Below are 123,389 nucleotides of genomic sequence, written 5' to 3'. Positions count from 1 at the left end.
TGCCATAGGCGCTAATGGAGAAAAGCCGCGTTTCGTGCGAAAAAGCCGAAAAAAGCACCAAAAATTTTCTTCGTAACCCGAAAAAACATTCGTAACCCGGAACAATGATTTCCAATGGGATTTTTTCGTATCCCGAAAATTTCGTAACCTGGGTATTTCGTATCCCGAGGTACCACTGTACTTACTATTTGGTAGTTTTATTTCCTTAAAGACTAAGCAGAGTTATACTGTGGCTTGAACTTCCATGAGCTGGATGCAAGAGGTAGAATCCAGTGTGTTGTGGTGAGGTGATTTGAGTACTGGCTCAAAGAAACACACTGGGTGACCTTGGTCAAGTTCTCTTTCAGCCTTGGAGAAAGGCAGAGGCAAACCCCCTCTGAACAAGTCTTAACAAGAAAACCCTGTAAACAGATCCTTCCAAGAAAACCTGACGTTGCCATAATAAGTTCATTACTACTTTTGAAGGCACACAGCAAGAATCAGTGACTTACGAGGCCTTGTGTCCCACTACTGTTGTTAAATTAGCAGAGAAATACTAGATGGGTCACCTGTAACCACTGTTTTTAAAATTATGTATTTGTCCATACATACATAAGTGTGTATATTTTTATATATATGTTTTCAAAAATACACCAAAATGGGGAGCTAAAAACAAAGCCAAAATAAAACTTTGTAGCATGGGAAATGGTTACAGTGCTGATATTATGATTATAAAGATTTAGATTTAGGGGGCAGGTTGGAAGACTGTTCTTATAGCACTGAGTGTAGTTTATTGTTGTTAGCTTTGGGATCTAAATATTTCACAGCTCCTAAATCCACAAATGCTTTCTGTTCTTCTTTAATGATGTGTTTTCTGAGGCCATTGTCAGCTTGTGTAGGCAGAGGACAGTAGACAGAGCCTTTCACTGCAGCTGTTGGTAATGGAATGCACATGTGAACTAATGGGATTTGGATTTGTCCTTTGTTGTAAGCATGTTCCCCTCTAAAGCCATTTGCTCAATTTAGTCCTAAGTGCTTGTTTTTTCTCCTATTTCCTTTTGATTGTAGATACTGGGTTTTCCGTTCTTGGGGTCGTGTTGGAACAGTCATTGGAAGCAATAAGCTAGAACAGATGTCATCTAAAGAAGAAGCCATTGAACATTTCCTGAACCTGTATGAGGAAAAGACAGGCAATTCCTGGCATTCCAAAAATTTCACCAAGTATCCCAAAAAATTCTACCCTCTGGAAATAGACTATGGTCAGGTAACAATGATTGCATTCCAAAAAGAGAAATTACTTATTTGGGAATATCAGACTATGTACAACAGGGTTGGCCTTCTGCAGGTCTCTGGAAAGCCACTCCTCCAGTTTACCTCTTTCATCTTCACAAAATTTTGGGGTGTCAATTCTTATTACCCCAAAAAAAGCAGTAGTATTTTTCCAGAGCTCTGTGAAGCAAGAGGAGTTCTTAACTGGCTATTTTGCAGTTTGCGTTCCTTTTTACATCTTTCACTAGTTCCAAGCCTGGATTTTCAGTCTGGCACTCCATTTTGGGGGTCTTGTCCTCTAAATGTTGACACTAAAGCAGCTCAAGACACCAATCTTAGAAAGCCTACTGAGGTGGGGAAAAGACCTCCAGACACAGTGAAATGTCTGATAGAACCTCTCAGAGGCTAGGCAGGCCCAGTTGGCTGCGGGGGGGGGGGGACTTTAAAAATAACACCCAATATATTTGCTATGAAGTGCTAGGGACCCTTGGGCTCCATTTCTGCTATACATCTTTACTCAGAAGTGAGGAAATCTCAGTGGAACTTAGGGGCTGTACAAACATCCTGTAAGGGGTGGCTCTGCGCCACCCCTCGAAGCACTGGGTTGGGGACGCAGCAACTGCATGCTATGCCCCCCAATCCAGTACAGCGCCCAACTGCACCGCTACAGAGGTGCCATAAGCACCATGCTGCAGCCTTAGGACTGTTTGGGCACTGCACACGAGCAATGTCATCATGATGCCCTCTGTCTGGTCAGGTGCATGCCCACATGGCGCCCAGGTGCCAGAACAAGGACTTCGACCATGTAAACGCTCAGCCCTCGCTTAACCCTACTTCGGGTCTAGGCTGGACAAAGTGTACACCCTTTTACATCCTACTGTGTGTGGATTATAGTAACTCCTCCTTTTCTCTCACAGAGCATACTATCTCCTTTCTTTGATACTCCTTTTCTTCTGTTTGGTATGAGAGTTTAATGCTTAAGAATTGGACCTATTCTGTTCTTAGCTTGAGCTCCTTCAAATGACCTTGTTTGTGTCAGCTAAGGGCAACATAAAAGGATTGGCTTGCAATAATTGAGTTGTGTCATTGAAGCTATTAGCTGTACTGATTGGGGAATTCTGGGGGCTGTAGCTTTTCAGTCACTTTATTTGAATGGAACAAAATTTGAAATTAATTTTTGTTTTCCTGTGGAGAAAATAAAGGCTTATTACCTCTTTAGAACTAGGCTTAATATAGAAAATTAGATTTAGTTTAAGTGTGCGGGGCTGTAAGTTCCAGACTGCATGCTGACTGTCTCTAGCTAAACTAGATGGATCAAAATACAGTGCGCCCGCGTCATACGCGGATTTGAGCATACGCTCAAACCCATGTAGAGCAGCAAGGGGCAGCACATCCCATTGGAATTAATGGGGCATGCGCCTATGGCGCGCATGCACTGCTGCATGCACAAGCCCCATTCATTCCAATGGGGCTTGAGCATGTGCAGAATTCGGCTTACACGGGGGGGGGGGGCAGAACGGATTCCCTGCGTAAGCCGAGGGCACGCTGTACATTTTTGCCTCCTAATCCTTAAATGTGTGTGATCTTCATACATGCTCTTTTTTTGTCCCATAAGGATGAAGAAGCAGTGAAGAAACTGACAGTGAGTGCAGGAACCAAATCAAAGCTTCCCAAGCCAGTCCAAGACCTTATTAAGATGATCTTCGATGTGGAAAGCATGAAGAAGGCCATGGTGGAATTTGAGGTTACTAATTATCATGGCTTTTAACTTGTTTCATGTTCTCATTTTGCTAACTGTATCATGACAGCAGTGCACACTCTCTCTAGCAGATGTTCTCACCACCCAACCATCTTTGACTCCTTCATGGGGTGTTAATGCTGGCCTTTGATAGCAGAAGAAAGGAGCTATGTCTGCAAAGTACAATTGGCCTTCAACATTTGTGGGGGTCAGAGGTGCAACCCACCCCCTGTAAACCACAAATATAGGCTCACCATTTCTTTTTACCTGATTAGGGCCTGATCTAGACAGGCCTAAAGCGTGCCCTCATCATGTGCTCTAAGGGTTGGCTGAAGGCGCATCGCCCATACTTGCCTCACCCCTAGCACGTGACGAGGGCGTCAAAATGGCGGCGCCCATGTATACAGGGCGCCGCCATTTTGACGTGACGGACGCCTAGCATTTGCATGTCCTGGCATCACAATGGTGCCGCAGAAAGAACCTGCTTTTTGCGGCTTCTTTTTGCTGCACTATGGAGCCACACGGTTTGTCCGCTATGGCTCCCTCGCGCAGCAGAACAAGACCCAGGCAGACCACCCTTTTTGGGCGGTCTGTATGCCGCCAGAGTACTGTTCTAGGCACCTATAGGTCCTTCAGGGCAAGTCTGTGGTCAGCTTCTGGCAAAAGGACCTACAGAAGTCTGGAGAGAAGTTTTTTTTGGTGGCAGGAGCAAATATAGTAATCTACAAATAATCAAATCCACAAATGCTTAATCCACACATGTGGAGGGATGAATATACTTGGTCTGAAGTGCTGCAATCATTTTATCCCTGCAATAGGTAGTCATTGATCCAATACATGGATGGGATTTGATTATATGCTGCTTTGTTTTTTAATTATACAATATCTGAGACCTTCTTTGGCCTCCCAGATCTGAATAAGGGAGAGGAAAGGCAAAGCTAAAAAAAATTAAAAACAGGTGTATTGATATGAGCTTCTTTTTTCACCATATGATTCTTAATACAGTGGTACCTCGGGATACGAATTACCCAGCTTACGAATTTTTCGGGATACGAATAAATCCCATAGGGATTTATTGTTTCGGGTTACGAACGTTTTTTTCGGGTTACGAAAAAACGCCGGCGCTGTTTTAAATGGAGCCGCGGCAGAGCCGCGGCTTTTTTTCCCATTAGCGCCTATGGCAATTCGGGTTACGAAGGTTTTCGGGTTACGAAATTAGCCGCGGAACGAATTAATTTCGTAACCCGAGGGAGCACTGTATAGCTTTTGGTAAAACATTAAAACAAATAACATAGCAGCTGTCCATGGTCATAGTTAATGGACCTTATGATGTGAAGGAAATCTTGAATCAAAATTGCATCACCTGCCTTCCTTACATTATTCACTTTGATTTGAGAATTTTTCATATGTAGTACAATTTTCAGTAATGATATTTTCAAGCTTCAAGCAATACTATGGAAAAACTGAGGCAGTAGGTTTGTGTAAGGATTTACAACTGGTCCTCCATATCCATATCCAGATATTTTTACCAACTTATTTCCTGGATGTTAAAGAGTGAAGTCCTGTTTTAATTACTTCCATTTATCTCTTCATTTAGATAGACCTCCAGAAAATGCCTTTGGGAAAACTAAGTAAGAGACAGATCCAGAGTGCATACTCCATCCTTAATGAAGTGCAGCAGGTGAGCATAAAAGAATGAACTTCGTAATGATGAAGGGAATTCATAAGACATTCTGAAAAGGGAGTTCCACAGGGTGGGAGCAGCCACTGAGAAGGCTCTCTCTCATGTCCTCGCCAAACGAGCCTGGGGTGGTGGTAGGACTGAGAGAAAGCCTTCTCCAGAGGATCTTAGGGCTCTATGGAAGATACGGTCTCTCAAATAGTCTGGACCTAAGCCGTGTAGGGCTTTATAGGTCATGACCAACACTTTGAATTGTGCTCAGAAACGAACCAGTAGCCAGTGAAGCTGTTTCAGTACAGAAGTATATGCTCCCTGTAACTGTTTCCAGTCAGCGTTCTAGCTGTGGCATTTGGGACCCGCTGAAGTTTCCTTCATTGTTCCATTGTTCTCTACTAAACACTAAGAAAGGACCAGACATTTCAATTTCAAGCTAGGGATACGGCATGAGAAAAGACAGACCTTTATAAACAGCATGATAAAAGTAGTTGTGTAGAGCTGGATGATATTCTCAGAGATCTGTGTCAGCAGGCAGAGAAGTGTGGTTAAAATTCCTTTTAAAATGAAATTGTGTAGCAGTTCCATGTGAGCCTTTTTATTCCAGTGACTATTTCAAATGCTCAATCTTCTCTTAATAGGTACTTAAATTGTCTTCATTTCTTGTTGTGTAGATACATATAAAATTTGTAACTGCTTCACATGTAATGACATCTTTTCACAGGTAAATTGCTTATGCCAACTGCTGATATAATCTTTTTGTGTCAACACCTTACTGGCTGTCAGCCTGCGTCCAGAGCGCTGGCTTTAAGAAGCTTCTCCTTCTGTATCTATTTACCTGAAATTTACAATCTGAGGCTCTTTTCCAGATGCTCCTGCCAAGGGAGACAAGACAGTTGGCACCATTACCTTCTCACTGGTGTGCTTCCCCATCAATGAAATGCCCTTTTCACAAAGGCTTAACTGCCCACCTACCTTACCTTTCTGCACCAAATGAAAATCTTTTTCTTCTCCCAGGCACATTAAAATTGGCTCATAGCTGTCTTCTGTTCTGCTGCTGGTTTTATGACGTGCTGCCTTTCGTAATTGCTTTATTCACCAGAGTCCTTTTGGTGCATTACCTCTGTGTAACTACAGTGATGGAGGCAATAGTGGCAAGAAGAAGGCAGCAGTAAGTGCAGCAGCTGTGAAGGAAGAAAGCATTAGAGGAAGAACCTGATCAATGCTGGTTTTTGTCTGCCTTACCTTACTGTAGCAGTCTACTGAGCTACTGATTCTTGAATGGTCTGACAGTGCAATTATGTACATATATATGTATTTACGTACAAAATTCACTGTTTTTTAAAGGAGGCAATGAACAGCGCTGTATTGCAGCTTGGATAATTTAAGTAGATCTGCTTCTACAGGGTATAGTGGTTATTTGGTTATATGTGTCCAAGGATGCACACCCTTTGGTAAGTGCATATAATCCCTTAATTGAGCAGTCATTCATAAGACCATATCTTGATGCATGAGACCTAAGAGTACAAAAATCCCATACTTGGTCTTTAGAGAATTAATTGGTACAAAGGCCTGGTGTCAGCTTGAGTATTAAAATCGTTGTTTCCTTTTTCATAGCATGAGTTCTCATAGGCTAAAATATAGTACATACTCAGATCCAGCTTTCTGACTATCTCACTGAAACTCTGCAAAAGGTTTGAAAAAGCTACTCCCATTTTTTAAAAAAATCAAGAGTTTTCATGAAACCAAGTTGTTTTTTTTTACATATAAGTTTCTCTGTTAGGCCTCTTGGGGTAGATCCCAGAATTAAAATAGCTGAGTAAAAATCTCTTGCCTTTTTTTTTTTAATTATAAGGAGAGAGAAATCTGCTGTATTCCAGTTGCAACACTTGCAGCTGTTTCAGATGATACAAGACTTGACTCCTAACATAACCTTGCTGGTTTTGCTGCTTTTCCTCCTTTTGTAGGCAGTTTCTGATGGTGGCACGGATTCGCAGATACTGGATCTATCCAATCGCTTTTACACTCTAATTCCTCATGATTTTGGGATGAAGAAGCCTCCTCTTTTGAATAATTTGGACTACATTAAGGTATTGGTGGTAAAAATCTTTGATGCTTCATTTGAGACTTTAGTTTTGATACCTTTAGTTTTGGCACCTTAGTCATGTAAAATAATATTTCACATTATTTATCCTTTTAGTTTTGGTTGCATTCATTATTGCCCAAGGTGATTTGGATTTGGTTTTAAAGCCTTAGTCAGGAATTATGTGCCCCTGGGCTGCATGCCACCCTTGTGGATGGGGATCAAATATAGCCTTTCATATTCCTACTCATTTTCCTCCTCCTCAGACCCTGGCATGCAGGCACATGCGCATATACATTTATTTCCAGCCCCAAAAATGTGTTTTTTCCTGGGAAAAATATGTCTCAGTGCTTGAAAAGATCGTGAAATGTTTGAGGTTTTGAGGAAGGATCCTCTACACTAAAATAGCCAGAACCGAATCCAACTCAGCCCACCCAAAAAGGTCTAAACGTTGATGTCATTTCCAGTAATCCAGAATGGCAGCTGTGGCAGAGTGGTTCAGGCTTCCAGAATTCTGAAGGAAGACCCAACAGACTCCAGAGTGTGCCCATGTCTGTTTTTTTTGAATGACCCTGGGCAGGTCACCAATTCTCAGGCTAATTGACACCACAGGGTTCTCTGGATAAAATGGGAGTCTGTGATGGCAGAATACCACAGGAGCTATATACACAACCCTGAGCTGTTGGATGAAGTCTGCAGCAAATAAGTAGACCGCATGTTTCTTGCACCAAGAGGGAGATGTTGCCTTTGTTTCTTGTTTTGTTTTTGTTTTTAAATACCATTATAATAAAACAATAGTTTCTCAAACCACCTGTTAAGTAGTCTGAAGAGTTTGGTATTCATTCATTTTAAGGAATAATCATATCATCTTATTTAATTAGTCCAAAGTGGAGATGCTGGACAATCTGCTTGACATTGAGGTGGCCTACAGTCTGCTCAGAAGCGGTGCTCAGGATGGCGATAAAGATCCAATAGATGTGAACTATGAAAAACTGAAGACAGACATCAAGGTGAGGTGGAGGAAAATGAAGTGTCTTCCTTTCAGCCCCAACTAATCTCTTTTCCATTTTCCCAGGCAGGTTTGGATGGATAAATCTAAAAAGAACATTGTGCATCTGCTTGGAGATGCCAGGCAGGTGTAATAATCTGTAGCCCTGAGTGTTGAAAACTTCCTCTTGTCATTTGGAAGCTGATGTCTGTTCACTTCATATTCCATTGATTGGTTTGTTTTAAAAGCAGTTTAAAATAATAACTATCAGATTTAGACCAGAATTAAAATGGATACACAGCAACTTTAACATTTCTTTTTCAACACATTGACCTTTATTTCTGAATAACTTTGCTTAGTATTGTGCTGAATGTCTACTCCTCATTTGCTCTTTTAGCACTTTTTTGGAGAACTTTGACCACACTACTCTAAGCACCTATCAGTTGCTTTTAACATCCTGAAATACTGTGTCACATTGAAATCAAAGTAAAATTGATGGAATTCTAGACACACTTATACAGAATTCACCCCTGTCTTCTATTGATTATGGACTACTTAAACCTATCTAGTTTTTGTTATTGACTTCATTGAAGATAAAACCAAATTTCCTAGTTCAATGGGATCATGAAAGCATTAATTTTTATTTCCAACTTCGTTTATAGGTAGTAGACAAAGGGTCAGAAGAAGCCAAGATCATAAAGCAGTATGTTAAGAATACCCATGCAAGTACCCATAATGCATATGACTTGGAAGTTGTGGAGGTGGGTTCTGAAAATACTTGGATTTTAAAATGTAAAACTGTTTATCCTTCTTGCTAGTCAGTAGATTATGCAATATATTGAACATCTAGCTAAACTGTTTATTATTAATGCCAAAGTTGTTATAAAGGAATATAACATCTTGTATAATTTCATTTGGTTTTACTTTACTGGGCTAATGCAAGATACACTCTGTATGTAAGAAACTAGAAATAGGAATTTAAACCCCCTTCCATCCGCCTTCCTCCCCAAATTTAAATCCCAGAGTTGTTGGAGACTAAAACCAGGCTATGAACCTAATGTCCCCTATAGACATAAACAGGCTTGGTGTGGTAATTATTGTTAATTTATGTTGGCACCCTGGTTAGTGCTCACTGGAGTTCCGTCTCAAGCAGAATTTGCAGTCATGTTTTGAAGGTGCTGTCAGATCCTGGTTGGGATAGAACCCTAGTCAGTATTCAGTGTGGTAAAAAAATGGGTACAATTTTGTTATTCATTATTCAGCAGGGAAAAGTTAAACCTAAGCCTAAGGAAGCGCTCATGTATAGGTAATTTGGTCTAGAAGGTGATTGGATAAGCCTATATAAATTTCTTTGCCTAAGAGCAGCTGGGAAAGGGGCACTATTTTATTAGAGCCATGGGAGTGGGGGAAATCTCTATTCCACATGCACAGTCCATACACATCTGATCTGGGAAGATTCAGTCATAGCTGTCCAGTGTAATGTCTGATTTGATCCTCACAAAGACTAGTTTGGGAACAATGAGAAACAGAAGTGAAACATGGTAAAATTCATCAAGAGTACTTAAGAAACATCCTAAAGGTTCCATTAGTTTCTCCAACTGATTTCAGGGTTACAGCTACTGTCTTGTCATTTGTAAATTTTGTACCATCTTCAAAAGCTTAAAATGTTTCAGTACAATGCCCAAGATTAAATTGGCATTGAATGTTTCCATTTTCAACTCCTTCTCTCTCCTCCATACTGAAAACAAATCCTAGCTTTCATAGTTTAAAAGGGTGTCTGAATTTATAATGTTATATACAAATTGTATTGGTAAGACATTGTGTGTCCATGTGCATCTACAGAGAGTTAAGATCCTTTATCAAAACAATACTCAACAGACACTGTTATGCCACACATTTTCCTTTTTTCCCCTCCTTTACATAGATTTTCAAGATTGAGCGTGAAGGAGAAGGTCAACGTTATAAGCCATTCCGAGAATTACACAATCGCCAGTTACTCTGGCATGGTTCTCGCACTACCAATTTTGCTGGTATTTTGTCACAAGGTCTCCGAATAGCTCCACCTGAAGCTCCAGTGGTATGTAAGCTGCTAGCTGATTGCCTGTGCCAAGCATGACTTGTTTACCTCCTGCTGCCCTAGAACTCTCAGTCTACATTGTCATCAGTAAAAAGAAGTGAAACCTTTAATCAATAAAGTATTAGAAAGTGTCATTTAGAATTATTTTAAATGTGGCAAAGAAATATTAAAAATAGCCAACTCAAAAATAGTAATACGTATTTGAAAAACAGATAAAAATCCAAATAATTTACTGCTTAAAAGCATCAGTGAAAGCCAAGCAGACATATCCCCAGTTCTGAGGGAATACCATCTGTTCATCAGCCTCTGACAGCTCAGTCTGTACAACCCAGAGCACAGTGAATCACAAGTAAAATTTCAGATTACTGAATCAAGAAAGTTGAGTCACATGCCACAGATGAAGGTAAAAATGAATAAAATTAAGATAGAGAAATTTTGCTTAATATAATCTGGAAGAGAGTTCTTTCCTGACTTCCACTTTGTTAAACCTTCATGGTTTGGAAAACATGTCTACAGAATAATAATGAAAAGTTCAGAGAGAATATGTTCCTGCTAAATTGAATCTTGTCTCTCATTGTCCTTTTGTCTATTAGAGTTTTGAATATTAGTATAGTGGCTGAAAATAAGGAGATGTGGGTTGCCTATTGACCCCTTTGCTTTTTAGATTCCCCTGGTTATGAGATTTTTAGGACAACAGATATAACTTTGTTAACCTCCTATTTATTTTCTTTCTAGACTGGCTACATGTTTGGGAAAGGTATCTACTTTGCGGATATGGTGTCTAAGAGTGCCAACTACTGTCATACTTCTCAGACAGACTCAGTAGGCTTAATCTTGCTGGGGGAAGTTGCCCTTGGAAATATGTGAGTAATCTTTTTGAAAGTACCTCTGCTAATGTGCAGTGGTATTTGGTAATTCTAAAGAATCCAGATTGGGATCTTGATTTACTTTTAAGAAAGCTTTTGTTCTATGCATCCCTACAGTGGATTGTTTGACTTCAGCAAAATACTGTTTAAACTACGGTGAGCCATATTGAAGTGTTGCATTTCAAAGCAGTGAAATGCTTAAATGATTTCATTCAACAAAACTTGTTTATCAAATATAATTGAAACTCATATTAGCTACAGAGGGCCCCTTTTGTTTAAACTTCTTTGAGATACTGTTCTTAATTAACCTCTTTTCTATTTGACAGGTATGAACTGAAAAATGCTTCTCATATAACCAAGTTACCAAAAGGAAAACACAGTGTCAAAGGTAAAATCTGATCGGAAATGCTTTAATAAACATTAAATTAAATCTATTAATTCTATCTACAGTGAGCCTACTGAAATGAACTATGTTGCTCACATAGCAGGCCTCAGGGTGGGAGGATATGCAAAGGAGGGTTAATGTTTGCTTGATTAGTGCTGTCTTCTGGGAAGCCCCTGACCTATTTCTCATTTGCGTTTGTTGAGTCTTCAGCTTGCTGTTTTTCAGGACTGAAAGCCAAATCTTGTTTACCCTGAAAGTAATCCAGCAGACATTAATCCTCCTTTGCATATCCTCCCACCCTGAGGCCTGCCATTAGCAACAAAACAATATACATGCAAATCACTCCTCCTTTCCCAGGGTGACACAGTATATATATACGCAACTCTTTTCCAGGCAAGCATTCTCTGAAGATGCCAGCCACAGATGCTGGTGAAATGTCTGGAAGAAAACTCTTCTAGAACATGGCCACATAGCCCGAAAACCCCACAAAAAACTATGTTTAATAATTTCTGTAATTATTTGGGGGTTAATACGATCTCATGTTAAAACCTCCAAAGATAAATTTAGTAGGCTACGTCAGCTGAGGGCAAATAAAGAATTGACAGGAATGGAAAAGTAATACAGTTGGTCCTTCTTATACACGGATTTTTTATACACGGATTCAAGCATACACGGTTTGAAAATGTTCCAAAAAAGTATAAATTTACTTTGATTTTCCATTTTTTATTAGGGACACCATTTTGCTGTGTCATATTTAATGGGACTTGAGCATACATGGATTTTGTTATACACGAGGGATCTTGGAACCAAACCCCAGCGTATAACAAGGGTCCACTGTACTTTTTTAACACGTGTGGTAAAAATCAAGCAATCTGGATATAGAGATTGCAGTTTCAGTTCCCCTACACAGCTGAAAAATTCACTGACATTGATCCATACGCTTTTTTAACCTGAAGATAAAATAGAGATAAAGATATAACTTGCCAGGACACTTTTGAAGGAAAAGTACGGTCTAAAGAAGTATTGGATACATTCTTTAAATTTTTACAAATTTAGTCTTAAAGCTAAATCCTAAATTACTAGGGGACATGTCCCACAGGATTCAGTGCTCCTTACCAATGAGTAAATGGACACAGGACCTTGCTGTATCAGTCTTCAAGCCATTTTATTTCCTATAAAGGGAATTCCCATAAAAGTAATTCAAATTTTGAGCCAATTTGAATAGTATGTATGTGTATGTGTTTTCAAATCGCTTGTTGACTTCTGGTGACCTCATGAATTTTTCATATGGTTTTCTTAGGCAAGGATTACTCAGAGATGGTTTAGTCAGTTCCTTCCTCTAAAATATAGCCTGCAGCACCTCATATTTGTTGGCAGTCTCCAATCCACGTATTAACCAGGGCTGACCCTTCTTAGCTTCTAAGTAGTTATCCATACTGTATATTGATCCATTAAACTAGCAACATTTCCTGCAGTACAAAGTTCCTTTCCAGTGTTACAGAAACTTGGCTTTTAAATTTTTCCTCTAAATCTTTGTGAGCCAGACTGTAGTGCTTTTTCCAATGCTTTTACTCTTTATCAGAATAACAGATAGGTTCAAAATTATTTTAGCATAAATATAAAGTCATTAACTTGATTTTGTTTGCTTTTCTTCTTCTATATAGGCTTGGGTAAAACAGCACCAGATCCCTCAGCCACTCTGTCTCTTGATGGTGTGGATGTTCCTTTAGGCCTTGGTGTTCCATCTGGAGTTAGTAACACCTGTCTTTTATATAATGAGTATCCTTTGAACAGCATTTTTCTAGTAATGTGGATTTTATTGTAATAACTGCCAAAGAGGAGACATTGTCAGGCAGCCAGAAGACGGCTGGTTCTGAACACTGTTTCTCCAGTGTGTTGCATGACTGCTGCGCCTTTGGTTTTCTCCTTCCTTTAACTACCACTTATGCTGGCATAATTATGCCAGTATAGTTCACTAACTGGATTCTGGTCTGAGGGCACAAGCACTCTCCTGCACACTCATACCTGATTGTCAATGAAAATGTGTTCATCTTTATGGTTCTGCATTTGATTCATTGGTGTTCCCACCTTGTCAGGTGGCCACTTTGAGGTGATGCAGTGTTGACTTTGTTCTGGAGGAGATGAGAAACCTTCTTCCTTCAAACTTTGCTAGCACTTACATATTGTCCTCTTCAGCATGCTGTTTGGTGACAGCTCAGAAGCTACACTTTAAGAATGTAGCAGAAGCTGCATACAAGTACCTCACCAAACTACAAATCACTTGCTTCCTTAGGCTAATTAAAGTGGTGAAACTGAGGGGCTTTCCAGACCAGTGCTTTGCACCAGCCTGAATACATGTTAGGATTGCCCGAGGGTGGCACCACCGCACGTCCTGCAACCCTAGCACGTCGTGGCAGCGTCATAATGATGGCGCCCTGTATACATGGGTGCCGCCATTAGGACATCACGGCCGCAACGCTGCAGGGTGCTTGGGGTGCCCTTGCAGCATCACGGGAAGGAGCTCTGAAACAGAACTCCTTTTTGCCACACACATCGCTGGCATGGCCTTTACACAGCCGTGCCAGCAATATGGGAGAGTAAGGGGCAGAGCGGCCCCTTTTTCCCCTTTCCTGTAGCTGTTGGGGTATCCTTGGGGCATGAAGCCCCAAGGACAACCCTTTCCAGGCTGCAGGGATGTGGCGTTTTGCTGCTTCCCCAAGGCCTGGAGAAGCAGCGGATTGGGGCTTCTGGGGCTGCTGCTGTGGATGCCCAGGCCCCAATCTGGAGGGAAAAGGGGCGGGTGCAGGCTGCCTCAAACAGGCGGTCTGTATCCCGCCTGATATAACTAATACAAAGTCATGTGAACACAAAGACCCAGTGCTGTGTTCAGCTGTGACAGCTGCCAGTTTGTTTTCAAATGGACAGTTTTGATCCAAGATCATAGGAAGCCGTCATATATTGAGTCAGACCATGGGTCTATTGAGCCTAGTATTGTCAACTAACAGTGGGTCTCCACAAATTTAGGATTCTTTTCCTAGCTTTACCATTACCTTACATTCTCCTATGAAAATACTAACCAGGTCTGACTGTGCTTAGCTTCAAAAATCAGATGAGATGAGGTATGTTCAAAAATGTGTATATCCTTAGAATGTTTTGTCCTAAACATGTTGGCCCGGCATGCCTAATGGGACACATTATTATGATCTCCCCCCTCCCCCACGTCCTCTACTACCAAGATAATCAGGAGAGCTGCTGGTATGCTGCCATCACATGTTCAATTTAATGTCACAGAAATGGGATGAAGTTGTAGGATGATTCCCTTTATCCCACAATGTTAAGAGTAATACAATTCATTTGTTTTGTCAGCCTTTGAGGAGTGACTGAGCTGCTAGTAGTGAGTGAGATTTTTATTTATTTATTTATTTATTTATTTATTTATTTCTATTGTTATGTGTGTTATAATCACATATTGGATTATATACTATGCAATACACCACTTTATACAGCATGGAGGTTAGTCGTACAAATTAAATACATAAAATTATGTAAATAGGAAAGAGGCTGGAACACCCATCAAGAGTTGTTGGTGAAACTACTAGAAGGGTTTGAACTGAGCTAAAGGAAGAAAACGGTTTGCAATTATGTTTCCACAGCTGGTGCTGCAAACATTGAAAGGACTCGTGTGAAATTAATGTTTTTTGTGAGATTCTTTTTAAAAGCTCTAACCTTAACGTGTTATTTCAGATATATTGTCTATGATATTGCTCAGGTAAATTTGAAGTACTTGCTGAAGCTGAATTTCAACTATAAGACTTCCCTCTGGTGAACATGAATCAGACTTGTTAAAGAGCTAATGCTATAAAGTCTTTTGAAATATTTAAGCATTGACTACTACTGCTGAGATACAGGAACTAAGTTTCAGGATTATGCTGACAGACCTTAGTCAATCACCTCCGTAAGGATTTTTCTTCATTCACATGTGCTAGAACACATGCGATTGAACACTATGAGAATTTTGTGGTTTGTTTTTTTTCTTTCTTCCCTCCTCTCTTTGGTCCATACTATTTTGGAAACTGCTATGTCTTTTGACAGACCAAACAATACTGATAATTCAAACATGCTTGATTTTAGCTTTTTGTAAGTGAGGTGAGAGAAGAACTTAGAACTGTTTACAATATTTTGGATTTTCTTTAAAAATCCACAAATCTTCCTTAGTTTCTATTATGAATAAATATTAAACCTGTTTATTTTGAAGTAAAAATAAAAGCTAATTTCATACTAATTCTTTACTCTTACAATACAAAACAGTAATTGCTTTCAATGAAGTCCTATGCTCCTAGTATGCTGGGTGATGCATCAGGAGTAATGCCTGTATATCCTAACTGTGATATTATAATCAACCAACAGCAGATTCAGCAGTATACATGCTCTTGTGTATATGAAAGGTGAGGTAAAAATCCTGACACACTCCTCAGCATCCCTGAAGCTCTGATGGATGTCAGTCACATGTAATACCCAAGGGGCCTTATACATATATGACAGTGAAATCCAAGTAGTCCATCACATAACCCAGTACTCATGCATCTTCCACTCACAACCAGGCACTCAAAATACTGTGTAACAGGGCCAGAACTTCCAAAGTACCAATCTGATCATATGCCCATAGGAGCTGATAAAATGTTTTGGGATCTTGCCACGTCCATGGCAACCCCCTCCCCACCCCATGAAAAAAATCCCCAAATCAAAAGCTCAACACATGCAGCTGATGTACAGACAGAAAACAGTCTTGGCCTTTCCATTAATTTGATCCCCAGGGTCAGCCTATCACAGAAAAAGGATAAAGGGACACTAATGTATGGAGCTCCAAATGCAGAATGGCAAGCTGTGATAGTGATAGGGCTGCAAATTATTTTTCCCAGCCCCTTCAAGAGCAGCCATGCACCACCATGATTACACACACATTTTCATTAAGAGGACCGCATTGTCTGCTGGTTATTGTACCAGGACCTATTGTAATCAGTTTGGTCTTCTAACTAATTGTTGAATTTATTTTTGCAACATGGTTAACTGAAGCAGAAGATCTGGAGGACTGATGAACAATTGTGTGCTTTTCACACTGCACTCCATCTCCTGGCTTGTCGTCTAGTTAAATATAGCCCAGACTTTGAAAAACAGCCATACTGTAGTCATACCGTATATATTCAACTATAAGTAAAAAAAATATGCCCAAAAATTGACCCTAAAATCCTGGGCTGACTTATATACAGGTCAAAACAGTAATACTGCTTAGAAAGGTCCTGAAAGAAGCTCTTCCCCAGTGATTTCTGAAAGAGTTGCCGAGGCAGGAGTGTGGTGTGTGTGAGAGAGAGGTGATTAACCTTCTCAATCCGATGTTAAAACCTCTCCCCATCCTGGATTTCTCCTGTCCATCAAACCCCATTTTCCTCCACTTCATTTCCTTCTCAGTCTGATGTTAAAACCTCTCCCTATCCTGCTCCTGCTCTGGATCTCTCTGACCACCAAACACCCCATTTCCCTCCAGTTTCTTCCCTTTTCAGTCTGATGTTAAAACCTCTTCCAGCACCAGGCTCAATTCTATGGGATTTTGGGCAGTATAGCTTGTGGCACCATAGCATTAAGCCATGCCAGTTCAAGTGGTGTCAAACCAGATTATTTTAAAAGAAATGTTAGGTGGCTGGGAGAGGTCCAGAAAAGCAGAGACAGAAGTGTTGTTTTCCCCCTTAGACCCTTTGTTATGTGCCCCTAAATTTTACCCTCAGTGTTTCCACTTATCAGAATCTATGATTGTCACCCCCAAACCTGCCTTTGACTTACACATGAGGTTGACTTGTATATACAGTAGGTATGCCACTTGCTAAAGGTGGAGGGTTGTACACTTGTATGTTTGCATGTGGGAAGCCATTTTTCTTAGCATGCATAGCTTATTATCATCACACTAGAGAAAAAGATTAACCAGCCTGCACATTCCACTTGCCATTATTGCTTAAATTGGAAAAACCAGTACTGTATCTCTCATCCCACAAGTCTTCAGAGCAGAAACATTTTAATGTGATGAAGAGGGCTTGCAGTCTATAGATGTTATGCTAATAAAACTTGTCTTTAAAATACCCCAAGACCATTTTTTATTTTAAACATTTTTATTTCCAATGGATGTTGGTGAGTTTTGTGCCCTGTATCAACCACCTATGTATGTGGTTTCTCATGTTTTTGCCTGCTTTGCCATTTTTTTGGGGAGGGGGGGATAATGTGTTTTTTCTGAACTCTGCCCCTTCTCATCCCTGTCAGAAATAGAGTAGGGAAATAATCACACGCTGGGCACTGAAGCCTTGCCCTCTAGTGCTCTTGGACATGGCTTCCAGCTGTTTGGATTATAAAGGATATTGACCTTTCTGTGGGCTACAAACCTTTCATAAATGGATGCTGAGATTTTGAAGCTCTTCAGCAGAAATATCGTGTATATATAGAAGACATCCCTGCGCACACATACGTATGGAGCCAGAGAAATGACCCAAGGCTGTTTTAATGCAGAGAATGGCTCAAAACGGGCACAGACATGTACAACTTGCCACTTTGGGACAAGTCAGCACCCCCCCCCCCCCCCCCAAGTGAAAGGGGATGGGAATTTCAGTAAACGCCTCAGGAAGAATCCAGATGAAAGACCAGGGGCATCGGAAACAGTGTGAAGTGAGAACGGGAAGAAGAAGGCCAGTTACACAAACAATCTTTTAAAAGAGACCAAGGTTGCATTCAGACTGCAGAAGTAATTGGTTGAAATGCTATGGTCTCACGACAAACTATAATGCCCCAGATCCCATAGCATTGAGCCATGGAGGTTAAAGGCTGCCTCCGCACTGCAGAAATAATCCAGTTTGACACCACTTGGAACTGCCACACACACACACATATACGTACACACACAGACACACAAATACAGATATATACATATGTACAAATATACACATACATTCTCAAACATACACACATATATATATACACACACACACAAACATACACCCATATGCACACATATATACATACATATACACAATCATGCATACATTCACATATGCACAGATACACAAATATATGCACATACACACACACACACACGTATACATATATACAAATGCAAACTGGAGTCCAGATATACGTATGGCAGGAAGCTGAGGGGAAGCTTTCCAAACATCGTGTCTGTGTGTGTATGCCACACACAGAGACATCTCTCTCTCTCTCTCTGGCCGTTGCTGCAATGTCTGGAGAGGAGCCTTCTTCCCTGAGGTTGATCCGGGGAAGAGAAGCCGGTGTCCCGGGGGCCGAGGGCGGCGACCGACGGGCCCTGGCTCCGCCTGTGGGTGCCGTCGTGCCGCTGCTTGCTGCTCCTGGAGCCCGGGAGGTTCCTCCTGCGCTTGGCTCCGTCCTTCTCCTCCCCCAGAATGCACCGCGGCAGGCAGCCTTTGAAAAAGCGGCGCGGCTCCTTCAAGATGGCGGAGTTGGATCAGCTGCCTGACGAGAGTGAGTCCCCTCCGGGGCCCCTGGCCTCCGCCTCCGCCTCCTGCCCGGGGGACGCTCCCGGGGGAGGCAGTGCTAGCAGCAGCGGCGGCGGCGGCGGCGGGGCGAGGGCCACCGCCCCCGTCCCTCCCTGCCTCCGGTGCCCGGCCTAGGCAGGCTGCCCGGTGGCCCCACCTCAGGGGCCTCGGGGAGAGCCAGGCCCGGGCGGCGGCGGGGCCCTTCTCTAGGCCCGGCGAGGAAGGGGGCAGGCGGGCAGGCGGGGAATGCGCCACCACGCGCAGGCTGCGTCCGCACTGCAGACATAGCCCGGGTTGGCACCGCTTTAACTGCTCCTCTGCCTCAAGGCTGTGGGATTCTGGGAAACGGAGCCTCTTGTGGGCCCAGAGCGGAGCTCGGTATATGGCTGAATACAGCCACAACAGTCGCGACATTAAAACTCCCGGTGCCTCCTCCTCCCTCCCTCCCTCCCTCAGCAGAAAGAAGGACCCTGTCCCTGGGCCATAAGAGCCCCTGTGCTAAGGCCACTCATTGATTGTAAGGCCTGTCTGTCACCGAATGCAGGGGTAGCAGTTGTGGCATAAACAGCACTGCTAAGGAGGCTGCAAACATGGATACAGGAGTTAAAACTCATAAACAAGTGGAGTAAGAGCAGAGACATCAACAACAACAACAACAACAGTGTTTATGTTCCCAGGGCATTGGCCTCCTCCTCCTCCCTTCCCACACCAGACAGAAGACCCCTCAGGAACAGCTTTGGATTAATGTTACTAATTAATTATAACGCCTGTATATCACTGAATGCAATGGTGATAGTTGTCATGTAAACAACTACCAAAACTATAAGTATACCTTTAAATGACAATATCATACACACAGACTAAATGCACTAATATATCTTAATCATGCTCAAAATGGAGGACATTTGGGAATCCTTCCTGGGCAGAAGGTTTGAAGTGTAGGGCATTTTTTAAAATAGCTTTTAATTTTTTTTACTGTGATGTTTTATTAGTGTTTCATCTTGTGAGCCATTGTGGGTCCCTTTTTTTGGGAGAAGGGAGACATAGAAGTGAAATAAATAAATAGGACATGTCCTGGAAAAGAAGGACGTCTGGTCATCCTGGTTTGACAGGTCAGTTGCTATCCATTCGTTTGGAGAGGTTTATGGAGTCAACCCTGATGCTAAAGCAACATAGGACTGCTTGAGGGACTGTTTCCTAAGTGGGATAAATAATGGCTTCTTTCAAACTCTTTAAATCTCCATCAAGAGAATAGTATGGGTGACCAAGAGAAGGTCCCTACTGTATCCCTCTTGTATAAATCAAGCCATAAATTAATAAATATTGTCACCAATAAGTGCACAACCAACTGGGTGACCATATGTCCTCCTTGGTTTCTGTCCAGGAGGAATACCAAAATGTCTTCCATTTTGAGCATGACCAAGACGCACGAATTTACATTTATATTCATGCTTTTAGCTTTTATTTGGTCATATCCTACATTTTTTTTAATCCCCTACATTTTGTGGTCCCTCCTTTGTAGTTATGACATCTGGTTGCCCTGTTTCTTCACACTGTACAACTATCCACCAAGATGATAGTGAGGGTGACAAAGAGTGGGTTCTGCCTCTTGTATAAATCAAGCCATAGATGAACAAACATTGACACCAATGAGTGCACAACCAAGGATGGCAATGCTTGTTTTTGTGTATGTTTAGGGTGAGATGGGGAAGGTGAACATGCTTCACCAACATGCACCAGGGGAGTGATTGTGGCATTTATAGTTTGAGCAGTGTCTCATGTACCGGCCACTTGGGTTATCTGGACACAGTTTGGGGAAGCAAAAACAAGGCTGTGTTTTCATTGGGGATGCGCATTTGCTGAATCTACAGTAAGTGGCACACTGTCCAAAAATATAATTTGTGAATAGCATGGATAGAGATAAAAGACCAGTAGGCCATACCATATTAATTTTCAAAGTGTTCTCTAACATATCTTTTATAGACGACTGCTACAGAAACGTGTAACCTGGTGCTGGTTAAGATTTACCTGATACATGTGTATTTATGTAAATATATATAAAAGAACAGGTGGAACAACAGTGAAGATTAATGTACAGTTCTTTCCAAGAAACAGGAATGCTGAGGTGCCTCGTATACCATCCTCTATACTAAACATGGCTGTGATGCTGCTCTATATGATGTGTACACATGTTATGTACAGTGCATAAAGAAATGGAGATTAATGTAAGCATAAATGTTAAGTAGTGCTGTCTCTGGACTTACACACAAGTTATACTGATGATGGTTAAAGACATATATTTAAATATCCCATAATAACAAAGCAATATGTATTCGTGTCCAGAATTATGTTGTTGCTACATAAGTGCAAGAGTCACGACAGTGCTTCTTAAGATGGCTGATGAAGGGGACTGGTAGGTTCTTCCCCCCAGAATGCCAGGGACTGACACCATATTTGTGTCCATCAGCTACAGCGGTTTCTTTCTTTCATGGAACCTCTCTAGGCACCAGCAGCAGATGGCTCATGAACTAGCATGGCTCCACAGACCCCCACTTTGAGTAGCACTGCTTTAAGAGAAAGCAATTAAATGTATAAGAAATGGCTTACTAGCAAATTACGAATGGGGTTTGAAGTATGCTGTAAATATATAGTGTGTAAAGCATGAATACTTAAGCAAAAAGCTAAGTCTGTAGCAAGTACAACTTTTAAAAAATACGTATTTAAAAAGCTTTACATTTATATCTGTGGCTGAAAGGAGGCCAGGAATACAAGTGTATCTTAGAGAGGCAGCATGATTTTTAAAAGTTAGGCTATAATAGTTTTAGATTTGAAAATAATAGATGAAAACTGTCAGAATGCATTCTACAGCAAAGCAAAATTTGAGCTTGCTCTTTTCTGTGGTTAGTAAAGTGTATTCGAAACATTGTAAGAGGGGAACAAATGTTAGGATGCTTTTGAAAGGGGTCAGTGTGATCGTGTGTAAATAGTTCAAGGTTGTTCTTATAAAGTATAATAGTTATACTGACATTCTATTACTGGAAGATGACGTTTATTAAATAATATATACAAGACTTTGCGGATCTGTTCAATATACAATCGTAACTCTAGCAACTACCCCTTCTCCCAACACAGTATACCTAAATTTGTATAATCCTATGTATGATGTGTACATTAAGTAGAGGGCATCAACACCAGGTCAGAGAAAACTAGCATGGAGTTAGTGAAACTTTATCCAAATACAGTAGCTGAGAAGTCTGGTCAGATGTTGCAGGAGAAGGCAATTGCAGACTCTTGACTCAGGTTAATAAGAGTTGGCCCTCCGTATCCATAGGTTCTTTATCCATGGATCCAACCAACCACAGGTTAAAAAATTTTTAATACTGTATATATAAATTCCCAAAAGCAAACCTTGGATACAGAGGGCCAACTCTTATTAACCTGAAAAAATTAAATATATATAAATTCCCAAACGCAAACCTTGATTTTGCCATTTTATATAAGGGACACCAATTTACTACACCGTTGTACAGTGGGCCTCCAATGTACTCCTCTTTCTTCTTTTCTACTATTTGGTCTAAAATGTGGATGTATTGTACTGTTTTCCTTTATAGCATGTGAGCCTGTCAGGCAGGTGGATCTTGGGACTTAATACTAGTCTTTTTATTTTATTGGAATTCCAGATTAGAGAGAGTCTACCTGTATAGCACATTCTGCTTCATTCACTGAGGAAAGTAGCATTTTTCTTTCTATCTGTATACTGTAGAAGTAAATATCATCCACACTGGGTCTACCTGAAGATAAAAATTTCCATTTTGATTGAGTATTCTTGAAGGTATGGACAAATCTGCTGTTTACCATTGGAATAGGCTTTTAAATGTAGAAATCCTCCTAGTCATCTCATTTTTGATCTTCAGTTCTTTTAATTTTTTTATTAATTTTATTACAAAACAAAACAAATAACATTTACCTTAACCACGTAACATAAAACATATAACAGATAACATAAGCATCTTATCAAAATACACAGTCATCCCTAATCCACCATCCCTCCCTCCCCTAACCCAACATAAATACCTTTCACTCTCTCCGCTTCATTCTTCCTAAGACCTTGACAGACAGTGGGGATGTTCCCACTAGGTGAAACCCCGCGTTCTGAATCGAATCCAAGGAGTGGCGTTCCTATTAGGATCCGATTTAAACCTAGAACGGTTCTAGAGCAACCCGCAATCGTCCCCACTACAAATCGAATCGTAGAGCGGAATAAAATTTTGAATCAAGTTTTCGTCATTTAACGCGCGTTAAAAAAGTACTAGGGTCTGACCTACGTTTTTCCCTTGATTCGAGTTAGGAACCGGAGCATTTAAATAGGAACGACAGCCTTTGAAATCGGGTTAGATGGATGGGAGGAGCGGAGTGCGATGGGGCTGGCCTTGGGGGAGTTGCCCTTTCTGTCCCCATCCATCGTGGCTGTCGCCATTTTTGCTTCCCTCACCCCTTTGTCCGCTGTGGTCTTTCAATAAGAGATAAGGATTATTTTTATTTTTTATTTTAATGGTTTACAGGCGCTTAATCTCTTCAGCGCTTTAAGCGCCTGAAGTCCCGGCTGCTCAAGCGCCTGTATCTGCCAAAGGACTACAAGGCTTCCCCCGGTGGATTGCAACCTCCCCTCTGTGTGGGGAGAGCCCATTTCTAACGGAGGAGAGGCAGGAAGGGAAGCCTCCTCTCGAAGAGGCATTCCCTGCCCGCTTGGGCTCTGATCTCGCCCAGGCATGGAAGGGCTCTGATCAATGGGGGGGGGGGGATAGAGCCTTTCTCCCTCCCTTTCTCAAATGGAATCTGCCTTCTCCTCCAACCCTGGAAAGAGAATCTTTGGGAAGAGTGCTCCCTCCCTGCTTTTCCAGCAGCCTCCTTCATTGATATCTGGCTATCTTGGGACGTCTCTCTTGCTTTATTTGGCTTTCACTCTCTCCTCTCTCTTAGGTCTGCAGCCTCTTGCCGCTGGGATCGTTCTCTTTTCCCCTTTTCTGTCTTCTCTATCCCACTTAAACTGACTGCCTTCTCCTCCTTGATCCTGTTTTCCAACCCTGGGCTTTGGATGCAGAACAGTCTCTACCCACTGAAACCCACTGCCTTCTCCTCCTTGATCCCGTTTTCCAACCCTGGGCTTTGGATGCAGAACAGTCTCTACCCACTGAAACCCACTGCCTTCTCCTCCTTGATCCCGTTTTCCAACCCTGGGCTTTGGATGCAGAACAGTCTCTACCCACTGAAACCCACTGCCTTCTCCTCCTTGATCCCGTTTTCCAACCCTGGGCTTTGGATGCAGAACAGTCTCTACCCACTGAAACCCACTGCCTTCTCCTCCTTGATCCGATTTGGCAAACACACACACACACTACAGACAGACAGACAGACAGACACACACACACACGATTATATATGAATACTCACATACACACATGCATATATATATAAATGCATACACACACAAACATATAGGTATATATACACATATATATTTGTGTGTGTGTGTGTGTGTGTATATATATATATATATATATAAGGTAATTATAAAGTAACAACTTTTTTAATTTATGAAAAAACCCTTATCTGTAGTTCCAAACCCACTGTAGAAATAATACAGTTTGAGACCCCTTAACCTGCCCTGGCTCAGTACTAAGGAATTATGGGAACTGTTGTGTTTGTGAGACATTTATCCTCCTCTGCCAGAGAGTGCTGGTGCCATAATAAACTACCATTCCCAGGATTCCCTAGCACTGAGTTATGGCAGTTAATACTGTATGGGGAGACGCAGAAGAGGACGTTTGAGCGATTAAGCGCCTTCATTGGTCCATTTGAAAAAAAAACCGCCAAAAATACATCAATTCACGAACGGTCAATGAAATGGAAACGATGCCAAAAGATACATCGCTTCCAAATATTCCGGATTAACGTTACGTCATTCTGACGTACTATTGATTGACAGCTCCAAATAAGGTATGGAGGAGAAGAATCGATTTATTTAAACACCGATTTCATGCCAAGTAGGAACGCTTGTAGGTAAAAATTTCGATTTAAAAAACCAGATGGGAACGAAGAATAAAAGCGATTCGGAACGCGGGATAAGACCAGGGTTATTTTGAATCGGATCTATTAAAAACGTTGTATTTTAAATTGTTTCAAATCTTAAGTGAGAACATCCCCAGTGACAAGACTTCCTTGGTCTAAACCCTTACCGTTTCATTGTATTTTCTGCTTATCTATGTATATCTGTTTACAGATGTTTATTTTAATTTTTTTTCTATGACTTCACCCGTTACCCTTCTTACTATCTTATTCTAATTTTTTTACAGTGTAAAGTTCTTTAGCTAGTCAATTCCTTCTAATCTAAGCTTACTTTCTTACATTCGTAAATACCTTGTTAGATGTTATCTTGTATGTTTGGCCATTTCTCCTTTATATAAATGTACATTTCTTCCCAGTTCTTCTTATCCCGGTTTTTCTTCTCCTCTATTTCTGAAATCATTTTTGTATTTTCTCTTAATCTTTCAGAAATTATGTCTATTTCCATCAATTCCATCAATTTGATAATCCATTGCTCTATCTCAATATCTTTCTTTAATTTCCAATATTTCATGTACATTAACCTAGCAGCAGTCAACATATAAAAAATTATTTCCCCATAGCTCTTTTCTATCTTATCCTCCAACATATTTAATAACAAGATTTCCGGTGATCTTCAGTTCTTTTAATATAGTTTCTTACTCCATTTTTGGTATCTCTTCTGAGAACAGTGGTGACAGAGCTTTTAAAGCATTCCCTTTTAGCCACTTGCACGTCTACTGTAGTTTAAGAGACATTTGGGATTGATGACGGTAGGAAACAGGGAAGAAATACCAGCTTTGCTGAATCTTATTTTGTTGTTGTTTCTCTTCTACTGTAAATTAGAGCAGCTGAATGAAGATTTATATCTACTCATATTTTTCTTTCCAATTTTTGTTCAGTTGCATAATGAAAATGCTGGCGAAATATCAGGAAGAAACTATTCTAGAACATGGCCGCATAGCCTGAAAAACCCACAAAAAATGTTTACTTATTGATTGTAATTGGGGCAGGGGGACTTGTACAAGCTCCAGTGGGTCCAAAGCTGGCTCTTCCTAGCTCACAAAACACCTGGTTTGGAACTATTGCAGGGGAGGGGGTGTATAGTCTGCCAAAAGAGCTTACAGTATGCCAACATACCATTACATCCTTCAGCCAACCACATGCAGGATTTAGGTTTTCACTCTTAGATGTCCAAGATGTAAGTTATGCAGTAACTGAGAACATTCTTAGGTAAATACTGCTAATTCATTTGATTTTTTTAATTTATTTTAGGTTCCTCAGCAAAAGCCCTGGTCAGTTTGAAAGGTAGGACATACCATTTATTTCTTAATTTGTAGTTTAAATGAAATGAAAGTCTAGTTGTAGCATAAATGCACATGTAAGGAGTCCTTCTTTCTATAAGCAAATAAAGTCATTTCAACTGAACTTTGGCCACAGAAAATGACATCAGGTCCCAACAGAATGAGAGTGACTTAATGAGAGGAAAAGGCCTTCATGTAGAAAAATGTGATGTGTATCTCATAATACAGTCCGCCCTTGCTTTACCCGGGGGATCTATTCTGGACTCCCCCGCGTAAAGCAAATACCGTGCCTGCTCAAGCCCCATTTAACTGAATGGGGCTCATGCACATGGCGGCGCATGCCCCATTAATTGCAATGGGACGCTCTGCCCCTTGCGCCCTGCATGCTTCCACACGGCTTTCAACATATGCTGAAAGCCACGTATGATGCAGGAGCACTGTATGTGTACTAAAATATCAGAAACATGTAGGGGTTAATTCTGTTGTAAGTTGTTCAATGGAGTGTTAATTTATTTTTAGTTTTAAAGCATGTCTCTCCTGTTCTTTTGTTAAAAGAATCATTCAAAGTAGTAAATAAGTATCAAAATAAAATAATTCAGTGAAATAAAACAATCAGAATATAAGTTAAAGTAGAGAAAATAAACACGCATCATTAAAAAAAAGCAATGTAGATGAGAGCATAGCAGATACAAATAATATAAACAGCATTCCAGAATAATGATTTAGCCATGTTGGAAACTGGATTAAAATTCTGCATTGCCTGCACATTATGGTTATAGTTTTCCTCTACAGAAGTTTAAAATGTAAAAACCAGAAAAGCAAACACAGGAATGGGAGTGGGAATGAAAATTTTATCTTTTTTGAAGAAACCATAGGCTGAATCTTATTTCACTATAGTTGAGGAAAGCCAAGATTATCATTTGTTTATTTATTCATGCATGTATGTATGTATGTATACTGGAATCACTAGCAGCTGACAGTTTCCTTTGTGAGAGGGTATGCAAATCTGTTCAAGCGTTAATAGCTAAGCTTTAAAGCAGCTATCCAACGTGCTGAACCTTGTTTTCAAAGTAGGTTCAACACCTTGGATAGCTCATTGTCCATGAGACTTAAAGAACAATACGCACCACTTGGGTTTATCCCTTGTGCCAACCTTGATAGGCAGGATTCTCAAAATTCCAAACCGTTAGTGCTGTTGATTCCAATCCCTCTCTCCTTAGTTTTAAGTTTCCTGCCTTGCTAACTAGTCAAGCATTAAGCCGTCTCTCCTCTCAGTTAACTAGAAAATAAGTTAGTGTTAAGAAATAATCAGGGATGGCATCAAAAGTAAACCTTAAGAAATGGAAACAACAGGAAATGAAGGAGGCAGCTGTTAGTAGGCTCTTAGCAGAGAAACACAGACTGAAGGAAGTTGGTCTGGTTATTATGTTGATGGGAGACCACCAGAGAATACCAGGGAGCTCCTGGTTGGGCTAGGCCTAAAGAGAACCACCCTGGAGAGGCACTGCCAATTAAAATTGACATTTCTCACCTAGAGGGACCCACAATGTGACTCATTATAAGATATCTTGATATGTTCCTGTGAAAGCTCAGGGGCTTCTTGTAAAGATGTCTTACACTTGAAAGAATATTTTAATGGTGTGTATTCTCTTTTTGTATGCCATTCTACATTTCTTCTCTTCCTTTCCCATGAGATTTTTCACATAGTATTCAGTAAAAATGGTCAAATTGAAAAATAAACCTGTTTTAGAAATTAAACTAGGCAGCTTGAAATTACTTACCTGCTGAAAGCAAGTTCTAGAATAGGAGTGTGTGTGTGTGTATATACTCACACATATATATAATGTAAATATATGCATACAATACTTATAACATGCAATTATACAGACAAAATAAATGACCAGAATACAATAAACTGTAATTTTAAAACATTTTATTGGCCATTTATATAATATTTTAAATAAATTATTATTCTGTACAGATTTTGCAAGCATGAAAAAACCATATTTATAATTTATAACTTATTCATAATAGAAGGAAGCTTGTCGAACACATGGAATGAAAAATTCAGTTCTTTACAGAAAACAACCATTTGGAAAGGCAAGAATGCAGGCGCTACTGTAGAAATGGTAAGGAACAACATTTATTGATCAATTAATCTGTTTATTTAATACAAGTGTATCTTGTCTTTCTTCGTTCTTGGAACTCAAGATGGCTTCCATCCTTCGTTTCCAGAGCTAAATTTTCCTTCCTTCAGCCTTTTTACCTTTAGAGTGACAACATTTTTCTTGTCTTCATGAGTATACAGTGAAGTAATGTTTCAAAAATATTTGTGGAATTCTGTGGGTTCTATACTTATAATGAAAAGACAGGAAGAATGTGCACATTTTCCTGGGAAAAAAGACCTCTATTAGTTCACTGCTCTTGCAGTTAAGAGATGGTGATTTACCTAAGATCACCTGCTAAATTCATGGCTGATACTTGATTTCAATTGAACACTTCTTAGTTCTTAAACTTAGTGCACTGTACTACTCAACTGCACTGCCAGATCAATAGAACATTCCAAATAGGTAGTTTCAAAGCACCAGCTACAAAAACCTTTGTATCCTTTTGTTGCTAGCTTCCTGTTAGTAGTAGACAGAAGGGCCTGCTGCAGCTGCTTCCAATAGATTACTGAAACTAGGATTTCTCAGGCATGAGCAGCATTATGGCATGGTCAACAGTGGCTACTGGATACTTCTGTCTACCAGGTATGTAGAAGCAAAGAGAGAGAAGAGCACATTTCAACCAGTTGAACAGAACAACAGCTGATCAGGAAGTAACGTGTGGCATTATAAACATGGATGACATACTAAAGCATAGAAATATAGCTAGTTATGTTGATTTTGAACAGAATAGAACAGCTGAACTGATGCAGGAAACATGTAAATAAAATGTATATTTAACTCTCAAATTGACTTCAATATACACTTTAAAAAACTTACCTTTAGCTGAATTGCATCCATCAGTGTTAGTAGTGATATGCAGGGGATGTTAATCCTAACAGGGAAGAAGGGTCCACCTGTAAATGTCAAGATTTTTATTGAGAGGAAATTAAAAGTCTCACTTTCTGAAAGTCTAGTTCTTTAGAACTTAAAACCTTTCATCAGTCAAAATGTAGAGATAAAAGTCCCTTTTAAATTTTTGAGGATAAGCTGTAGCTGTATAGCTGCTTTCCCAAAGGTTCTATCTCTTCTGTCCTCGGCTGAAATATATTGGGTACTAAGGCTTGAGAAACACCTGAAAACCTAGTCCTAGATTGTTGCTGCTAGTGTGTTTGATAGACTAATCATCTGAATAGGAGATAAACAAGCTCCTATTCCAGTCCAAGGTTTTAGGCCAAAATGGTTTATGTCAGTGGCTCTCAACCTTCCTGATGCCGATACAGTTCCTCATATTGTGGTGACCCCCAACCATAAAATTGCGGTGTGTTTTCCGATGGTCTTAGGCGACTCCTGTGAAAGAGTCGTTCGGCCCTCAAAGGGTTCACAACCCACAGGCTGAGAATCACTCGTTTATGTAGATGTCCCAACAGCATAAAATATAGCATTACATCAATACTTTTCAACAGTTTTAGACAGGAAACCCAACAGTTTAGGTAAATTAGAAGAAATATAGTTACCAACTAAGAGTAAAATGGATGTAACAGGAAATAGAATTAAAGGTTTCGAGACTGTAATTATGTAACATAGATCAAGCAGGATAATATAAAAAGGAAATGTATTGCAGAAGGACACACTGTGAACTTTTCAGTCTTTGAATCAGAGGTTTAGGTTTGTTTATTTTTGCTTCAGCCTTTCAGAAGTTCAAAACGAAGTCGTTCTTTCTGTGAAGAAGAAGAAAGACAGATGAATACAAGATCACCCAAAAGAAACCAGAGAGTTGTAATGGTTCCACAGGTATGCTAATCTATAAAGCTTTTTTGGTTCATAGACTGCTAGACTACACCATTTCCTGTTTTCACTTTTGATTGGTAAGCCTATTCAGAAGGCACCAGATAGGGTAGAATAAGTCAGTGAAACTTACTTTGTATGGATGTAATGTAATGGCAAACATGTATATTTCATTAAAGACGATATTTTGGAGCTGGAGTTTCCTCTCATAAACAGAACCCTCGGCAGAGTAGAAATCTAGAGACACTTGCCAGTGGAAGAAGTTTTCTGATTTTTCACTGCAGCCCTTCTATTGTCTGAAAATCAGCTCTAGAGATGAGAGAGACTTTCCAGAGTACAAGGGGAAGCCAGGTTGGATGACTCACAAAAGTCTCTGCCTCCTTTCCACAATCAATATCTCTCCAATGGACCTTAATCTTTCCATGAACAGTAGGAAGTTTGGATCCAGGTTTCTGTGCCAACTCAATAGATAAATAAAATTAATGTGAATTCAAATATATTGGGTTCCATATAATACTAATTAAATCCAAAATGATAACGGTTTGACAAGTTAACTATTTCCACTTCATCTCCAACAAACCATAGCTAGAGTGACACAGTGTTGCTTAAACTGTCATAAGAGGCTCTCAGAACTAATAAAATCCCTATTACTAATCCCTAAAATACTATTGATGTCATAAAAACCCAAACTCCTCTAACTAGATTAGATTCAGACATAGCCGAAAACCATGTTTTGCTGTTATGTAAATGAACTGTACTGAGCTGAAACATTCTTGTTTTTTTCTGTCTTCCTTTTTTAGAGAGCAGTGGAGAAGATAACAAGCTTCTGCTTCCAGTTTTAAATTAATGATAGTTTTCCTTAAAGTCTAAAATGTAGCTTGTTTAAACTTTGGTTGGTGAAATCAAAGATGGAAGCTAAAACAGCATTTTGATCATGGTTGTTATTGTTAACTAGCCACAAGTCAAGCCACTTTCAGTTTTGAATACTTTTACAGGATATGAAATCTTCCAAACTCCTAACGGGCACAAAAGTTAACAATGGAGAATGTGTAAATGGAATGCTCAATGATAGGGTCTCTTCTTGCATCTGAACATGACTATAATCTCTTCTTCCTTAGCAGAAAGCTATAGCTGACATGAAGGAGGTACTATGAAATATAGCTGATGTAATACCAAAACAAAAACAACCCAATATGTAAGCTTTTAAAATCTGTAGAGCTTTTTACCAATCAAAATGTTACAAAAAGAAGGTTAACTGAGTGCAAAAAAAACAACAACCAAACCCTGACTTGATGCTGAAGTCGTAAAGTTTGAGTAAAGATGAAGATGAAATGTGGGAGGAGGCTTCAGATAAAAAAACAAAGGAAATGATAATTTCAGATTCCTTGTAGGATCACCCCTAGAACTGCTGGGATGAAGAAACAAATAAATAATGGTTATTCCCCAATTTCTGAAGATACTAAATCCATCTGTTATAAAGCACTGTCTTTACCCTTAGACAAAACACACAAGTTCCTTGGTAAATAATAATAGAAATAGAAAGAAACTCATTTCATCCCATGAATCTTAGAGGTAGTTTCATATGCAACCTGAAATAATAACACTTTGTATGTATTAAAACAGACCATGCTGAAAGTGTCAAAATTTCACTTTAAATGTTGCACTTTTTATTAGTAATTTCTTTTTGTCTTTTTATTTTCTAGAAGTTTACAGTAACGATGCCAACGCCAGATAAAAAAGCATCACAAAAAATTGGATTACGGCTGCGTAATTTACTAAAACTTCCTAAAGCACACAAATGGTGTATATATGAATGGTTCTATTCAAATATAGATAAGTATGTGTGACTTTTCATCTTTTTTATAGCACTTTACAGAGATTAATCTATATGTATATGTACATAGTGCCTTATAGATATACTCTGTCATGAGAAGAATCAGTAGCTTTGCCAGTATTTAATATTGTTGAGATAGTTAACTTGGGTCCAGTTTGAGACTGCTTTAACTGCCCCAGATTAATGCTAGGGAATTCTGGGAAGTGCAGTTTTGTGATACATTTAGCCTTCTCTGTCGAGAGCTCCGCTGCCACAATAAAGTACAGCTCCCAGGATTCTGTAGCATTGAGCCAGGGCAGTTAAAGCAGTCTCAAACTGGATTATTTCTGCAATGTGTTTTGGACTCTGGTTAGTGACATATTTCTCACGTATTTCTCTATAAAATTATTTGCATGTCAGACTTGTTTAAGAAAGACAAGAAAAGAATTGCTATTTGTTTTCCAGTGGCTAAAATACACCTCTTGATCGAATTCTTATATCATCATCATTTATTTTGTTGTGTTCTTTCAAGTCGTTTCTAACCTGTGGTGATCCTAACCCTATCACAGGTTTTCTTGTCAAGATTTGTTCAGAGGGGGTTGCCTTTGCCTAACTCTGAGGCTGAGAGAGTGTAATTTGCCCAAGGTCATCCAGTGGGTTTCCATGGCTAAACAAGGATTCAAACCATGTTCTCCAGAGTTGTAACACAATGCTCAAACCATTACACCACTCTGCCTCTCTCCATCATTATTTAGATTACAATACTATATTTTGATGATAAACAATAACTATGTCTCAGAATTATTTTGTATATATTACATATATTGTATTTTTTTAAAGGTTGTACGCCGCTTTGATTGTGGAAACAAAAAGCGGGATATAAATTAAAGTATTATTATTATTATTATTATTATTATTATTATTATTATTATTATAATATGTGTTATAGTCCTTATTATTTTATTTAACTGAAGCAGTTATTATAGCCACAAATTTTAAAGATAAATTGCAGATTGTCCATAATAAACAGGAATACATATGTTTTGTAAAACAGTATTGTTTCTAAATTCATTGCATCAACTTCAACATATTTCTTACAAATTTTTACTTGTTATTGCCTCTAATGATGATGATGATGATGATGCTGATGATGAAATAAGCCCTATTCAGGCACCATGTTACCTGTTTTAAGTAAACATACCAAGAGAGGGGCACATGAGATCCCTGCCTTCTCTGTCATTCCTTTTACATGTGGAAAATGGTAGTTCAAAGAGGAGAGCCTTCTGCATGCAAGAATGCTTTTTCTGTGCATTCAGGAACTATGTGGAAAATTTCTATGAGTAGAGGAGGCTCTTCTCTTCAAATTGCCATTTCGGTATATGAGGAGAGTAACAATATAACACAAAATGTTAATGGGTCCAGAGTAAGATCCATTAATCTTAACTTCATGTTGGTGACTGGTCATATTTGACCAATTTAGGAAGCAAAATCTCTCTTTAGTGGAGAAGTTTATTTTGTATAAAAGTTTAATTTATGTGACAGTGACAATGGGTTTGCTTGAATATTGTGTCAAGTTGGAATGCATGGAATTCTGCCTTTTTGAGACAAGCCAGCATGCTGTCTTTGCTTTTTTTATTACTTCTATTTGCAACTGGAGCAGCTAGCCAAATGCTGGTTCTTGGTTCATTTCTCATGAAGTCCCAATGCAGCAGAAGGTCTAATTTCTCTGGTTTTGGAGAGAGAAACTGACCAGAGTGCCAACTGCTGATGTTTTTGAATATCCACAGAACAAAGCATCAGTTCTCCCATTTAGCCACTTCTTTTGCAAGTGATCAGAAAGCAAAAGCCAACAAGAACCCTGACTTACCATGACATCTAAGTTAGACTCATTATATACAGTTTACTTTCTGAAATCACCTGAATGTATAATAACAGAAAATCGACTATTTTAAACAGGCCACTCTTTGAAGGTGACAATGACTTCTGTGTTTGCTTGAAAGAATCATTTCCCAACTTGAAAACAAGAAAATTAACGAGAGTGGAATGGGGAAAAATCAGAAGATTGATGGGAAAGCCAAGAAGGTAAAATAGTTTGTTTGAAAGAGCTAAACATTTTTAAGCTGTGGGTTTTAGTGAGGGGTTGATAATAGTGGATTTTGTTTGAAGGTTTCTGTATGATTTATTTTTTAGAAAACTGTTCATAAGTTTATGAAATGCGGGATATGTTGTATAATTATAATTGAAGAAGAAAACAACTTTACTTCTCATATTTTCCAACAAATAGCTACATGCAGATCCTGTGTCTAAATGAAAATAATTTGTTTAGGTCTACTACACTGTGAATGAGTGGTGTGAATTTCCACAGTGAATGGTAGAGTTTACACTGCCCAGGCTGTAGAACTAAAAGTGTCTTCTAGTCCAATTTTTTCCTGAAATACAAGGATCGTTTAGCCATCATCCCCGCTATACACACATATATACACAGCAGCCTTGATGATTGTTAGTATGCGATGCCATCCAGATAATCTCTCTGTGGGATGTTGAGATGACCCTGGTGGCGGACAAGATTGCTGTTAAACATTCTCTTCCGTAATACAGAGCTCATTTGTTTCCTTGGTTTTGCAGCTCATTGGCTAAAATGCAGTTAGTGAAAAATAATCACTGTGATTTTGACCAGTACAGATAAGGATTATGGATTCTGTAGTGAGGTAATGATGTTGATGAAGAAGGGGTTCTTTTTTACTACTAGTGCACCCATGGTAGCTCTCCAGTATGCTTTTTTGAGTGCTTTGGAACTTTTTATGGCTTGGCTCACAATCTTAAATTTAAAAAGACCTTAGATTCACTGTGCCATATTCCCTAAGATCTTGTAGGATAAAATCATATCCATCTCAATTTGGGTGCTACTGTTTTAGCAGATCAAGAGTACCATAGTTTTATAGTATAGATTTCAGCTATTGCAGCATAAGGGTGTGTGCAGTGTGCTTAAGCAGTACAACACAGAAAATTGCTTGGAGAGTAAAGCTTATCATGAGTCTAATTTCTTATGAATCCTAGTTTGCCACACAATTTGCTTAGCTGAGTCCAGGAAGAGTAAAAACTTCATTTTGAAAAGTAGGTCCACTTGCACTGAAGGTGCTTCTGAAGCTTCTTCTGAAAATGTTTTCCTGGTATCCTAGGCCTGCAAATATTGTTAACAAGTTCCAAACATCCCTTTCTTAGGAAAGGTATTCATGAAGGTAGTTGTGGTAGAACATTATTATTATTATTAACCTTTATTTATATAGCGCTGTAAATTTACACAGCGCTGTACATACAATCTTTTAGTTAGACATCATCATCTTTTGAGTGAAGCTGATTATCAGAATACATTTTAATTTGCTTTCAGGCCTAGTCTTTACACTTAGACCACAGTCTCCCTAGTGGTGAGGAAATTTAGTTACCAACTTGATGCCTAATGGGAAGTCTGTGCTAGCAGAAGTCTTGAGGGTCATAACCCTGTTAATGTATCTTGCTGTCTTGGCAGATTTAAATATCATTGACAATGGGATCCTTTTAGATAAACTGTTTACTATGAAAATTGAAACACTGTGCTTCTTCAGTTGCTTCCTTCGTACCAACAAAGCTGACTCCGGAAGACAGTGCTGAAATATACTGCTCAACCTCTTGGCACTCATGTCATGCAGTCTTGCAGAGTTCAGTTTTGTCTCCTCGTCTTTACATCTGCATGAAGCTCTTGATTGAGTTCATTTCAGGTTCTGGAGTGAAGCATCAGCATCCTGATGATGCTCAGCTTTGTCTCTCATTTTCATCCGGTGAAGCAGTGAAAGTGCTAAAAGAGATTGAGATGAGTAAAGAACTGAATGATGACCAATTAAATGAATATGACAATTGGTTGCTTGTCTGTTCAAAGAGGAGGTGATCAGCCTTTTCTAGATGCCATTGCAGTCCTCCCCAAGGTTGCTGGGACTTGCTCAGATTTGTCTTTCCAAACAGAACTCTATGATATGTAAACCTATTTACAAACTAAGGCTTGTGCACCTGCTGTGGTAGTTGTGGCATCTTCTGCAGAGTTATCTGAACTATAGCTGTGGTTAAAGTAGTCTCTGTAATGTGCACATTAAACAACTGCAGTATGCTGTATCTGTGGATGTTTTTTAAGACTGCCTGGAAGCTGTAGTTAGCACAGAGTAAATATGTTAGGTTATTAATCAGAACTGGTCATTGGGAATATGTCTCACTTGTATTAAAGAACCTCCTTTAGCTTTTGCATGTTTTAACATGCAAAAAGGCAGTGCTTAACTTACAAGACTTATGTGCTGGTGACTGGGATGTCTGCAGCAGCTTCTGCTTCTATATTAACCTAAATGTACATTGAGGTCACATTCAGAACTCCTTCTCTGAGATGCTTCCACCATCTCAGGTGAGAGAGGTAGTGGAGGTGATGCCTACTCTAATATTATTTTGCCACTAGGCAGATCCTTGCTTAATACAGTCAGCCTTTCTGGACCCCCCCACAGATACCAAAATCCATGAATGCTCAAGTCCCATTGACCCTATGGCAGCGCAGCCATGTGGGGACAAATGTACTGAAAACCTCCTTCCCTCTTCCTTGCTACCATCTGTTCTCTCTCCTCTTTTCTTCTGTTCTCTCTCCCTCTCTCCCCCCCTCCAAGGCTTCTGTTCCAGGACTCAGGACTTAGAGCCCTCCCCAATACCCAGGGACAAAAGCTCCAAGCCCCAACCCCAGCTCTGCCTCCAGCTCCCTCCGGGGAATGAGAGAGAGAGAGGAAAGAAGGGGGGAGGCAGCATGCATGTGCTGCATTGGGGACAATGTGGGCTTGCTGACGGCGGATGCTGAAATCCACAGTTGGCAAGTCTGAAGTCTACTGTATTACTATTCTAATACAGTTTGTATTTTGCAAATCCTGTTTTATGGATTGTATTTTTATAATTTTTATAAGCCATCCTGGTAACATTGTATTAAAGGAGAGTATATCCATCAGGCAAAAGCCAGCACAGTGTAGTGGTTTGATTGTAGGACTTGAATTCTCGAGATCAGTGGTTTGATTCTCCACTTGGCTATGGAAACCCACTGGGTGACCTTGGGTGAGTCACACACTCTCAGCCCCAGGAAATCCCATTATAGGTTCACCTTAGAGCTGCTGTAAGCAATCAGAAGCAACTTGAAGTCACACAACAACCATCAGTTAAATAAATAAAATAACGAAGGAGCAGGACTACAGCAGAAAATCTTACTTTTATAGGTCACCCAAGTGTACTTTTGCTCATCTAACCTCTTAAGCTTGAAACAGTACAAATCTTTTTTAGTACAGTATAAAACCATTACAACTATCATCATTCTGTAGCACAGATTTTGTAATGTAGAATTACTACAGGAAAATGTAAGACTGCTTAAGCATATGGAAGCAAACTTCCATATTGGAAATAAAACAAACAGTCTTGTGCCACCTCAAACAACAAGTTTTGACATAAGCGTTTGTGGATTGCAATCTGCTTCATTAGATGCACAAAATCTTATGTGAAGCAAAACTTGGGATATGACTCTTCATTGTTTTTGCTGTACCAAACTAACACGATTACCACCTGTCCCTGAAAGCTGTCATCTTGCAAACAGAATCAGTCACTCAGAGCCAGTTGAACTAAAAACACCTTGCACTATTTCCAAATTTTGAATGCAGGCTCTTATAAGTAGTGTATATACCAGTGTTTCAGCCAGGAAAGCCCTGCTGCATCCTGTATCCAGTTTTGTATCCTACAAGAAGACATTAAGCTTATCCTCTTCTGCTGATCTTTAAAGAATGTGAGAGCTTAGAGAGCATGGTACCTGAGGATATACACACCAGGCCTCTTGGTCTTTATAAATTAAGCATTACATTTCAGATTGACAACATAATATAACAAAATATAATGTCACATAGCACTGTATGAATTCTGAAATAAAGAACTGGTGTAGATACAAAATGATTCGACAGACACAGTGATTCTGTGGAGAAGTCAGCTCATTTTAAAGTTTCTAGGTTACTTCCTAGTATACAAGGCACCACCACATCTAGTACATCCTTCCCTATCATTCCTATCGAATTTGCATCCAGAGATGACTGTATCCCACTGACTCATTCTCTTCCACCAGGTTTCTGTTATGCTTCTGTTCTGTTTTACCTTAAAACACGCAACCTCTCTATTTGGCTTGGCTATTTCTGCCATTAGCACAGAAATGGAAATACATGGTGTCAATCTTCATATACCTTTGGAACATGCATTTTCCACTTAGATCCTGAGACATTTTTGACTCACTGTTGTGGCTTCATATACTCACAACCTGTTTCCATATTGTCACCACTTGTGTAGTTGGTAACATTTTCTTTTCTCATCTTAAGCATGATTCAGCTAAAACCAGATGCTTTCTAGCTCTTTCAGCTCTCCTCCAGTGTTCACTTCAAATGGTACTCTGCAAACCCTTTAATGTTACATACCAATAAACTAGTCTCATATTAGTTCAACTGAAGCTTGTTCCTGTCCCAGGCCTGGCTTATCCCCAAATGTTCCCCAGTGCCTAGAAAATCTGAATTCTCTTTCTTACACTATTTTCTCATCAACTCATCAAGACTCTTCAACTTAACCTAACTGGCTCTGCTTGTGGAGCAGGTAACATTTTTGAGAAAGCTATCTTGGAGCTCCTGGCTTTTAAACTCCTTCCTAACAAACCTACTTTTGGCTTCCAGCACCTTATTTCCTCTTGTCATTGGTGATTGGTGCAAACATGCATCACAACGGACTTCTTGTTTTTTTAGATGATGGCTGGGGTCCACAACTTTTATGCTAGGCAGACAGTTCACCATGTAATCTACACACCCTTGATATCTGGCTACACTTTTAATGATCAGATCACCTACAATTACAAGGTTCACCCACCCACTATAGGTTTATCTTTGGCACATAAGAATCCTTTCTGTTCATCAAGATGTTGACAGCTTCTAAGGAATTATTTCCTTCTCTCTCAAAGTGATTTTCTTCCACAATTCCCTCATTCTCTGTGACTGTCAGAGAGCCATCATTGTGAAAGATCAGTGACATAACTGCACTCCAGGAATCTCGTCCACTAATCTTTTTGTTTCTTTCAGCTTCTCTGAGTCAGTTAACTAGTCATAATACCAAGCACATATGCACAGCTTCTGCCCAGCAGGCAGATAGTTGTCCATGTTATGGTCAGTGCAATAAACTGGGTAGCCACCACACAGTGCTGGATTTCTACAATCATAGCTGTTATGTATGTTATATATAGATAAATAGTTGGTTTGTTTTCCTAGGGAACTGAATTATCCACTAAAAACATTGTAGAAGGACCATATATCCCATCCTCCTTGTTCTGTTGCTAAACTTGCATGGGTATTTAATTTATACAGGATCATATGTTCCTTCTCCTGAGGCTTTATCTCTGGGTCTAGGATGTTTCATCAGTGAGACTCTTCTTGCTCTCAGGTGTTACAAAGAATACGTATGTAGGATGTATTAATAAAGGAGTGCATTTAAAGAGTCAGAATAGTTCTGCTTACTGTTTTGCAGATGTTCTTCTGCATTCTTTGAAGAAGAAAGGTCAGCATTAAAACAGAAACGGCAAAAAATTAGACTTTTACAACAGCGAAAGGTGGCAGATATATCCCAATTTAAAGATCTTCCAGAAGAAATTCCATTGCCACTAGTTATAGGAACAAAAGTTACAGGTAATTTTTCATCTTTAAATGAAACAGATGTTTTGAGTAGTGTTGAGCTATGAAGATGTAGTTTAATGTGAAGATGACTAAAGGATAAAGCTGTTGGTATTGCACCATCCATAAAACAGGATTACCTCTCCTCAGTGACTTTAATATTTGGGGGTCAGAGTGGCACAGCCCATTATAAGACACACAGTAAGTCCTTACAGATCTTCTCTAGCACTTTACAGGAAAGTCTATACTGTATCTTGAAATAAGTGTTAGCTTCCACAATCCCTTTTATTTCATTGTGGGACCTTCGTAACTGATGCCTTCCACCATTTCCTTTTCCTAAATTGCCATACCCTAATGAATCTATTTCCACAGTTGAGACAGTGTGATTATTTTATTATATTGATATGATATATCCTCTGTTGGAATATATGCCCTGTTGGAATCTAGCAGCCCTGGTGCTAGACATCTAGAATAGGGCTATTCCTACACTGTCCAGTTTTGTAAATCAGTAGGAATATGTGTTTATAGCAAGGGCTTTATATTCTGTAGTTGTTTTCAGGGGGGGGGGGGGACATTAGCATTCAGAGAATCCAGAACTTTATTTTTAACATGTGCAAGCTTCTGGCTTTTTGTAGATGATATAAGAAAGGCTTTTCAGTTAGATGAGCAATGCTTAATGAAAGCTGAGAAGCTAGAGAAATGTAGCAAATTGTAACTGCATTCTTTCCTATCTGCTTCTCATTTGGAGAAGTAGCGGCAAATGTAAACACTTCAGGTAATATAATTCCTTATTTTGCAAAATCATACTAGTTACACAATTCAGCTTTTTTTAAAACATAGAATGGAGAACCTGTGGCCTTCCAGATGTTGCTGGGATGCTGTTACAACTCCCTTCAGTCCCAGCCATCTGAGCATGATCAGTGTTCAGCAGTAATGAGGTTTGTAATCCAGTAATATCTGCAGGACCACAGATTACTTGCACCTGGCATAGAGTTGGAGAAGCTTGTTCCAGACTTCGATTTCTGCATTGCTCAGTAGACTTAACATATGCAATACCTATTCAAGGCCAATAGGCATTGGAAATTATATAAAATATTATTTTCCTTCAATTAAGAATATGATTTTTATCATTGATCATAGCACGGTTACGTGGTGCCCATGATGGACTCTTCACAGGACAGATAGATGCTGTAGATACTCTTAATGCTACATACAGAGTAACTTTCGAAAGGACAGGGCTTGGAACGCATACAATCCCAGATTATGAAGTCCTCGTAAGTTATGCATCCTATTTTTTTAAGTGTCTGAGCACAGAAAAACATTTTCCCTAAAGTAATGAATTCCATATTTTTAATTCAGTAAACGATGTTTCAGGAAATTAAGTACATATTGTATTGTTGTCAGTCTTAATATTTCTGAGTGCATTAATTTTTTTCCATAAAAAAAATTTCTGTCTCTTAGTTCTCGATAATAATCCTTACACCTTTTTTTTCCCTTTTGTTACTTCAGAGTAATGAACCCCATGAAACCATGCCAATTGCTGCCTTTGGACAGAAACAACGACCTTCTAGATTCTTTATGACTCCTCCTCGGTTACATTATACTCCTTCCCTCCAGTCTCCAATTACAGTAAGTGACAAAAAGAGAACATTTTTCTTCATTCAGTAATTTTTTGAATTGGGCAACTATGGAGTGACTAGGGCCAATTTTTTACCCATGCACCCTCCACAGGGGTTGTACTGGCAGTCCAGACTCATCTAGAAGTTGACAGCATGTCACTTCCAGTTTTATTTTTTGCCAATTTTCTAAGATTTAGGTGGAGTTAAACATTATAAGATGGTTGGGGGAATGTGGAGCAAAACAGCTGCATTTGGCAGTCAAGGTTTTTTAAGAATTTGGGGGGAGGGTCTTGGGACTTTGGGGGTTTTCAGAGGCCACAACATGGGCCCATAAAAGTTACTGTGGCCCAAGCTGTGCTTTGTCAGACCTTCTTTAAAGCAAATGAAACTGCTTTAATACAAGTCAATACATTTTAATGTTTAATTAATGCAGAGTTCAACTGTCCTTACATCTTAGTAGAATTAAGTTATATAATACAACTTTATTTCTTGTACAGGACAGTGATCCTTTACTAGGTCAGTCATCTTGGAAAAACAAAATCTCAGGCTCAGATAGCGAAACGTTAGGTGGTTTTCCAGTAGAATTCCTTATCCAAGTGGTGAGTTTGAATTTTTTTTCTTTTCATATTATCTTTACTAATATCAAACATTTTTGAACAGCTAAGTTAATAATGAACTCAGAAGTGCCTTTTAAGACTAACTGGGAAAAAGACTACAGTCCATAATAGCTTATGCCAGAAATTTAATGTAATTTATTCACACAATTATGTCACATATCCAAAATTACATTTTTCATGATAAGTAAATGAAATACTCATTCTGAAATCCCTGCTAATGAAAAGATTTTAGTTTTCTCAGTGGCCATTATTTTATAATAATTTTATAATTGGAAAAGCATTGCTAACGTTCATATAAATACACCTTAGAAACATATCTGAAACAAAATATGACCTATCACAATAAAAAACATAAACCTAACACCACCACCACCACACACAACACTGATTTCCTATCATTGTCATCTCTATAATATAAAATTCACCTTTCATTTGTCAACCCAAGGTTATTATATACTTTTTACTTGAGAAAAGTACACAGTTCATATTCAAAGCCCACAATTGTTACCTTTTCTTGAGTAAATTTCAAGAAATCTCCCTATTCTTTCACAAAATTGTCTCCTGACTTCTCTCTCAATAAAGTAGTCAATTTGCCACCTATGTGTAAAAAGAAGTCTAGCCATTGTAATCATATATTGAACAATCTTTTCTTGATGTCTTTTTATTTGGTCATCTTGCAAAAGCAGTAGGAAAAGTTCAGGTTTAAAGCTCACTTTTATTTTGAGGATCTTCTCTATCACACTGTGAATTATCTTTCAGTATTTTTTTGGCAAGTCCACCACATCTGATAGTTTGAGACTTGTTGCAGTTTGTATTTCCAACCCCTGTTTTTACCCCTTTATACATTTTGCCTATTTTTTCTGGAATTAAATGCCATCTGAGCATCATTTTATAACATTTGCTATGCAATTTAGACAATATAAACTTCAAACTCTTCTACTATATCTTTTGCCATTTTTCCAATTCAATATTTTAACCAAAATTCTGAGCCCACGTGTATTTTTTTTACCTGTTCCTCTTCCATCACTGTTTTCAACAATAATTTGTACATTGTGCTGATCAAATGATCATCATTTAAACATAACTGTAGTTGAAATTGGTTGGTGGGGTGTGTGTGTGTGTGTGTTTAAAATCATATAATTTTTATCAGCTTTAAATATTTCAGTCAATAATTCATATTGGTACCATTTTAAACTAAGATCTTCTAAATTAAGGTTGTCATTTGTTTTAAATCTATATTTAAATAAAATTTCAGTAAATCTTTATAAGTCACTCAGTCTTCCTTATCCTTTTTCTCCGTTGGCCATTATTAATACATAAGTGCTTCTGTGAAAATTATTATTTTAGCCATACATATAGAGACTATAAAAGAACCGGTGTGGCATAGTGATTTGATTGTTAAACTAGGATTCCAGGAGATCAGGATTTGTTTCCTTACTGAGCCACAGAAACCTACTGATTGACCTTGGGAAACCTAAGAAGAAGGCATTGTCAAACCTCCTCTGAATAAATCTTGACCAGAAAATTCTGAGAGAGTCGTCATAAATCAGAGGCTGCATCCACATTGCAGAAATAATCCAGTTTGTCACCACGTTAACTGCCATGGCTCAATGATATACAATTCTGGGAGTTGTAGTTTGTTGTGGCTCCAGAACTCTCACAGAGAAGGCGAAATGTCTCACAAAACCACAGTTCCCAGAATTCCATAGCATTGAGCCATGACAATTAAAGTGATGCCAAACTACATTATTTCTGCAGTGCAGATGCAACCAGAGTGAACTTGAAGAGCATAACAATAACAATAGAGACATGTATAAAATTGGACACATGTAAAAAAGGACTGGTCTGCTTTTGTTCTATTACATCCTGTCATTTTCACCAGCCTCTTCAGGTCTATTCTAGTCAAGTTCCTGTTAAAACAATAATGATGGCATTTTTATTTGAAATTTGTGACACTTTTCTTAGTATCAAATTAAATATTTATATGTACAGGAATGGGTTGTTTCATGCATTACATAGCCAAAGCAGGGCACTGGGAAACAAGAAGAAGATCTCAGCATTCTTGGGAGTTTGCAGAAGTACTAAAAAAATCTTATAAGACAAAAAGTCTACAGATGTTAAAAACAGGGCAGGAAAAAGCTTCACTGAGGACTAAATGTACCAATGACCATAAAACTTAGGAAGCAGTCTGAGGAAGGCTTTTGGGGGAGTAAAATATATTGTCCTGAAAGAAAGGATGTATGTCTGGCTGACTAGTTAAGCATTTTGTAGATATATCAGATTTTGCTTTCTATGATGTGTGAGTGAAAATCTTGAATAATCTTTGTTCAATAGACTTAATTCTATAGCCCAATCACTCTGCTATACTATTGGGGGGGGGGGGCTAATTTAACAAAATCCATGACTCTTTACACTCTTTTTATTGTGGCCATTGTTTTGAAAAATCTTAGTACTTTAGGTTCAGTTCAGATGTCATGCCACATCATAATTAAAATACTTTTAAGTGTGGTTTGGCTTGGAGTCTGCATCACTAAAGCATAGTATGCAGTTGGCTGGGCAAACCATAATGAAGAGTTTAAATGGGGCAGCTGTTATTTAAAGACAGGAGTGAAATTAAGAGCTAAGAGGATGAAGCAAACCTTTTAGAAGCTTATATCACTGAGGAAAATACAGTAACACAATGGCTATTTCAGTACTCCAAATGCATAGCATCCTCAGCTAGGTGACAAAGGAATACATGGAACTACTTAGACAATATTTTTTTATGATTAATCAAAGGCCTGTGTTTCCCCAAACAAATAAGTTAAACTAGTCAAATGAACTCCAAATAGTCTTTCTATTCTATTGGTCTAGGGAATACAGTGGTCCCTTCCCTTATGCAGGGGATCCGTTCTGGGCGGCGCCGCCCCCACATAAGGGAAATTCCACATATGCTCAAGGTGTGTGGTTAATATGAAAAAGAGAGAGCTGTGTCTGGATTGCTTTGGCATGCTTAATATACCAAAATTCTTAAAAGATGGTTATTGTCAAGTCATGGGTAACTCTCTTGGTCAAGGATGCTTTAGTTATAAAGACAACCCCTGAATGGCAGTGTCCATGCCACAGACTACAGCTTCTAGTCAGATTTTGGGTAGGAAATTGTGTATACAGTTTCTTTGAGGCTATGGCAAGGCCTTTTGAAAATATTTCCTGAATGCCTGAACTTAATACAGTGGTACCTCGGGATACGAAATACCCAGGTTACGAAATTTCCAGGATACGAAAAAATCCCATTGGAAATAATTGTTCCGGGTTACGAATGTTTTTCGGGTTACGAAAAAAATTTTTGGTGCTTTTCGGCGCTTTTTCGCACGAAACGCGGCTTTTCCCCATTAGCGCCTATGGCAGTTCGGCTTACGAAGGCTTTTCGGGTTACGAAAGCGGCCGCGGAACGAATTAATTTCGTAACCCGAGGGAGCAGTGTATGTGCATTTGATTTATATCCAGCCCATCTCAGCTATATGTACAGTTTACAAGCCTCTCATTTGTGCAATATAAATTAAAATCTGTTTAATTCCTATAATTTATATTAAAAACTGTTAAAATGATTATATCATTCATGAAATGTTTTCTATTCTTTTTTTCAGACTAGATTATCAAAAATTCTTATGATTAAGAAAGAACACATAAAGCAGTTAAGAGAGATGAACACAGAAGCAGAAAAATTGGTAAATATCTAACATTGTTTCAGTTCTGGGTTTTAAAGTATCTTCCTCTCATAAAAATAATTTTAGGCCCTGTACAGATGGGCCTCGTGGCACGTCTTGATGACATGCTAGGGTTGTCTAGGGGCATCTCTTATAGACGCCCCGCAACCCTAGCACATCTTCCGTACGTCAAAATGGCGGCACCCTATACAGATGGGCACCGCCATTTTGATGCAACGGATACCTAACGTCCGCACGTCGCGGTGTCATAATGACGTTGCGAGTGCACCATTGGTGCCGCAAAAAGAGCCCGCTTTTCGTGGGTTCTTTTTGCTCCGCAAGGAAACCACGCGGTTTGTCCGCTGCGGCTTCCTCACGGAGCAAACCAGGGTGCCGGCAGACCGCCCTTTTTGGGCAGTCTGTACTGGGCCTTAGTGTACATAAAAGCCCAACACATGACAGAATTCAGATAGAAGGACCCCTACTTCCTTCCCCCATTCATTCAAACCCTCCTATCAGCTCCTTAATGATATCAGTAATTACTACTACCAAAACTGAGGGAATAATATTAATTTGAATTATATTGAAACAAATTTGGAAGAATCAGTTTTGGCAGAGAAGTTAGTGAGATGTGCCCCTCCTAGTCCCATGCTTAAGCAGCAGCAGGAAAACAACAGTAATGAGATAAGAAAGAAAACAACCGAAGACATGTACTTCAAATATTTCTTATTTAATTCATTAGAAGAGTGGGGAATTGTTCTTCAATATAAAATTCTCAAAGCAAGGAACAAATTTGGGCTACTAACCATAGAGCATAAATTCAGAAAAAATGCTGCATAGTTGCAGCATCTGGAGAAATTATTTAAAGTAGTAACACATTAATCATTGGCAATTCCATTTACAAGTGATTCATTCTCAGTACTCACAGACTGTGTGAGGCACAACTGAGTTCTTTTCAAGCTAGCATTTCAGGACACCTCTTAAAAGTACTAAGATTGCAAACAAGGTGCACAGGTCATATATGTATGTTGTTTCCAGCAAAATCCAAAACTCACTCAGCTCCTAAGCAATGCTGGTTTAAACCAGATTGCTCCCCCTCCTATTTCAAAATGCAGGGGGGGGGAAGGGGAGTGCAGTGCTGGTGGGGCTCACACTCAGTGGCTCTACCAGAAAGCTCCTGACAGAGCCAATGATCTGATGAAAGAGAACTAGTCTCTTGTTGCTTAAGCCAGTGCTTCCAGGAGCTCCTGATACCACCAAATAAGAGCCTTTCACTCTTGAGCCTCCATCATGTTTGGTGCATCCACCAATATGGGTGCACCTTCTTTGTCAGATTTTTCCAGTGGTCTCCTGTGTTATCCCCATGAATAGCAACTAGGATATGGTTTATGTATGATATTTTATCAATATCAGAAATAAAACAATCTCTGTCCTCAGTCTTGCAGTCTAAAAAAACCCTCCACAAAACTGGAAAAGATTCAGAAGAAAGGAGAAAACAGCCAATTCTAGCATTTGATTCTTGGTTATCAAATTAGCAGATGCTAAGTTCAGCATGTGATACTGCTGGATGAAAGCACAGTGAAAGGATTGCTGCCTCCTATCCCTTTGTGGTGACCCAAGCAGTGGCAGTTAGTAGCTGAAGGGACTAGGCTCTCAGCTAGACCTCCAACAAGGCAGGAGAGAATGCCTCTTGACCTGTTGTAGAAGCTACAACTGCAAGAATTCCCTATTCTGCATAAAGGTTAGAAGTATAAGAGCCCTGTTCTTTTTGCATCTGGCCAGTTATATGCATATCTATTGAATGTACATTACTGTGCATTAAATGTACATTAAAAGCTTCATTTAAATTCATCAAGATTTCTAGATAGGTGTAAGTGGGATCATAGCCTTAATTAGTTTGAATTAGCCAAGATATCTGAGTTCATCAACCTGATTGCTATAAAGAGGAAAGTAGCTGGTAAAAACATGCTCAGGGATTATCCAGGTTAGATATTCAGATTCATTTCGAACATTCAATTTTGAAAGCCCCCTCACTTAGTGGTTGATCAAATTCACTTCATGGGGATTTTGAATATTCTCAATTTCCTAAGGTAGCTAATTAATATGGCAAAAAAATTCAAACAATCATGCTACAAATAATTCTAAAACTTAGCATTATGTAAGGGGGAAAACCCAATCTTCAGTGTGTAATAAAAGTTACATACAATGAATGAATATTGCATGTTATTACTTTGTGTCCTTAATTCTTTTTTTCCATATTGTTTTGTTTTTGTCATTTGTACAGAAATCATATTCGATGCCTATAGGCATTGAATTCCAGAGAAGATACGCAACAATTGTTTTAGATCTTGAACAGCTAAACAAGGATCTAAACAAAGTATTGCATAAAGTCCAGCAGTATTGTTATGAGGTAAAATATTGTCATTCTAGCTCAGCACTTTTCACCTAAAGAGAACTGCAGTCATCAGAGACATATGCATTCCAGCTTCCCCACACCTACATGTCCCTCCCCCCTTGTTACAACATTTAGAGCAGTGGTTCCCAAACTGTGGTCCTCCAGGTGTTTTAGATTTCAGCTTCCAGAATTTGGTTGGAGCTTCTGGGAGTTGAAGTCCAAAACACTTGGAGAACTAAAGTTTGAGAACCACTGATTTAGAGAGTCCTACTAGATTACCGCACTATACTGATAGTGCTGCTATTCCACTTTAACTGCTCTGGCTGCCTCCTGTTGCATTCTGGGATTTGCAGTTTAAGGAGAGGTGTTTAGAATTCTCAGCCAGAGAGCTCTTAGGATTCACTGAACTACAAGCCTCAGAATGCAACAGGAGGCAGCCAGAGCATTAAAAGTGGAATAGCAGCACTATAAGAGTTTAGTGAAGTAATGTGGCTACTTTCTAAATGTGCAGTTTTCATTAAAGCAAAGACAGGTTTTCAGCCTTTTACTTATAGTGTTTAGATACAAGAGAATTTGTTCAAGCAAACAATTTGCCACTCAATCAGGTAACACCTGACTGCTGGTTAATTTTCCTACAGCATGATCCATGTGTTTATCTCCTATCTCTTTCTTTCTTATATCCTTTTCCCCTTAATGTCAGCCATAACAAATGACAGCAGTGAGATACAAATTGTCCCTGTATTTGGGGGGTTAGAAATGTACAACTTGCAAGATTTTGTTGAGCTGCAGTTCCCAGCACTCCTCATCCTTGGCCATGCTTGCTACGGCTGATGGATGTTGCAGTCCAACTGTACCTGGAGAACTACACTGTTTTCATCCTTACTCTATTTATAGTGGGAAATTGTCCTTCAAGTAGATTGGGTTGGAAGCAAAGAGTCCTGTTTAATCATTGGTTGGAAGGCACTTTACTGCAACATGTCAATGAAGCAGGGGCACAATATCTTTCACTCCTCATTGTACTACTACTGTCAAACCCTGCCTTGACCTCCCCCCACCACCCAGGTTTAAGGCTGATGTACTGAAGATTAATCCGGTCTTAAATCTTAGAATCTCACTGATGAAAAAGTTATGCTACATAGAACAGGGCTACAGGATTGAGGGAATATTTGTATATGGCTAAGGGACTGGCCATAGCTATGCAGTCTTTCTACAGAAATAGAATTTAAATCAGGTGAGTAATTGCTGTGCCCAACAATCCTAGCCAGCATAGCTAGTGGTGAGGGACCATGGGAGCTGCAGTCTAAAAATATCTGAAGGACCACAGTAGCCCACTGCTGATCTAAAGAAATCCAAGTGAAAAATAAGACTTGGTCCCATTGCCAGAGAAAGACATCAGCAGAGTCTTTCCCACTAGGCAATTAACCCACTGAACATTAGGAAATGAATTTCCAGATTAAAAAGAATGGTTCAAAACACACTGCAGACAGAAATAATCCAGTTTGAGACCACTTTAAGTGTCCTGGCTCAGTGCTAGGGAATCCTGGGAATTGTAGTTTATTGTGGCCCCAGAGCTCTCTGACAGAGAAGTCTAAATAACTCACAAAATTACAGTATCCAGAATTCCCCAGCATTGAGCCAGGGCAGTTAAAGTGGTCTCAACATGAATTATTTCTGCAGTGTATTTTGGACCAATGTGTTAATGAAAATAGTTGAAGCTTTGTCATTGTAGTAATCAGGGGTGTCACAAAAGCGTGTGGGGTGTGTGATCACAGCAGGTGACACCTCACTGGGGATGTCACTGGGTGCATTGGTGGAAAGGGGCTGCCTTCCTCATCTGGCAGGTCTGCTGTCTGGGAAGAAAAGCAAGTTGCCTCCCTTTCCTGCAAGGCCAGCAGCTTCGCCAGACCTGGAAAAGGCTGCAAAGCAGCAGCAGCAGCCCATTCAACCGGTATTCCCTAGTGGGAAGGGGATGCCTTCCAGATCTGGTGGGTCTGCTGGCCAGGCAGGAAAAGGAGTCTTCTCTCTTTCCCGCTGCCATCAGCGCCCAGTGATGGGTAGGGGTGCCTTCAAGTGTCTGGCAGCTTTGCTAGCCAGACAGGAACGCAAGACGCCTCCCTTTCTTGCCCAGCCAGAAGCACCACCAGAACAGGAACGGCTGTGTGGGAGCAGTATCAGCCTACTTCCACCAGCAACTGCTGGTGGGAAGGCATGCTTTCTGAGTCTGATGGTTCTACTAGTCAGGCAACAAAACATGTTGCCTCCTTTTCCAACCCAGCCAGCAGCGCAACTAGACCCAGAAAAGGCTATTGGGAAGTGGAGGGGAGATATTAAAAAATGATCAGCACTGGTTGTCAGATATACTGTATTAGATACGCCACTGATAGTAAATAAAATACTGATTAGTTGAATCCAGCTATTGTGTATACAGTTGGCCCTCTGTGTCCATAGAGTCTGCATCCATGGATTCAACCTCCATGACTGGTAATTTAAAAAAAAATCAAAAATGCAAACCTTGATTTTGCCATTTTGTTTCTACCACACTGTATATAATGAGATTTACGCATCTATGGATTTTGGTAACCCTGGGGAATTTTGGAAACAAACCCCAGTGGATACCAGTTGCCCACTGTCTACATCTTTTGCATTCATTAAATCAGTTTTCCCCAGCCTTCCAGATGTTTGGATTCCAGTTCTAATCCAATGACAAGGGACCTTGGGAATTGATATCTAGAACATCTGGAAGGAATCAGGTTGAGGACGGCTGTATTCCATCAGTCAGTCTTAGGCAGAAGAGGTAATTATGCAGCCCTCCAAATGCTGCTGGACTACAACTTCCCACAATCCACACCACTGACTGTGCCATTTAGAGCTGCTGGGAGTTACAATGTAAATACTTTTTATCTCCCAGCTTGCCCCAGAGCAAGGTCTCCAGCCTGCGGATCATCCCACAGATCTAAGACGAAGGTGTGAGGAAGAAGCTCAGGAGATTGTCAGACAGTCAAATACGTCAGCAACAGGACAGCCTTGTGTTCAAAGTGAAAATCTGACTGATTTGATTGCTAGACTTACAGCAATATTACTACAAATTAAGGTAAGTGATGTGATAGTGAAGGAATAAAATAACTATATTTTAAGATGGTTGCCCCTATTTAGGGACAGGAATGCTGAGGCCCGCCCTAGTCTTATTCTGAAAAAGACAGACGATCTGGAGGACAAGAGAGCAACACTAAGAAGGGGTGATTCTTTGCATGACCGATATCCCATGGAAGTGTCCTGGGTCACATGGTCTAGTTGCTTGTTCGCAAAAGATGGCTATGTATTTCAAATGATAGTAAGTGCAAATGGGAAGATTTAGATGAGATATGAACAGGGAAATTGGTATCTACAGGGGGTGGGGGTCCTGGAACCAAACCCCAACATACCAAGGACCCATTGTACGTCTCAGAATTTATGGTAGTTGTGCAAATTTGGTAAAGCAACTAAACACGTATGACATCTTGAATTCTAATCCTTTTCATTTATCCTAGTGTCTGGCAGAAGGAGGTGATCTAAATTCCTTTGAGTTTAAATCACTAACAGATTCATTAAATGACATCAAGAATTCCATAGACTCCACAAACATCAGGTAATAAACTTTTAGTCACATTTTAGATACTTTTATAATGATATGAATGCTTTTATAATGCTGAATATTTTAGAAGTATCAACAATATTATTTTTCTTTAGTTGTTTTCAGAATAATGTTGAAATCCATGTTGCACACATCCAGAGCGGCCTCAGCCAGATGGGAAATTTACATGCCTTTGCTGCAAATAACACCAACAGAGACTGAGAGAAATGTTTACCTAGGTCCAGGTGTACAGAATGTAGTTGTGGAAACGCCTTCTTATATAAGCTTCACCAAATATCCTGACTGCTGGAAGACAAAGGAAACAAGGAGGATATTTTGAGATTGGTTGAAGTGTTTCTGAAGAAACCAGCATAAAACTACCAGCATTGCTATAGACTTCATCACTTGCTATGCACATACAGTATCTTATTTTAACAGCTAACCCTTAGTTATGAAAGTATATATGTTGTTTTAAACTGAAAGTTATGCAGACATGTTTTTATATAATGTAAAGTAAGAATACTTTATTTTAAATTGAGTTGCAGCAAATTTTGTCAACTATTAACAGATGTTTTAAGAACAGTGAAAAGGAAATAGCATAGGCATGGGCTTGTAATAGCAACTTCTTGTCCTTGAAAGCCATAGTACTTAGTACTAGGGCCTTACTGCCTTTTGATTTTAATCCTTGAACAGTGTAGTGATTGGTAAAGCAGTGTGTGTGTTCCTTTTCTTGGGAAGTAGCAGAGTAAGGTGTGCAAGGGAATGGTAGTGAGTAGATAGCTGTTGTACACTTGCTGATACTGGGAATCCTTGTAAATCTCTTGGAATGTTTAATTTATCGTAACTTATAAAAGTAATCTAATGAAGGAGTGGAAAAAACTGCTGAATTCCCAGAAAGTGATAAGAATTGCTTTTTTTCCCTCCATAATGGGCAAAAAGTGTTCTAGTTAATATATTTCAAACAAATAACTGGTAATATTTTCCACTGATTTGTTTGCACAACTTTAAACTCAGTACCTGGCTATTAAAGAATTAATAGAGTTTCACAATGCAGTCTGATAGTCAGTCCTCAAAACTGCCTAAAAAAATAAAAAGTAAATACCTGAGGAAGATAAATATAAATCTTGTAAAAAGGGTATATTGAGTTGTTTATTTAGTATAGTCCTGTAAAGCTACAGTGTAATAAATTGTTTCCAGATTTGAATTTTCAGATAGCTCTAGCAATGTTTTGATTCTTTAATGCCTCATAAAATGAGGTCTTTTGTATGTTAATGTATAAAGAAAATATAAACAATTATTTTCAATTTAAAATTTTGTATAGTTTTAAAAATGCTTCTGTACTCTGTGTCTGCATTTGTGCTGCTTCAAAACTTAACTGCAGAGTTCTTTTAAGAAATGCATAAATCTTTTATTCTAATTGATGTTATGTAAGTTGCGGTGTTTTAAGGCCTGAAATAGTTTCCAAATATTTAGTTACTTTTTTTAAAGAGATGCATTTTTGTCTAGCAATGGGGAGGTGGGATGGAGAAAGATAGTTTTCAAATATTACTTTCTTCAAAGAGTTTTCTAACTTTGGCTCTTAGCAAGAGAAATGTCTGTATATTTAAAAAAAACAGGGCATATTTCTTACTTGATTATGAAACAACTGCATTAATACCAGAAACTGGAATTTTAAAAAGGCTTTTGTAGAAACATCGTTTCTGGGGCCGAGGTTATCCAGGAGTTTCCATGGCTGAGCAGGGAATTGAACTCTGGTCTCCACAGTCATAGATCAACACTCAAACCAGTACAGCACACCAGCTTTCAGAAACATAGCTCTTGTATCCTCATTTGTGGTGGTCATCAAAGGACACAAACATGCATGCGCTCAAGTTTCTTGTTTCTTAAGAGTTGTCTTATGCGTGTAAGGCAAAATGATGCTATTCTGACATGGTTTTCTCTAAGTATGCAAAGGGATCGTATAGCACTTTGAAAGAAGTTGAGGCATAAATTTTAATAGACTTGATCTACTTCCTCAAATGCATGGAGTAGTTTTCTCTTGTGCAACTCAAAGACTGTCCTTAGCCTTCCAGTAGATGCACAAGCCATGAATCCCAAAAGGACCTTCCTTCAAGCACAAAAGTAAAATATATCCCACTTTCTCTAGCAGTCGGGCAGAAAACCTTAAGGTTGTGGGTTCCAGGCACATAGCAAACCAAAATGAAAACAATCAGCATCACCAAGCAGAACCAGAGGCAAGGAAGTGCTGTTAGACTGCAGCTCCCAACGTTCTTTGCCACGTTGACACATAAGTGGAAATTCTGTGATCCTCAACTCATTTGGGGAAGAACTGGCTTTTAAAACATGTTGTTTGACCCCTGAATAGGGATCATGGTGGAATTGTGGGGGGGGGGGGGGGGGGGGCAGGTTGGTGAGTGGTCACCTAGTCCAGTGGTCACCTAGATCGTCCAATTCTTCCTGCCACAGAATGGTAGCTCCTTTGTTTGTCTCAGCATACAAAAAAGGTAGTGTTATCTTTGGGGATGAGGGATTTGATGTTTGTGTGAAAACCTTTGCATACATAACATTACGCACATTTGCAGGTCAGTGTTTCACCTGCCCCTTCTCTACCCGTTTCACTTTGTAGAAGCATAGGTAGGCAATCAAAATGAAAGGAAAACAAAGGCTATTTGACTGAGCAAGTATGCAAATATTTTATTTATTTATTTATTACATTTATATCCGCATGTATTGCAGGAATCCCAAAAAAAAAAAAACCCTTGCAGATGCTATGGTTATGTGTCCAGACATAAACTGATATAGCGAATGCTATAAATGGCTCCTCATCTTGTTTTTACAGAGAATGGATCTTCTCCATCTTCTGCTTCCACTTATATAGTCTATTTGATTTCTATATTGGCCATATGGTAATACCTACATATACAGTTCCCTGAGAAATGTGTTTGCAATGAACAAATTTTTGTCTGCAAAAAACTTAAATAGGTCACTGTCCTGATTTATTTCTTGATCCTAGGGTAAATTCTCCTACTTCTTTCAACATTGTTCAAACAGTAAAGGACTACAACCACCACAACAACCCAGAGAGATGTGCAGATTTAAGCTGGAATTACATTTATGCAACTCACTAACATGAAGCCATTTCCTTTTTTATAATAATTATTGGGAGGGCGTATGTTAAAATAATTCATTTGAGGAAAAATTAATTTTGCCATAAGAGGGAAGAACCTTTCAAAATCTAGTCTGCACCCGCCTCAGTGTATTAAAAAGACAAATATATTCTTACATTCTCTGTAGCTTCAGTAAAATGTAACTGCACTTACACTCCAAACCTATACAGTACAAAGTTTTACCTGGGAATTATTCCCGCTGAACTTGTTAGGACTAAGTAGATATACATTAGACCACACTGTAAACATACCACAGTACAGGGTCACATAACTGGTTTTTTTCAAATGGCAGGCAGATTGTTACTAATTTTGTCTATTTTTAGTTACTTGCAGAGAAAGGAAAAATCACTGTTCCTGTCCATTACTATTCAAGCATACTTAAATATGAAGACTTTTACAAGCACAATGTGTAAGGAGAAGTGCCCTCTGTGTATTCACTATAGCTTACTCCCAAGTACATTTGCAAAGTACAGATTGAAAGCAGCCTTTATTATTCATTCAAGGTTTCAGTGACAATCACTGTGTTACCATTTCTTACCCCTTGATCATTTAGCATGCTTCAGATGATAATTCCTGAGGTGGTTCAACCACAAAGGAGTCTTGGTGGCCATATTTGCCAGATCATTTGTAAGGGGAGCTCCACCTTCCTTTTCCAAGGTCCATGTATTCACAGTAGAGATGGAATAAAAATTCACCAATTTTATAAGACTGACATAAAATGTAGAGTTCCTGATCCTTTGAGAAACTTATGCAAGAAGAAAAAACAAGTCAAAAGTTTTGTTCTGTTTTGCTGTCATTCCTAACAAAATATAAAGTGTGCACTCATCTGGAACTCTGCAGGTGTCTGAGAAGTCCATGTCATCCATCTACCTGGCCCCTGGGGATGGGCGAGATTTGTAATTCAAACCAAATTTTGCCTCTGGGCTTGTTTTAGACTTTCAAAACAGCATTCTACAGCTGTAGGTAGCGGGAGGTAATATAAGTTTCACTGGTGTACTTTATTGGAGGGTTACCTTCTCCTCCCAACATTTTACAGATGAAATGTGTGGCCATGCAACATCACAGTGCTGTCAAAATTGCAAAAGTTATTAATGAAGAGCAGACAAGCTAGGAGATCATAGAATCATAGAGTTGGAAGAGACCACAAGGGCCATCCAGTCCAACCCCCTGCCATGCAGGAAATCTCAATCAAAGCATCCTTGACAGATGGCCATCCAGCGTCTGCTTAAAGACCTCTGCTTAAAGAAGGAGACTCCAGCACTCTCCGAGGGAGTGTGTTCCACTGACGAACAGCCCTTACTGTCAGAAAGTTCTTAATGTTGAGGTGGAATCTCTTTTCCTGTAGTTTGCATCCATTGTTCCAAGTCCTGTTCTCTGGAGCAGCAGAAAACAAGCTTGCTCCCTCCTCAATATGACATACCTTCAAATATTTAAACAGGGCTATCATATCATGCTGCAGCAATTTGCTTTTGCCTGAATCTGCTGAGAAGGGAAATGTTCTACCCCTACCTTTGGGCAAGAGTGGACGGTTTTTAAGAATGTGGGAACTGTTTTTGCCCTTCCCTAGAACATGTAGGGCTATACTGATTTCTAACATCCACAACCTCCTCTCTGACATTCCTGGACACACTAAAACCTCTGCAGGCATGATTTACCTTTAAGCTTGCAGAGGCCTTCTTTAGAAACATGAAGCTCTTCTCTTTGGAGTGAAACAGACTGCCCTGAAGGAGCGGCTTGCTGCCACCCCTTTCAGCACTGGATCGGGAAAGTGGCAACTGCATGCCATGGCCCCGATCCAGCATTTTTCTGGGCCAAAAAGAAGAGGCAAAATGCTGCTTCTTTTTGGCCCAGAAAAAGGGTGCCCTTGCCACTACCATGGCACTTTTCCAAGCTCCTTTTGGTGTGTGGTGTGTGAATGCCACACCAAAGGCACCCACCATGCAGTCGGGTGGCATGACGCTGGCTTGGGGGTGGTGTCGGGGCATACGTCATCCAAACACCATGTCCCCACGCCACCCTCAACCCTGCACTTACTGCCTTACTCATTTTGAGTTTTACCAATTATCTCTCAAATGAAAAATAAAATAAAAATGGTGGTATGCAGAAGGGGAAAGAATGTAGTCTTCTGGGACCCGACAGGGGGCAATGTGTCCCCCAACCTCTGGCAGTTGCCCACCCCTGATATAGCAGGCGATCTGCAAAAAGCACATATAGCTCTTCTGGGGAGAAAGGGTCAAAGCAAGGACTTCTTTCTCATGGTAGACGGAAAGAGCCACACACTCGTTCCCTCTTGTGATCTTTAAGAGTGCATATTATGGCTTATATCCAAATTTTAGTTCCAGCTAGAACAAACACATTGAATCAATGGGATTACATAAAGTGATGACATACCATTAATGAATTGACTCAAAGGGTCAACCCCAGTTGGGTCAAGAATTTGGATGGGTATGTTCATGGGCCCAGAATAAATATCCCCATGTCCCACCATTTCATTGTGGTGACATGGGAGACGTCCTCATTGGTATGAGAGGGAAATCCCTTCAAACCAGGTCTAATGCAAAGTTGTGGTATTAACGTACTGTCCAACTATCCTGATCTGGCAAGGACAGCCCCAGTTAATCTTCTGCTGTCCCACTTTCTCAGCTGCCTTTAAAATGTTCCAGTTTTTCCCCCTCTCTCTCCCACTTTGCACCTACTCAATTTATTTCAGTTGCTGCAAACTGAGTTCAAAATGCAAAGGTAGTCTGAACTTCATTAACTCAGCAGGAGGGAGTGGAGGGGTAGAGATTTGCCCTTCATAAACTCAGTACATAATTTCCATGGTTTCGCTGATGAAAATAGTACTTTTGTGTGCTCTTCCTAATTAATAACTTTTAACTCTTCTTTCCTACCCACACTTTCTTGACCACACACTGATGTGAGTCAGCCACACATTTTCATCTGTGAAACGTTGGACGGTATATATTAATGAGGCAATCTAGCCTCTTTTTTGCCTTCAACTCTGTTCTATTTTAATCATTCTGTCAGTAAATCCTACTAACAAATCTTCTCTGCCAGAATAGCTGGCAGTAAAGTCTACCAGTACATCTGATATATCTCATCAACATATCTGTCAGGATGGCATATTTTGCATTCTACTACAGCACCAGGCTTTTGCTGCATCCTATGATACTTTAGCTAGTAATCTAAAGTAAAGCATTGTATCATCAGCATCAACATCATTTACTAGCATCAGTGGTATTACCAGTTTATTGTCTGGTCTTTACAAAGGAGACCTCTTTTCAACTTTTTTATGTCCCCTCGCCATGTTTACAATAGTCACCACCTCCAAAATCCTTATTATAAAGCCATTTATAAAGGCCTCTCCTTTAAAATATAGCTTTTTAACATGAAGAGCAATCAGACAATATCTAAACAGTGCAACATCTGAGGATGTGAACATACTGGGTAATTTTGAGAAATTCAAAAGGCAAAACAAAGTCCAGCAGGTGGCACCAGACATTCTGTGACCTCTTTTCCTTTTCTGCTTCTATTGTATATATGCTATAGAAAATGCCAGTCTGTAGACAAATGTAAGCATTTTGCTGGCAAATAGAATACCTAGATATATACCTAGATATGTGACAGATAAATGCTGCTCTTTTACTTCCAATAGAAATGAAATGCTTGCCCAAGACTTAAACTACTGCCTGAGGGTACTATATTACCCTGCAGCTAAAATACTGGATGTAATGTAGCACTTGAGTAGTAATCTTCGCAAGATTGACTTTAAGGTATTACTTTCCCCACTGCCTCAAAATCAGCCTTGAAGAATTTGTAATCCAGTTCTAATTGAAAGGGGAAGAGTCCAATGAGAGGCAACTGAAAGGTATAAAGTAAATGCAAGCAAAGAAGAGAAAGGATTCAAACATATAGCACCCAATATTGGTGGATATTCTTCTAGGCTTCTAATGAATGACTGAGATTATTCAGGTTATCCAATACAGTACTTTATGCAAAGATAAGGATTCCAGTCCAATATTGTCCAGCAATCACTTAAGAGCAGCACTTTAGAACCTGAAATACAATGTAGAAATCTAAATTATTTACTTTAACTATTCCTCATAGCAGTCAGAGGATGCACCATTGTTCTATAGGCTTTAAACATATACAGTGGGACACTGGTATCAGCTGGGCGTTGGTTCAGAAAGCCTTGTGGATATCAAAATCCATGGATGCTCAAGTTCCATTAAAAATAATGGTGTAATTGTGTCCCTTATATAAAACAGCAAAATCCAAGGTTTGCTCTTTGGGATTTATATTTTTGGGAATATTGACAAGCCATAAATGATTGAATCTGTGGATACAGAGGGCTGACTGTAGTATAAAGCGTGGTAAGGAATGTGTAGGCCTTCCAGAATTTGCTAGACTACAATTCTCACCTTCCTTACCAGCACAGCCAATACTGATGGGTAATGGGACCACAAATTCCCCTGCTTGGCATAAAGATATTACTTTTTTTAAGGTACAAGGAATCTGTATGCAGTTCTATTGACCTTCTTCCTTTATTACGTTTTTGTGGCTTTTACAACACCAACTTTTGTTCTGTGACTGGCAGACTCATACTGTTTTTGGTCTCAGAATAGATGTGCCATTATAAACTCCTTGGTGGCCTTTGGGAAATTAAAAATTCCTTGATGGCCTTCAACTTGCCTTAGCCTCCATCTGCAATATGAGAACAGCAATACTGAAAAGATTTTTAGGGCTAGTGCAAGAAAAGCTGCAAGAATTTCCAAAATAGTATATGTAAAGTGCTTCAGATATTCTCACATGATATAAAATTATTGCTTTTTCTTTGGGGAGAAGACACATTGTTGTCCTACCACAGCTATCCTAAAATCCTGAATTTCTCAATTTTTTAATGTGCAACACTCACATTTGCTTGTGGTGGTAATGGAGGGGGGGAAAAGGTTTGATGCAGAGGTGAGAAATGTGTGGTTGTTGCACTACTGTTCTCTTGATCACTGGCTATAGTGAGCAGGTGGTTGTTGTGTGTCTTCAAGTCATTTTTAATTTATGGCGACCCTATTGTGGGGTTTTCTTGCCAAGATTTGTAGTGGTTTCAGGGTTGGACTACAGCTCGGGAGACCAAGGTTCAATTCCCACTCTGACATGAAACTCATTGGGTGACTTTAGACATGTCACATGCTCTCAGCCTCAAGTGAAGGTAATGGCAAATATCCTCTGAACAAGCTTTGCTAAGAAATCCCCATAATAGGTTTGTCTTAGAGTCATCATAAGTTGGAAACAACTTGAAGACACACTACATACTCACTCCTCAATGACGATGAGAGAGTATGACTTGTCCATAGTCAGCCAGTGGGTTTCCGTGACCAAATAGGGATTCACACCCGGCTTTCACAAAGTTCTAGTCCAGTACTTATAGTCATAAAGTTGGTCAGTGCAGGATCTCCAGCTGGCTCTACTTAGTGGGGCTGAATTTTAAAAATGTGGAAAATCACATGTTCCACATCCTTGGTGCAAATCAGGGCTGAACAGCTCCAGATGTTTTTGGACTGTAATTCCCATCAGCCCAAACTAGAATAGAATAGCCCATGATAAGGAAGATGGAAGATGTACTCCAACAACATCAGGCGTGTGAGTAGAACCAGGCATTTCACAAACTTTATGAATTTATCAGTTTAGTCTATAGTTTAGAGCAGCCGAGATTTGGAGTGGCCCAGTGTCAGCTGAGAGAAAATGGAAAAGTAAAATGGAGGGTGTTTGTGATCAAAAGAAAAGGGTCATAACAACCTATACTGTGGATAATGGGACTGGAGAGTGTGTGCTCTATTGGGATGTTTTGGGAGGAAAGAATGAACAAAGGACAGTTCTTTGACTTTCCAGCATCACCACTGGCAGTGCTACACAGCAATAAAATGCTCATTTTTAGAAGGAAATGTGATGATGGATGAGGCTGCATCCACACTGCAGAAATAATCTGGTTTGACACTACTTTAACTGCCATGGGTCCATGGAATTTTGGGAATGATAGTTTGTTGTGGCCCCAGAGTTATTTAAATAATATATATATTTTAAAATCCATGAAGAAAATGCTTTAAGGAAAAATAGGGAAAGGGTTTTTCTCAACCTTCCCCCTCTCCCAATTTGTGTTTTTCCTCCTCCAGTTTTTTCACATCTGTACAGCTTCAGCAACTGATACTCTGGAAACTTCAGAGATAGATAAGCTGTGTGTGGACCTTTATATACTTTGGCCTACAGTTCCCATAATCCATGACCACCCGACATGCTAGTTGGAGTATATAAGAGCTATAGCCCAAAGTACCCAGAGGCATGGAGGCAAAGTAGGTATTCTGTTCCAGATTCAAGTAAAGATGCCCTTAGGCTGATCCTAATGATGGCTCTTTTGGCTTCTTGGCTACACCATCTCCCAAAACACTATCTGTTCTACAGCGGCTAGTTTTTAATTCTCCAGCCACCCCTCCCAATCAAAGAGAGAGAGGAATAGATAGTTTCAGGAATAGCTCATTGTGGTAGACCTTGTACATGCAATGCAAGAGACCTGCTGCCCTTTGTAGTCTTAAAAGAGGTTGAAAAGACTGAGACCTCAGAGAGAATTCTGCGGGTCAAAGAAAGTAGAAACCAGAGCCTCTCCTTGATTACAAGTAATCAGTAGTGAAAGACATTAATAATTTTCTCCTAATCAAACCACTAACTTCAGCAACTGGACAACACAGAGGTAGATCAGTATTTGAAAGAAGGTAGATCTGTTGCCCCAGAACCCCCAACCTGTTTTTCCCTGTTTCCAAACCTGAAAGTACTAAAAAACCAAAGGGAAGCCATATTACTGTCCTGATAACTGGGAAAAAACCTTGAACAGGGGAGCTAACAGATAAAGTATCAGTGGCTGAACAATCGAAGTCTGCAGTTCCCAGTATGAAACGTAGCTCTTTTTGATACAGCTGAACAACATGGGCTAAGGGAAAGTAAATTCGAATGCTCAATTGGTGATTGTTAAAAACGAACATCGAGTAGCCATGTGTCCTGAATGATGTCACGGGAATGTCTGTACACGTGAATTTATATCAATAAAGTTGTTCTTCTTTGCTGATACAGACCGCCAGGCTGTCCTGTTCTGGAAGGGAGAGAATCTCCTTGATCAAGGATAACAATCTTTCCACACAGTCAGGGTCTAAACCTGCAGTCGACATACACTCAGGATGGTTGTGGTGGGGACTGATATCTTGGTTCTCCCCCATGCTTATAAAAGCATATTAGGCTACATGAAGCAGTGAGCTTGCTCCATTTAAGAAAGCTTCTTTATGTGAAATCAAAGGAGGATGGCTTCCTAATAGCTATCGTTTTTCATCCACAAGGGAATAGACAAGAATAAATAGGTTTTTGAGTGAAGCAGCTCCAGTTCTGTTGCTTTTCTGCTTCCTCATTTGCTTTCATGTAGATGGTGAAGGATTAATTGCCTGAGACGTGAAGGACCTATTTCTGGAATCATAAAACTTACACCATGCAGAAGAGTCAATAAACCAGCCACTGTCCCAGGGGAGGTTAAAGATGGCATTACCTGATTCCCATAATTCCTGGTGTTTGCTGTTGGACAAAATGGAAAAGTTTTTCACCAGGCATTGTGGTGTCTTCATAAAAGTATTATAAAATGTGAATCCCTGAAGTGTTGTCCTCCCATATAAACAGAAAACCCATAAGAAGTGAGCCATAAAGCCCATCTATTTATGTTGTAATCGGATGGCTTTACATTTGAGTACTGTTTGGAGCTAGGTACATGGTATTTTACTCTTTCCTTTCGAAGGAGTAATCATGAAACAGTTAAGAAAGAAGATAGGAAGAAAATAAATAAATTCAAGATGTGGTGCTAAGGATCCAGTGGACAGCTAAAAAGACAAAACAAATGGGTCCTAGAGCAGATCAAGCCAGAAATCTCCCTGTAAGCCAATATGACAAAACCGTTGCACTTGGACACATCAGGAGAAGGCATGAATAACTGTAAAAACAATAATGCAAGGTGGAGGGAAGCAGAAAGAGAGGAAGGCCGCATACTAGATGGATGGACTTTATTAGGGAGGTCATGGATATGAGCTTACAAGAACTAAGCAGAGCAGTGGAGGACAGGGAATCTTGGAGATGTCTCAACCACAGTGTCATCATGGGTTGAGATTGACATGAAGGCAGTTAACAACAACAACAACAACAACAAAAATCATTAAATTACTGTACTCGGTGTAGCATTTAAATTTGCTGTATGGTTTAAAAGCTAAGAGTGTCTCCACTCTGCATGCATGCATCATTTTAACAGTTTACACTGAATGTCTGCAATATTTATTCAGGATATCCAGCTCTTGTGATATGCTAAAGCTAGCAATTAAGATACAGTGGTACCCCGGGATACGAAAGCACCGCCTTACGAAATTCCCGGGATACGAAAAAATCCTATAGGAAAAAACTGTTCCGGGTTACGTTTTTTTTTTTTTCGGCTTACGAAAAAAAATTTTGGTGCTTTTCGGCGCTTTTTCGCACGAAATCGTGGCTTTTAGCGCTAGCGCCTATGGCTTTTTCGGGTTACGAACGCCGCGGCGGAACGAATTAATTTCGTAACCCGAGGCACCACTGTATTATCTATATAAGATTTCTGTACAGCAGATCAAAAGGTACAGAGAGTACAGACTGAAATAAGGAGAGAACTACCACTGGTGAATTACTGCTGACCATCCAGCTCTCTAAAGCAATTTTGATACAAGGGAAGCAAAAAAAAGATGACAGCACTACAAAATATTGGTTAAAAGGCAGGTCCCTTTGAAGTCTAAAAGGCTTGCTCCAAAGTAAGCATGCACATAGGAATGTGGTCTCAGATATTTTTAACACGCCTATGGTACCAAGGTGAAGGAGGCCTGGAAAAGACACATGACCCTTATTACACTACACTGCTCTACACTATTCTATAGTGCTATTATTCCATTGTAACTGCCATCGCAGCATTCGGTAGAATCAAGCTTGTAGTTTAGTAAGAGTCAAGAGTTCTCTGACTGAAAATTCTAAATGCCTCTCCCTAATCTGCAAATCCCAGGACTCCATAGGGTGTTGCCATGGCAGTTAAAGTGGAATAACAATGCTATGTACACAATAACATCCAAAATCCACAAAACAGTTATAATGTGAAGTCAAAGGCTTTCATGGCCGGCATCAGGGACGTAGCCGGGGGGGGGGGGGGTCTTGGGGTCCGGACCCCCCCCCCCCCTTAAAAAAAAGAAGGGTGTGGGCTGCTGCCCCCCCCCCCCCAACCCCCTTTATAAGGGGGGCACTTAGTCTGGCCCCCCCCCCCCTTCCTAAAATCCTAGCTACATCCCTGCCGGCATCCATAGTTTTTTGTTAGTTTTTCAGGCTCTGTGGCCATGTTCTAGAAGATTTTCTTCCTGATGTTTCACCAGCATCTGTGGCTGGCATCTTCAGAGAATGCTTGCCTGGAAAAAGTGGGACTATATATACTGTGTGAGCATGGAACAATACACATGGGAATGCAGGAGTGATTTGCATGTGTCTTGTTCTGTGCTGATGGCAGGCCTCAGGCTGGGAGACTAATGCAAACGAGGATTAATGTCTGCTAACTGGTGATCATTATCTGCTAGGAAAGCCTCTGACTCCGAGTGGTTTCCCATTTATAATAAATAACAATAATAATAAAATAATAATAATAAAATTTTATTTATATACCGCTATTCCAAATTCCAAATTCGATCACAGCGGTGTACATTGCATTTGCTGAGTCCTTATTTTGCTATTCCTCAGGACTGGTAGCCAAATTTTGTTCACTTTGTTCACCTTAAAGTGAACAAAATTTGGCTACCAGTCAAAATTGCCTGGAGCATCCACATGGCCAGAAAGAGGGGCCTGCCTGTATGAATGTCACTACATTAAATGCCTGTCTGCAGCCACTCACTCACAAACCACAAGGTTGTGAGTTCAATACCAGCCAGGGGCTTCGGTTCAACTCAGTCTGCCATCCTTCCGTAGGTCGCTAAAATGAGTACCTAGCTTGTTGGGGGCAATTAGCTTACACTTAGTACATTGGTAAGCGGTATAGAAATGTACTTGCTATTACTTGCTAATATGTGTGAACTGAAAGCAGCTACATCTTGACAAAATGCAGGCTTGTCACATTTTTCCCATCCTGTATGATTTTAACACCTTTGCCTGATGAAGAAGTCAATGGAGCTTCTCAAAAGCTTGCAACATGTATTTTGTGCATTCGGTTGGTCCAATAAAGGTATCACTGTTTTGTGCGTTTTGGATGTTATTGTACTTTGCTGCTATATGACTAACACGGATATTCCTGGATGCATAATAGCACTATGACAGTGTATGGTACAGATGACACCATACTACTAGCAGAAAGCATCATGGACTTTGAACAATTACTAAGGAAGATCAAGGAAGAAAGTGCAAAGGCAGTCTTATTGCTGAACATAAAGAACCAAAAATAATGACAGAGGATCTACATAAATTCAATCTAGAAAATGAGGAAATTGGAATGTCAAGATTTCCTGTATCTTGGATCAAACATTGATCAGAAAGGAGACTGCAGTCAAGAAATAAGAAGACTAGGGTTGGGAAGGACAGTTATGGGAGAATAGACAAAAGTAAAGATACACAACTGAGCACTAAAGGGAGCCCTGGTGGCTCAGTGGCTGCAACCACAAGGTTGTGAGTTTGAGGCCAGGGCTCCAAGATCCATTCAATAGTCAAGTCAAATTTATTTATATAACCAACCAGACTTTTTCATCCAAGGTCCACTCAGCCTTCCATCCTTTCATAAGTCAGTAAAATGAGTACTCAGCTTGTTGGGGGCAATTGACTTACGCATTGTAAATCACTTAGGGAGTGCTGACTGCACTGATAAGTGGAATAGAAATATACATGCTACATGCCTCTGAAGATGCCAGCCATAGATGTAGGTGAAACATCAGGAATAAATTCTTCCAGAACACGGCCACATAGCCTGAAAAACCTACAAAAACCTGTACATGCTATTGCTAAAGTTACAATAGTCCAGCCCACTGTATTGCCCATCACCATATAGGCATGAGAGAGCTGGACAGTGAAGAAGATGGATAAGAAGAAAATCAGTTCACTTGAGATGTGATGCTGGGGAAGAGTGCTGAGGATACTATGGATGGCCAAAAAGACAAACAAGTAGGTTCTTGAGCAGATAAAGCCAGAAGTTTCCCTGGAAACCAAAATGATCAAATTAAAGCTGTCATACTTTGACCACATCATGAGAATGCATGAATCACTGGAAAATACAGTCATGCTGGGAAAGGTAGAAGGCAATGGAAAGAGAAGAAGACTGCATGCCAGATGGATGGACTCCACCAGGGAGGCCTCAGGTCTGAATCTACAGGATCTAATCAGAGCAGTGGAGGATGGGGGCCTTAGAGATGTCTTATCCACAGGGTTGCTATGAGTGGGGTCAACTCAAGGGCATTTAACAACAACTCAGCTTGAAATGGCTGCAATAAGTTCTTTGTGCATTTTGGTTGGCCCCATAATAGTATCACTGTCTTGTGGATTTTTTGGATGTCATCGTAATTTCCCGCTACATTGACTAACACAGCTACCTCTGGACACACAGTGCCCTGCACATTGGCTGGGGTTAGCGGCACAAGACACCCACGGAAATGGAAAAATTGCAAATAACTCCAGGGGTTTGTTGTTGTTGTGATTGTTGTGTGCCCTCAAGGTGTTTCTGACTTATGGAATGCAAAGGCAAACCTATTGTGGAGTTTTCTTGGCAAGTTTATTCAGAGGGGTTTTCCATTGCCATCCTCTGAGGCTGAGAGAGTGTGACTTGGCCAAGGTTGCCCAGTGGGTTTCCATGGCCGAGTCAGAATTTGAACCCTGGTCCTCAGGGTCATAGTCATATACATATATATATGGTGTGTGTGTGTGTTGTTGTTGTACATATATATATGAATGATCTGGAGACCAGGGTTCAAATTCTGACTCGGCCATGGAAACCCACTGGGTATATATCTATAGTGTGTGTGTGTATCTATATCTATCTATATATATATAGATAGGCTTCCTAGTGCCTCACCACACTCACAACCCATTCTTACAACGCTATATCTATACATACACACACATACATACAGTGTTGTCCACAGTCCACCTAGGTAGCTCATATATGTGTGTGTGAGATATATATATATATATATATAGAGAGAGAGAGAGAGAGAAGAGAGAGAGATGGTGTGTGTGTGTGTGTGTGTGTGTGTGTGTGTGTATATATATATATATATATATATATATAGATGTGTGTGTGTTGTGTGTTGAGTCATTGGGAAGCCTGAGGTGATGAAGGGGAAAGGAAAAAGTGCTGCACAAGGAGGCCTCCTCCCACTTCCACTTCCGCTTCCTCCTCCTGAGGCCCGGAAGTTCCGGGTGGCGGCGAGGGAGCCGGAAGTCGGGACGTGGCCGCCCAGCGGAGGGAGGCGATGGCGGTTGCGGTGGCGGCGCTGGGCTCTGAGCGGCTGGAGGTCTCCATCGACGGCCTGACGCTGAGCCCGGACCCGGAGGAGGCCCGCGTGGGGCAGGCAGAGGCCAGGCCGCTCCCCGCCGGAAGAGGAGCCGGAGCCGCAGTGGGCCGGTCGGGGGCCAGCGCCAGGCAGGAGGCGGAGGAGGACGAGGAGGACGGAGAAGAGGAAGAGGAGGCCGAAGAGGAGGAGGCAGCCGAGGGCGGCGGAGGCGGAGAGGGCTCCGGGGCGCTGAGCCTGGAGCGGCGCTGGGGCTTCGGCCTGGAGGAGCTCTACGGCTTGGCCCTGCGCTTCTTCAAAGGTCAGGCCCCGGCAGCAGGGGACCCTTCCCTCTCTCCCTACATCCCCCCAACAACAGACCCAGGAGGGGGCCCTTCCTTCCTTCCTTCCTTCCTATCGGTAACCTTCCTCTCTAAGCGAACCCCCAGGAAGTGGACCCCTTCCCTTCCTTCTTTCCTGCCCACCCATCCACTCTGCCTACCGAGGTGAGACCCCCCCCAGGAGGTGGACTTGCTTTCTCCCTTCGCTTTCCTCTCCCTCCCTCCCTCCCTCCCTGACTTACCTACCCAGGTGAGCTCCCAGGAGCTGGACCACCCCTTTCCTCTCTCTTCCTTCTTCCTGCCTGCCTACCTGACCTGCCTGTCTGGGTAGCTCCCAGGAGCTGGACTTGCTTCCTTCCTTTCTTCTCTTTGCCTTCCTTTCTTGCCTGCCTACCTGACCTGCCTGTCTAGGTGAGCCCCCAGGAAGTGGACTTCTTTCCTTTTCTTCCCTCCTTCTTTTCCTTCCTACTTACCTGCCTGCCTGCCTCTCTAATCTGCCTGCCAGAGAGCTGGGCTTGTTTTTTTCCTTCCTTCAGAGGTGGCCCCTTAGAGTTGGACTTATTTTCTTTCGTTCATTCATTTCTGTGCTGCCTTTCTCCCAAAAAGGGAACCAAAGCTGCTCAGAAGATGGAAAACATTTTTTTAAAAAAAAAAAAGCTTTTTAAGAATTTAAAAACCAGTCAGAATCATCTAATTAGAATAGTATAGAATGAACAGTAAAAGCATACAAAAAGTTTAAACCTAACACACTCTTTGTATAAAGCCACCTCTGTCATGATTGATATGTTAAAGGGTTTGCCTAAACACTTCCCAAGCTCCCTTGCCCTGACCTTTCACACCCCTCCAGGGCCTTAGACCCCCACAGAATTTAGGTCTGCCAGCATAGTGCAGGGGTTTGAGTATTGGACTATCACTCTGGAGTCCAGGGCTCCAATCCCTGCTTAGCCATGAAACCCATTGGGTGACCTTGGGCAAGTCACATGCTCTCAGCCTCAGAGGATAGCAATGGCAAACCTTCTCTGAAGAAAACCCCATGATAGGTTCACCAGACTTGGAGGCACACAGCAACAAAGGTTGCATCTGCACTGCAGAAGCACTCCAGTTTGACACTACTTTACCTGCCATAGCTGAATGCAGTGGAATTCCAGGAACTGTAATTTGTTGCTATAGTTCTCAGAACTATCCCATCACACTGAGCCATGGAAATTAAAGTGATGCAGCCAAAGCCCCTTCCCCAGCCCCACTCTGAGGTAAGGAAAAGGAAGAGGGCTTCTGGTGAGCTCAGAGATGGTATCTATGGAAAGGATTCTGCTTGCAAGGAAGGGAGCATCACTTTTCTGCAAGAATGGTACTGAGCGAGCTAAGATATCCCCCATCCGCACTGCAGAAATAATCTGGTTTAACATCACTTTAACTACCCTGGCTCAGTGCTAGGGAATCCTGGGAATTTATTGTGTCACCAGAGTTCTCTGAAAGAGAACGCTAAATGTCTCACAAAACTACAGTTCCCAGAATTCCCTATCATTGAGCCATGACAGTTAAAGTGATGTTAAACCAGATTATTTCTGCAGTGCGTATGCAGCCGTATCCCCTATATAGCTGTGTGTGGAAGAGAAGGGGCGTTAGGCACACTGGAGGTGCAAGGTTGATTTCTGTGAAGGAGAATCTTTTGAAGCCAGGGCCAGAATATTGAGTGCTGCCTCAAAAAAGCATTGACTGTACTGTGGGGAGATATGATTCATCTGTAGAGAAAGGTGGGAGCCTTGGTCCTCATAAAACTCATTTATAGAGCTTGGTTGCTGCCATGCCCTTTTTTACTGTAGATGGTTGTTTGCTCAGAAACTGTTTGTCATAAGGGAAGCTGGACCCATGTGATTCTGACAGATCAGTTTCTCCAGGGCATATAGACATGTCTTTATGTTGAAAAGAAAAGGAACAAAAACACTCAGGATATTTCTTATGGAATATATGAAAATGAAAATAGTCCCCCCCCCCCCCGATGTTGATGGCAGTGGTACCTTGGATACAGAGGGCTGACTCTATTGCTCTTATTAAAATTACTTTTTGCTGATTACTTGTTCAACTCCTTCCCTGGATTAAATCTGTTTTTTGTGGCAAATAACTTTTTACAGTTAGTAACACTTCCACGGGTTTAAAATGCATTTCTTCGAGTGAGTTGCTTGATGCTTTCATGTAAAGAGAGCATTGACACTCAGGTCATCCAAGATGGATGCCAAATTCCATGTAAATTTAAAATCAAACAAAATGTCAAAACCACAAGTACAAAATACAGAGTAATACTGTAGATTGCTTTTGCAAACCCATGTCTGCTTGACCCATTATGTTTATAGGCCCCACAGCCAGTTACACAATCTGTCCTGGATGTTTTCTTGGTGATACAGTACTTTGATGTGGCTTTCTTTGAAGGATTATATTTTATTGTAATTGTCTTCATGTTACATAGGTATTGCTAACAAAATGCACCTCTGACTGCTAAAAATAAACCGAAAATAGTCATTTATAGTAGGAGGAAGTGCCAAGTCTTTTAACTTGAGCAATTCATAAAACTTTGTAATAAAGTGGTTAGTGTGCATTGTCTTTCAAAGAGAACTACAAAGGAAAGATCAGTTGGTATCTGCCTAGAATGCCTTGATAGGTATAAGCATTAAACATTAGCCACGTGAATTTTCGATTTCATCTTCTGTACTGTTTCTTGCTATATAGTGTTAATCTACTATGCAGTGAAACCCTTCATCTTTACTTGGAAGTTACCTGTACTGAGATGAATAATGTTTATAATCAAGTACACATAATAAGATTGTAGTTCTTGGCATACTATTGTGTATATTGCTTCTTTCGTATAACCATAAATTTGTGTTTATTTAATTGGGACTATGTGTGTTCTTCAGATGATCATATCAGGACATAAGAGGTTAAGCCTCTTACTTCATGTTCATCATTTTGCCACCACTGTGCATTTTGTGACTTGGTGAAGTCACATAACTACCTTGATTGCCTTAGCTATTTACTGCACCTGCTAATGACTATCACACTCCTCGTGATTAGTGTTATAGATTAATGTTATGATTTAAAATGCAAATTACCAGTAGAATGGGCAGGGAAGGATAGATTACTTCTCCATCACCTACAATAGCTCAGGTGCTGACAAGAATGATACCGACAATATTAATTCTCAACATCATGTGGGCCAACAGAACCACTGTAACAGATTCAGCTGCTGCTTGGCATGACTTGAGATGAGAAGGTTATTATTTACTTTCTGTTGGGAGGCAGTATTTCATCTTGAGCTGTTTATTCTGGCAATTTGTCATTATTTGTTTCATTTTTATTGAATTCAAAGCATTGTAGCATTTATAATTTTTTTAAAAATCTGCACTTACAGGCTTTTGCCTTTGAAACATCAGGTTATATCAAATTACTTCATATGCAGGGAGCGTCTTTACTTGGTTCTTCTCTAAAGGAGTTAATACATTGCTGGAATAGTTATTTCAGCAGCTCATAATGTACCAGATTATGCGTTTGTGAATGGGCAGGATCCATCTAGTTTCACTATTCTGACAAGCAGTTTCAAGTGGAGTGGGGAGCAATTTTCTGGATTTTTCCCCCTTCCTCATGTAGCCTATATAAGATTTGTGTTGCCACCCCAAAATCTTTGGGGGTTAGAAGCTGTTGAGGGAAAGGCTAATAATTGTAAATAATGTTTTTCCATCTTCCTTTTGCAAAAGGCTGCTGTCATAGGGGGAAACTAGTTGGATTCCATTCTGTATGTCAAAGCTGAGAGATGTCTAGTCTTAACTGTCTTAGAGAATCTCTGTTGCAATAAAATTGCTTTAACATGTTAATCAATACAAGTTGGTGTCTGGGTACAAGTTTATTTACCTTCTCTTTTAAGGTTTGGTGCACTATATATTAACACTGTCGTTCCATTTCAAGAGTGAATAAAAATTGTATTTACACTCAGGTGTTCGGGTTGTATAGAGTTTTCTTCATACACCCACACACACACTATCCCTCCACACCATCTCAACTCAGAACACCAACAACATCTTGACAAAATGCAGGCTTGTGACTAACATATAACAACATGGTTGGTCCTATAAAGATATCACTGTTTTGTGGATTTTGGATGTTATTGTATTTTGCTATATGGCCAACACAGATACCCTGAGTATGTTTTCTATATAGTCCCCAAGTTTATTCCCTACTGATTCCACTTAAAGGATCTCCCTAGGATAGGGAAAGGAAGAAATAATGCTCCTAACCCCTGCCCCCACAATTCCTCATGGAACATATACTACAAAGGAACTAAAAATATTATATTAGGTCAAAAGAGATCTCAACATTTGACATAGTTTTCTTAATGTTTTGCAGCTTTTGCATAATATGCAAAGCATTTCTGGGTGTCTTCTGGGTACACTAAGCCCTTTCTTTTGTGGTTGTTTTTTCTTAGTAGCCAGAATGGACTTATAAGCAAAAGGCATGCAGGTTATCTATTTACGATGGTTGAATTTTTTGTATATGTGCACACACGCTCACACACATGCAAAATACAAACACACGATGAGGAACAGGAAAGTTCCCATTGTGATATCTTTCCACTGAATGTTTTTCATGTCTTAATACGCATTGATTCATAACATTATCAGATAATTTATGGGTTCAATACCTGTGTAACTGAAAAGTTTTGAACTTAACAATTTACTTTTTCCAAATGCCTGTAGCCAGAAAATATATCATGGTTATGTCCTCAGTGCCTTCCATTGAAAATTTTAAGATAAAAAGGGGAACTACAGTGGGCCCTCCCGATTAGCTGAGGTTTGGGGCACAGGACACCTGTGAAAGTGGGAAGACCACAAATAAAAAAATAAACACTTGGTTATTTTTTTACCTGTAAGAATTTCTAGGTTCTCCAGCACAACTCTCTGGTCAACATCAGACAAAAGTTGATCATAGAATCATGTTGGAGAACCTAGAACTGCCTAGAGAAGGGTTTTTCTCTAGGAATCTCTAGGGTCTTCCAGCAGAGTCACACTGGGGCACCTAGAGATTCCTAGAGGGAGCATATGGATTAAATCCATGAATAATCAAATCCTCAAAAGTCAAAGCCACAAATGTGGAGGCCTGACTGTATACAAGTTTTTATCTCTAATGTGTGTCCCGATATTCCAGTAAATATTTGGGGGGGGGGGGTTGCTTGCTTGCCTGTAATGTGAATTGCATAAATAATATATTTTCTGCTCAGCAGTAAGTTCTGCTGGACTTGGTGAGGCCACCTCCAAGGGATGTACAGAAGAGTGGAGGCTATCAGTGATAGTTCAAGATCAGTTCATCCCCTTTTGACTTTGCTAACAGTTCCTCGTTATCTTATACAGCATATAAAGTTGAATGTCTTTTTGTTGACAGTGGCCAACAGAATTGGGATCCTAGACCATTGCAGAGCCTCAGAACATACCACCATTCTCATGAAATCCACATCACATTGTAACTGCCTCTTCTGTTTCTGCCATTAACTTTGCATTATAATGCTAACTTTTATGAAAGAAACTTTGTGGAGACTCCTACACAATAATGAATTCAAGCATGATAAGGAGATTGTAACCTACATGTCTCTCCTCTCCTGAGTGAACAGAAGATGCCATTTGCCAATCCCTCTTGCTTATCTTCGGAGCAAGCCCTCGAGTGTCTTGTTCTCTCTTGTAATATTACTGTTTTCTGCTATTAGTGAAGGGCTTCCTTTCTTAAGAGCTTCTATCTTTTTGTTTCTCCTTCAGGCATCTTTTTGGTTGAAAGCAGATTTGAGTGCCTTGGCCTTTGGTGAAGTGGCAAGATTTCAGTCTGAAACTTGCAGATATATAAATTCTAAAAATGGTAGTCTGTGCTGACTTGAAAAAATAAATGCACTAGGGGCCATCAAAAGACAAAGAATAAAATTACTTTTCCCTTTATTCCACCTTTAACCTGATATGATTATTTGTCTAGCTGAACTAAATAAATGTAGATGTGCAGATGTCCAGCATTATGATTGTTGTTATGTGCCTTCAAATCATTTCTGACTTATCACAACACCAAGATGAATCTATCACAGAGGTTTTTTTTTAGCAGAATTTGTTTGGCGAGAGTTTGCCTTTTGCCTTCCTGTGAGGCTGAGAGAGTGTGATTTGCCAAAGGTCATCTAGTAGGTTTCTATGGCCAGCAGAGATTCAAACCCTGGTCTCCTGGTACCCTAATCCAGTGCTCAAACTACTACATCACATTATAACACATCAGCAATTTGTTGTGTGTGGATTGCCCTTTAAAGCAATCATGTTTGAAAACATTCTGAAACTGGTTGCATTGTGGGCCCTCGTCCAAATCCTTCTTGCCAGGTTTTACTCTTGAACTTCCAAGTTTTTACTCTTGATAACTTTTTCCAAATTCCTTAAGACACTTGCTTAGTTTTCTTTTACATTTTTCCACAGCATGTTGTGTGAAATTCGTTGAGCAGATAGTCTAACTCTTATCTTTATTCTGCACTGTAATCTGATCTACAGCAGCAAAGAAAGTTCTTCAGTTGAAGTCATGAGATTACAAGAATAGGCAATGTTGTTATTGGGCAATTTAATCATGTCAGTGTCGTCTTCCATCTCAGTTGCAACTCACACTGTACCAACCTATGTCCTGGAAATAGTTCATTTAGTTGGGTCATGTAATGTGAGGCTACCAAAGCATTTTAACAACTCTTTCTAAGTCTGTGTGCAGACAGTTACTTTTCAGTCATTGCTTGTAATGTATGTACAGTGAGCCTTCCACATTCACTGGGGTTAAGGGCACAGAACCTCCATGAAAGTGTAAAAACCACAAATACAAAAAAAATTGTTATTATTGTCATTACGTTTATTTATATCCTGCCCTTCTCCCAAAGTTGGGACTCAGGGCGGCTTACGGCATTAAAAAACACCATACAGTTAAAAACATACAAAAATATTATATGAAAATAGAATTAAATTACTACAACAATTAAAACAAATTCAATGCTAAAATCAAGTTTAAAAAGATTAAAATGCTTAAAATATATTAAAACAATATAACAACAATAATAATAATAGTTTTTATTTATATTTCCCGCCTCTCCCTACAGACCCTAATTCCAGCATGTTCAAACTATGAACACTTTAAGGCACTATTGGTATAGCATACAACAAAAGCCCTTATGCTTATTTTTTTTCCATAAGGGAAGATGGGAAGATTCATTCTGTACTTGTTCCATGTTTCATCATGTGTTGTAACTACTGCCATTCTTTGTATGCTTTCAGACTTCTCTGAACATGCTGCAATTGTGCTAGTGTCATTAAGTTCCTCCAAACTAGTACAACACTTTACTTTTCTTACAATTGTGCTGGATCAACAGCTGCTTCATAGTTTCCCTGGGCATTTTAAAATGTTAGTATCTGAATTACAAAGAAGTCTTCCTTTTGTAGTCTAATATAAATACAGTTAGGCTGGTGCTGATGGTGCTGATGTTAATTTGGGATGGAACACTTTGGGCTGGACTAATGATTGCGGGACATGCAGACTTTTAATGTCTGGCATCCCTCGTCTGTTGTTTACCAAAAAAGCAAATATGAAATTTGTCATTATTTATTATTTACTTGTTGGGTGTCTTTTAATAAAGCTTTTCAGTCTTGCCCAACCCTGCCTGTCCGCAGCTCATGTTTCAGTCATATATGTGAATAATTCATTAAGACACTGTTTAATAATTGAAAGTAAAAACCATTTATATATTTGCTTCAGTAATGTTTTTGGTAATTTTCTAATTTAAATCAATTTCTACAATGTGCATGTAAAATAACATGAATAAATAACGTCTGGGCAAACATGTATCCAAGCTGAAGACTCAAAAAGAGGATTTATGTACTGGAAATCATAAAGGTGCAGGCAGATGTCTTTATATAGAATGAACAAACAAAACCCCACACTCATTTAGAAAGCCTTCTTTCTGTGTTTGGCTTTGCCAGTACAAAATGAATCTTATTTGTCATCTTCTGATCTTTCCAATTATATTTTTATCTTATTTGTCTGCTTCTGTCCTTTCTGTAATATTTTCATCATACCCTTTCTCCAAGTAGCTTACAGAGGTGTGCATCATTATCTGCCCCATTCCCATTTTTATATTTGCAGCAACTTTGCAAAATGATAGGCTGAGAGATTGTGACCAGCTGACAGCTACCTGTTTCATGGCCGAGTAGAGTCTTGAACCCATTTCTCTCTGTTTGTTTTCTACACTCAAACCATGTTTTGGCTTTTTTTGTCTCCTGGAGCTTCATTTTGCCTTGTCATATTTGGCATAAGATAAGGACAGATATTCTATGAACTGAAACCTTTGGTGGTTCTTGAAGGCTTCTCAGTGAATGTGTGTAGCTGTTAACCATTTTCTGTCTAAAAATAGATTCCAGTGTGTGCAGTGTCATTTAGAAGTAAATGTGCAAAAAACTGGACACTTAGTCTCTTCCATTTTTTGTATATGACAGAACACTAGCAGAAGGAAAACTTGTTCCTTGGTGCTGTATCTCAGAGGAACACAGCAGTGCATATGAATCAGGGATGGAGCACCTGTGGCCTTCCAGATGTTGAACTAGAGCCAGCATAGCATAGTGGCCTGAGTGTTAGACTACAACTCTGGAGACCGGGTTCAATTCCCAGCTCAGACATGAAACCATATGGGTGTTATTGAGCAAGTCACATGCTCTCAGCCTGAGGGGAAGGCAATGGCAAGCCTGCTCTGAACAAATCTTGTCAAGAAAACCCCATGACAAGTACGCCTTATGATAGGTTGCCATAAGACAGAAAGAGCCAGTTCCATATGGAGGGCCACAGGCTTCTCACCCCTGGAGGTTCCATGAGGAGGGACTTCTTGCAAGGGACAGGTTGCATCTCACGCTAGTTGGAAGAAATATTTTTGCCAACAGTCTCAAGAATTTGATCAGGATGGCTTTAAACTGTTTCGTGAGGGAGGGAGACAATATTAAGGAAGGCAAAAGGGATGGAGAAAATAGTCAAACTGGCACAGAGGAAACAAAACAAATAGTGCAAGGACCCAACAGTGGGAGGCAAAAAAAACTTGCACAGGCAGCAAATAAAGGGGACCCTTGGTCTGTGATGTCTCTACACTAATGCACAGAGCATGGGAAATAAGCAAGATGAAATCGAACTCCTAGTACAACAAAGCAAATATGATATAACAGGCATCACTGAAACCTGGTGGGATGAGTCTCATGATTGGAATGTAGAAATAGAGGGGTATAACCTTTTAAAGAGAAATAGGCCAAACAGGAAAGGAGGAGGAATAGCACTATATGTCAGAGATATTTACACCAGTGAAGAGATCCAGGACATCAATCATGGAAGCCAGGTGGAGAGCACCTGGATAAAAATTAAAGGGGAGGAAAACAACAAGGATGTTACGGTGGGAGTCTACTACAGACCCCTAAGTCAGACTGAGGAATTGGATGATATCTTTCTAGAACAGATGACCACACAGTCAGAAAGGAGAGATGTAGTAGTGATGGGTGACTTCAACTACCCTGATATTTGTTGGAAGTCAAACTCAGCCAGATCCTCAAGGTCTAGCAAATTCCTCACTTGCCTGGAAGATAATTTTATTGTCCAAAAGGTGGAAGAGGCAACAAGGGGGTCAGCTATTTTAGATCTGATCCTAACCAACAAGGATGACTTGGTTAATGGGGTGCAAGTGGTGGGATCATTAGGTGGAAGTGACCATGTTCTCCTGGAGTTTGTTATACAATGGAAAGGAGAAGCCAGGCATAGTCAAAGACGCATTCTAGACTTTAGGAGAGTGGATTTAAATAAACTTAGAGAAGTATTGAGCGTGATCCCATGGTCAGAAATACTAAAAGAGAAGGGAGTTCAAGACGGATGGGAGTTTCTCAAAAGGGAGATACTGAAGGCACAATTTCAAACAGTTCAAGTGAGAAAGAAAAATGGGAGGTGTCTCAAGAAACCAGGATGGATGACTAAGGAACTTTCAACTGAGCCAAGTTTTAAACGGAACTTGTATAAGAAATGGAAAAAGGGGGAAATCACCAATAAGAAATTCAAAGAAATAGCAGGCATGTGTAGGGGTAAAGTCAGAAAAGCTAAAGCGCAGAATTAACTGAGGCTTGCTAGAGAGGTTAAGAACAATAAAAAGGGCTTTTTTGGATATGTACGCAGCAAAAGGAAGAAGAAGGAAACAGTAGGGTCACTGCGTGGAGAAGAAGGCAAAATGCTAACAGGGGACAGACAAAAGGCAGAATTACTCAACACCTTCTTTGCCTTAGTCTTCTCAGAAAAGGAAAAGAGTGCTCAACCTGAGGAAAATGGAGCAGAGGACAGAATAGGGGAATTTCAGCACAGAATAAGTAAAGAGATAGTAGAGGAATATCTTGTTAATCTAAATTAATTTAAGTCTCCAGGACCAGATGAACTACATCCAAGGGTATTAAAAGAACTGGCAAATGTAATATTGGAGCCATTGGCAATAATCTTTGAAAACTCCTGGAGAACAGGAGAAGTCCCAGCAGACTGGAGGAGGGCAAACATTGTCTCCATCTTCAAAAAGGGGAAGAAAGAGGATCCCAACAATTATCGTCCAGTTAGTCTGACATCAATACCAGGAAAGATTCTGGAGCAGATCATTAAACAGAGAGTCTGTGAACATCTAGAAGGCAATGCCATAATCACAAAAAGTCAACACGGGTTTCAGAGAAACAAGTCATGCCAGACAAATCGGATCTCTTTCTTTGATAAAATTACCAGCTTGTTAGATGAAGGGAAGGCTGTGGATATAGTATATCTTGATTTCAGAAAGGCCTTTGACAAGGTTTCCCATGACATTCTTGCAAACAAACTTGTAAATTGTGGGCTAGACAAAGTAACTGTTACATGGATTTGTAACTGGTTGACCGGCCGAACCCAAAGGGTGCTCAACAATGGCTCCTTTTCATCCTGGAGAGAAGTGACCAGTGGGGTCCCACAGGGCTCTGTCCTGGGCCCAGTGTTATTCAACAATGACAGAATTGAGGGCATACTCATCAAATTTGCAGATGACACCAAATTAGGAGGAGCAGCTAATACTCCAGAGGACTGGATCAAAATTCAAAACGACTGAATAGACTAGAAAGCTGGGCCAAAGCTAACAAAATGGCTTGGGCCCAGGGTACTTGGAGGGCCGCCTCTCCCCATATAATCCGCCCCGCACTCTCAGATCGGCCAGGAAGCAATTGTTGAGGGTTCCTGTTACGAAATACACCGTGACTGCACAGAGGGCGTTTTCCAACTCAGCCCCGCAGCTTTGGAACTCTTCCTGGCGAGCTCCGCTCGGTTACCTCCCTTGACCTGTTCAGGAAGAAGCTGAAGACCTACCTCTTCCAACAGGCCTTCCCCTAGGTATTGTGATATCTGTTCTCTCCCTGTTACACTAGCACTTTTGAGCTAGTTATTGTGGTGGCAAACTGGAGCGTGTCTAAAGGAGGGCAACTAAAATGGTGAAGGGTCTGGAAACCATGTCCTATGAGGAACGACTTAGGGAGCTGGGGATGTTTAGCCTGGAGAAAAGAAGGTTAAGAGGTGATATGATAGCCCTGTTTAAATATTTGAAGGGTTTTCATATTGAGGAGGGAGCAAGCTTGTTTTCTGCTGCTCCAGATTCTAGGACCCGGAGCAATGGATGCAAGCTACACGAAAAGGGTTCCACCTCAACATTAGGAGCAACTTCTTGACAGTAAGGGCTGTTTGACAGTGGAACAAACTTCCTTGGAGTGTGGCGGAGTCTTCTTCTTTGGAGGTCTTTAAGCAGAGGCTGAATGGCCATCTGTTGGGGATGCTTTGATTTGGATTTCCTGCATGGCAGAGAGTTGGACTGGATGGCCCTGTGGTCTCTTCCAACTCTACGATTCTATGGAAAAAAAAGAAGTCTGTCCTAGTATTAATAGGCTAATTTAACCAGGTTAATATCTTCATGCAGGCATTCTCATGGTTAATAAGCATTACAGTTGGCCCTCTGTATCCAAGGATTCTTGAAAAAATATTTTCAAGCCCTGAATGGGATTCAGCCATTAATGACATGACAGTATTTTTTAAAAGCCCAAAAAGCAAATCTTGAATTTGCAATTTTATATAAGGACACAATTTTACTATGCTATTGCATATAGCGGGACTTGAGCATACATGGATTTTTGTATCCACTGGGGGGGTCAAAACCCAGTGGATACCAAGGGCCCATGGTACTCCTTTAACAAAAGATTTGGTACCAGAGGCAGAAACAACATGGAAACAAGAGAGATAGGTACTTAAACCATAAAAAAGAAGAGCAGTTTAATATATTTCAGCCAGTTTTTTATTTAACACTAACAATATGACCATGTGAAATGAAACAGCCAGATCAGGAAAGGCTTGTATAAATAAATAAAAACATGTTGAATCTTTTAGGGATTATTTGAAGCCTTCTTCCTAAATAATAATAATAATAATAATAATAATTTTTATTTATATACCCCTTTCCAAAGGATCAAGGCGGTTCACAAATTAGATAAACAATACATAAAATACATAAACAATTTACATAAGCAGTACATAAAATACATAAACAAATACATTAAATATGCAAACTAAAATTCCATCCTTTATATCTTAACAATAATCAAATTACAATTTAAATTCATTAAATATTTAAAATAGATAAAATTAAAATAACAAATTAAAATTTAAAATAAGCAGGCATAGGAGGGACATTTGGGCAAACAAGAGCAAACTGCATCAATGAGCAGGAGGATCAGTCTGGGAAGGCCTGCTGAAAAAGATTTGTCTTAATAGCCTTCTTAAAGGCATCAAGAGTGGTAATATGATGGATCCCCTGTTGCAGGTCATTCCATAATTTAGGAGTGGCAGCTGAAAAAGTCCTCTGGGTGACTGCAGTCAACCTGTATCCAGCAATGATTTTTCACCCACTAGCCTTCTGTTTTCTTATGATTGCTATTTTGGTGGCCAGCCTTATAGATATGTGGTTTTTTAACAGGCTATTATTATTGTTATTGTTGTTCGTTTGTTTATTTTATTTATACCTCTGCTCTTTAGAAATGCTGTCCGTATGGCTTACAAAATTGTTAATTAGACAGTTTTCTGCCCTCAGTTTTATAATCCAAAAAGACATGACACAAAAGGAGAAGGGAATGGCAGTGGGGAAGGGGGTCAGGCTAATGGTAACTGGTTAGACAGGTTTATCTGACCTCCCCTTTTCTCTCTGTTTTGTTCTTCAGTTTACCTTACCTGTTGTACAATACCATTCTTTCTCAGCTTCAGCTGTATTGCATTTCTTATTGCAGACAAGTTTCTGCAACCCATAATGGAAAGTCTCTGGCGCGTTACAGAGCGCCGAAAAGCGGCACTCTGCCTGCGCCGTCATTAGCTGCGCCAAGAAGCCCCAGCGGTCAAACCGCAAGGCTTCCTGGCACAGCTGAAAAGAAGCGCCAAAATGGCACTTCTCTATGCGTCGCGGCGTCATATCCGCTGCGCGATGTGTGGAATGCGCAGCCATTTTGTACGGACTCGGTCCGTACTAGGGTGAGTCCGTACTATTATGCCCATCTGTAACGGGCCTATATTTCTCTAGTTTTCCTTCACTGTGTTCCCAGTAGTGCTAAAAATATTTCAGCTAGATGGATGATGAGGAAGAAAAGTAGAGGCTAGATGGACATAAAAAGAACATAGTAAACTTTATTAGTAAAAAGGAACTTCACTGTTAGAGGTTTTGTTAATTGAGTTATGTTTTTATTTCCATTCATGACAATTTGTCCCCATTGTCAAAAAATTTTGCTGATTAATTTTCATGACTCACTTGTCTGTGGAATGGTGACATGCAGTGCAGACTGGTGCAGGGACTTCGACTGTGCATCTTTAAACTCATTGTTATCATTTATCTTCTTCAGAAAAAGATGGCAAAGCATTTCACCCAACTTATGAAGAAAAGCTCAGACTCGTAGCATTGCATAAGCAGGTTCTGTTGGGACCGTATAATCCAGACACTTGCCCTGAAGTTGGATTCTTCGATGTGCTGGGAAATGACAGAAGGTAAATGCTACCATTTTTTTTCTGGAGCTGCCCACCAAATAGATGATTTCATCTCAGTTGAATAATTCATACCAGGATTGGTCTGTTGGCTATGGTAGCAGTCTTGTAGTAATACCTCACAAATCCAGCAGTTAAGCAAGCTTTGAAAAATAGCATTTCGGGAGTTCTGTATTTTGGGGATCAGGGGGAATGTGCTTTCCTATACAGTTTGACAGATAAAGATCCAATTTGTTTTATGGTTGAAATGAACAGTCAGAATATTGGCAGATTTTATATAAATTTATATTTAGTCCTCCTGCAGTGCTGCGGGAAGAAGGACAACATTGTTGCTAACCAGTTTAGTACCTCTTGAAATTCTATAATAGAGTTTCTGTCTATGACCATCCTTGAATCCTATTGTCGGAGAAAGGTGGGATATAAATCCTTGAAATAAATAAAAACAAAAACTATGTGCCTGAGTGCTAATTTAAAAACCATTCAAGAAGGCTTCCTTTGCTCACACCTCCCCTGTTGTGCACAGGGCAGAACTGCTTCCAGTGTATCTGGCTTCATAGCAAAAGAGCTGGTGGCTTTCTTTTCAGCAGTGCAGTGAATCTGTTCTCAGTTTTAGTCAGATTTGAGAGGAAATGGACAAGATGCCTAAAACTATAGGTTCAGCCCCTTCAGCAGCCTCTTTACACTTTGGATTAAAACTTGCAGTGAGCCCACAGCCCTACTAATGTGAGAGCTACCAACTGCCACTGTCAAAACATGAACTGGATTTATGGAGCTCTTACCCACAGTGAGATGTTGTTAGTGTTTGTCTGTTCTTTACATTGTGTTCTCTTTTCTTTGCCTAAATTAAGTAGAGATTCTTTAGCTTTGAAATCCTGCCCTTCCCATAGTATTGCCATACTTGTGTCTGTTTATAAGCACAATTCAGTAGACAAGATGTTATTTTGCTTATTTCCTCCTTGCAGGAAAGAATGGGCTGCCCTTGGAAACATGGCAAAGCAGGATGCCATGACAGAGTTTGTAAAGCTCCTAAATAAGTGCTGCCATCTCTTTTCCACATATGTTACTTCCCATAAAATAGAGAGAGAAGAACAGGAGAAAAAAAGGTAAGCCATTCTAGAAGTGGGTGGGGCTGCATGGAATGTGTTTGCTGATTTAACTGTCACTTAGTTCTTAAATCATTTTAATTGGTTTTTAACTATTTTGGCATGATATAGGCTGCTACCACACTGCAGAATTAATGCAGTTTGAAGCCACTTTAATTGCCATGGCTCAGTGTTATGGAATCCTGGGATTAGTAATGTGTTGTGACACAAGAGCTCGCAAAACTACAAATCCCAGAATTCCATAGCATTGAGCCAAGGCAGATAAAGCATTAATTCTGCGGTTTATATGCAGTCATAGTGCAGTTTTTCCTGTCTTTTGGAAACAGATTACATGTTTTGAAAATCTTAGTATTTCTGAAAGACATGGAATATTGGTAAAGTTTTAAGTAACACATAAACATTTTACTTGTCACCATTGTACAGGAATTTTATCACACATGTTCTTGTGGTTTAAAGTGGGATATCTTTTGCCTTGAAATATTCATATTTTGCACATCTAAGAAGATATTGATATGTTATCTTCTTAGATTTCACAGAATTTGGATTCCTTTGAAGAAACTGAACTATGTGGCTTATATTGTCTGTTTGCTATCAGATATGATTTTGTGCTTATACACTGGTGGCATCTTTCATTTCTGGTATTTTTTTGGCAAGGAATAACTCCTTTAGAATCAGAGTTTAGAATACCATAAAGAGAAGACTTGCTGAATTTTCCTAGTTTTTTAACATTTTGAATTGTTGTGGTATAAAGAAGGAAAGGAAAAGTACACTGCATCTCCTAGCATTCTTCACCGTTGACTCTACTGTCTAGGGCTACTAGGACCTGTGATCCCAACAATATTTGGATGGTCATATGATTCCCATCCCTGTTGTAAGGTGGGAAATAGTTCTTATAGAATCATACAGTGTTTATTCTGGGAGAAATTTCTTAAATTTTTCTCTGCTGCTCAGGATCACCTTCTGCTTTACAGCACAGTCCTTTTCATGTATATTCAGAATTAAACCCCATTGAATTCAATAGGTTGTTCTCGGAGATAAAGATATATAAGGACTGTAGCCATAGTATGTCACCACAGATAAGTTAATGTGACTGCTTCTTATTTGATTTCCTTCATTGTTAGTAATTCCTGTGACGGCTCTGTACAGAAGTGGATAATCATCTCTATCTCGGCTCTTTATCCTTTATGAAGGGTGGTCACAGAAAATTGAAGTCCATTGAATAGTCTGATAAACTTGGCTATTACAGGAGGGAAGAGGAAGAACGGAGACAACGTGAAGAGGAAGAACGAGAGCGTTTGCAAAAAGAGGAAGAGAAGCAAAGGCGAGAAGAGGAAGAGAGGCTGAGACGGGAAGAAGAGGAGAGGCGGAGAATAGAAGAAGAGAGATTCCGCATGGAACAGCAGAAGTAAGATGGCAACTGTTCATGAATTAGCATATTTCTAGTCCATTGTGTCCTAAAGACCTTCTATATGTCAAGTCATTCCTTTTATTCTCACAATAGCCTTGTAAAGTGAATTAGACTTAATCTAAAGAAATTGTGGTTGTCTGTAGTCACACAGTAAGTTTACAACGAAATATTTATTTAGGAGCCAAGCTCTTTCAAAATAACACACAAAAGGAGTGAAATAAGACACAATAGAAGAAGTAAATATAAAAGTAACATAGACCCAAAACAGATGGGCATAAAAACCAGCTTCTTTGTGGCTTGGGGGCGTGGCTCCAACCCATGAAGAAGCCGTGTGAGGGTTGCTCCCAGCCTGCCCAAGGCGGCCCAAACCTGCCCCCAAAAGTTGCTGATCTTTTCCACTCCTTGCCACGATCCATTTGGGACCGCGGCAGAGGCCAGCATCCTGCCACTCTGTTTCACCCCATACACAGTATTTCAAAAAAGTTGTTGTGGACATGCAAACTAACTTATGGTAACTTGTGATGTGCTGGTTTCTTTGGTACAAGTAATCAGTATTGGGGAGTGTTGTGCTACAGTTTGCTCAGAACTTTAAGGCTTTTTTTTTTTTACTATAGCAAGAAATGAAACAGAATGTATGAGTTAATCCCTTAAAATCACCAGAAAATATTAACTGTTGTTAGATTGAGAAATTGTGAAGTGTAGTAGTTACATATTTGAATTGGCACTTGACAGACCCTGATTCTAATCCCCACTGAGCCATGAACCTGGGTGAGCTTGAGCCATTCACTTTTATTATTTATTTATATATATATGAACCTGGGTGAGCTTGAGCCATTCACTTTTATTTTATATATATACACACCACACACACACACCGCCCTTCAGCCCTAATGGCTCTCAGGGCGGCTTACAATTATTATTTTTAATCAGACAGTTCCCTGCCCTCAGGCTTACAATCTAAAAGACACGAAACAAAAGGAGATGGGAATGATGGAGGGAAAGGGGATGAGGTCCAGTGGTTCTTCTCTCCCTCAGAGGCCTGGACCAAGGCAGATGGATTGGAGGGAGGGCTCTTCCTTCTTCCAGGCTAGTCCTGATGGAGCTGGACCTGCCTGGTGACCTCCCTCTCAGGCCAGCGGATGGTAGTTATGGAGGGCGGAGTCTCCTTCCTTCAGGCTGGCCCTGATGAAGCTGGACCTGCCTGGTGAACTCCCTCTCAGGCCGGCGGATGGCAGTTATGGAGGGCAGAGTCTCCTTCCTTCAGGCTGGCCCTGATGGAGCTGGACCTGCCTGGTGAACTCCCTCTCAGGCCAGTGGATGGCAGTTATGGAGGGTGGAGTCTCCTTGCTCTCAGGCTGGCTTTTTCTTTTTCTCAACCAGATCTACCTTACAGGAATGTTTTGAGAATAAAATGAGGAAGAGTTGAGTAGAATCACATAGATGAGCCTAAATATCCTAAAGGCATCAGATCTTGTCTGATCTTGGAAGCTAAGCAGGGCCATTAGAAGAGCCCTCCCTCTTTGCCATCTGACTTCATCCAGCATCAGAGGGAGAGAAAGGCCAGCCAGGCCTGGCTTAAAGCAAGAAGAAGAGCCCTCCTTCCAGTCCATCTCCCATGCTCCAGGTCTCAGATCAACCGCTGGACTTACTCCCCTGTCCCACTGCCATTTCCTTCTCCTTTTGTGTCATGTCTTTTAGATTGTAAGTGTGAGGGCAGGGAAATGTCTAATTAAACTATCTGTAAGCCACTCGATGGGAGCCTTTCTGGTTGAAGAGTGGGGTATAAATACAGTAAATAAATATTTGGATGGGAGAATGCCAACAAATACCAGGTGCTGTAGGATGTATTTCAGAGGAAGGAAATGGCAAAACTACCTCTGGGATTCCTTGCCTAAGCAAATCCTATAAAATTCATGCAGTTGTTGTATGTATGCTGTAAGTCAACAGATGACCTGTAGGCATACATGCACACAGAGAGAGGGAGGGAGGGAGAGAGATAATCACATATGCTATCTTGAGCTAATTGGAGGAAAGGCAGGATATAAATGCAACAGATAGTGATTTTTGTTTACAAAATAAAATTCAAACAGTTGAGTTTCTTAACCACTGCCTCTAACCAAAAAATTAACACTGCTTTCCCATATGCTATTATGTTCAGAAATAAATCCTAAATATTGTTTATCTTTGTTACTATAGCAAGGTTGTTGTTTTAGGAGCATTAACTTGCGGTATTTGAGACCAATTGAAAAACTGACTCCTCAGATGCCTACAGAGTAATTTATTAAGATGATTTGTTCTTCATTTAGACAACAGATAATGGCAGCACTGAACTCTCAGACGGCTTTTCAGTTCCAACAATATGCTGCCCAGCAGTATCCGGGCAATTATGAGCAGCAGCAGATCCTAATTCGTCAACTCCAGGAGCAACACTATCAACAGTACATGCAACAGCTTTATCAGGTCCAGCTTGCACAACAACAGGTATAGTACACTGTGTTGTCAGGGCAGCTTTTGAAAAAATAGATTTTCAGCTCCTGGCTCAGAAATCAGTGAGAGAACATACCTATGTTGCAGTCACCAATGAAGACAGAAATAAAAAATAATAATACCATATCAAATCCCTATATTAACATTCTTTTTGTTAAACAAACCCCTTATTTTTCTGTCCTTTCCTCCATCTTTTCTCAAGGGGTTAAGAAAACAAAAATAAATATGCAGCCAGTGATGTCTATGCTACATGTGCAAATTTTGCTAATCGTTGTTTTAAAATTCCCTGCCTCCTACAGAGAGATTACCCAGTCCAAGAAGATAGATAATTTGGTGTTAATATTTGTTATAAATATTGAAGGTCAAATTGTTATGGTGACTAGGGGACTCAGATTCAAATCCTCAGCTAAAGCCCATTGGGTGACCTTGGGCGACCATGCCATTTGTCTGCTCATGTTCAACTGTTTTACTTCATAGTTATGAAGATAAAATGAGAGATCAAGAGAACTATGACTTAAATCTAATTGCTTGTCTCACCTGGAGTAGAGCCTTTGAATTATCTGCTAATTGCCAGGTAAACATTTATGAAAATCCCATTGATTCAGTGGGCCTACTTTAGTTGAGACTAGTGGTTAGATTTAGGCTTGTATATGATGTCCTGGGCTTCTTGGGAAAAGATCAGGATAGAATAATTCAATAAATGTGTTTTGTTGATATCTTTTAATCTGTTTTTATTATTTAATTTGTTTTTATTTGAATGTTAATGCCATTAGATTTCTTCAGGACAGTGTTTGGAAAAAGGGCAGGATGGACATTTAATAAATAAAATGTTGAAATTAACCTATGCCCGGTACAGACTGCCACTTTGGGGCGGCCTGGGGCCAAAATTAGGGTTTAGGAGAGTGGCATGTCCTCACACTCTGCGCTCTTATGGTGCCATTTTGGGCACGCGTGTGCCAATGACGTGCCTTGTGCACCACATCCAAATGGCCCGGCGCACAAGAGACGTCACTGCGCCGCTCCAGGGTGCTAATGGCACCTTGGCAGCAGTGCAGAAAGGAGCTGCATTTTGCAGCTCCTTTTTGGAACGGATTGTTACCACACCCATGCAGTTGCCGCAGCAATGATCCAGCGCAGAAAGGGGCAACATCTCACCTCCCCTTCCTGCCCGGCTGCACTGAGCCTTACTAACTCAAAGAAAGAGTCTCACTTTCTGTTTTATTGTACAATTAATTTTTAGCATTTTAATGGAATCGTTTTAATGCAGTCTCTAGGCTTATGTCCCAAGGACATACCCAGCCTCTGCATCTTTTCTTAGAATTAAATGCTGCTGCTGCCATTAATAGCAGGAGTCGGCAGCCTGTAGCCCTGCAGATGTTAACAGAGTGCATCTCGCATCATCCCTCTCTCCTGACTATATTGGCTAGAGCTGGTGTGGGTTGTAGTCAAGTTGCCAGTCTGTTGTGCACAGTAACTCTAACAATATCGCACCCCCTTAAAGCTAATTGAAAGGAGCTTTGTCTCATCATTTAGTTCTGTAGCAATAGATTCTGTGATGTTGCCCTCCTGTATGATATATTCTGCAGGTAACTCCCATAAGATGCATTCCACAACTTTCATTGTCCTTATGACCTTTTTACATTTGTAGGCAGCTTTGCAAAAACAGCAGGAAGCAGCAGCCACAGCAGGGGCTTCAGTTACTTCCATGTCAAAGGCCAATCCAGCAGTCACAGGAGAAATCCCATCAGTAAATGGGCAAGCCAGTCCTCACACAGAGAGCCCTGAAAAAGACTTGGAAACAGATGCTTTAGAAGAAGCATTAGAAAATGGACCAAAAGGTATGAGTAAAGATTATTGAACTGTTAAAAAGAATAACAGAAATCTTGTAATAGAAATCTGCTTGTATGTTGCTTCTGATGGACTCTTTTAATAGTAGTTTCTTCTGTTATGGTTGGCAGCTAGAACCCCTTTGTTTGTTTGTTTGCTTGTTGAATTTATATCCTGCCTTTCTCCCAAAATAGGATTAAAGGCAGCTACTTGCATTTTCCTAGGTTAAGCCTGTAAACTACAGTCTCTTGTCTGTGATTCTGTGGTTATCTATTAAAAGAAAGAAAGAGGAATGGAGAAGTGGGGAAATACCTCCAGGAGTGTATTTTCCATTTAAATGCTATTTTGAGGAGAGTGCACCTTTTAAAAGGCCAAATGTTTGGGGTGACTTTCTAGTCATTTCCAATTTATACTGGAAAATTGGGCAGCGTGGCCCTAAGGTGCTCTATGGTTGCCAAACGTGGTTTATAGTTAAATGTCTTTGGTTAGAATTGAAGCCTACCCTAAGCATCCTGAAAGGAAAACACTAGAGGAAGAAAGGAGGTAGTAGTCTTTCCTTTTGCTTCTAGATTAAGGTAATACATGGTATATGATTAGAATCTACATACTTGCTCCTAAATCAACTGTGAACTGACTTAAACATATGAAGAATTGGCAGAATCGGTATGGTTTTCCCCTAAGCCTCTGTGAAAGTGTCAGTAAATGTTTTTGAGAGGGAGGTCCTTCTTTGTTGGGGATTGCTTCTAGTTTCTTGGTCTGTTAGCCCAGACTGATAGTGTGTCTGGGTATAAATTGTTCATTCTTGAACTTTCTTTGTCCTGTCTCCCTTTTTAGAATCTGTTCCAGTCATAGCAGCACCCTCCATGTGGACACGACCCCAGATAGCAGACTTCAAGGAGAAGATTCGCCAGGATGCAGACTCTGTGATCACAGTTGGCAGAGGAGAAGTAGTGACAGTTCGTGTACCAACACATGAAGAGGGTTCTTATCTCTTCTGGGAGTTTGCTACAGACAATTATGACATTGGTTTTGGGGTATATTTTGAATGGACAGACTCTCCTAACACAGCAGTCAGCGTTCATGTTAGTGAATCCAGTGAGGATGAGGATGAAGATGAAGGTATCTTATTTTATGCACTTTGCTGGAGTTTGAGATACAGAAAAGGCTATCTCTTGTACACTTTAATATGCATAGGAACATCAGCTGCCTTATATAGTCTGCCCTTCTCTTACGCGGGGGATCCGTTCCAGACCCCCCGCCCCCGCATAAGAGAAAAAAACACGGATACTGAAGCCCCATTCAAATGAATGGGGCTCGTGCCCTCGTCAGTGTGGCAGTGGCACGCGGGGCGCACACCACGAGAGCATGCCCCATTAATGTGAATGGGATGCGCCTGCCCTGTGCGCTCCCGCACAGCTTTGAGCGTATGCTCAGAACCACGTATAACACAGGCGCACTGTACTGTGTAAGGCCTCAGTCACTCATTAATGTGAGCAAACTGATAGTTGTTTAGGGTTGCAGGCAGACCTCTTTCTTAGCTCTACCTGGGAATCCATGGTATTCTAAGGTAGTTTGCCAACCATGTGTTAACCAGGCCTGGCCCTAATTAGGTTCCAAAATCAGACAAGACTAGATGTGTTCAAGCTTGAATGGGGGATGAGACAAGGGTTGAGGAGTAGCTGATGGTTGTCCAATTTGGAATTTGGAAACTTGGTTCCAGTGTGGCAAGTGGGAAATAGTGATGAGAAGCTCTGCAATACTGCAGGTTAGTCACTTGTATCATTTGAGTTCTCAAATGGGAGTTGTACAGAGAATGTTGGAGACAGTTTAAAAACCCTCTTCATGACTATTGCTGACAGTGACCTTATGCAGCCTTGCCTTGAAAAAGATTCCATAACTGCTATTTCTCTTGCAACAGTCTCTTTCACGAATCCTGTCAACTTCATGGGAATTTCAAATTTGCTAAGAATTAACATTGATCAGAAAATGGTACCTATTGAGATTCAGTAAACATCGCTAAAAAAAAAGTCTGCCTTTTGCAATACACTTTTATGGTTTACTTTTAAAGAAATGAAGCTTAGAGACCTGATTAGTCAGTTTAGTTTGTTGTATGTTCAGAAAATCTAGATTGCCATAATCTAGAATCTAGACTCCAAAATATGTGTCTTTCTGTTCTCTCTCTTCAACCATGTGTGCCAGATTTTATTGTACTCCCAATTATTATTATTATCTAGTTCATTTTTTTTTATCCTTGTAGATGGTGTTATTTCCCATGTTCTCTTTTTTCTTGCTGTTGTTAACTGCCCTTGAGTTGACTTTGACTCATGGCAATCCTGTGGGTGAGACATCTCCCAAATCCCCCTGGCCTCAACCTCTCTGCTCAGGTCATGCAGGCCCAGGCCTGTGTCTTCCCTGATTGAGATTCATTTTTTCTCATGATATGTCCAGTAATGGATTTTATTGTTTCTGTATTGTGCGCACATTTTAAATCTTTTATCAGCAAAATAGTCCTTGCAGAAGAAAGGATATTCTTGGATGTTAAGATAGGTATGAGTATGATTGTTGCTAACTGCAGCTTCAGGCTAGAATTACCAACATTACCAACATTATTTATGACAAAGCCTGGTTGAGTTGCCAACTTTGATGGCCTTCTTTTACCTTTAATTTGCCAAATTTGTATTATCATAAATAGTTAGTTATCTTTCCTTATTTCTTGGTGGGAACTTATTTGAAATGCTTTCAGTCACCTTAAGTGTAACAGTAAATTGGAGAGCTTGTAAAAGTTATAATATCACAGCCACCATTTATTTTTGTAGAATCTGTAGGAATACATTATTGTTACAATTATCTCAATCCCTTCCAGATCACTGAGGAGCTCTGGTCCCACTGATATCCATGGGTCTTAAAAATTAGTCACTGAGTTTTGAAAAAATTCAAGCAATTAAAAGAAATCCTGTTATTTTCAAATATTGATTTTAAACGTGTACAAGGCAGCTAATAGATACTTTACCTCTTAGTTATCTGTGTGGTGTATCGGTTTGAGTGTTGGACTGTGACACTAGAGACCAGAGTTCAAATCCTGGCTCAGCCAGTGGCAAACCCTCTGAAGAAACCTGCCAATGAAACCCCATGATAGGTTCACCTTAGGGTCACCATAATTTGGAAATGACTTGAAGGCAAACAACACACACAGGCAGTTATCTGAAGGAAGACTGAAGGCCATGGTCTTCATTCTACTGTTCCCTGTAAGTGGTAGAATTCCTACATATTAAAGGAAAAAATCAGCTGTAAACTAGTGGAACCAAAAGTAATATTCCTGTTCATTGTGCATGTTGATCAAGCTTGTGATACTGGAGTGCTGTTTGTTTGCTGATTTTGGAAATGAAGGGATGAACTTTAATTGCTTCTGACAAAATGTTGATATGATAGCCATCTTTTCTTGCAGAAACATTTGGTCATTGCTGTTTTCCCTAATGTCCTGGCACAGACTAGTTCTTAGAGTATTGCTTTGGTTAAATTTAAATTAGTTATATATGTGTAGTAATCATTACTGGTTACAAATAATAGGCTATACAGTTTGTTTGGTATCAAGGAAAGCTGGGTCGAGTGACTAATGTTTTATTCCTGACTCTTTTTTCAGAAAATGCTAGCAGTGAAGAGAAAGCCAAAAAGAATGCCAACAAGCCTCAACTAGATGAAATAGTGCCTGTGTACAGACGAGACTGTCACGAAGAAGTGTACGCTGGCAGCCATCAGTACCCAGGGAGAGGAGTCTATCTCCTTAAATTTGACAACTCCTACTCACTATGGAGGTCAAAAACAGTTTACTACAGAGTCTATTATACTAGATAAAAATCTTGTTCTGGTGTCAGAGGCTGGGGTATTGCAGAAGACGTCATGTTGTTTGGAATTTCCGTCACACATATTGGACTTTTAGATGCTGTTACCCTGTCTGATGTATCTGTATGATTTTTGTGTGTGTGTCTGTGTTAACATTTGGCACTGGGAGTTGGGCTTTCTTCTGCAGCTCAGTGTTAATGCAGTTTGTGGGGTTAGGATTTCCCCAATCCTTTCTGGTGACATGGTTGTTGACCAGAGTATAAGACAAAAGGTCAAGCAAGATATGTTGGCCTTTAGAACCCCTTAAATGCCTAACACACACATAAAAGGAGAAGGTGTTTCATTGGTGGCAGTCAGTATGATGTTGCCTGACCTATACGCTTTCAACATTTAAAAAAATAAACCTGTTAGTTGTTCATATGAAGGTACCAGCCTTATTTGCGGGGGAGGGATACAGATGCAGGTTGCACTGTAGAAAGCAAATTTCTTATAATTGTATTTGAATGTCAGATTTTTACACCATTAAACTTGAAACCTTAGTGGATGCAGTTTAGAAATGAATTTGTCTTGTGTCTGTTCTCATTGAAGAAGTCATTCAGAACCTCTCTATCCAGACAGAATGCTGTCAGATGAGGGAGAAAAAGATTGTATGAATTTCTGTGTGCCCAGGTGCCCTTGGTGAAGGTAGACAGCTCCTGTGAGGCAAAAGTGTGTGTATGTAGGTACACACAAAACACACATCAGAGAAACCTTGTCTGATCTCCAACTAGAAAGTTTAATTTTGGACACTGAGTAAATAACAAAATATGTATCAATCTTTCCTTCAGTCCTCTTGTAATCTTGAGTGCAGGTTGTTGACAACTAAGCTGGAACATGATTGATTTAGAATAGCAGTTTTCCTGTACATACAGTTTTCCTGTACATACTGTACTAAAATTCAAGGGAGCTGCTCATTAGCAGTTCTCCTTGTTGAATTGTCAGCTATGTGCACAAGACTTTCCTATTGGAGTACATATTTTTGCAACTGTATGAGATAGGCTTCGAATTAAAACCAGTTCTCTGCCTAGCTTTTGTAGTCTTTGGGGACTTTGTCAAAGAGAAGAGAATTTGCACTTTGTGAACTTAATATAATTGAACAAAGTTATGTTGTAAGGAGTTCAGGTTGCACTAATATTATGGACACTCATCTCAGTTTGATTCACATTGCATTTGTGTGCTCATTCTTATCACCTTTTGTCTTCTTTACTTACACCACAAGTACAGGCATTCTATATTTGCATATCAGGTTTAGAGCAAAACTGTAAAATTACATATTTGCTCAGCCGTGACAAAGGCAAGTAGATTTCTTCTCTCTTTGTCACAGTGTGTAACAGTGTTTGTGTGGAACCATGATCCCAAGAAGCAGTTCAGGTATTTCAAAAATGGCTTTAAGTATGTTATGTTTGAAAGATGCAATCTTCCCCCAACCCGCATTACAAATTACTGTTTGCAGTTGAATATCTATGAGTTAGCTGCAAGTAAATGTGTTTCTACTAGAAATGAGTCTTGGAATTTTGGAGGGTTTTTTGTTTGAATATCTGTACATACATTATATATTTTTTTCCTTTTTACATCTTATACTGAGATACTGTAAATCTCTTAAAAAGCAGTTAATTTTTCCATTTCATTTTATTTTAGCAGTGTGTTGCAAGATTTTCTAATTAGTGCTGCTCCAGTCAACGCTAATAACATTTTCTGTTCTGATGTGTAGATAACACTGTATAAACCCATAAATTTAGGAAATCACTTGCTTTTTCAAAGTTGTATCTAAACTTTTTAAAAAAATTAAGAGGGAGGCACTAATTCCACTAAATATTTTAGATTTCTTTTTGTCCATATTAAATTATGATTTAACAGAAAAATTGTGTTGGACAGTAGTGTATGTTTGTAAACATCAGCAGTTTTTGCTGTCAAACCTTGGATATCAAGATCGAAAAATGCCTCTGACTGTTGATTAGTTCAGAAAAGTGCGCTTTCAAAATACCTTGGAATAATATATTTAATCTGAATTAAAAATGCTTACATGGAACCTCTCGGCTTTTCCTTAAGTATTACTGGCATTGATAATGTTTAGAAGATATAGTCTCTTGTATAGGCAAATACTTAGCTATGTAAAGCTAATTTTGATCAGAGGCTATGGGAATTAGTGGTTATTTCAGCAACCTCTCCATTTTGGAATTTGTACAGATTTCTATGTATGGTGTAAATATGTCCACATGGATTTAATTGCCATGTTTTAATATCTTTTTATATTTCCAGAATTCAGATTACTTCATGGAATGTAGAGCTTTCTGGGGGTACGTTACTCTGAGGAAGCATTGGAGAGAAAAAATATGCTTTAGAAGTGGGTTGACCGAAAGAGGTGTATGCAGGTTTCTTTTTCCTCAGCCACCTCTGAACTGAGTGTCAGCTTATACAGAAATCATGAAATGCAAGAGTTGAGAGTCTTTTCAGTAGCTCTTGAACTTGGCTTCCACCAAAGACCATATCAGTGTTGGCCCCATTATGTGTATGAAAAGGATAAGTTCTGGCTCTTACACAAACAGCAGACCATCACGGAATTGGAAGGTACCAACTAAATCCTTTGCCCCATTGACCAGGATGTCAGTCCTAGTAGCCTCTCCACAAGTGAACCTACACAATCCAGACTATGATGTTTATGCAATCCAGATCATGGATAAAGAGCAGGTGTGTCATGGTAAGGTGCCTATAGATCAAATAACTTTTGATTACTTTGGCAACAAAAAGCCTAGATATCTCCCATCAGCACTTGACTCCCCACACAGCAATCAAAACTTGAGCAATTTTAATGAAATTGGAGATATAAATATATATGAGTCTAAATTCCCTAAAGACACCTGACCCTGTCTGACCTTGAAAGCTAAGCAGAATTAGCACTAGTGAGCACTTGGATGGGAGACCAACAAATGCCAGGTGGTGTAGGGTATATTTCAGAGGAAGGAATTGACAAAGCCACCTCAGACTATTCTTTGCCTAAGAAAACTATGAAATTCATGGGGTCACCATAAAATGACAGATGATTTGAAAGTGTACACACAGAGACACATGCACACATGCCCCTGTCTGTCTGTCTATTCCTTAGCATCTCTGCTCATGGCAGTTCTTGATGCAAGAATTACTAATTTCAAACAAATTCCTCCAGATTGGCTGGATTATGAGGGAATACTTTTTCACAATTTCAGAACTTTTTTGCAGGGGAGTGTTTTGTAAAAAAAAAATAACAATTTGATCAAAGAACTACATTTTGTGAGAAATACATTGCTTTCTGTGCGAAAAAGGTTGGGTTTGAGTTTTGTACAAACTGATTTTTGCAAAACAAATCCTCAAAAAAAAAAGTCTTTAAATCTCATGGTGGTTGACACCAGGTATCTTGATGTGTCAAAATACTCTTTCTGGTCAAGGATGAGAAAATTGTAAATGCTCTTTATATCTCTAATAGAATATAGCATGAAATATATTATAAAATCATAATTGATTTGTAAAGCTGAATTATTGTGAGACCAGCAGCCTTTGATCCCACAGATGGGCAATTTGTGGTTTTCTAGATGTTGGATTGCAATTCTCAGCAGTCCTTACCCAAGGTAGCCAATAGCAAGCAGTTGTTTATTTTATTAAAATATTTATATTCTGCCCTATATCATGAGATCACAAGGTGGTGTACAAATAAGATCAGTTTAACCCATTTAAAACAATAAAACCTATTCGTTTAAAAAAATTATTGAACAATTCAGCAAGTTAAACCTGTTTTGATGTGACTCACATATATAGACTTGGACAAAAATCAATTGGACCCCAAAGACTTTATTTTAAAAAGCAAGTTCCAATGTGACAATGGAATAAAGCTAGTGTTGGCACCAGTTGGGCCGCCAAGATGTATTATCAGGGTGCCATCTTGTTTGTCACACTGTTTTCACATTTGTATGAAACTACTGGGAGAGGTAATTTGGACTTTTGGCTTTCAGTGCTACCAATATGGTGAGTACATTCAACTCCAGTGTCTTCTAAGAGGATCAGAAACTGATCCTCTTCATTTTCGCAGGAGGATAAAAGAAACATGACAAAATGGAGGATTCTGGGCTACTTACAAGTCCCTCAGGAGATATAAGAGTAGGAAAAAAAACTGCACATTGGATGAGGCTAATAAACATAGGAAGAGGAGAGAAGGGAGAGGTTGCAACATTACATGATCCATAACAAAAGTTGTGTCTGTATATGTGTTTTAATAGGAGAACTGCAGTAGCCACAGCCACATACTGTAAAAGAGAAGCAGTGATAACCAAATTGAGAATTGTTAGAGGCATTGCAACCCAAACAGCCAGAAAGGAACAGCTGTGTGTGATATGCTTTCTTCAAGGATTATAGGCACACACAGTTCTCACAGATGTCTGGAGGGGGGGAGGGATTCAAATTTATATAGTATTTATTATACATGTAATAGCCTATATTCTCTACCTACCACCAGGTGGTGCCCAGAGTAAGTTGCAATCCACAATAAAATCCATTAAAATGCATAAAATGTAAAATACCAAAGCCAGAAAGGCACAGAAGGCAGAGTCTCATACACCTCAATTGCAGCAGCGAAAGCAACAGGAAATTAAAGAGTTCATTACATAGGAATGGCTTCTGGAAAAGCCGGTGTATTACATTCAGCAAAAAGCTATCAACAATTGGTCTGGGTGTCTGTTCTTCAAAGCACAATGCCTTCCCTAAATGTGGGTGCCTCCTATGTAATGGCATACTCCAATCCTCCAGGAGACCTTAATTTGTTCCATGTTTCATCCTTTTTTGAAGTATCTCACAAATCATGGAGGTGCTCCTGATGCTTGTGTTCAACCCCTTTAGGTCTTTTTAGTACCTGCACTGTATTCCCCATGACCATGTACAGATGTGAGAGCTGGACAGTGAAGAAAGCAGACAGGAAGAAAATTAATTCATTTGAGGTGTGGTGCTGGAGAAGAGTGCTAAGGATACCGTGGACAGCCAAAAATAAGTGAATCCTTGAACAGATCCAGCCTAAACTCTCCCTAGAAGCCAAGATGACCAAATTGAGGCTGCCGTACTTCAGTCACATCATGAGAAAGCACGACTCATTAGAAAAGATAGTATTGCTGGAGAAGGTGGAGGGCAGTAGAAAGAGAGAAAGACCACATGCCAGATGGATAAATTCAGTGAGACCATGGACCCGATCTTATAGGACCTGAGCAGAGCAGTGGAGAATTGGGGTCTTGGAGACATCTCATTCATAGGGTCACCATGAGCTGAGGCCTACTCAAAGGCAGCTAACAACAACAAAGTACCTGCACTTTGAGTTGGATCTAAAATAAGCACATGGAATAAAAGAGCATGCACCTTACCCACATTGCTTGTCATGAGATGAGATGTATATTCTCCACTACCTTCATCTTCTGAGTTGCTTTCAGGAGTCCACCCAGAAGACACTGGGTGGGCTCTTGAAGCATAGCCGACTGCTCTCATTTGAAACAGTTCTCTCAAAATGGGAGGGAGAGATTCATTTCCACACATAGAAATTTTTCAGGTTCACAGTAGGCTTACAGACTGGGGCAAAAGAAAGGAGGCAGTTCTTGTCTAGCTTATGCAAACCAGATTTAATTCTCACGTTAAGGCATTTGAACTGGTGTCCTAAAAATCTTGTTGGTACAGAAGCTGGGCATCATGTTCAGCGGGATTTTTTTCTCTATTTTTTATTCTCCTTGCCACTGTGCTACCCCTCCCTTACTACTTTCCAAACATGCTGAGAGCTAAAATGTAGTCATTCCATTCAGCTTTGCAAGGATTAAAGTTATATAATACGGTAAAGCTAGCAGACCTCTTCATACTATTTCTAAACTAAAATAAACCATGCAAGGGCAGTTGGTGGCAAAGGAGAAAAATGGCAAAGGGTGCGCAGAGGTTTTCTTTTTTGTCTGACTCAGCTCTTTGCCCTTAAAGGTTCTCAGAAAAGCACCAATGAAGTCACTGGTGTTCAAAGACAAGACTGCAGATACAAGACACAACCCAGAAAGGAATGGCAGTGGTAAAGGAAGAGAGGGAGAAACCTAAGGACTATTTAAAAGTTACTGTACAAATTTCTTGTAATGGCTAGAGCCTGTGAAAGTTAATTTTGGGGTCACATTTCTAGAGCCCCCCCCCCAATTATCGTGGCCCAGACTATGATGGTTGAAGGCTTCTGTGAGTTATGGCTGAAAAAGTAATCTTTCCAAACTGCAATGATGAGCTCAGTTGAGGGTGGGAAGTAACCCAGATATTGGTGCTTTGAACTGTTGTTTTTCCTTATCCTATTTTATTCAGGGAATTTTCCAGGAGCTCTTGGTTGTGCTCTTCCCCTTGTAACCCTCATGTGTCTTTCTGCAGCTAGGTCTAGCTTTTTTTCCTTCCCACACAATAATATGAAAGAGGAAAAAATGCAACAGCTATGCAACAGTCTTTTTGGGGCCATTCAGACTACCTTTTACCCCTGATCAGAACCCAAATTAACCACAGGAAGTTCATATTCACCCCAAATCTCTCACAAGCGAATCCAAGGATTTCGCACCAGTTGAGGGGCAAATGCCCCTTAGCGCGGGGCATTTGGAAGCAGAGTAAAAGCTGTATTTTTTCCAAAAAATGGGTCCGGCGAATATGAACTTGTCCCCGATCATGATCAGATCAAGTTCAGGGGAGGGATTTAGGTCAGAGGGAGGGCAGAAGGTGGAACATCGCAGCGAAGGAGGGGAAGTGGAGGAGGAGGAAGCTGGGGAAAAGAAGGGTGCCATGGAGGGCAGCATTGGGTGATGGAGGAGGAGAAGGAAAGAGCCGGGGGAAAGAAGGGGGCCATGGTGGGCAGCATCAGGTGATGGAGGAGGAGGAGGAGAAGGAGAAGGAAGGAGCTGGAGAAAGGATCAATTCAGGGTAGGGCAGCGGGAGGGCAAGAAATGGAGCAAGCCTCCGCTTTCGCAGGCAGCTTTCTCTTTTTTATTTTATTTTTTTATTTTTGAAAGACTATGTGCATGCTTTTTGCTACAGGTAGATACATATATAGATAGAATGTGTGTCTGCTTGTGCTACTTTCCCTTTCATTTCCTTGCTCCCAGCACGGCACTTTGCAATAGGCTTTTTTCCTAAATTACTTTTTATATGCGAATGCTACAATGCAAATGTTACAAATGTTTCTCTTTCAATTTGGCAAATTGATACAGGATGCCTTTGCTACTGTATGTGTCTGTAAGGAATTCTGGGGTGCCTGAGGGAAAGCAAAGGATACAGAGATGCCATTTGGGGTGAACAATTTATTATTAATAATATTATTGTTGTATGTGTATGAGGCATTCTTGGGTGGCAAGGAGGGAGGATGCAGAATTGACATTTGATTGCATTCTGGGGCTGAAAATGGAGGCAGGAGAGATCCATAATCTGTAGTGACCCAAATACACACAACACACACACACACCTGTAGGTTTTTAAATTTGACAATATGTGCACACTCCCGCCTGTTTAAAAAACAAAAGAAGGGGGGAAGTACACATCCGATTGCCCAGTGGCTGCAGGAAACGTCACCCTGACGAAAGTGGAACTGAATTTGATTGACAGCAGAGGAGCCTTTCATTTTAAACCGGTACCTGCAAATGTGAACTCTCCGTGAGAGCTGCAAGGGCATTCAGGGTTAAATTACCCTGACTGAGGTAAATTATTAGTGGGCACTTGCTTCCAGAGGGATTCGGGAGGGGGGGACCTGATTCTGCCCAGTTCCATCCAGTGCAAATAGGTGAGTCTGAATGGGGCCTTTGAGTGGAAACCACCATGGAAACCACTGGGTGACCTTGGGCAAGTCACACTCAGCCTCAGAGTAAGGCAAACCCCCTCTGAAGAAACCTTGCCAAGAAAATCCTGTGAGTAGGTTCTCCTTAGGGTTAGCCTCAGTTGTCTATCTGCAACACAAGTATAAATTTTTATGGTGAAACATGTGTTTATGTACACATCTTCCTGCCTTCAGCAATGCCTTTCAAGGCAACTAAAAAGCAAAACAATGAAAAAAACCCAACTAACATTAACATGAGTCATATAGCAAAAAGTTAAAACTCCAAGAGAGATGAAATGCATGCATACAGCACAATAAAACCAAGCTAGGCTTTTAAAATGTAGGTATAACATTATGATTATTGTGTTGTCAGTACAGTTATGGGCATAGTGAGTGTACCACATACTAGATGACCAGCCATTTTCTTAAGACTAACAGGCAACAGTGGATGCAATGGAGATAACAGAAGGGATAGGGGATGGAGGCAGGGACAAATGAAGGGGAATATGCCTCAGGTTTGGTAGATTAATTTCTTTTTTGTTATCTTACCTCCTCTGAACAAATCTTGCCAAGAAGACCCCATGATAGGTCCCCCTTAGGATGGCATCAAGGAAGGGGCCATTCTGATATCTCTGGGAAGGGAGTTCCACAGTCTAGGTGCAGCCATAGAAAAGTGTGTCTCTCATGTCCCCACCAACCGTGCTGGTGATGGTGATGGGACATAGAGAAGGGCCTCACCTGAGGATCTCAGAACCTGGCCCGGCTCATATAGGGAGATAACGGTCTGCCAAACAGCCTGAACTTGAGCCATATATGGCTTTACAGATCATCACCAGTATATATGTATATATTTAATACGTAGATGGTTCTACTTCATGTTTTCATTATTAAAATACAAATAGGACATTGTGTGACCCTCCTTCAGAAAACAAGCACACAAATTATTTGGCTTGAATGTATGGCTGTCTTCTACTTCAGTGTGTGACTGAATATTATTGCCTAGTTGGGAGGATTGTTATTATTATTACTTCCCTTTAGCACACATGCCGTGGCAATCCAAATGCCCACTGGGTAAAAAAGAGACATTAAGCACACTTTGCTCCTACAGACCACTAAAAGGTTGTGCCCTATTTTTCTTGGCACTCAAGGCTTAAGAATTGTGCAAATCAGAGTGCACACATAATGCTATCCTGCTGTTAATCCAGGCACAATTTTTATTTTGCTTCATCTCTCTCTTTGTGCAGCTTAGATGCAGTGAATGAGAAAAAAAAGTTGCCTTCTCCCCATCTGCCTTAACAGAAGCTGCCTTTCCATTTTAATCTTACTGGTCTGCAGCTGGAGGCTAAAATGAGGTGAGCTTTGGTAGAAAAGTACATAGAAAGTAACCTACAACTAGAGTTAATGGAGCCTGGAGCAGCCCTGCCAGCAGCCTATCCTGATAGTTATCAGCCATATACTAATTACTAGCAGAATTTGGAGAAGTTACTGTTGGGTTACAATTACCAGAATCCCCCCCAAAAGCATGGTCCTGGGTTCTGTGACTTGTAGTCAAAAAATCAACTTCCATACACTTTCATTATTATTGGCAAACCTAAAGCAAATTCTGCTTTTCTGAATCAATTCTTAAATTGATTTTGTTATTCTTACCAACATCACACCATGCTAGAAAGCTTAAACCTTAATAAGAGAAAGTATTAGTTTCCCCTTCCACATTGTCAAAAAACATGAAGAAGAAGAAGAAGAAGAAGAAGAAGAAGAAGAAGAAGAAGAAGAAACAGGTTTGCATAAAATTCACACACTATAAGTATGGAGGCGAATGCAAGAACTGACAGCAATTTAAATAGCAATACAGTGCAATATATCATCACAGCAGGGAAGACTGTGGCCAGGTGACCTGCCTCCTCAATCTGGTGTCCTGTTGCTGATGTAAACTGATGGAAATCATATGTTGTTGTTGCTGCTTTTGCTGCTGCTGCTGCTGCTATGTATCTTCCAGTCTACTCCAATTTACAGCAATCTTGTAATAGGGTTTTTTTTGGACAGGAATTATTTAAAGATTTATCATTGCCATCCTCTAAAGCTGAGAGATTGTGTCTTGCTCAAGGTCATCCAGTGGGTTTCCATGGTTTAGTGGGGATTCTTATCCTTATCTCCCAGAGTACAAGTTCAACTCTCAAACCACTAGCCCACACTGGCTGTGAAGTGTAACATATGTGGGCTTCAGTCCTTTTCCAACTAAGGCATAGTGGCACTGGGGAATGACAATGCAAGTTGTCTTCCTCAGGGGATCAGGCTGTGATTCTTTACTATTGCTTTTGCTAAATTGCTTTTGCTGCCATTCCCCCAATAATACAACTTTCACAGCCCCTTTTTCTCTGCTGCTGCACCAACTGCTCCTCCGCTGGAGCAGTTATGCTAACCAAAAGGATATTGGCCTTAGTTCATGCACAAACTGTTGAGAAACAGCAAAAAAGACAAGTAGTTGAAAGGAATAACACAATAGAAGTAGCACCATAAGTGTCAAAAAGCCAAAAACAAGAGGGATGTAAATACAGAATCACAGAATCATAGAGCTGGAAGAGACCTCAGGTGTCATCTAGTCAAACCCCCTGCCATGCAGGAACTCTCAGTTAAAGCACCACGAGAGATAGCCATCCAGCCTCTGTTTAAAGACCTCCAAAGAGGGAGACTCCACCACTCTCCAAGGGAGTGCATTCCACTGTCAAACAGCCCTTACTGTCAAGAGGTTCCTCCTAATGTTGAGGTGAAATCTCTTTTTCTGGATCTTGCATCCATTGTTCTGGGTCCTATTCTCTGGAGCAGCAGAAAACAAGCTTGTTCCCTCCTCAACATGACACCCCTTAAAATACTCAAAGAGAGCTATCATACCACCTCTTAACCATCTCTTCTCCAGGCTAAACATACTTAGCTCCCTAAGTGTTTCCTCATAAGGCATGGTTTCCAGACCCTTCACCATTTTGGTGGCCCTCCCAGGCCCATGGCTAGGCCTTTAGGGGCCCTGGGGCAGAAAGTACGTTCGGGGCCCTTTTTTCCCCGAGTGCATCATCGCCGCAATGTGCGGTCACCATGGCAACAATCCAGGGGAGAAAGGGGTGATATTTGGGAAATAGCTGCTTTCCACATGTCCACTTTAAGAGTTTTTCAGGCATACATTAAAATACACAGCAACTCTAACAACAAATATATGTAAGGAAATTATATTTTTCAAAGTAAATACATAATTCTACATTGAAAGGCTGGCAATGTTGTATAATGTACAGTTCAATATGAATTTTTTTATATGAAAAGCTGCGCTGAATATATATATCACCCTATGCAATATTCAACCTAAGTACCCTGAAAGCACCAGCTCCCATCTGATCTTGAAAGCTAAGCAGGGCCAGCGCTGGTTAGTACTTGGATGGGAGACCACCAACAAATACCAGGTGCTGTAGGCTATATTTCAGAGGAAGGTAAACCACTTCTTGAGTAATCCTTGCCTAAGAAAACCTTATGAATTTCCTGGGGCCAAGATAAATTATCAGGCAACATGAAGGCATACAAACGCATGCAATGCTAACCTTGGCCACCAGAGGGTGTCAACCTTCATTAAGGAAGGACAAAACTGGTAAAAAGAGCACTTGAGGGTTTGAGCTCACTCATTATAAGCTTGGAAGGAATATGTAAAATACAACCAACACAAGTGTTGGATGGTGCAGATCTGTCTTATCATTGAGGAGATTTCATCAGCCCCTCTTGCTGTGCATGCAAAAATTCACAACATAATACTTGAGCATCATATTTTGTACTTTTACTGCAAAGCAAACCTCTTAAAGAATGACATACTTCTGCATCAGCAAAATGTCCTCTAGATGTTGTTGAACTGCAACTCCTAGCATTCCTCTCCATTGGCTATGTTGATTAAAGCTGGTGGGATTTGCTGTCCAGCAGCTAAAGGGCTTCAGAAATCCAACCTCAGATCCATAGCATTCAATGTGGAGAAACACAGGCAGAATAGGACATTCAAGACAGCCAACAGGAATCAGGCTACAAAAGATGGGGGCTGCTCTCAGGAGTGAGTATAAGAGGAGGAGGATCCAGTGATATTGGGAGAGAGTGTGTCAAAGCCTGTTGAGGCAAAAACAGTTAGGATTAAGGGGTTCAATCTGGATGGGATTCAGATTCCCAGACCAGGAGAAGTCCAGTATTAGAGTGTGTGTTAGGACTTTATCACATGGGGGGAAATCAGGGGTTTAAAGAGTCACTATCCCCAGAAAATCATGTGATTGCAGTTAAGATTTTCACACACATTGTGATTAAAGAGCACTTATCCCAGAATAACCAGAGAATAACCAACAAAAAATCATTCACAGGGAAATCCTGTGAATGATTTGTTGTTGGTCGTTCCCTGGTTATTCCCAAGATAAGTACTCTTTAATTGCGATGTCATGTGAAAATCTTCACTGTGATCACACGATTTCCCCACAATATTGACTCTTTAAACCCCTGATTTTCCCTGTGTTATAAAGTCCTACTAGGAAAACTGGGAAATATTGGAAATCACCTGAGGAGCAGATATATAAAAAGGAGCTAAGCTGAGGAAGCTAAGATGTGTTTATGGTTAGTGTAACAAATAACCTGAGGAGTTAACAGCTAAGGAAGCTGGATATAGCTTCTGTGTGAACCAAGGCAGGAAAGAAACGTACATAGAGTCAAGTGAGAGAAAGTAGTAAATTTGTAGCAACTGAAGTAATTCATACGGTGTAACAAAAGTTTGAGTACCATCCACTAAGAAAGATACAGTAATAAGTTCTGGATGTAAATAAAGTACTTTTCTTTGTGTTCAACAAGGAATTTCCTGACGTGTATTACAGATAACATCCAATATGCTACCAAGTATATTAAAAAGCTACAAAAAGCAATAAGAACAACTTTTAATAAAGTTACTCCAGTTAGGTGGTGAGAAAGCCTCCAGATATACAGTAATTGGTGCCAAGCAGTGGGATTTAAAAAGATCCAATGTGCTGGCATCAGAGAGAGAGAGATCTGGTGGAGTGTGGTCTCCACACTTGAGGCTTGCTCATGCATTTCAGATACTAACTTTATCATATACAGTAATAGCCTGAATCCTATTTGTTAGTCCCAGCTAGAGTAGAGCTAGAGTAAATATAAAATCAATTTAGAGATAAATTAAACATAAAACTGTAAAATATGATAATAAGACGAATGACAACCTAACATTAAATGTACATACGGTTGTCAGAATGAAAACTGTAGAGGACTCCTGCACCATTAGTGGTTGTCTAAAGGAGATTTCAGCAGATGCTGTTTGTTACTTGGTTGTGGGACAAGCAACTCCTGCTGAAATTCCCTCTTCTGCACAGCCATTAAAGGCAGTGCTGTCACTTGGTGCCGGGGGGGGGGTACGGACCTCACCAAGTAACACCTCACAAGAGCTCTGGCACCCTGGTGGGGTCCTCCTCTTGTTTTGCCACTACCCAGCTCCCTCCCCATGAGGGATCCAAGGGGACGGCAAGAGTTGAAGAGGGGTGAATATGCTCTTTGTGGCTTTGTTGAGACCTGGTTACCTCCTCAGGGAGGGAGCTGGAGTGGCTGTGGTGGGGCAAGCACACCCCTCATGGCTTTGGAGAGAGCCAGGCTGGTGACGAAGCCATGAGGGGTGAGCAATGGAGAGCAGAGCAGGCCTCTGTCACTGCCCCCCACAGAGGACCTCCTACCGGGTGGGGGGGGGGAATCAAGTGGAAGGGCCCAAGGAAGCAGCAAGGGCGGTGGAGGGGCTAACGGACTCCTTGTGGCTTCTTCATTGCCAGCCCAGCTTTCTCCCAGGGAAGAAAGCCAGGCCAGTGATGAAGCCATGAAGGGTGAGCAGCGATGGTGGGGTGTGGAGGTTGCTACCACTGCCCCCCTCAGCAGCCCCCCTTTTCACACCAAGTGCCACCAAGCCTGGTGACAGCAATGAATAAAGGTACAGGAGCCCTCTCTAGTTTTCAATCTGGCAACCCTAAGAAGCTCTGACAGGGTTTAGCAGGCAGAAAATTACCCAGCTTCTCACAACAATGGTTCCAGAAAAATCTCTCTGTGGAGGCCATAAGTCCACAACTGGGGTGCCCCTGGAGCCATTCATATCACACAGTTATAGTGCTATATTCCAGCCTGTTGTGGCACCATCTCATGGATTACTGGGATTTACAGTTTAGGGGCTCTAGTGCCTCACCAACATACCCCAGGAAAACGTTGTATATTGCCAGGGCAGTTAATGTAAAATATAGTGACATCTAAATATAATGACATCTACAGTGCTTTCCTGTAGGTGCATAGGCTAATTTTTTTTTAATTGTTAGATGCAGCTACCATTGTATGCTGGTAAGCAGCCTGGAGTCCCTATAAGGCACCCAAAGGATGCCAGTTTGTGACTGCCAGAATCCACCAGCCACTATGGCCCAGGCAGTTTCTTTGCTATCAGATAGGATTGTGGCACTGTCATTCAAAAAAGTAATTTTTTCACGTTGTGCTCCATTGGGTTGCTGTCTCTCAGAGGGCAAAAAATTACTGAGCTTGGCTGCAACCATTTCTTACCCCACAGTCATTAATATCTTTCAATGTCAAGGCTGTCAGTAAAAACATAAGAAGAAGGGGGGGGGGGGGGGAACCAGTGATCAGCACTGTCCTTCTCACTGAGGATTGTCTACTCCTGGGCTGTGAGGATTCAAGTCACACATGCTGCTTGGATAATCTGTATTCTGTTCATGATTTACATAACACCCCAAGCCCTTAATGCCAGAGAATTGTACAGATAAAGCTTTGGCAGCAGCTTATACAGGGCACTAGGGTAAATCCTGGTCATTACTCTTTGGATGTAGACAGACATATAATTGACGTGGAAGAAAAGCAGAATGTTTTCAAGGTACATGCCAGTGGTTTCTTTGCTGCTGCTAAGCAGGCATAGCTTTCTAGCACACACTCTTACATGCATCTCTTGAGAAGCAATCCCTGCTGGGTTTGATGAGACTGGCTGCATCCACATTAGAGAAATAATCCGGTTTGGCACCACTTTAACTGCTATGGCTCAATGCTATGGAATTCTGGGATTTCATAGCACAGCAAATTACAAATCTAAGAATTCCATAGCATTGAGCCATGGCAGTAAAAGTGTTGCCAAACTGGATTGTTTCTGCAGTGTGGATGCAGCCTTAATCTCAAGTAAGCACATAGAGAATGGGGTCTGAATGGGGGTCTCCATGGAAATCACATGAAAGCTTGGGGCTCATTGAAGTAGAGCCTGGGGCATTAATTAAAGGATACATATTGAAGTCTCTGATTATAGCACTTTAAAACTGGACTCTTTCACAGTACAGAATCATAGTGCTGTGATTTCCTTTTAACTTCCATGGCCACATCCTATGGAACCCTGGGTTTTGTAGTTTGGTGAAGTATTAGAGCTCTTGAGACCAGGGTTTGATTCCCAGCTTGGCCATGAAACCCATTGGGTGATCTTGAGCAAGTCACATGCTCTCAGCCTCAAGCGAAGGCAATGACAAACCTCCTCTAAACAAGTCTTGCCAAGAAAACCACATGATAGGTTCACCCTGGCCTTAAGGTCATCATAAATCAGAAACACCACCACAACAAGTAGTTGAGAATTCTAAGTACTCCCCGCTAAACTGGAAAACCCAGGATACTATGGGATGTCCCCATGGCAGTTACTGACTCATGGCTGTTCGTAGCCCCTGAGATAATAAATATCTGAGAAACCCCAAACTTGGCAAGTGTTATACTTCCGTAGTAGAAAAGAAAAAGTAGGGAGTCATCTTACATGTTGATTAAAAATATACTTTAAGAGAGATTTACAAAGACAATAAGGGTTTGTATACATTGTACTATTGATTTAATAGAGAGCTAGTGTGGTGTATTGGTTTGATCAATGGACTAGGACTCTGGAGACCAGGGTTTAAATCTCTGCTCAGCCATGGAAATTCAATGGTTGACCTTGGGCAAGTCACACTCCCTCAGCCTCAGAGGAAGGCAAAGTGCCCTCTGAACAAACCTAGTCAAGAAAACCCTGTAATAGGTTCACCATTGGGTGGCCATATGTCATAACTACTTAAAGGCACACAGAAACAACAAGATACAGTGATTTAATATTTTGGGGAAAACACATAGAGGAAAAGGAGGAATGTTAATTTCTTCAACCTAGTGATGCCTAATCTGAATGTCTGAATCCTCCTTATGCATAGTCCATTTTAAAACTGCAACTGGAGAAGCTGTGGCTTCAACATCCGTCACATTTTCTCTCCTGCACCCATTTCTGCATTGTTACCACCTTGCCCAATGAATGGTCTGGAGAACTTGAATTATCAATTGTTCTGGAGAACCATTTTGTGATTTTTTTTAAGTTAGCCTAATAGAAATATCTCTGAAACAGAAATTTTGGGTTTGGAGCCATTTTGATCCCTAGGAAGCAAAAATATAAACATATCTTACCTTTATTACTCAAAGATATCTAACCCTTACTATACTCTGCAAGGTTGTCTAATAAAGGTTTTAATTTTCATGAGCTGTAAGCTAGTTCAGATGTGCTGAAATTAAAACAGAGGCCTTGTTTGATGGGACAAAATTATCCTATGTCATATTACAGTGTGGTATAGCTTATGATGAGTGTGTTGTTATCTGTTCCTTTTTGACTACAGAAAACATATCAGAAAGAAATCTTTGCATCCCTTTCCATTTGGTATGTGCCAAATGGCTCATTGCCTTTTTTTCTTTCTTTCTGTTTTCTTAAATGACCTATTGATTTCTTTGTTCTTGCCAAACTCTCCATGGAAGGTAAAAAAATGGTCTCCTTGCTTTTGCTGTTACTCCACAATGTCAAAGGGCAGTATGAATGGTTGCAAACATATGTAGGTCTTGTTCACAAAGTGGGGACCTACTTTCATGCAAAAAAGGAGCAAGGGGCAGAGGTAAAACAAGCTGAATGCAATCCCTTCACCATCCAAAACAACAATAGTGGGAATTGTGCAGCTCTCCTATCCTCCCTGACTACTCACTAGGTTTGCTACAGCTGTTGGGAGTCCAATAACATCTGAAGAACTGTACTATCTGTACTATTCCCGCTAAACAATTTGGTCATTTTACTGTTTAATTGAAATGTGAAAACTGGGATGGTACCCACATATTTAATTATTTCATCAAGCGTAGCTAGTGGGCTACATTTGTGTTTCAAACTTGGGAATATTACTCTTTTAGACTACAAATTTAAGCAGAAACTTGATTTAAAGTGGAAAAGCCCCACAAAAGCGGGTTATTTTCACACAACATTCGGAGTTAATCCGAACAGAAATTAGAAATATCTCACAAAAGCTAGTACTTTTTCAGATGACTTTGAGTCAATGAGAAATAATGCGACATTAATCTGAATGCAAAGTTGACAAAACCCATTCCTTTTTATTTTTGGGAACTTTATGTTCAGATTAATATTGCGTTATTTCTCATTGAAGCCAACACGTCTGAAAAACAACCCCAAAAAGTGGGTGTTTTGCGGATGATAAAATCCATTTCTGCATGGAATTTAACCATTTTGCCTCCATGTGAAAGAATTTAAAAGTCCTAAAAATGCTGTCAGGGATTCAGGGATTCAGAGAATGTCACTCTTTTAGGTTACAAATTTAAGTTACTTTTTTAGCCATGCTGTCAGGGATTCAATTGTCCAAATTCCCACTCCCCAAAGGTAGTGACCTGCTTGAATGGTTACAGTTAAGGGATAGACATCATCCACAGAAATAAGCGTGATTCCAGGGCAACTGAAATATTGTGTGTTTTCAAGTTGCCTGTAGACTCAGGTAACTCTACTTTTCTTAGGTAAGGAATACCCAGATGTGGTTTGCCATTGGCTTAGTTTGAAATATAACCTACAGCAACTGGTATTATATGATGGTGTCTCATCCAAGTACTAATCAGGCCTGACTCTGCTTAGCTTCCAAGAGCAGACAGAATCCGATACCTTTGTGAGGAAGGATCGAATTAGGGGAATTTTAATTAGCTCAAATATTACGAGAGGCGTGTCCTAACAACGCACGCACAGGATCATGTCCCTATGTGTATACCAGAGGTCACCTATTCCACCCCCAAGAGAAAGAGACTCGGATACCAATGAGGTGCAATTAAACTATGAACATTTATTAAAGCCACACAACAAAAGGGATCATACACGCACACACACATTCAATGCTATAGCAAGGGAGGGGTGAGTTTGGGGAGTAGAGGAAGGAAGAGAGAGGCACCGTTGGGAATATTTACCTTAGACGTCTTTTCCAAGGAACCGGATGAGATATAGGATAGATAGTGGATCACGGCTACGGGAAGGGGAAAGGAAAGAGCGGCCGTGGTGGCTTAATAATAATAATAAAATATTTATTTATAGCCCGCCTTTCCGCAGATCAAGGCGGGTTACATATATCAATTACAGCATAAAAACACAATAAAAACAGCAAAAGTTACATTAAAATGGCAGAACACAATTTACAAATAGCAGTATCCAGCTAGCTTAAGGTATACAGACAACAGTAACAATGAGGGGGGAGGGGAGGCTACATCGGGGGCAATTAGGGGAAAGCCTGTTGGAACAAGAAGGTTTTTAACCCCTTCTTAAACAGGTCAAGGGAGGTGGCCAAGTGGAGCTCATCGGGAAGCAAGTTCCAGAGCTGAGGGGCCGAGATGGAGAAGGCCCTCTGCGTTGTTGTGGCATATTTCGAGTCTGGAACTCTCAGCAGTTGCTTCCCGGCCGATCTGAGTGTGCGGGGCGGATTATATGGAGAGAGGCGGTCCTCCAAGTACTCTGGGCACAAGCCATTTAGGGCTTTATAGGTAATAACCAACACCTTGTATTGAGCTCGGAAGCGAATAGCCAGCCAGTGTAGATCTTTTAGCACTGGTGTTATATGGCTGGCCCTGGAGGATCCAGTGACCAGTCTTGCTGCCATGTTCTGAACCAATTGTAGCTTCTGCGTATGGTACAAGGGTTGCCCCATGTAGAGCGCATTACAGAAATCCAAACGAGAGGTTACCAGAGCATGTACTACCGTTTCAAGGTCCCCTCGGCCCAGGAAGGTTCGCAGCTGGCGTATCAACCGAAGCTGATAACAGGTGCTCTTAACCGTCACATCCACCTGCGATATAAGGTGGAGCGACGAGTCCAGGAGCACCCCCAAGCTGCGAACAGAGTCCTTCAAGGTGAGCGTGACCCTGTTCAGGACAGGTGGACAAACCTCCAATCCCGGGCCGAGGGAACCTATCACGAGCACTTCCATTTTCTCTAGATTCAAACTGAGTCTGTTTTCCCTCATCCAGCCCATTACCGAGTCCAGACAGACGTCTAGAGGAGAGATGCCATCCCTGGTCACTGCATCAGTTGGAGACACAGAGAAACATATTTGGGTGTCATCAGCATACTGATAACACCACGCCCCGTGTCTCCGAATGATCTCTCCCAGCGGCTTCATGTAAATGTTAAATAGCATAGGGGACAGAATGGATCCTTGAGGGACACCAGATGTAAGTGCCCTCTTATCGGAGCACACGTCCCCCAGCTGCACCATCTGGAATCTACCCGAGAGGTAGGAACGGAACCACTGGAGCACAGTGCCCCCAATTCCCAGCTCCCTCAGGCGTTCCAGAAGGATACCATGGTCAATGGTATCAAAAGCCGCTGAGATGTCCAAGAGCACTAACAGGGACACGCTACCCCTGTCCATGCTCAGACAGAGATCGTCGACCAGGGCGACCCTGGCAGTCTCAACTCCATAGCCCGCCCGGAACCCGGTTTGAAATGGGTCCAGATAATCAGTATCATCCAAGATCGATTGAAACTGGATTGCAACTGCCCTAAGAGCTGAGTTCCAGTGGGCAAAGCTAACTTAGAGGCCCAGTGACAGTGAGCTTGGCTTTGCTCAAGTGATTTCAGCAGAGCAAGATGCTCTTGGAATCTCAGGCTCGGAATGCTCAACAAGCCCACCAAAGGGCTGAAAACTTGGACCTTATATAGGGCTAAACAGGCCCTCAGGCGATAGCTGCCTGCGAGACAAAGGCTTTGATTACTTGGCTTTGTCTAAGCTGAAAGCTACACAATGGTTACACAATGCAAGAGGTCTGACACTTTTCAGGAGAGCAGATACCTTGATGGCTGAGCCATTAAGTTAATCACTGTCTCATTTAAGAAGGAAGCCACATCTGTTGTCTTCCTTGTGCTGGTCTTTGCGAATCTGGTTTTGCAACTCCCAAAACTTCCTCTGAAAGGTTTAAATCTACCTTTTTCCTGAGACCATGCCTTGGCAGGGCAGCTGGCTACGTGGTCTCCTCGCTCGTAGGTTAATGGCGGCTTGCTGTGGGGTCAGTCAGGGGTCATAGCTTCAGACTGCATGGCACCCAAAATTTTATATAAAACCATACTTGGTAACACCTTCAAGATATTTAGGACCATTTGAAATAGCAGGCAGTTAATTTTCCAGCCTCTAGTTTCGGCTAGGAAAGCAGCAAGATTCTGGAAGCTTTACCTGATTTACTTCACCTTCTTCAGTTCCCCAGAATTGTAGTTCAAAAAGTAACTTTTCTAAGCTCTGGTCACAAGCAGTGAATATCTATTCTAGTTCACTTGCCAACAAATGCTTGCTTACTAGGATAAGAATATTAAGCATGATGAGTGAGTAACTTGAGAACTAGCAATTTGAAGGACCTGTGAATATTTCTTGCCCAAGAAAACCCTATGAAATTTATAGTGTTGACAGGGAAGCATCTACACACACACAAGCCACAAGCACACCTTTTGAAACTGTGATATTCCCATCTCCCTTCACTTCCAGTTAACACCTGTTTGGCTACTGACATCTGGTGGCCACAAGTGTAATTTTGGTGAAGCAGCCAATCTTAGCAAAAGGACATACTGCATTATTTTGTGGCTTACAAAACCTTAATTGTAAGTTTTTGTCTCCCAGAGCTGGAATCGATCAGGCTTTCCGGTTTGAATGAGCTGGCTTGTTACCCAAAAATAAAAACTCTGTATGGAATAAAAGAAAAATAAAACCAGCATTATAATAAAGATTTCCGAATGCTCTCTGCATTAAAGATCTTTATAAGTGTGAAGTCGAAGACTTTCATGGCCAGCATCCATAGTGTTCTGTGGGTTTTTTGGTCTATGTGGCCGTGTTCTAGAAGAGTTTCTTCCTGACATTGAGTGCCTCTGAAGATGCCAGCCACAGATGCTGGTGAAATAGCAGAAATAAACTCTTCTAGAACATTGCCACATAGAGCAAAAAATCTACCAAAATATATTTAACCATGTGGAGAACACAGAAATACACAGAATCATTGCCAGAGAAATAAGAACTCTTAGCCATTCGTCTTGCAGAGGAAATGGAACACACTTTCCCTTGAAGTTAATTTGTACAAGTGATTAAAGATTGGATGCTTATTGAAAACAATGTTACGTACCAGTGTGAATGTTGTGTGCCGTCAAGTAATTTCCCACTTATGGTGACCTTAATGGGGTTTTCTTGGCAAGATTTGTTCAGAAGAAGTTTCCCATTGCCTTCCTCTGAGGCTGAGAGAGTGTGACTTGCCCAAGGTCATTCAGTGGGTTTCATGGCTGAGCTGGGAATTGTATCTTCGTCTCCAGAGTTATAGTCCAACGCTCAAACCACTATGCCATGCTGGCTCGGAGGTGTATTTAGGATGAAAGGTGCAGTATTGCCATACACCCCTTATGCACCAGTGGTATGTCTTTCTCACACAGGACGTTATCACACAGGGCAAAATTGGAAGTTTAAAGTGGGGCCAATGCAGGGTCATCCAGGGTTCAGAGACCAATTTGCACATGGTGCTTGCAGACATTCAGAAGAGAATCCAGGGTGAATGTGGGGTCAACCTGGAAACTACCGGATTCACTTGTCCCTTTTTCTTGTGAATTGGCTGATCTCACATAATGGCTGCTGTGTGATAAAACAAGTCTCCAGATGCGTCTGCTTTCCTGATTTCGCAAGCTGCCTTGCTGTTCCTGGGAGAGACTTCTTAAAGGGATACACACAAACTTCCCTCCTTGCCCCATTCTCGCCTCCTCTGATGGAGCCTCTCATTAAGGGCAGAGCTGCTGGTGGGAGAAGAAGGCAGAGGAAGGGCGCTTTGGAAGTCTTCCTGGACAGGAGGGAGAAATGGAGGACATGTCCTGCCCTTGCTGAAACCAGGCAAGTTTATGGACCCTCTCTCCCTGAGAGAGAGAGAGAGGGGGGGGTACGGTGGGTGGGTGTGTAGCTAGCTAGATAGGTAGGTAGGTAGGTAGGTGGATAGATAGATCACACACACACACACACACACACACACACACACACAGAGATGGATGACAGACAGACAGGGATGGATGGATGACAGACAGGGCCCCTGCTATGTCATGAAACCCACTGGGTGACCTTGAGAAAGTCACACTCTCTCAGCCTCAGAGGAAATAGGACTCACATGACTCTTGGATGTATGTGTGTGTCTTTGTGGTTTTACAGAGTTTGTCTGCCTTCCTCTGACACAGCTTTTGGGGCTTTGGGGGCAAAGAGGCTTCCCACCCTGGTTTTCCCTCCTTCCCTGCAGCATGTGGGCGAGGCACTTGTGGAAGTGACAGTTTTGAACATGCTCAGAAAAGATATTTCTAAGCAAGCAATGGGGATTTGTCCTCACCCATCTGATAGCCAAATTCTAATCTAACCCTAAGTAATGTGCCTTTAACTCCTTGTTGTGCTCTTGTGTGTGATAACCATTAGCAAATGGGCTTGCTTTTCTGGAATGACTGCACTTTAAACATTTTTGGGATGACAGCACATAGGTCACCGTGTGATAATGACCACACTCTCTTAAAGAACTAATACCCTTCAGCTGCTGATAAAACTGAATGTGGTAAAAGAATTTCATGACCATATATATTCTGAAATCTTTGTTGACTTTTAATTTGGCATACATTTCAAGTAAATTGACCAGCAGCGGTCCAGTCACACACACTCCTCTAAGCTAATGATACTTGGAATGATTTAAAAAACCAATTATGATTTCCTGACATTTCCCAGTAGATGGGACTATTCAGTTGTAGCTCTTGAATACACAGGCATAAGTGCTCATGTATACACGTGGCATGTTTTTTGTAGACCATGTCAAACAACCATATCCAGCTGATTGCAGAGATACAATTCTGCATGTGGTATCATTGTGCTTGGAGGTGTGCATTGATGCTCAGAGAAAATTGCACAAATTCATATTGTACTACATGGTGATAGCATGCATTAGCTTCCTAAGTGTATTTGCAATCCCTATGAATTTGATTGTGACGTAGCATTTTTGAATCTTTTCTAGTTCTTTCATAGCTGCTTTCCCCATTCTTAATCTTGGGATTTCCTGACAGCAGTCCCTGTTTCTATCAGTGTTTGATCCAAAGTATGAGAACTCTTTTATTATTTCTATTTCTTCACTGTCAAGGTTGAATTTGTCTAGAATCTTCATTGTCATTATTTTTGTTTTCTTTATGTTCAACAGTAGTCCTGCCTTTGCACTTTCTTCCTTGATCTTCCCCAGTAGTTCTTCCAGGTTAAATTTCCCCACAGTGCCATGAAATGCCCAGTACATAGTTATTCTGAGGCAATGTGGGTAATTAAAATGTCAGGTAGCTTCTCAGGTCTGCTAGCATCACTTCTCATGCTTGTTATAGCGTTATGGGAGTTGTATTCCAAAAGAGAATGTTTCCAAACTCTGGGGAGTAAGCACTGACAGAAATCTTGCCAAAACTGGAAGTGGCTCTTTTTATAACCATCGGGCCTTTGAGATTAATTAGTTTTCACCATATAAAAAAGGAAAATGAGGGGGAAGAAGGAATCTAGTAGCACCTTTAAAATTAAATGATACTACATCAGAGTTGCTTTCACTTATTTATCCCCCCCAATGTGATATATGCTTTTGTATGTCAGCAATGCCCCTTTATATTGCTGTATATTGGGCAAACTAGACAGTCTCTGTGCATATATGTACACAAACTGGCAATCTCTAAAAACCAGTTGCAGAGCCTTCAACCTCCCTGGACATACCATATTTGATGTACAAGTAGTAGGTCTTGAATTTTAAAATTTGAAGAAAGATTGGAAATAGAAACAGCTAACTGGGGATATATTCACAAATTCCAATCCACTGGCAGAAGTATGAACAGAGAAAATGGTTTCCTGGCACAATGCAGATATTAATACAAGTTCTCACAACTGTATATATGACCAAAATAAAATCTCCTTAGAGAAGTTTCTGACTTCAAGTAAATTGTCTTTTTGTAAGCAGCTTTATTACACTCACTCTTCAGTACTAATAGACCAACTACTTGAAGCACACGTCTGTCACACAACTCTTTGAAGATTTATGGCGAGGGTCACAATTTACACCTTATTGTATCCTATGACATTTTTATCCCACTCCCACAAGTTTGTAACTGCTTTTAAATACTTGTGGCTATTTTAACACTGTACTCCATCAGTGCATCTGAGAAAGTGGGTTGCTATCCATGAAAGCTCAAGCTGAAATAAACCACTCTTAAATGTACTACAGTACTAGATTCCTTGTCCCATCACCTTTTTCTTTGTACAGTCAGCCCTAGATATCCATTGATGTTTTTTTTTTTGATCCATGGATTCAAGCATCCATGCTTTGAAAATATTTTAAAATAAATTCCAAAAAGCAAACTTTGATTTTGCTATTTTATACAAGGGACACCATCTTAACTGTGCCATTGCATTTAATGGGACATTGCATTTAATGGAACCAAACCCCGGTGGATAACAAGAAACCACTGTACACTGTGACGGGTGTAACATGGCCACTTCTTTGAAAACTGGCTTTCACAATATTTCTGTTCACTGAATCAGTGAGACAGTAGCCTCAGGCAGCAAATCCCAGGGGTTGATGCGGAGGCAGGAGTCATTCTCCACCCCTGACCATTTCTGTCTTTTGAAGAACAAAGATGGGTGTTCTCTATGTCCTACACCTCCTGAAATAGCCTGATATGCACAGGTATAGTGGAAGACACTGCCCTGTTGTCAGTATATAACAAAGCTTCAGATGCTAATCCAGTTGGATTTTGTATGGGGAATTGGGAGGTAGGGGGATAGCATCTTGTCCTTCTGTTCAGGCAGCAAAACACCTTGGGCTGCCGCTGTATTTCTGCAACACAAAAGGCTCCGATGCTGATTCCTATCACTTTTTGTGTGGAGTTTTATTACTGCTTTAAATTCTTATTTTAAATTCTTATTGCAGTGCTTTTATGCTATTAGTCTTAAACTCTGGAAGGGCAAGAATGAATACATATAAATAATATATTTTAAGTAAATAGATAGGCTAGCTGTGTTTTAGGAGTGGTTTTAAACCATGAAGATAGGAGAAGATGATTCCTAATGGATATTTTAAAAGGCTTTTTTTATTACTGAACATTCTGCTAGACTTGTGTGATTTGTAAGGAAATATTTGCACTTTATGCTGATCCATCTCTTTTACCAAAAGCTATCCTATTACTTTTATCACTTACACAATCACCCTGCTTGCACACTAAAAAATCTCTGAGGCTACACTCAGTATATTGGAAATTTTCACTTACAATTTTGCTTTACAAAGCTGAGCACAAATGAGAAGTTCTCTGCATATAAAATATACCCAAAAAAAAGGGGGGGGGGGAAGGAGATGACCAAGCAATCCTAAAATACTGTTAACACAATTGACATATAGATCTGATACTCACATTAATGTACAATATATCACAAATCCTGGATTTTTAAAACTTCAAATAAGTTTCAAAGTAACAGATCCTGATGACAATGTGACAACTCATGAAGCCAAACGTTTATTAATTACATGGGTAATGTTTTGTTTAAATACAAAGTATGCTTGAGAATAACAGAATCCTCTGGAATAACAGTGGGCATAGAAATCATTGTGATATTTGTATACAGTGGTGGTCTCTTGTGGTCTGAGTGGAGGAGATACCTTCCATTAAATTATGAGAGAAAACTTCCTTGGCACAATGAAGAACTAGCTGTCTATGATATACAGAAACTCATATGGCCGGACCACGTCTTTGGGCCCTTTCTCACAACAGAGCCATAGCTCTATAATTTCACATTAGTTGTCATAGTTGTATATTATGGAATCCTGGTGTTTGTAGTTTGATAAGGCACTAGGGCTTTCTGGCTGAGAATTCCAAATGTCCCTCCCTAAACTACCAATCCCAGGAATTCACAGGATGGAACAGAGGAATTAAAGTGGAATTATAGTGCTACAATTGTGTAATATGAAAGGGCCCTTAGAATACACCCTCTGAAATAGATGAGGCAAGAAAATCTGGACTAGCTTAAGTCCTGTTGGTTTCAACTCATCTGTTCTAAGCATGACTAAGGAGTTTTTTGCACAGGGGAAATTCCGTGAAGAATTGGGGGTTTAAATGCAGATTGATTTTCACACAACTTTGTTGTTAAAGTGGTGTTAACGCGAATGGAAAGTAGACGGAAAGAAGTCAAAAGCTGCTCCTTTTTACTTTTGGAAAATCCCCAAAGTAAAAAGGATTGGCTTTTGTTGACTTTCCATTCGGGTTAACACCAGTTTAACAACAATGTGTGTGAAAATCAACCTACTTTCTTGGGTTTTCCCCCCCCAGCTTTTAAATCCTGTTTTTACATAGGATTTCCCCCGTGTGATTAAACTCCCAAGTCTGGATTCATCCAACAAAGCAGCACGAAAATACATAGCTGGGTAATTCAAATATTAAAACAAAACAAAACAAAACTGGGAAGCAAATTAAATATGAAATTGTGGTGTCTTTGATAAAATATAATGTATTTTCAATAAACAATAAGTTTTACTATAAGACTAAATAAATACCTTCCCAACCCACCTATCCATATCAGGAAAGGAGTTATGTTCAGAGCGCAATAAAGAGTTTTTTTCCAGCCCCCTCCCACCAGCAAGCAAGGCAAGTTGCAGCCACTCTTGCTGGGGGGAGAGGGCTGGAAATTTCATTCTTCTTTGTGCCCTGATGAGCAGCTGAATTGTCCTCTTCAGTTGTTCTGATTTGGGAGGGACAATCCCAGTTAAACTGCCATCCCACTTTTTCAGCTGCTTTAAATATGTCCCAGTTTCTCTTTCCTCTTACCCTCTTTCTCTGCAGCTTCCTTCAGTTGATGCAAAGTGAGTTCAAAGTGCAAAAGTAGTTTACACTCAATTAACTCAATGGGGGTGAGAAGAGGCGGGGGCAGAATCTTGTCCTTCCTAGAAGGCTCAGGCAAAAGCATGTCGCTGTAGCCTATCCTATGCATTCTTCCACATCAATAACTTTTGCCATCTTCTCCAGACTCTGATGTTGCTTGGCCACACATGTCCTGGTTTTCATCTATGAAATGAAGCGTATGCAGATCTCCTTCACCTGATATGCGTGCCGTATATTAAGATGGCATGGGGAAGTTGATTCAGATGACATTGCTTAGTTATGCACCTGCAACTAAGTAGCCAATGTGATAATAATTACTTCTACTTCATGCTCAACTTTATTTGTTGTATTTGTAGGATTTACAAGAATGTAACTTAACTATATTTAACTGTGCAACATGTTTACTCAAAAGTAATGCCCATTTAGATGAACAGAGCCTATAACAGAGAATAAATCTGTTTTAAGATTTCTGTTTGATGCAGAGGGATTCCAGTATTTCAGTGTGTGTGTGTGTGTGTGTGTGTGTGTGTGACCTTTTGCCTTTCAGATGTTTTGAACTACTGTTCCCATAATCTAGAGCCCACTAACTGTGCAGATTTGGGCTTCTGGAAGTGGAAGTCCAAAAAACATGAAGGGCTAAACATTCCTCAGTCCTTTGTCTTGATGGATGCACTGTACTCTTAACAGTTCCAGAAATTAAACTCTTGGTGAGGTGACTTTTTACACTACAGTATGAAGATGGAAGGATTGAGAAAGGCACATCTATTGAAATTCTGCCTGTTGGGTAGCTGCTAAAGACTTGTTCTTCAATTCTTTTAAAGAAAAGGTTGACTCGCAGTTTATTGGTTTTTCAAGGTGACTCCATCAAAATCCTGACACTTTGAGTTAATTTATCACAGTGGCAGGTGAAAAAAAAAAGCCTTCTTCTCCATTCACTATTCCCTTTTGTGTTCCTATTTTTTCTCCTTCCTTTCTTGGTTCCCTCCTTTTCTCCTTCCTCCCCAGAGAAATACAAAAATCCAGCTAAAAAAAGACAACACCAGCATGGGATCTGTTAATACAATAAAGCCAGATGGGCACAGATGTTTTAGTCCTATCTGTGTTTAGTAGAGCAGCAAGAACAAGGTCTGTCTGTAGTCCTACTAGTGGCAGAGGTCAGGGAACCACATTTCTGTATTATAAAAACTAAGCAGAGCAGCAAGAACTGCTCTAACATTAGGTAGATGGGGTAGACAACTGCAAAACAGTAGCCACTAGGGCCTGACCTGGAGGGCAGAGCTAGCTAGCTAGCTACAATTGTAGACCCAAATTCTGCCCACTCGCCCCAGTTCTCGTTTCAAGTTTCAGAAGCAATTGCCTTTTTGCAATCACAATAGATTTCTGTTGTTCCTAACATTTCTTTTCCTTTATATTTTAGTATGTCACACAGAAAGCCAGCATGATATAGTGGTTTGAATCTCCTTCTTTGGAGGTTTTTAACCAGAGACTGGATGTCAAAGGGCCCTTTGAGTCTATATTCCTGCATGGCAGAATAGGGTTGGACTGGATAGCCCTTAAGGTCTCTCTGAACTCTATGGTGGCATTCCCATTGGCCTAAAACATGGATTAGGATGCAAATTAAGGGGGCATCATTCCTATTTAACCCCGAATTCGATCCGCATTGCCCCAGAATCGTTCCCATTCAGTTTCGAATCGGATTCGGGTTTTATTGTATAATCCGGATTATATGCCTATAAACCAGTTTTAAAAAACAGTAGGTTTTAACACAGATTATTTTTGCTCCCAGGGTCCAATTCGCAGTATCCAAATTGGAATGACAAGGGTGTCTGATCCGGGAACCTGGAGATGGGAGGAGCACCGCTCAAGGGGCTGGCCTGGGGGTGTCACCCTCTTTGTTCTCTTTCTGCATCGCCAGCACTATTTTCTTCCATCCGCATAGCCTTTACCCTGGTGGATTCAACCTCCCCTCTGCTCCTCATTCATAGACCGATGTGTGAGGAGAGCCATTGAACACTATTTTAAACTATTATTTTTTCTCTTTTCGCCTCTGCCTGAGCACCTGAGCAGCAGATGGGCTTTGCAGTACATGCATGCTTGATGGTCCCCCAGACAGCCCAGGGAGCAATGGGGGAGGCAAAGGGATATGGGGGAATGGAGGCTTCTTCTCTGTTTCCCAGAGGAACTATGGGAAGACACAGGAGAGCCTGGACGCCCAGGGATCTGAGGGGGGGATCGAGCCTTCTCTTCTCTCTTTCCCAGAGGAACTATGGGAAGACACAGGAGAGATTGGAAGCTCAGGGATCTGTGGGGGGATCAAGCCTTCTCTTCTCTCTTCCCCAAAGAGTCTCTCCCCACTGAAGCCCGCTGCCTTCTCCTCCATGATCCGATTTGCCAAGCCTGAGCTTTGGATGCAGAGTCTCTACCCACTGAACCCCACTGCTTTCTCCTCCTTGATCCGATTTGCCAAGCCTGAGCTTTGGATGCAGAGTCTCTACCCACTGAACCCCACTGCCTTCTCCTCCTTGATCCAGTTTTCCAACCCTGGGCTTTGGCTGCAGAGTCTCTGCCCACTGAACCCCACTGCCTTCTACTCCTTGATCCGATTTGGCAAACACACACGCACACACACTAGATAGATAGATAGATCTTTATACACACATATGTTTATATATGAATACTCACACACATGTGTGTGTGTATGTGTGTGCGTATATATATATATATATATATATATATATATATATTGTGTGTATATATATATATATATATATATATATATATATATATATATAAACACACAAACATATAGGTATATACACACATACATATTTGTGGGTGGGTGTGTGAACGAACGTATATATACACATATTGAATGTATATTTGTGTGTGTGTGTGTGTGTGTATTTCTAAAGTAAATTATAAAGTAACAACTTTTTTAATTTATGAAAAAAACCTCATCTGTAGTTCCAAACCCACTGTAGAAATAATACAGTTTGAGACCCCTTATTCTGCCCTGGCTCAGTACTAAGGAATTATGGGAACTGTTATGTTTGTGAGACATTTATCTTCCTCTGCCAGAGAGTGCTGGTGCCATAGTAAACTACCATTCCCAGGATTTCCTAGCACTGAGTTATGGCAGTTAATATGCGGAGACACAGAAGAGCCTCGGATGGGGAGATGCAACAGAAGAGCCTTGGATGCAGCTGATTTTCATTGGCTCCCCCCCACAAAAAAGCCAAAAAACCCAAGACTTGTGACGTCTGAAGCCTACATGCTTGATTGACAGCTTGCAGGCATAAATGGGAACGGAGAGCAAATTAATCTGCTTTAAAATACAGCGATGTAAAATAAATGGGAATGAAAACAGGGTCTAAATGAATTGAGGTAATTTGCCCCCTTTTCGTAATGGAAACGATGGAAAAAATTTGAATTATTCCTGGAACATAATCCGAATCAGAATCGCGCCAATATAATCCGTTTTATCTGCCAAGTGTGAACACCCCTTAGATTCTATGAGTGTTGGACTATGACTCTGGAGATCAGGGTTCAATTCCCCAGCTGGCCATGGAGACCCACTGGGTGACCTTGGGTGAGTCACGAGTCTCAGCCCCAGAAAACCCTGTGACAGGGTTGCTTTAGGATTGTCATAAGGTGGAAATGACTTGAAGACACACAACAATGACATCACCTGAACCTAGTCTTTGAAAGGCCAATACTATATATGAACTCATCTGGCCTTGAATTGATCTGGAAAGAGAAGAATCATAGTAGAAGTTCAACATTCTGTTACTAAGGGGAGCAACACTCTCATTTGTTTGGCTGTAACAATGCTGATAGCCATCTTATCTCTACATTTTAAAAAAGGTTTCCTTTCCACTAAGTGTGGAAATTGCTTCCACCAAGATCACTTCTGTGGTATACTGTGAACTGTAGACATCTAGCTAGATGATGATGAAGAAGATGATATTATTATTATTATTATTATTATTATTATTATTATTATTATTATTATTATT

The 123,389-nt window shown here is 40.4% G+C and overlaps 3 protein-coding genes across 4 annotated transcripts in view; all 3 read left to right on the top strand.

The window, feature by feature from the left end:
* The window catches only part of PARP1 (poly(ADP-ribose) polymerase 1), a 52,853-nt gene extending 37,510 nt beyond the window's left edge, over positions 1–15,343 (top strand). Inside the window, exons 13-23 of the mRNA XM_042440338.1 lie at positions 1,048–1,243; positions 2,864–2,992; positions 4,584–4,667; positions 6,629–6,751; positions 7,626–7,754; positions 8,395–8,493; positions 9,657–9,809; positions 10,545–10,672; positions 11,002–11,063; positions 12,725–12,839; positions 14,805–15,343. Of these exons, the coding sequence (XP_042296272.1) occupies positions 1,048–1,243; positions 2,864–2,992; positions 4,584–4,667; positions 6,629–6,751; positions 7,626–7,754; positions 8,395–8,493; positions 9,657–9,809; positions 10,545–10,672; positions 11,002–11,063; positions 12,725–12,839; positions 14,805–14,886 (1,300 nt within the window). The 3' untranslated portion in view covers positions 14,887–15,343. The remainder of the gene's footprint in view (positions 1–1,047; positions 1,244–2,863; positions 2,993–4,583; positions 4,668–6,628; positions 6,752–7,625; positions 7,755–8,394; positions 8,494–9,656; positions 9,810–10,544; positions 10,673–11,001; positions 11,064–12,724; positions 12,840–14,804) is intronic.
* A 2,948-nt stretch (positions 15,344–18,291) lies between these two features.
* On the top strand, positions 18,292–52,793 carry LIN9 (lin-9 DREAM MuvB core complex component). Of its 2 annotated transcripts, XM_042446340.1 has the most exons (16): positions 18,578–18,593; positions 20,723–20,832; positions 25,985–26,017; positions 28,048–28,142; positions 29,847–29,951; positions 31,649–31,782; positions 33,715–33,840; positions 39,346–39,503; positions 40,629–40,762; positions 40,998–41,117; positions 41,605–41,706; positions 45,351–45,431; positions 47,695–47,820; positions 50,714–50,896; positions 51,333–51,430; positions 51,532–52,793. In XM_042446340.1, the coding sequence occupies exons 4-16, from the start codon at positions 28,140–28,142 to the stop codon at positions 51,635–51,637; spliced, it is 1,476 nt and encodes a 491-aa protein (XP_042302274.1). In that variant the 5' UTR covers positions 18,578–18,593; positions 20,723–20,832; positions 25,985–26,017; positions 28,048–28,139; the 3' UTR covers positions 51,638–52,793. The 2 variants fall into 2 exon arrangements, with proteins under 2 accessions (XP_042302273.1, XP_042302274.1); XM_042446339.1 differs by lacking the exon at positions 20,723–20,832 and having other exon boundaries at positions 18,292–18,593.
* A 14,253-nt stretch (positions 52,794–67,046) lies between these two features.
* Positions 67,047–94,316, top strand: ACBD3 (acyl-CoA binding domain containing 3). The gene is made up of 8 exons (XM_042444860.1): positions 67,047–67,443; positions 81,445–81,586; positions 82,546–82,686; positions 83,933–84,091; positions 86,401–86,575; positions 88,230–88,419; positions 89,243–89,527; positions 92,049–94,316. The coding sequence occupies exons 1-8, from the start codon at positions 67,104–67,106 to the stop codon at positions 92,258–92,260; spliced, it is 1,644 nt and encodes a 547-aa protein (XP_042300794.1). The 5' UTR covers positions 67,047–67,103; the 3' UTR covers positions 92,261–94,316.
* The last annotated feature ends 29,073 nt before the right edge of the window (positions 94,317–123,389 follow it).

The sequence above is a fragment of the Sceloporus undulatus genome, chromosome 1 (assembly GCF_019175285.1).
Source record: "Sceloporus undulatus isolate JIND9_A2432 ecotype Alabama chromosome 1, SceUnd_v1.1, whole genome shotgun sequence".
Classification (NCBI taxonomy): domain Eukaryota; kingdom Metazoa; phylum Chordata; class Lepidosauria; order Squamata; family Phrynosomatidae; genus Sceloporus; species Sceloporus undulatus.
The sequence above is the reverse complement of the archived record's forward strand: the minus strand, read 5'-3'. Positions and strand labels throughout refer to the sequence as shown.

Coding starts and splice junctions, on each gene's coding strand:
- LIN9 (XM_042446339.1), top strand. CDS start 18,515: ATGCACCGCGGCAGGCAGCCTTTGAAAAAGCGGCGCGGCTCCTTCAAG. Junction 31,783..33,714: donor TTCTATTCAAATATAGATAA/GTATGTGTGACT, acceptor TATTTTAAACAG/GCCACTCTTTGAAGGTGACA. Junction 45,432..47,694: donor ACACAGAAGCAGAAAAATTG/GTAAATATCTAA, acceptor TCATTTGTACAG/AAATCATATTCGATGCCTAT.
- ACBD3 (XM_042444860.1), top strand. CDS start 67,104: ATGGCGGTTGCGGTGGCGGCGCTGGGCTCTGAGCGGCTGGAGGTCTCC. Junction 82,687..83,932: donor GAAGAACAGGAGAAAAAAAG/GTAAGCCATTCT, acceptor TGGCTATTACAG/GAGGGAAGAGGAAGAACGGA. Junction 89,528..92,048: donor GGATGAGGATGAAGATGAAG/GTATCTTATTTT, acceptor CTCTTTTTTCAG/AAAATGCTAGCAGTGAAGAG.